The sequence below is a fragment of the Xenopus laevis genome, chromosome 8L (genome assembly GCF_017654675.1).
Source record: "Xenopus laevis strain J_2021 chromosome 8L, Xenopus_laevis_v10.1, whole genome shotgun sequence".
Taxonomy (NCBI): Eukaryota; Metazoa; Chordata; class Amphibia; order Anura; family Pipidae; genus Xenopus; species Xenopus laevis.
This window is the reverse complement of record NC_054385.1, coordinates 78037715-78181893: the sequence shown is the minus strand read 5'-3', so window position 1 is coordinate 78181893 and position 144179 is coordinate 78037715. Positions and strand designations below refer to the sequence as shown.

Here is a 144179-nt window from a genome sequence, read left to right as displayed (position 1 = left end):
TTACTCAAATTCTTTTAATTATAGAATGACGATTAGTCCTTGCATCACTGCCTTTATAATGGCATCTTAGAGTTCTAGGCTGACTCCATCCAGAATAACACAATCAAAGTACCTGGTCATGAAAATATTGATCATAAGAATGTGCACCCAAAAATTTTTTGTTTCAAGTATTATGTAAAAGCAATCTGCCTCTGCAATCTGCAAATATAGATTGTTCTAAAATCATAAAAAAACAAGGCAAAACAAACTTATGAAAAATGGTCTAAACACAGTGAATATAGCAGAACCAGACATCAACTTGACAGTAAAGGAGAATGAACATGAAAATCTCCTATATGGACAAATTGTGACTAGCAGGGAATATGTGGAATGGAAAAGGAAAAAAGGTTCTACTTTGTACACTAGAACTGAAAATAGCCACTAAATTGTATTCAAAAAATTCAGTCAGAGGCCCACCAAAAAAAACAAGACCACATACCCTCCTTTTCACTTCTGCTCACTTTTTTGTTATTCTCTTTATTCTCTATTCTCTTTATTCTCTTTTCTCTTTATACACTATTATTTATCATTCCCTATCTCCCCTCTTTCTTCTCATAGAGAAATGGGGAAGGGCAAATATAAAGGCTTTCAAGGTGGTGTGATTGGGTGAGTTGGAGGGCCCACTGAAACCTTGATCCACCGGCAGTTTTCCTGGTATCCTGGTGGACCAGTCTGACACTGCCACTCTATTAAATTGATTTAATACAGCTTCTCTTTCTTTGATGAGTCAAAGTACTGCTTAATATTACGAGGCAGATGTTTGCCAGTGTTTCTTCTCAATAAGAAGGCTGTATGGATTCCCTCTCTAGACCTTCACCAAAAAATTCACAATTCATTTTTTACCACCAGATATTTCTGATGTGTTGTGACATTTAATTCAACTAATGGCTATAGTGAAGCCACAAACATCCCAAAGCCTCTGAACCCCAGTCATATTTCTGCTCTCACTACTGACCCCCCCCCCATACCTAATTATCTCTTGATCCATATCACTGCCTGGTCATGAAACTCTTCATTTTGTGTAAAAGAGTAGCCTCATACATACATTTGTCCAATGTATCCAACATATCTCCATACAGTGATCTTCTCTTATTTAAAATGAAATAGAGGATATGTAAATATTAATTAGAATAAACTAGAGGTAATGTATTTGACACTGTTAATAAAATCCACAAAGGAGGTGTTTAATAAACCTGTTTTTCAATTACTTTGATTTATCTTTAAAGTGCGGGGGGAAATCAGGGAGGGGGACTATCTAGAGTAATAGGTAGGGGCTTTTCTTATTGGGAGCAGTTAGTTCTCCGTTAACCAACAAGATTTTAGGCAAGGACAACTGCAGTGTGCAAATCAGTAATTTGGGACTAATTACTAAATGGGATGAATGAGCTTTCTTCAGCAGCACAAACAATTGTAGGATTAGATATATTGATAAGCTATAATACATCATTTATTATCCCTCGTGAAAAAAATGTTTGCTATTAAACATCTGCTTGTCTGGAGCTTTTACCTGCTGTTATAGTTCCCCTTTGCAATGACATCTCTTGAACCAGTGTTGGTTACTGCATTTTTGGCAGTATCTGATTTCCAGTGAGCATAACAATTGTATTTTTCTTTTACCCTGTATTTCCCCAGCAGTGCACCAATGGCTTTGAGATGGACCGGTCATCAGGGCAGTGTTTAGGTATGGCACCCCAAAATGGTTCTATTAGAACATGTGAGCTAGAGTTCAAGGATTATAGGTATATGGTAAAGGGGGGGGGAAGCAAAATTGTGAGTCTTTGGCCACCACAAAAACTATTTTGAATAAGTTACACTTGCAGAGGATTTCTGCCTTTTGTTAATTTCCTTCCCTTTTATTTATTTACAATTGCAGTATCATGTATGGGCAGTGCAGGAGGGGAGTGTAGAGAACTGTTGCTGCTTTGCATTGCATTGTACATTGCTGTTTCATGATGTCCACTTGTAGCCATTTTATTGGCTATACACCATACTACTCTCCTTATCATTGTTCTTTCCTGATGTCTGTGACACAGTGTACAGTTATGGGCCTATTTATCATGTTGAGTAAAACATTGGAGACAAACATCACCGGTGATGTCGCTCATAGCAACCTATTAGATATTTGCTTTTGTTTTCTATTTCTAGATGACTGTTGAAATCTAATTGCTGATTAGTTGCTATGGGCGACATTATGTTTAATGTTTGTCTCCCGTGTTTTACACAGCATGGACAAATTATTATTTATTTGATTCAGAAAACCTATTTATTTAGAAGGGGGGGGGCTAAAACTACAGATAATAAACGTTGGCCTAGAATGTGGCATATGTATTTTCCATGATTGAAGATTTATGTTATTGGGATGTGTCAGACGGATACACGGAGCATGCAATTGTGCAGATGTGTATAGACTGGGAGTGCAGAAAACATGCTTTTTGGTCAGGGTTTCCATTTCAGTGGTAAAAATGCTTGCCTGGAATCAGCTTGGCACAGCTATGTCTTTGACAAGTAATGAGGATAAAATAATGCAAGCCAAAAAGAATAAAACAGAGTAACTTTGACCACATATCATCAGCTACTCTTACTGTGTAGCCTTCCAGCAGGGAATTTCAGTGTTTGGCTCAGAGTCTTTTAAATACGCCAGTGTAGTTGGGGTTTGTGCCTAACATGGAAATGGAATACTTCTGCCAGAGTACTGATATAGCTCACGGTTTTACCTGCTTTTCTTAGATGTGGATGAGTGTCGGACTATTCTGGATGCCTGCAGAGGAGATATGATGTGCGTAAATCAAAACGGAGGATATCTATGCATTCCTCGCACCAACACCATGTTTAGACCTAATTTCCGTAACCCATATCTACCAGCTGCTGCGGCACCACTTCCACCTCCAAATTTCCCATCACCTGCCCGACCCCTCATCTGCCGTTTTGGGTATCAACTTGATGAAGACAACCAGTGTGTAGGTGAGTGGAAGTTACTCCTCCCAAATACCACATAATTGCCTTACTGAGAATGATGCCATTTGAAACAGTATCAGTTCTGATGACGCCACATTACATACATGGCTCTGTGGCAAACTCTGTACCTAGGAAACACAAATGAGCCACATGTTTGCTGTTGGTGTAGACATGATGTCATACATATAATGGGAGAAAAATGGAGCACCAAAGGAGCCTATTATTGTTCCTTTAAAAAATAGAAATGTATTGAAGAATCATTAAAAATGGTGAAGGCATGGCCAGAACATATTGTAGGCTGCCCGATTTACGCGTTTCATGGCTACCGGGCACTTCCTTAGAAGCTATAATGGGCAGTTGCTAATAAAGGGTAATGATTAGCTAAGTCTTTTATTGCTATAGGTAAAAAAAAAACAATAAAAACCCATGTGGAGTTTAAAACTAGAAATAATAAACTTTTGCCAGTGACTGACCTTTATTATGTCAGACGCGTATATAGGAATAAGACCTGTTATCCAGAATGTCAGGACCAGATAACGGATATTTCTGTTATTTGGATCTTTATATCTTGTCTTCTAGAAAATCATGTAAACATTAAAAAAAACACAATAGGATGGTTTTTCTTCCAGTAAGGATTAATTAAAATGGAGTCTATGGGAGACAGCCTTTCCACAATTCTGAGCTTTCTGGATAATGGATCCCATACCTGTACTGGGCATGCAGGTCTACAAATGTGTATAGATTGGGAATGACGTATCTGAATATAATTAAATGAGAAACAGAGAAAGGCAAAATGAATTGGCATTTAAAGAGATTATCACAAAAAATAATTTTACTTTGATATTTCTAACTCTTTTGTTGGTTTGTGCTGATGAGTACAAAGAGCTGGCATTTTGGAGTTACCACGCTTTTTTAGTGCCCACATTTCTTTGAAGCTGTTTAATTTATTCAATCAGATTAGTTATGGATTAGGTTTTAAAGCATAAAAAGATTTAACCTTCATTAATTACACACTTAAAGAAGTGGTACATGAAATGTAGACCTAAAGTATTTGTCATAAAAATCATTGTCACTTGAATGGAAAACTCACAGTATACCAGATACCAGACATTACAGCATACGCAAGCCGTGTGCGGAAAAGGGACGTGATAGAATGTCCTAGTATATATATATCATTCCCAATATAATTCCTTCCTCCGTGAAACTCAATTTCATTCATTTTGAAACTGGCTCAGTTACACATAGAAAAAATTGCAGACACAAATTAATTTACTGGAACCGAGTGTCATCCAGGTGGCCAGAGCATTTTGAGTCATTAGGAGTTCTTGGAGAGCTTTGCATCACTGAAGAAATAAATGGCAGTGCTTATTCTGGCTTAGCATGAGTTTTTTGGGTAAGCTTTCTTGAAACAGTGTAAAATTAGCCACAAGTAAAATTATAGGATGTTGCAAGACATGAGTTGGCCTCATTTACTTCTTGGCATGAGCTAGCGGGTTTGAGTGTTTACGGTGAATGACAGGTCCAGTGTAAAATTTTGTAAAGGAAAATTATGGGTAAGATGTTCTTTTTGAAAGAAAAATGTGTCTGACTTTAGGAGCAAAACAAGAGATGTGCAACCTGGAGGGTAATTATGTAATGCCATACATACACACTATACAGTCTCTGAACAAATGAAATAACCATTTTGAATTCAATCTCTTATACTCATCCCACTATCCCAAATCTAAATGTTTTTTTTCTTTTAAAGATCCATATTTTTTCTCCAATGTATATGTCTGTGCAACTCCTTGGCATTTGTTGCATGGTTTCTTTTCCTCACTATCCCTCTTATATATATTCCTATTGCCTACTCTGGTGAATTTCTGTCTGGTCCCCTACCCAAAAACTTATTTTTTCCCACTCCACTACCATTGTTGTTTGTGGCTCTCCCCACAGCTAGATGCAAATTTTCTTATTTGTCATTACTACCGCAATACATTTCTTCAATATCCAGCAACATTAATTTAAAAAATCACAGAAGACTCTGTAGAGTATACAGTTGTATAACAGCCCAGATACACGAGTAGAGTGAAATTATAAAACTAACTACCGGTATGTATTTTTTCACTTTCTTAAAAAATGTATACAACCGTATTTTTAAATTGAATGTATCTGCCAGTGCAACAGATTCAGTGCAACAGATTTGGGAGCAGAATTCCCCAACTTCACAGTTCTCACTTTTCTTCCCCAACTTCTTCCTCATCTTCAGATGGAACCACTTTTTTCCTATTCTGTATGAATATTCAGAACTTACTGGTGAATTAAGCATCCAATGTAATTATATTGTCCCCATATATATTTATACAAAAGTAATTATGTCTCCACTTCTATTCAAGTGTAACCAACCCCAACTTAGCCAACCTTACCTCATAACTGAGACCATCCATACCCTTTAACAACTAGGACAGAACAGTATGTTGTTGAACCTTCTTGCTGCTGTCATTGCTTGCTATAGCTAAGACTATTATCCACATGTATGCTCATAATGGATATGTCTAACTTAGTCTTATTTATTGAATAATTGGCTTGCGTATGTTTGTATCCCGAATGCATAACTTTACATTTATCAACATTGAATTTTATCTGCAGTGGCTTAATGTGACAATGCTTGTCCGACTGGTGCTATAACACAATGCCTTTAGAAGGTGCCTGGTACGCCCTGTTCTTCCTGACAGCAACCCCTACCCCCCCCCCCCAGTCCACTTGAGCCTGCTTGCTGTTGCTAATTTGTGGCGGGCAGTGAAGTTAGAGGTAGGAGAGGGGCAACTATTATACAGCAGACCCTACTGTCTGGAATGACTGTCACCAGCCCCACCCCATGTCCACAGGATCTGGTGTGGCCACTGCTAATCTGCTGCTTAGTTGTCCAGTCTACCTGTTTGTTTACATTCAAGGATGCCACGTTCTGGATAGATTAATCATTCTCCTGCATAGTTTTGTGTCATCAGTAAACACAGATTTGTTGCATACAGTGCTCTCCCCAAGCCATTAATGAACAAATTAGTAGGCCCAATACAGAACCCTCTGGGACACCACTAAGAACTCTTCTCCAAGTAGAGAATGTTCCACTGTTTTTAATCCAAGTTCAAACAACATAAATAAGATCAACAACCCTTAGCTAAAAAAGCAAATGTCTATGCAGCACTGTACTTGGCAAACTCCAAGAAGATCACATCTACTGCAACCCCAGCTTACTAACCTCATCATAAAATTTGTCTGACATGATCTGTCCAGCCATTGCCAGGTCAAGTCGGTCGTGCACCCTAGGCAACCCGGCCGACTTGTTGCCCCCCACCGTTCGCACATGTACAGAAGAGTGCAAGCACCAAGGAAGCACAAGTGCAATTGCCTAGGAAGAGCGCACACTTGCATGTGGAAGAAACTGCTGCCACAGCTTCTGAACACAACGGAAGGTGTCAGAAGCGATATGTGCCTGATGCCCCTCTACCTTTGCGCCCTAGGCATGTGCCTCTTTCATCTAACCCTAGTTCCAGCCCTGTCTCCAGCCATTCTCCAGAACATGGGTGCCCAAGAGGTAGATCTACCAGTAGATCGTTAGCTGGTGATTAGTAGATCTCAAAAAACTGTCAACAAACAGCTTGTATAAACCACCCTCCGGTTTCATTCTTTTCATTAGGATATGTATTACAGTTTATTTATTAAAGTTACATAATAAATAGTTGTTCGTTAAACATAACAATATACATTTTCTCATAAATTAATATAATATTAAGTAATGTTTTCAATGGAACAGAATGCTAACAATGCTTTTATAGATGTAGATCCTAATGGGGCAACATCACTAAAAGTAGACCCCTCATTAGTAAAGTATGGGCACTCCTGCTCCAGAACATAATCTTGAATGTGAGCCCTCAATTGTTACCCCAAAACAGATATCGGAATTACAGGCCTGCAATTGCCAGTGGTGGTCATATAGCAGCAAAATTTACAGGTTGCAGAAAATAGAAGTATAATCCACAGTCCACTCATACTGGATCAAACTGGCTAATTTATTGTAGCAAGGTTAGTTTGTATTAGTCACAATATTGGTGGATGTTTGTTGATACAAAAGTTCAGCACATAAAAAACTATTACTCAAAAAGAACCATATAAAAACACATATGGCACATGCCACAATACATGAGTGATGTAGTTGCGATGTGGGAAAATATTTGGTCAGATCAGACCAAGATAAGGATTTCTGGCCAAAGCAATATGTGTGGCACAAATCCAATACTGCTGTACCATAATAAAAATGACACAAATAGAGATAGTGGTAACATGTAGCTCTCAACACTCACAGGACTTGTTTCAAAAAACAATATTATATAAGTGTAATTTAAAATGATTTGACCAACTTGAGGTTTTCTATACAGCAACAGATACTGTGCTCATAAATTCCTAAAAAGTAACATTTTAGTTGGATTTATTAGCTCACTGTTTCAGTCCTGTACTGGGACTTTTGTCCATTATACTATCCAGTATATATATAGTTCTTACAGACATTTTCTGTCATGCATATTATAACAATCTGATAGAACATTTACGAGTTATATACTGTATATTCAGGTTTTGGAAAACTTTTGTCCTTTTACAATTATTCATACATACACTATAATATATTAATTTCATGTTTAAACACCACTGTAATTCTGACAAGCATTTCTTGGTTGACATGGTAACAGTTTTTCACATACATATATATAGTATATATGTTCTCTGTATGTGTCCTCCTGTGACTCTTATATAAAATATATATATATATATATATATATATATATATATATATATATATATATATATATATATATATATATATATATATTAAGCAAGTAATGCCACACAGCCCAGTTACACTGTGTGGTGCACGTTGTTAAAAGTGTGTTGCTGCCACAGCAACGGAATAAATAGAAAAAAGAAGAAATAGACACAGCACTCATTCTTGTTGATGCGATTAGGTGTATTAAAACCCAGCAGTACTGGAACCCAGCAGTACAACATTTCGAAGTACACAGACTGCTTTTTCAAGTACATGGGTTCAATAGTTACAATGAGATACAAATTGCTACAACCCTTTTAAGGTATCAAACAGGAACTCACTAATGGGATATGACATCACAGCACTCTCTAGCACATTCAATTAACCCTTTAGTAGCTACAGCTATGCTGCTGCTCCCTTTGCCCTAACATAGGAAATAATCCAAAAGTAAAAAACAGTGGAAACCATTATCTAAAAAAATACGTAATGTGTTTAACTGATGGATCGACCATGCTTCTCTTTTTCTTAACAACTCACCCAGACGTGGGGGGAGATCGTGAGTTATTATTAAGAAAAGAGAGGTATTTGTGAATTTGTATTTCATTGTAACTATTGAACCCATGTGCTTGAAAAAGGAGTCTGTGTACTTTGAAACGCTGTACTGCTGGGATCAAGAATCTGCTTTTAATACACCTAATCGGATCAAAAAGAGTGAGTGCTGTGTCCATTTCTTCTTTTTTTCTGTGTATATCTCTCTCTCTCTCTCTCTCTCTCTCTCTCTATATAGTCAACTACAACTACAACTTACTAGCTGCTTTCAAAGTAAAACTCCCAAACTTGGCTGCCCTTTTATTAGACACCAGTGGGATCACCTGACTATAGCTGGGAGGGGTGGGAGCTACAACATGGAGCTGGTCACTGCTCCTGTATAAACTATAACAAACAAGGGAAAGTTGTGCTCACCACCAGGCCCGGGCTGGTAATCTGTCCATACGGGCAGTTGCCCGAGGGGCCGCTGCATAGTTAGTTCAAGTGGGCCGCTCGCACAGGGTCGCATTGGGTCGGTGGACCCAGGCTCTTTTGGGCCCCACCAGCCCAGACCGCTCCTGCACTACCTCTTGTACCGAAAAACTTGCAAGCGTGGATGCGCGTGTATGCGCGCGCATGCACGCACAGGAGATGCTCAATAGTTTGCCACTGGGGGGCCCGGACCTGCTCCTGCAGAAAAAACTCACAAGCGTGTATGCGCGCACATGCAGAGGGAGTACAGGAGATATCGGCGGCACCTAGCGCTGGGCCCTCAGTTGTGCGTATTTTCTATCTATGCGTGTCCCAAGCACGTCCCTGCACTGAAAGGAAACCATGTCTCATAGACTTATGGATCCCAATCCGGCCCAAACACGGCTCGCGCTGCAACCTTCTATTACCAGAATAGTGAAAGAACAAGTGAGTAAGCCACACGTAAACGATATATCCACTATATTTTCTCTGCTCTGGTGCCACAGAACCGCCACAATACAGAAACAGTTAATGTAAAAATACCTTGCCAGTTTAAATAAAAGTACGTCAAATAAGGAGTATAGTGCCATAGAACTTAGAATACCCCAATCTAAATTATAAGCAATGTAAGCAAGAGGCTAAGCATGAGGAGCATAAAGTCACAAATGACCCTCACCCCACTTAAGTGTATATGCTCATCATTCATGTCATACAAATAATGTGAGTCTCCCAAAATGTCATAAGCAATAGTTATAACAACAGAATCATTTTATTTTAGCCTTATGTCCAAATAAATATTTCAGATATGGGATCCTTTATCCAGAAAGCTCCGAATTATGGCATGGTCGTCTCCTATAGACTCAATTTTATCCATTTTATCCAAATAATCCAAATTTTTAAAAATGATTTCCTTTTCTCTGTAATAATAAAACAGTAGCTTGTACTTGATCCCAACTAAGATATAATTAATCCTTATTGGAGGCAAAACCAGCCTTTGGGTTTATTTAATGTTTATATGATTAGTAGATTTAAGGTATGAAGATCCAGATTATGGAAAGTTCCATTACCCAGGTCCCGAGCATTCTGAATAACAGGTCCCATACCTGTAATGCTTTTGACCAGGCCCAGACTGGCAATCTGTACGTACGGGCAAATGCCCAAGGGGCCGCTTTATATTTAGTTCAAGGGGGAGCTGCTCCCAAGATAATTAAGAAGGTGAACACGCTCAAGTACCTAGGCTTACTAGTGACCAAACCTTAGTGTCATTGAACTTCCCGAAAAGAAGTCACTGAGGGGTTGTTCTGTGACCATATAAAGACACAAGGCTGCAGGCTGAGTTATACAGGGAACTCTGAGTATCACTCATGTATTATAAGGGATAATGTACCCCCTACTGTAAATGATAAGGATATTAGAAGTCACTGAGGGATTGTTCTGTGACCATATAAAGGCACAAGGCTGCAGGCTGAGTTATACAGGGAACTCTGAGTATCACTCATGTATTATAAGGGATAATGTACCCCCTACTGTAAATGATAAGGATATTAGAAGTCACTGAGGGGTTGTTCTGTGACCATATAAAGGCACAAGGCTACAGGCTGAGTTATACAGGGAACTCTGAGTATTACTCATGTATTATAAGGTATAATGTACCCCCTATTGTAAATGATAAGGATATTAGAAGTCACCGAGGGGTTCTTTGACCACATAAAGGCTCAGGCAGCAGAATCTTTAACATATTTTACATTAATTACACTTAAGTTAGAAAGGCAGCTTTTTTGCAGTTGTACCCCAATATATGAGTGGAGGACCATCACATGTTTACATGTGGGCTGCTTTGATTTTTTTGCCCGGGCTGCTTTTTATTCCCAGTCCGGCCCTGCTCACCACTATTTTTTTAAAACCATTAGGCGGGGGTGCAATGAGGGTGTGACCACAAAATACATATAGTCAACTACAAGAGGTCCTCTGCACTCAACCCATTATCAATATATTTAAGACAGAGACATTTTGTGCATACTGCTACTAAAAAATGCCTTACCCTTTAAACAACACAGGGATTGTTTGTCCATATATTGCAATATATTTAAGCTGGCCAACTATGTCAAAGTCATCCCATATCTGGCCAGTCCTACGCTTAATTTTCATCTGATTCATTAAGAATTCAATTGCTTAATTATACATTTTACAAAGGGACTAAGTTTTACCTGCAACTTACTAGCTGCTTTCAAAGTAAAACTCCCAAACTTGGCTGGCCTTTTATTAGACACCAGTGGGATCACCTGACTATAGCTGGGAGGGGTGGGAGCTACAACATGGAGCTGGTCACTGCTCCTGTATAAACTATAACAAACAAGGGAAAGTTGTGCTCACCACTATTTTTTTAAAACCATTAGGCTGGGGGGTGCAATGAGGGTGTGACCACAAAATACATATATATATATATATATATATACAAAATACATATATATATATATTTTTTTTTTTGGCATGCTTATTTGTGGAAAGGAGATGGTAATGTTTTCCCATGGCCTTGAAACTTTTGTAGCAGGGCTCTGCCCTGTCTAGACAATCTGTAGGGGGCATGAAAGAAAGCTGGCATTCGGCCATTTCATTGGCAGTCATCTTGATACTAAAAATACTGATACAAAAGCACATGATATCACCATATAGGAATCTTTGGCACAGTACATATTCCCATATATTCTCAAGACAGATGTCCCCATGCCAGTATTGTTTTGGAATGCAACTTAATCATAGAGCCAGACTATTTAGATCTGTCTTATAGTCATAGGGATGGAAATAATTGTTGTCATAGATTTAGGGGATTATTTATCAAATGTTAAGAGTTTTTTTATACATCAAATGAACTCGAATGAACTCACAATTCGAATGGTTTCTTATTTAAAAAAAATACGAATGGAAAAAAACTCAATTCAGCGAGTTTGAGTTGCGAAACCTGAAAACTTGAATAAACTCAGATTGTTCGAATTGATCGAGTTTTCAGGCAAAACCCTCTGAAAAAAACTCAAACATCATGAAGGCTATTAACCTCTTCAAATGGTTCAAGGGACCTTTGCCATTGACTCCTACATGACCTCGACAGGTTTTAGATGGTGTTTTTTCGGATTTGAGCTGTTTCCAGGGTCAAGGTATAATAAATCACCAAAAAAATTTAGTTTTTTTAACTTGAAAACTGGAATTTTCATGGAAAACACAACTCGATCCTTAATAAATAACCCCCTTAATCTAATTTTCAGAATTTCAGAAAAACATCCTGTGTGACATCTTTATGGCAAGATATCTGGTGGTAGACTACTAATTCAGTATAATAATAATAATGTATAATAATAATGTATGATTAATATTATTACAATAATTTACAAAGCATTAATATATTATCAGCACTGTACATAAGGGTACATAACACCTAACATACAGACAAATTGATGTGGTAGATATAAGTGTTTATAATCTAAAGTGTCAGGGATAAATATGACATAAGGTATAAATATCAGTGATAATGAAGTAATAGCCATTAACCACCAATTAGCAATTAACACTAAACTGTCAACTGCAGTAATAAAAATCATTGCAACTTATTTATCATAGGTTATTTATCTGTGGTTTTCTCTGAAGTTTATACCTGTAATAAATTCCCTTGAAAGTCATGAGCTTCTGAACATGATAGATCAGGGGTGTCCAACCTATGCCCCAAGGGCCGCATGCGGCCCAGGATGCATATGAACGCAGCCCAACTTGAAATGCTCAGTTCACAAGGAAACATCATGTTGCAAAGGATATAGGAGGAGGGGGACTCTGTCCATTGCCCAGTTAGTAATAATAATATAATAAGTCTTAATATCCAGGTGTCCTTTATTCCAGTGTATAGCTCCATCTGGTTATCCAACTGGTATTGTAGTTATTTTTTGTGTATTTTCTTTACTTTTACAAATCAAAAATGTTTGTGTATTTCATGTGTGGCCCCAGAAAATGTTTGTTTTTCCAACGTGGCCCAGCGAAGCCAAAAGGTTGGACATCCCTGTGATAAATGATTGCTACAAATAGCTGTATGGACCAAGTGAAGTGCTACTAATTGAGTGGATATAAATATGCTGTCCTTACTAGATAGTAAATTAGCTCTTATGTGGTGACCATGTATTATTTACAGGCATCTATAGGCAAAAATAACCTAAAGGTAAGGGTGTTTTATGGCCCGAATATTAACAGCACGGGGAATGCAAGTTTTTTTTATTGACACCTTTCTGTTGTAAACCATCTAGGATCATAATCCTAATATCAACCATACACAGAATTGTTTAGGCTGTATCTGTATGTATGTTTCTAATAATGGTACAAGATCTGTACCGGTATGGGACATGTTATCCAGAATGCTTGATACCTGGGGTTTTCTAGATAAGGGATCTTTCTGTAATTAGGATCTCCATACTAAAAAAACAATTAAAGCATTAAATAACCACAATAGGATTGTTTTGTCACCATTAAGCATTATATCTTACTTAGGATCAGGTACAAGGTACTATTTTCTTATTACAGAGAAAAAATATGTTTTTTTTAATTATTTCATTAAAATAATTTGTAGTTACCGCTAAGGCCTGATATTTCATCTACTGTATAAGCACTGCAGCAGTGCAATCATTTGCCTCCAGGCTTGTGAAATTTTAATTACTGATTATTATGTTTACAATCTTGCAGATACTTTTGTGAATTATTATTGTATCTTCAAGAAATGTTTTCCTGTTTGAGAACACAATGAATCTTTATAAAAACAAATGTGAGATGTACTGTTGTCTTAAATGTTAAACAGTAACCCAATGTTTCTCCTGTTATAAATCCTGTCCCATTGCCTAAAATGTCAATGTTTTGTACTTACAGATGTAGACGAGTGTGCCAGTGAGTCCCACCAGTGTAACCCGACTCAGATATGTATCAATACGGAAGGAGGATACACCTGCTCCTGTACAGAAGGCTATTGGCTACTGGAGGGACAGTGTTTAGGTGAGTCTGACAAAGCTGAATAAACTGGGTCATATGAAGCCCTGCCACTAAACCCAATGACATTTTATTGGTATTCATCTCTAGAACCAGTGAAAGGAACCTTTTCATTTTCAATTTAGTAGTACATTTTTAAAAAAATAAAGGATCTATTATCTTTTTTTACCATCAGCCTTGGTCCATATTTAAGGTTATATAGGGTAGGGAACTGATAAAAAGTTTCCCTATCTATTGTTCAATATCCTAAAGTTTGGCCCCTTACTTTATGGAGGGAGCAATACTCCTCTTCCTGGGTCAATGCATGAACTCTATCTTTCCCTACTTTAGCCACAAGGTGGCAGTGTGCTCAAATATGTAAAGGAAAGCCATGCGCTTCCAAGGACTTTTTGCCAGAGACTCCCCTATGTGGAAGGGAGTCGAGTGGAGCCCCAATTTAGTGCAGGATTTAGTGATCTCCTGCCATAGGTATGACTATTAGTGATGGGCAAATTTATTCGCCAGGCGCGAATTCGCGTCGAATTTGCACGTTTCGCCGCCAGCGAATAAATTCGCAAAACGCCCGTGAAAATTTGCCCGCGTCAAAAAAATTTTTCCCGAAAAAACGGACGCCGGCGTCAAAAACGGGCGCCGGCGTCAAAAACAAGACGCCGGCACCGTTTCGCGAATTTTTCGGCGAAGCAAAACGGCGCAAATTCGCCCATCACTAATGACTATGAAGATTTTCATTCATCCAGGTCATGGTATATCTAATATAGGTAATGAAAAAAACAACTGGACTTGCTGAGTAATTATTGAAGACGTTTCACTTCTCATCCGAGCAGCTTCTTCAGTTCAACTGACTGGAGTGGGAAGTTCTCAGCATATAGATTCTTCCACTAATCCAGTCCCAACCGCACTTTTCAGAGAGGTGACATCTGAAATTCACAGGGCTGTTGATTTTGTGTAGCTACTGTGATAGGATTACCAATATGTCATGCAACAGAAACAGGTGTTACTTGTGAGAGTTGCATGAATGGATGTGTAAAGCTTTCTGAAACCGCTGGGGTACAGATAGTATGTAGCCTCTGTTTCAGGGATGGTTTCTCCACCTTGACATGAATCGCCTGGAGAGACAGTCAGGTTCAGGGATCAGCAGTCTTGGGCTCCACCAAGGAGTGTTAGAAGGGGCTAGATACCTATTGACATTGTTGTTGCCTAGGAAGGGAACCACTGTGCAGGTTTTAGGGGTAAGATAGTTCTTCACCTGGTTCTTACGCAAAGGAGTCCCCCCCGAGGAAGTGAGATAACTCTGGGCGGACTAGATGATATTCCTCTTATTGGTTCTATAGAAGGTAATGCTCTGCTCTCAATTCTGTTTGTGAGTATATACTGATTACTCCATGATTGTACCCTGTATTATCTCATTGATCTCCTTTGTGGATTGTTACAGTATCTGCAGCTACCATTATATTTGTAGTGACTACTCACCAAAGCAAAGTGAAGAATATACACTGTAAAACACATAGTTTTTCTTATAACTCAAGTCTAATGCAATAAAGCTGGAATTAAAGGTAGGATGGAGATTGTAGATTGATCTCCTTAGCATTAATTATACAAGGATGAATTAGTTAAAGTATGATCTTTTTTTCTTTGAGGACCAGCATGCTTTTCTGTCTGTTAAACCTCAAATATCCCCACTATTGATTTGACACGTATTTACTGCCTTTATTTTATCAAACACTGTAATTCATTCTCTCCTTAGTGCTCTGCCCTAATTTGTTTTGTAAGAAGTCATATGTCTTGTAAAATTATACTCCCCAGGCACCGGTAGAGAAGTTCATTGGGCAGCCAATTGGGCTGACATTGTGAAAGGACATGTCTATTGAAACAGTTGGCAATAACATTGCTATATTTGCCATATACGTGAAGGGGCTGTTCACCTTTAAATTTACTTTTAGTATGATGTAGATGGTAATATTCTGAGACAATTTGCAATAGGTTTTCATTTTTTATTATTTGTGGTTTTTGAGTTATTTAGCTTTTTAATCAGCAGCTCTCCAGTTTGCAATTTCAGCAGTTTGGTTGCTAGTGTTCAAATTACCCTAGCAACCATGCATTGCTTTGAATAAGAGACTGGAATATGAATAGGGGAGGGTCTGAATAGAAATATAACAATAACAATACATCTGTAGCCTTACAGAACATTTGTTTTTAGATGGGGGTCAGTGACCCCCATTTGAAAGTAGGAATGGTCAGAAGAAAAAGGCAAATAATTCAAAAACAATAAAAAATAAAAAATGATAGTCAATTGAAAAGTTGTTAAGAATTTGCCATTCTATAACATACTAAAAGTTAGGTGAACTACCCCTTTAAATTGTTTTACAGGCATCACATGTATTTGATATTTACTGAAGGGTGTTGGCAGGCCATTACCTTAAAATCACATTATTCAGTCACTGCCCATAATCATGTTTATTGAATGCAAGGCCATTAACATTTATTGCCAAAAAGGGACAGGCCCTGCAATTCATCTCAACCCAAAGGGACAGCTTGCTTTCTTGCTCAAACAGAATGAGCATAATGTTCACAGCTCTTGCTGAAAATGAAATGTTTCACAAATACATGGCACAAGCAAGCATCAAATTGTATCCAGATGACTGTGTAACATGTGTAAAGTGGAAACATGTGCAGCTTTTCCTCTCCAAGAGATCAGTAAGGAAACGAGTAATTAAAATGTAACCGTTTGTGAAGTATCTTTGATGGTCATTGTTACAGTGCATTTTGTATGTTGCCTGAATGTATAGTCATGATTCCTTGGACTTGACATCCATTCTAGATGTTTTCGTTTGCTCTCTTCCTCAGCTAATGTTTGGTCATAACTTAGAGCTGAGGATAAATTATCTGAAGTTGATAGAAACTTGGCTTTTTTGTGTCAATGGAATTTGCAGCCTGAATGAAAAAATGTTCTCTGTTTTGACATAAACTTAGAACCCACTGGCTTTGTGTCTCTCAGTTTAAGCCGAAGTACAGTAGCCCTCATCCATCATGGGTTTCATGAAGTTGTTACTTTTTATTACATTTTATCACAAAAATCTAGGGTGGTAGTCCACAGATATGCCACTTAAAAGAGGTGAGTTATTAGGTAGGCACTGGCGTTTCTCCACTGCACACAAAAATGATGGTGGAAGATCTGCCAGGTGTGCCACTAACTTGAGTTCTCTGACTTATGCTCAACATACATTTTGGCTATAGTTTTAATCATGGAAAATCCTATATTAGATTTTTTTCTCCAAAATAAAAAATTTGCCATAAACATTCATGCAGGACGCAACCCAGACTCATTTTTCCATGTGCCTTAAAAAAGGAAAGCAAAGTTGAACCATATTATCACATGCACTATGCACAATACTAAGGTTCGATATCTGTGATTCCTTGTTAAGTTCTCACTTCATGATGTCAGCTCAGCAACAGAGTAAACTGACACAGTGTAGCCCATTAGACTGGAGATGCAATAAGAATAGTACATGCCCAATTTCTATTCTATAATACTAAACCACAGGGCACTGCAGCAAACATGCTTACTAAATGATTTGTAGATGACATATGTATGTAACCTTAGCCTATCAGTATGTTATAGGGCAAAACAGATCACCTAGAGGAGACCCTAACAAACAAAAGAAAAATGTATCTTCACCCAATAGTACCCTTACTGGAATCAAACCCAGGACCTCTAAACCTGAAAATAGTCAACACTAAGCACTATGCCATCTACAGTCTGTTCTTCCATCTCCCAAAGTATATTTCAACTTTCCCATGTAGCCTGGCCCAAGAAATACCTATAACAATGAATTACATATATAAATCCTACAGGTAAGTGGGGTCCCACTCTTAGACCTTGTCATTGCCCTTTATTTAAGAACAGAATCATAATTAATATAACATATACACAGATTTCTCTGTGTGTTAATGTCATCTGAAACATACATATAAATCTATCCCCTGGAAGCTACAGAAAGGCCTGCAAATTCTCTCTTTAGAGAGAAGAATGGCAATATTGTTAAGAAAGAACAGAGCATGACTTTTTACTGATCTGATGGTGATGGTATGGTAGCCTGCTCCTTTTCAGTACCCCAGACCAAAAATATATATAATAGGGTAAATATTTCATTTTCTTTCCCTCTAGCACATAGTCTCCTTACATGCAGGTTATGTGTTGGAGTTAAAGACGGTTAGCCCTGATATGTTGTCTAGGCAAAGGAAGAACATACCAGTGATGTATTTGACCTATTTCTCAAAATCTGTATTATTCCTGAAATGGTACAGAAGCATTTACTGGTTATATTTTCAAAGTTCCTTATTTCCAGGAATGAAGCTCATATTACATTTTCATTTTAATGATAGTTCCCCTTTAAACTGAGGGTAGACTATGTAGTTATTTGATTTTTACATATGTTTTTTTGGCAAATGTAAATGTCATTTATTTTTGTTTGAGCTGGGCTGACGTGAAAAGTTTGAGCATCATTCATAAAATTAACTTTTTTTTAATAAGGTTTCATGTAAAAAACCTTTTTTCCAATATTTTCTATTTCCAGACATAGATGAATGTCGTTATGGTTACTGCCAGCAGCTCTGTGCCAATGTACCAGGATCATATTCCTGCACATGTAATCCAGGCTTTATCCTGAACTCTGATGGGAGGTCCTGCCAAGGTATGTGAATGGCTGATGTGTGCCAGGTTCTGGTGCCACATGCCCAAGATTATATTTGCAGGCTAAAACTCTGGATTTCCATTACTGGAAATCCATAACGAGTTTTCTCTCTGCTAACCCACAACAACCAGTCCGATATTTGTTTTCTAACAGAGGACCACTAAATGCTACCTGCTGATAAATTATTATATTGCTTACCTGGCTAGCCTGTAATCTGATGATGTAATTCCAATAACAATCAACATGCTCTACAAATAATACAGTACAGTAGAATATAATAAATTCTATCCAGGTTAAACACAGTGATAAGCTGCATGACATCAGAAGCTAAATTAGCTAAAGAAAGGAGTTATTCAGTTACAACAGCCAGTACAGACTGAAAGAATGAAAGTGTTTGCCCTGGCGGTTTTACATGGGGAGTGAGATCACATACCAACTGAATGCTTTATCTGGAGGCACATTTCAAAAGCCATTATATTGCAAATTGTTATTCCTAACCCCCAAGCCTTGCAAGTGAACTACAGTTCAGTATGAGAATAAACCATGATTCTTCCAGGCCACTCAATCTTTAAGTGCATATTAAGTATTTCCATTATAACACAATACTTTCTCTATGAATAAATACTATTCCAGGGTTATGGGATACCATATCTGAAAACCCAATATCCGGAAAGCTCTGAATTACAGGAGAGCCATCTCCCATAGAGTCAATTTAATGCAAATAAGTCTGTCTAGTTTTCTTTAAATTCTTCATTTCATTTTGTAATATACCGTGTGTTAGAGAGCATAGTCAGAAACATAATAAGGTAAAATCAAAACAATTATAAAATCATTGTAGTACAGAACTGTAAAAGGAAAACCAAATAATGGAGAGAGTGTTGAGAACAGTGATGCATAGAATGCCAGACAATATAATCTAACATTCAAATGGGTTATCATCAATATTGTGAAATCAAATTATGAAGCAAATGAAAAGAAAAGATGTAGCTCACCGATTAGCCATAGTGTATCTTATTTATCTGAGGGGTCTGTATTATAATGTCAAATATTAGATGTTAAAAAAAAATATACTGTAGTAAGAAGAGAGTATTTCTGGCATTCTGTAAATTAAATCCAGTGAAGCCATTGATGAGAGAATTTTTGATTGATTGATGAGAGAATTCCCAAATCTACTTTCTATTTCTCAAACAAATACATTTCTGGTACAGGTAATATTTTTTTTGCATTTTTTTCCTTTTCTATATATTAACAAAACATTTCCTTGTGCTTGATGGTAACTAAGCTGCATGAATCCTGCCAATAAATATGATCCCTTATTCCAATGTTATTAAAAAGTACTCCAGTACTGCTTTCTGGCAGGTTTCTCCTAACATTGCCTTAGTGGATTACCTAAAATGCTGTGGCGGGGTATTTCACAGTATGTCTCAGATAAAAAAACATGTTTGCCATTGCACTACACTGATGAGCCTAATAAAAGCAAAACACCAAGCAATATTCCATTGCCATGTATTATGTGAGCCGTAGTAATCATTAGGATCAGACTCTCTCCATCCAACTAACTCAATCCTCTGTGTGTCTTGTACTTATTGAACACTCTTCATCAAATCCATTTTCTTTTGCATTTAGTTAGTTTTAAGAGTAGGACATTTATTTACCTTATTTATACTTGTCCCTTACTGTATTGCCCAATGCTTTCACTATTATAATATGACTGTAGATCTCACGTTTGAGATTGGTGTGTGTAACTGAGCCTTCTGATATCTTTCCAGATGTAGATGAATGTATCACTGATAACCCATGTGTACAGACATGCATGAACACGTATGGATCATATCTGTGCCGCTGTGAACCAGGGTATGAGTTAGATGAAGATGGAGTCAACTGCAGCGGTAATTTATCTAAGACACACTAGTTACTCTCGTTGAGCACCCTGTACACATTATCTCTGTATGCCTTTGTGAATGTATTTTCTTGGTGTATAACCCTTTATGCTGGACCTCAATAATTTTGACTCTATTAAACAATATGGGGCTGATTCATTAGGGGTCGAATATGGAGGGTTAATTAACCCTCCATATTCGACTAGGAATTGAAATCCTTCGACTTCGAAATACTGCGATCGTACGATCGAAGGATTATTCCTTCGATCGAACGATTAAATCCTTCGAATCGAACGATTCAAAGGATTTGAATCCAATGATCGAAGGAATATCCTTCGATCAAAAAAACTTAGGAAAGCCTATGGGGACCTTCCCCATAGGCTAACATTGACTTCGGTAGCTTTTAGCTGCCGAACTAGGGGGTCAAAGTTTTTTTTAAAGAGACAGTACTTTGACTATCGAATGGTCGAATAGTCGAACGATTTTTAGTTCGAATCCTTCGATTCGAAGTCGTAGTCGAAGGTCGAAGTAGCCCATTCGATGGTCGAAGTAGCCCATAAAATACTTCGAAATTCGAAGTTTTTTTACTTCGAATCCTTCACTCGAATTTAGTGAATCGGCCCCTAAATGTAGCACATATACACAACTGCCTGAGAAATGTCTGTTTCCTGTGCAAGAGCCAATGCAAGTTTCCACAAACCATAAAAAAGAAGATCATGTTCATTATGCTACACCAAAAACGTTTAATTTTCATATGTGGGCTTTATCTTGGCAGATATGGATGAATGCAGCGTTTCAGAATTCCTGTGCCAGCATGACTGTGTCAATGAGCCAGGTTCCTACTACTGCAGCTGCCCAGGAGGCTACGTCTTGCTTGATGATAGCAGAACCTGCCAAGGTGAGAAGGCTCAACTAGTGTGGCTAGTTGCATTTGGGCTGTTAGATACCTGCAGTGAGATAGCAAGTCAGGGAGCCGCAAAAGGTCTAGATACAACGTTAGGAATCATGTTACATACAGAACATCTGCAGAAATTAAAAAGGACTTAAGCACGCTACCATGGAGACTCATCCTTCTCCAGTCGACAAGAGGCACGCCATGCAGGAAATGTGTGTATGCATATTGTCATAGTAATGCGCACCCATATAAGACATCAAATGAAAAGTTCCTCCACACAGTTCCACCATAAATAGCAGGACCAGAGCCCTTTGGGACAGATATATATATATATATATATATATATATATATATATATATATATATATATAGTCAACTACAAGAGGTCCTCTGCACTCAACCCATTATCAATATATTTAAGACAGAGACATTTTGTGCATACTGCTACTAAAAAATGCCTTACCCTTTAAACAACACAGGGATTGTTTGTCCATATATGGTTGTTTAAAGGATAAGGCATTTTTTAGTAGCAGTATGCACAAAATGTCTCTGTCTTAAATATATTGATAATGGGTTGAGTGCAGAGGACCTCTTGTAGTTGACTATATGTATTTTGTGGTCACACCCTCATTGCACCCCCGCCTAATGGTTTTAAAAAAAATAGTGGTGAGCACAACTTTCCCTTGTTTGTGCATTTAAATAGGTTATTTTAAAACCATAATTTTATTTAAGTTAATTAAAAACAGGCCGACGTTTCGGTCCACATCTAGGACCTTTTTCAAGACGTCTTGAAAAAAGGTCCTAGATGTGGACCGAAACGTCGACCTGTTTTTAATTAACTTTAATAAAATTATGGTTTTAAAATAACCTATTTAAATGCTCCCAGTGTGCACTCATTCTCCCTTGGAAAAAAAAAAAAAAAAAATATATATATATATATATATATATATATATATATATATATATATATATATATATATATATATATATATATATATATATATATATAGCAAAAAACTTCCGCACACATAGGTCTTGATAAGTGAAAAAAAGCTGGTAGATTTATTTCAACGTTTCGGCTTACATACTCAAGCCGTCATCAGGAAGGGCAGAGCCTAAAGTGAACATGAAGTTATATACACACACAGGATTCAAAAATGGCGCCAAAACCAGTGACATCACAAAAAGTGGGTGTGGTTATAGTACTGAGTGCATTAGTGATCCTGATCACTGATCTTACTATAAGGTCGTAGGGAGATCCTTTGATTGTTTTTATGTATTTCACTCACAGGGTATGTTTTTCCCTGTCACAACAATCACGTAATTTGATACTGGGTGTTTAATTAGCATTGGGAGTCACTGTAGTATTCACCTATATGTGATAGGTGCACTCCTATGACACCACCACTGATACAATGCACACGATTGGCTCAGTTCCATGACACTATCACTGATGCACTCAGTACTATAACCACACCCACTTTTTGTGATGTCACTGGCATGATTTTGGCGCCATTTTTGAATCCTGTGTGTGTATATAACTTCATGTTCACTTTAGGCTCTGCCCTTTCTGATGACGGCTTGAGTTTGTAAGCCGAAACGTTGAAATAAATCTACCAGCTTTTTTTTTCACTTATCAAGACCTATGTGTGCGGAAGTTTTTTAGCTTTATATATATATATATATATATATATATATATGTATGTGTATATATATATATATATATATATATATATATATATATATATATATATAAGGGGACACAGGGAAAGCTAAATGTCCCTTTAGGCTGAGTAGCCTTAGCTATGATCAGTTACTGGTCCAAATACACAGTTATAAAACAGTTTCTAGAACACGTGGGATCACATATTATACCCCATTTTTTTTTTATCATTAATGGTACTGACAGGTCACATAATTCCAGGCTCGAGAATAATGCACATATTGATGAAAGCCGTTGGCACAGGCAGACCTTCCTAGTGTGTAAATGTGTATATGTACTAAAGATATAAATATGACTGTGGTGCTATTAGAGTATCACTTGACTGAAATTATAAACAATCAGAAAAGTTTACATAACAAGTACATATATATCAAATAAGTAAGCTGTACATTATTTGGTGGTTTGTAATTTGTAGGAGCTGAATGAAGAGTTCCTAATCATTTCTCAGGTTCTGTTGTGTTATAGATATTGATGAATGTGACACAGGGAACAACACTTGCACCCTGCAACAGTTGTGCTTCAATATTCCTGGAAGCTACAGGTGCCTAGATTCAGTGCGGTGTGAAGAACCCTATATGCAGATCAATGATAAGTACGTACCCAGGACAATGTGATATCAGCTAATGAGGTAACACTGTAACACTATGATATAGTAGAAAAAGAGAACAGAGTGCACATTCTCTTAATCATAATATAAAAACATTATTGTAATGTACAAAACAAGGGTAAATTTTACTCCAAAGATATACAGTAACTCCTAGCAGCAAGTCCTACTAATAAATAAGATATAATTGCTTTTACTAGAGCAACTCTATAGGTATTTCATTGATGAGCTGATTCCCTTGCCACTCCCTAATAGGGATGTAGCGAACGTCGGAAAAAAAGTTCGCGAACATATTCGCGAACTTGCGCAAAAATGCGAGCGGTTCGCGAACGGTTCGCGAACCCCATAGACTTCAATGGGAAGGCGAACTTTAACATCTAGAAAAGACATTTCTGGCCAGAAAAATGATTTTAAAGTTGTTTAAAGGGTGCAACGACCTGGACAGTGGCATGCCAGAGGGGGATCAAGGGCAAAAATGTATCTGAAAAATCTGCCTGTGTGTGCTTGGAAGAGATAGTGTAGGGGGAGAGCTGTTAGTGATTTCAGGGACACCAGTCCCACTCCCCAACACTGCTAGACTAATAGCACTGGGCTCTTATAGTAGTAGTAGTAGTAGTAGTAGTAGTAGTAGTAGTAGTAGTAAAACAACAAAAAAATAAATAAAAGCAGTCCTTACAAGGACTACTGTTATTGCAGCAGTCAGCAGATGAGATCTGAAGCAGGACAGCTGCCCACTGCAGCTACATACAGAGCACTGCAGTAGAAGGTAGATTACTAGCCAGCAAAGCTACCTAAGCTTAAATGTCCCTCAAACCCCTGCAGACTTCTGTCCCTACAATAACAGAGCAGTATCAAAACGATTACTAGCCAGCAAACTTTCAACTGTCCCTGAAATCACTAACAGGCAGCAGCTCTCTCCCTACACTATCTCTTCAGCACACACAGGCAGAGTGAAAAAACGCTGCAGGGCTTCGGTTTTTATAGGGAAGGGGAGTGGTCCAGGGGAGAGCTTCCTGATTGGCTGCCATGTACCTGCTGGTCTGGGGTGAGAGGGCAAAAAAAAGCGCCAACAATGGCGAACCCAAAATGGCGAACGTCGCGCGACGTTCGCGAACTTCCGGCGAGCGCGAACACCCGATGTTCGCGCGAACAAGTTCGCCGGCGAACAGTTCGCGACATCTCTACTCCCTAACTTGCATGTCTGAATGACTCACAAGTTATGGCTATTGGTAGGGGAATGAATGAAGATGTTTACATTCAATCCCCCCCTCATTAATACAGTGTTGCCTAATGTAGGAAGCACAGCATTCATGGGGGCAGCCACGGATCTTTGAGCTCCAAAATCAACAGAGAAGCCCGCAACATGCTTTTTACTTATTAAAGAATGAAAAAACAGGTTATATATGACAGATGTTAATGGCTGGAACTAAGGCTGCCATCAGAAAACCACTTTTCTGTTGGGGACCTGTACAAGTATAGCATGTGCCATAATTAATAGTCTTAAGTAGTGGTTTGTCAGGGGCCAAGCAATCACTGGGAGTCATACAGCTGAACCACAGGTACCGCCTAAAGACGACCATGGGTGCAAACTAAGAGGCAAGAAGAGAAGGATCTTTTTTTGAACTAATCAGTTTTTGTCTTTTTCTAGTCGGTGCATGTGTCCTGTGGAGAACACAGCCTGCAGAGACCAGCCTTTTACCATTGTCCATAGACACATGGACCTATTGTCCACCCGCAGTGTTCCTACAGACATATTCCAGATGCAGGCCACCACCCGCTTCCCTGGAGCTTATTACATTTTCCAAATTAAGTCAGGGAATGAAGGCAGAGAGTTCTACATGAGGGTAAGTACCACACAGGCAGGTGGCACACTGCACAGCATAACAATTTGCACTGCGGGGATAGAACATTCTACCACGAGTCTCATATTACAGCCAGCTCATTCTGTGTTCAGACACAGTCATCATCTGTATACTTTAGTGACTGCCCACAGTCTTGAAGTAGGAGAATCTTTGAGGTGAGTAATTTGATGGGGAAACTCCAAATAAAGTTACTTCACTCAAGGCAATGGGCAAACTTAAAATCTCAGAAAATGGCACTGAGATCAGTATTATTTTGGCTACATATATGTGGAAGCAAATTGGAACACAGAGTGGGGTCCCTGTGTAAAATTATGACCAGGGCCCTTTTAATTATAAATGCACCTCTGTAAACAATTCTGAATTTTAAGTGAGAATTTTCCAGACAAGGATTTTCCAGTTTTTATTTCAAAAAGCTTATGTAAGTGTTATAAGGCGAAACACAGGAAAGCTTGTATGGTATTTACTCCCGGGGGCTGGAAGAACACAAGCACTGTACATTGAATCTGTTCCAATTAGAATATTAACCTGGGAAACATCTGGAACACAAAGATCTCTCACCCTTGATCTGATTGGGTAGAATAGATGTTTAGAACAATTGTATTCTGTCAAATAGGTTTCCATGAAAATTTATTGTTGTTGTTTTACTTTAAATGTGCTATTCATGTAGAATAATACAATGGTAAAACTGCTGTATGTTAGTGTGGGAATGCAAGTATATTCAGGTTCATAGTGAACAAAACCAGTCAGCTCCATGTGCCAGCAAGGTGGGTGGAGCCCAAGACAACCTTGTTCTAGCAAACAGAGATAAGCAAAATCTAAATGTAGAATGTTTACAACCAATCTATGGAGCCCTAGTCTAGATACAAGAAAACCTCCAATATCTGTATATGATTTTGGTGGGAATGGAAGGGTATGATTTTATTCTCTGTGTCACTTTATGGAAGAACGGCAACAAATCCCCAGTAGGTAATTCCAGTTCCAACTTCATCGGGGGCTCTGCCCTCTAACATCTTACTAATGAACATGCACATTTAAAAAAACAGCAGCAAGAATATTTTTTAAAAATGAGCAAAATGTTTCTCTATCACACAGTGTAATAATCACATAATGATCTTTTTTCACTTTTAGCCAGCAGGTGGCATGTGCTTACAATTTTCTTATGTTATGTAATGCACTTTTAGTTTTTGTGATATGAAAAGCATATATGTCATAATGCACCCTTCTGAACTTTTGAGTGTTTTTCCATATTCTTAAGCAAACAAGTGATAAGCAATTGGTTTTCCATCCAGTGCAGGAGCTAATAAATCAGGAAGACTTAATATATGTTACAGTACAACATGTTACAGTACAACATGTTACGTTTAATGGGTTGGTAAATAGGAATCTCTATAACCCTTTCATGCATTTGTGTAATAAGGAAATAGAAACATGCACACACCCAAACATTTACGTAGCATTTACTGTAAGAGTAACCATTTACACATAAAAAGAGCAACGACATTACAGTTGTAAAGAAGCTACAAATGCAGAATATTTATTCAGTTGTCTTAGTTTTTTACTTGCTGCTTTGTTTGCATCCCCATGAACAGTGTTGCCTGTTTCTTTTTTCTCTACACGTATAGGGAAGAAAATGCGGCATTATTTGTTAACACCATTGTGAGTGATTATTGTTAGCAATATGAACAATTTGTATAGAAAGACCTAAATGGCTGATTTACTAAAGTCAGACAAATGGTAAAGTGCAAAAATAAGTTGCAAATGCCCATGTTTTGGAGCCCACGATGCACCTTGTAACATATTTTCTACCAACCACTCTCAGGTCAAATCTTTACATCTGGAATATCAATCATAAAGCCTTGTGCCTATGAATGGTGCACTGGTGAAAAATAGATTGTGCCCAGTCATGTAAAAAGTGGCATGTGAGCAGCCTATGGGCATCTTCATGCATTCCCCTTAATTACATGGTATTATTAATGCCAAAGATAGAGTTCTTGTGGTCACAATGAGCATGCCCTGTACTTACTATCTATAAGCCTCCGCCGCTCTGTTCCAGGTGTTGGATGCCCCAACAATGGTAGAACCAGTGCTATATTCAGAGCCCAATTGCACTGACCTTTGGATAGTGAATGGTTTCAAAGGGACCTTTATTCCCCTTTATAAATAGTATGTTTGGCCAAGAAGGAGAAAAGATATTGGGGTGGGGAGAAATACATTGGCAAGATGGCATTGCTGCCTTAGTTTTACCAAAATGACCGTGCACTCCACATTGTACCAATTTAATTGCGCACAGACTGCTCATATTGAAATACATAATGAAACTAGAACATCATTTACAAAACAAGCACCAGGGCCACATTTTGAGATTATGCTACTGGTGAAGAAAGTCACCCTTACTTATTCCCTCTGCCCAAGTTCACCAGAAACCCGTCCTCCTATCTCCTTTAGTACAGTTTTAAAGGGTGATCAGGGCTGCACTGCGGAATGGAGGTGGGGGGTGGGGCAAAATTGAAAGCAGCATGGCACCCCAAAAGTTTTCCCTAGGCTCACACCTGGCAAGTACACAAACATACAAGGGCATAATTTATACAGCAATGCTGGGGAAAACATTGCATTGGGTAACAAAAAAAAATGTTGAATAAAAAAAAATTCTACTTGTTTCATAAATGAGTGCTTGATGCTTTGCTTGTACCTTTATATTAAACTGTTTTAACATTTACTCTAAGCTTTGACTTACGTCAACAGCATGTTTATCTTCTCAGAGTCCTGTACTGCAACACAGCTGTCTGGGCAGTCAGCCATCTAACCTGTGCATTCAACTGACTGCTGCCTGACCCCTCTCTTTGTATTCTTATTAATTGTAATCAGCACTGTGGGTAAAGGAACATGAGACTTAAATACAAGCTGATTTTTAGTAAAACAATTACAGCTATAGATGGAAAGATTTTAGCTTATGCTACTACTGGGGGCCCAAGTGTATGGAAAACTCTGTGGGGTCCAGACTGACATACAGTTCCAGTATTTGTGTGTGAAAATGTTGTTGTAGTACCCAGTAACCAGTACACCACAAACTCACACCACGGATGAAGTGTTTCCCCTATGTACATTTCTTTCTATTAACCTGCTAAAGGGCATTGCATTGATTCTCAGCAGCAGATTATTCTGTCATGACAGATATGGAAGCCTTTACATAAACCTTTGTGAAACTGACAAGGCTGCCTATTCATGTTGAATACATTTCTTTTGTAGTGTCCCTTTAAATATCATGGATGCCGTTTTTTGTAAATGTAACAAACTCCTTTGATTTTCAGGGTATCCTGGGTACTTCAGCTTGGGTCAGTTTCTGGGCTATTTGCTTTGGGCCCTCTGGCTCAGTGACTTTATCTGTCTTTTGATCATGCCATTACATAGGGGCACATTTACTAAGCTCGAGTGAAAGATTAGAATGAAAGAATTAGAATAGAAGTTTTTTTTGGGTACTTCGACCATCGAAAAGGCTACTTCGACCTTTGACTACAAATTCGACTTCAAATCGAACGATTCAAAGTAAAAATCGTTCGACTATTCGACCATTCGACCATTCGATAGTCGAAGTACTGTCTCTTTAAAAGTACTTGACTACCTACTTCGCCACTTAAAACCTACCGAGCACCAATTATAGCCTATGGGGACCTTCCCCATAAGCTTTCCAAGCAATTTCTAATCGAAGGAAAATCGTTCAATCGATGGATAAAAACCTTCGAATCGTTCGATTCGAAGGATTTAATCGTTCGATCGAACGATTTTTCCTTCGATCGTTCGATCAAAGTAAATGCGGTAAATCCTTTGACTTCGATATTCGAAGTCGAAGGATTGTACTTCGATGGTCTAATATCGAGGGTTAATTAACCCTCAATATTCGACCCTTAGTAAATGTGCCCCATAGTGTGTTTGTAACCCTAGAAATTAAATTTACCGAGTGACGGGGGGAGGAGTCGAGCAAGCAGCATGGCGGAGCTCTGAGAGTTTGGAGCTCCAGGTGCTACACCCGACCCGCTTGGATGAAGGGTGAATAAGCAGGAAATAAGCATAACGGGGTATACTTACTAAGTACTTGTTGCCCTCCATATGCGCAGGCTGAACCGCTCACATAGCGATAACCGGAGCAGCCGGCTCTGAGTCACCACCCGCCTCTGCTCAGTGGTATCTGTTGCCGCAAGTGGCCAGCCGGCAGCGTGCACAAGGAGGAGGCAGAGGAAGTGGCGAGCGGTATGGAAGCCGTCAGGGAGCCCATAGTGAACGCAGGAGGAGGCGGTTAGCTGCCGAAAATCCGCGGAAAATCGCGGCTGTAGCAGATGGGCATTTGCTCGACAAGAGCAGCGAGGTGAGGAGCTCCCACTGGATAATAAGGCAGCCGGAGGAACCCTGCGACGGCGTGAAGATAGTGGGACCAGCGGACCCCTTGTTCCCGCCAGCTGGAGGGTAAAAGGGAGTGGAAAGGTGGAAGCAGTCTGGACTGGACACAAACCGGAGGGCCTGAGAGGGCAAGAAGGGAGAAGCGCGTCCAAGGGGGAGTGGCAGGATACTGCCAGACGCTTCGTATGTATGCCAGACACACTGTATGCAACATAACTTGGATTTATGTATGTAATACTGTACCTGCTTAGAATACATTATTGGTCCCGGGAAGAGTGCCTAGAAGCGGAAGCTGTTTAAAAAGTCATAAGATATTTCCCACATACATTGCAGATACTGGACTTTGGCTTAGATCCAACTTATACTAAGTAATAAATGGTTAATATCTGCAGAATTTAAAGAGACTAACCACAAGCAGACACTGTTGTTGCGAGAACTGCTTTTTTCTTTGGAGGGATAAAGATACCCCCTAACTCTCACTTGCTGGAACACTATCGTTATAATTTCTATACTATAATATTGGTGATGGGAGGAACCTCTGAAAAGAGAAGTGGTTGAAAGCAACCAGATAGCCCCCACATCGTTCCTTGTATATTCGGCTGAAACGGGTCTCTGGAACAGATTCGAAATATACTAAGGCATATGCTGTAAATACTCGCTTATCTCAACGAGATTAACCATAACCAGTCAGTGCCGGCTCCTTAAGTGTCTTTCTGAGGGACAAACATGGGGAGACCCCAAAAAGGTGGCAGCGAGACCGGCACAAAAGAGAAAATAAAAGACAGAAATAAAGAAAAAGAGAATACTTTAATGCGTAATTTACAGTCTACTCCACGAGACATAGCCCCAATGTTTAGGAGAAATAGCACGGGCAGAGACGACGTCTCTAAGAAATCGATGGGAAGAGGGGCAAGAAGAGAGGCGACGGAAAGGGACTCTGAGGAGTCTGAAAGTGAGGGAGAAGAAGGAGGTGAGAACACAGCTCTCTTTGCTCAATTAGCCAAATTACCCTCAAAGTCGGAAATCAAAGAAATGCTCCAAGAAGTAACTACATCTATAAGGGAAGATATCTCGGGTCTTAAAAAAGAGTTTGCAGATATGGTGACGCGCACGGAGGAAGTAGAGCGCCAAACAAGCAACCTGCAGCAAAATCAAAAGGTTATTTATGGGAAATTACAACAGCAGGAAAATTTGATCTTAGACTTAATGAGACAGATGGAAGACCAAGAGAACCGGAGCAGAAGGAAGAATATAAGAATCAGAGGTGTTCCAGAAACCATACTAAAAGAAGACATAAAAACCTTTCTACAGCAAATATTTAACAATATCTTAAACAAGGAAAAGGTGAAAGAGAAGATGATGGAAATCCAGATAGAAAGAGCACATCGGCTGATGAAGCCAAAGATGGTCCCTCCAGAGGCACCTAGAGATATAATATGCCGACTACATAGCTATGCGGTGAAAGAGGAGATCTTACAAAAAGCTAAAGAAGTAGAAAACATAATATATGAAGAAAATACTTTAACTTTTTTCCAAGATTTATCAAGAATCACCCTGAGAAAAAGGAAAGCACTGAAGCCACTGACAGACCTGCTGAGGGAGAAAAGGATACTATACAGATGGGGCTTTCCATTCTCACTCTCTGTTCATAAAGACGGAAATACAGCAATATTACGTTCAGAGAAAGATCTAGGAAACTTCCTGAAGAAACTACACCTCCCAGCGATAGAGATACCAGATTGGCCAGATGAATACAGAACTAAAGCGGACTTAACGATGGATCAAGAAAAAGAGTGGTCAAAAAGCAGAGTCCCAAAGAATATCAACATGAAGAAAGGAAAAGCAAAGGAGATTAAAGATTCTACGCTACAAGGTGGACTTTAAGATAAATAAGAGACCTTGAGGACTTTGGTTAGCAGATAGTCGTATCAGATGATATGAATCCCTGGATGGGTAATGTATAAAATTTGCTATATGAATGTTTTATACAACTAAAGTACAATTTCCGGTATGAGGCAATATTGGAGCAATGTTCTAAACATTATTTTTGTCTAATAATTCTCTAGCATAACCAAAACAGACTATGTGCGAATATATAGAAAAAAAAAAAAAAAAAAGAGAACAACAGCAATACTAATGCAGGGTTTAAATATACAGGGGAAGAAAAACTTAAGGGTCGGGCGGTTTCCATAGTAGCCCACTAGACCAAATACCCATGCTGCTAACTTTATATCCATTCCCCCAAAAAAGTGGTAAAGCCACTCGAGCCGTAGTATACATCTCTCAGTACCAGGGTGGATACCTGAAGAAGCTGAGACGGCTGTTATTTTTTCTCTTTTTTCCCTTTTTTTCTTTTTGCTTTTTTTGTTTGTGATGTGGTTACGGAGCAATGTTGAAATATGTGATATGATGTATTATAGGATGTATTGTTGGGGCTTTTTTTTGGGTTGCAACTGTACCGAGCTATATGTATATGTGAAAGGTGACCTTACAGACTGGGTAAGACAAGGGTATTATATTTATACATATCAATGTAGATTGGAATTCATGGTTATTGGTAAGACAGTATGGGAAAATGTCCTGGAATTACATAATGGAGTGTAATATATTATCGTTTAATGTAAATGGGATTAACGAGCCAGTTAAAAGAGCAAAGGTGTTCTACGAATGCAGGAAAAGCAAAGCACAAATAGTTATGCTTCAGGAGACCCACTTTAAACAGGAGCATGTCCCGGGTTTGAAGGTTAAGGAATATCCCCAAATATTTTTGAGTAACAACCCAATTAAGAAGGCAACAGGGGTTATGACACTAATACATAAGGACATGCCATTCGACACGTTAGACTATAAAATAGATAAAGAGGGTCGATATGTAATAGTGAAGGGTAAACTATCCAATCAATATTGTACATTAGCGAACGTCTATGTCCCAAATACAAATCAAAATAAATTTCTCCAACACTTCCTTCAGGTACTAGATTTGTATAGCGAAGGATTAATAATAATTGGAGGCGATTTCAATGTAACTTTAAATCCACTACTAGACTCATCTACAGGTAAAACATATCTGTCATATAAGAATCTGAAACATATAAAAAGAAAACTTGCAGAAATACACATGGTGGATATATGGAGGGCACTGAATCCGGCGAAAAAAGACTACACATATTTTTCTAAACAATATCAAATTTATTCGAGAATAGATTACATAATGGTATCACAACAGTGGGCACACTTGTTTCAGCAGGCAACTATAGGCACAACAATAGTTTCAGACCACGCACCATTATTAGTTAAATATACAATACCGGGGGCGAGTAAAACACAATTTAATTGGAGACTAAATGAATATTTAATACACAATAGGGAAAACAAAGATATGATTCGTGAATGGTTAATACAAATAATAAAAGAAAATGACACGGTCGAAATAGCCCCAAAAACATTATGGGAGACAGTCAAATGCGTTTTAAGGGGAAGATTAATCGCCTTGGGGACAAGCCTAAAAAAAAAGAGAGAAAAGGAAGTTAATAACTTAATGGATGAAATTGCACAACTAGAATTGGCACATAAAGAAACAATAGCTATAAAAACCTTTCAGAAACTGGAGATTAAGAGAGATCAGCTTAAGAAAGTATTAGACCATAAAATACATAAAGCTTATCTTAGAACTAAACAAAATGCATATGAATTTGGGGACAAGGGAAATAAATACTTTGCGAGAATATTAAAAAAGATACAAGGTCAGAATAATATAATTGCAATTAAAAATGGCCAAGATGTTATTCACTATGACACCATAGGGATAGCAGAAACTTTTAAAGACTATTACCAAGCGTTATATAAAATAAAAAATGATAAACTATCTGAACAAAGGGAAAGGTTAATGGAGCAGTTTATAAAAGGAGCTAAAGTGAAATCATTAACTGAAGAACAAGCCCAAGAGATGGAATCAGCAATTGCTTTAAAGGAAATAGAGGAGGGGATAGATGAGTTGAAAAATGGGAAAAGTCCAGGCCCGGACGGTTATATAGCTACATTTTATAAAATGTTTAAACCCGAGCTAGCCCCGATATTATATCTATATTTTAACAGTATTTCAGAGGGAGAGAGATTTTATAAGCAGGCACAAGAAGCTCAGATTACAATAATACCTAAAATGGATAAAGATCCAACCCTATGCTCAAGTTATAGGCCGATATCGTTAATAAACACAGATATGAAAATATATGCAAACATACTAGGGAAAAGAATTAAAAAGTACTTACCGTATATTATCCACGAAGATCAAACTGGTTTTGTACCTAGAAGAGAGGCAAAAGATAATATTGCAAAAACAATTTCGATAATTCACTATGCACGTAAATTACACATCCCCACCTGTTTGCTCACAATGGATGCAGAAAAAGCATTTGATAGAATCTCATGGCCGTTTTTAGAGAAAACATTAACTACCTTTGGGATAAAAAACAAAATGAAGGAGAGGATACTGGCCCTGTACGACAAACCATCAGCGAAAATCAAAATTAATGGCATACTCTCACAAAGTGTACAGATATTTAATGGGACGAGACAAGGATGCCCACTGTCTCCAACTTTATTTCTATTAATTATGGAAATTCTATTAGCACACATTAGGAACAACCCGGACATAAGTGGGATAAGCATTGAGGGTAAGGAATATAAAAATGCTGCTTTTGCGGACGACCTGTTAATGTATATTACTAATCCTCTGATAACCTTCCCAAATTTAATGAAACTATTGAAAACCTTCGGAGAGTTTTCCAATTTTAAGATAAACTACACCAAATCAGAGATTTTAAACGTTAATCTAGATGATAAAATAATACAACAGACTATACAAAACTTCCCATTTAAATGGGCAAAGCATTCAATAAAATATCTGGGAGTGAAGTTGAGTGGAGAGATGGATAGAGCATACGCAGATAATTTTATACCTTTATTAGATGCTTTGCAACATACAATAGATAATTGGAAAAATATTAAAATATCTTGGTTAGGTAGAATCCAAGCCATAAAAATGGTACTAATGCCAAAAGCATTGTACCTACTTCAGGTGCTCCCGGTGGAAATACCTGACTCCTTTTTCCTGGCAATTAAATCTATGTTCTCTAGATTCATTTGGAATGGCAGGAAACCGAGGTTAAAATATGACCTATTAACTGCCCCGAAGGAAAAGGGGGGATTGAAAGTACCGGACCCATATTTGTATTATGTGGCTATCCACATGGTACGGGCTATTAGGGTGGGCGAGGAAGAATGGGGAAAAAAGGATTGGTGTGTATTAGAACAAAGCTGGGGAAATTTCCCATTGGAATGTGCATTATGGGAAGATCGGGGTAGAAAAACCAAGCTGGCACAGGATCCGCACTCATTAATCACTCCGGCTCTTAAAATATGGCACAAAAATAAGCAGAGCTTGAAGCTGACAGAGATGCCATACATACTTCAGCCATTAATAGGTAATCGGAACTTTCCCCCGAGTTTGGAAAAGGGGGCCTTTGAGAGATGGGGGAGAAAAGATGCAAATTTGACTAGAATGGGAGAATTTATTAGGTCTGGAAAAGCGATCTCACTCTCTGAAATACAAGAACGGTGGGGCTTTCACTTGGGAGACCAGTGGAGATATAACCAATTAGCACATTATATTAATAAACTAGAGAAGCATAATTGGGATAGACCCCTTACCCAATGGGAACAGCTCATGGAGAAGGAATTGGAGATTGGGAAACCCCTAGCAAAAATTTATAACTTACTAATAACCCGAGAAAATCATAATTTTAATCTATTCGGTCGAGAATGGGAGAAAGAACTGGGAGCTATAGCCACAGAATTAGAATGGGACAAGATATTCAAATATATTAATAAGATGACGAAGGTTTCAAAAACACAGGAAGCAGTATATAAATTGGTAACTAAGTGGCATTATACTCCTAGTAAAATTAGCAAAATGTTCCCTCAATCATCGGATCTATGTTGGAGATGTAAAAAATCGGTGGGGAACCATATACCTATCTGGGTTACGTGCCCTCTACTGGACGCTTTCTGGAAACAGATATTGGAAAGTATATATAGTATTACCGGGATAAAAATTCAGAGGGAAGATAGTATAATGATTATGTTATATATAAATAAAGAAAACCAAACAATGTTAGAAGACCCGCTTACCTTCCATCTAATCCAGACGGCAAAATCATTGATTCCGAGGAGTTGGAAGTCTGAACTCCCCCCGTCATATGAGGATTGGATGAGGGCTGTAAGAGAAACTAGTTTATTAGAGGAACTAACACATACTTCGCAGAATAAAAGTAAGAGGTACTGGAAAATCTGGTCACCCTGGCATAAATACTTGAAGGATTTCTTCTGAAGTTAAGCAAAGAAGATCTGACAAGCTATAGGTACATGTTTCTGGATTTTGATTACTGATTTCGCCCTCCATTAATAATTTAATAATTTGCTTATAAGCATATTGACTATGCATTATATGAATAATATGTTTAGAAATATGCAATACATAAAGTTTATGTGTATATACATGTAAGGGTAACCACATCACCCCCTTATTATTTTTCCTTAATTCCCCTCTTTTTTTTTGTACCCCTGAAAATCGAAAATAAAGAAATTTAAAAAAAAAAAAAAATTTACCGAATTAGTGGATCTACCCATAACAAGTAACAGTTTTGTTTGGATTAAATTCTAGGGTGTTAAAATCAGGTCTTTAGTTACTTAAAGCCTTATGGGTTATGTGATAAAAGGTGCAGAGTTTGCTTGAGTCAAGTCACCCATTGCAAACAATCAACAGGTTGCATTTATTGGTCACCTGTTTAAAAGCAAATAACTTATGGGCAACTGCAGCTGGGCAAACTTTTATTACCTATCGGGTATAGTGAGGATCCTGTGTGGTAGAGACTTCCTCATGGCTCATATATTTTTGTTGTAATATATTTCTTCTTCTTATTTCTTGCACACAGCAAACAGGGCCCATCAGTGCCACGCTGGTTTTGACCAGACCAATCACTGGCCCCCGGGACTTGGTGCTTGACCTGGAGATGGTGACCGTGAACACTGTTGTCAGCTTCCGAGGCAGCTCTGTCATCCGACTAAGAATATTTGTGTCTCAGTACTTATTCTGAGTCCTGACTTCGTTGCTGTGCCCTTTCCTGATGCCCCTTCCCTCTCAAAAAATGTGACCGTTTCAATCTGCATAGACCTGGTTCTCCACACCTTCCTCTTCAGCCTTCCTCCATATCTTGACAAAACAAACAATTATACATAGATAAATTCTTCAAAAATATGATTTTGTCTTGAGATATTGGTCACTATTCCTGCAAACATATGTAAATATAACCAGGCACCCTAGTTCCTTTGGTAATGCAGTCTTTGTAGACTCTCCCATTATACCATGCAGTATGAAGCATGTCCACTATATGGAATCATACCCCACCAAATGCCTTAGAATAAAAACACTGGTGAGTGTCTCTTTTGCTCTTAACAACACTATTGAAAGGCAACAACAAAACAAACCAGTGCACACCCCTTTTCGGCAAATTAATTTTCTTTATTATTCATTATAAAATGATAAAAATGAATGCAGAAACCAATGTTGCCTACTACCATCTGTAGTTATTAATCTAAACAAAAGTATATTGAATTTCAGAAAAAAGTAGGGTTATAGAAGTAAACATTCCCTATAAGTAGTGTGTGTTGTATTTGTTTAACATAAAGTGCCAAGCTGTTAAAATACAGCAGCAATAATCCAGCCTTCATCTAATTGTATTATCCATTGCCTTCTTTTCCTGCTTTTCCTATGTTCTTCTTGTGCAACTGTAGTTTTTTAGGAAATGTAACCTATCCCTGTTTTGGTTCTCAAGTTCCTGAATAACTGGGTTCATGGGTATATCACAGGCAAGGCCATGATCCCTGGTTGCATGAGCCTTCCCCTATCTACCCTTTTACTTTAACCTATGCACATATAATTGTATGTCTTACCCACTTCACATTGAACATTTTTTACATAGTTTTAAAAGATCATTTTCTTTTAGAGGTATTCATTTTTTTTTATGCTCCATGTTGAGTAAGCCAGTAAATCTTGATGGGTTTCATGAACTGAGGCAAATTTCATGGCAGTAGCTGCATCTTTTTTGCTATGAGATCCTCAAAACCCCCTGCAGTTATTACTTTGGCTGGGTTTCCTCACCTCCCACCAAAATAAAAGTGTTTTTCAGAAATGAGACGTCCAAACTTTCCATGCTCTTGAGCAGACCTAAGGTGGCTTGACCGTACACATTTGGCTAATGTTCTTATATTACCTCACCCTATATAGTCTAGGTATTCTAGCTTTGCCTTACCATGCATAAACATTCAGTGTTTTTATATGAACAGATTTTAGTTGGCAGATTTTATTACATTCTAAGGATTTTATAGAGTTGTGGTCATTGTTGGTGAGAACTCTAGCTCTAATTTAACAACACTGTTTGAGAGAAATAATTAAGGGCAAGAAGGGTCTATCAAATCATTAAGCAATTGAGTGGCTAGCCCAGAAAATTTCAGTTGGTTGGTGGACCCATAGAATTCAGATTGCTGTTTGCTTTTTGATTTAGTAATAATTGCAATGCAGGTGCATCCTGCATGAGCTTAAAGCTGATATTGTAGATATAATTCACAGGGTGTAGGGCCAACAATATGAGCAATTTCAGGGGTCCTAGATAAATATTTTCAAAGTCCAGGCTTGATGTGGATTGTCAGTTACCTAAGCAAGTCACCAATGAAAGATCACAAATTGCTGGTTAAAAAGATTTTAGGACTAATTTGTGGTCAGCAGGCTCAGAGCTAGGCACACAAATTGGCACAGAAGAAGGGCATCTACAACATGACTGTGACTACTTAAGTTCATCTATCCAAGTATCAGTGCAGCACACTCCAGTGTAAGGGAGCCTTATACCGTACAACCTACTCTGAACAGATAAAAAGAACAGAGATATCTGCTTATTGAGCCTATAGGTAATTGATGTTGTGTCAGTTGAATCACACACACATTAAAGGAAAACTATACCCCCCAAACAATGTAGGTCTCTATAAAAAGATATTCCATAAAACAGCTCATATGTAAAACCCTGCTTCATGTAAATAAACCATTTTCATAATAATATACTTTTCTAGTAGTATGTGCCATATTAATACATAGAAAATTGCCATTTTAAAAAATAAGGACTGCCCCCTGGGATCGTACGATTCACTGTGCACACAAACATACCAACTAAACTATACATGTTAGGTCACATGAGCCAATTAATAGACAGAGTTCTGTCTTTTGCTTCAACACTTCTTCCTGTTACAGTTAGTTTTGAAGTATTTCTGGTCAGGTGATCTCTGAGGCAGCACACAGACCATCACGAAATGGTGGCTCAAGGCAAGAGATGTAAAAGGGCAAGATTTACTTAAATATATAGACCAGTTTGGTAATATTCTTTAGTATGCCACTTAATATGATGTAAACTATCTGATGCTTAAGTGTTCAGTTTGTGGGTATAGTTTTCCTTAAAGGATGTTTAAGTGCACACTCTTGCCCTTCCTGTCTCCTGACACTTGCCTTTTAACTTGGCATTTTTCTGACTTATCAGCCAATAAATTGAACTGTTGGCTGTGATGCTATTTGCCCATTCATGCAGTTGGTCAAATAACAATTTGTTTGAGCCAATTGCCTGAACAGGAGAATGTGAACAAAGGAAAATAGGAGGAGTCTGTCAATCGTCCTTGCTAGTAAAGACCTTTTTAAAACTTCAGATATGCCTGAAACTGATGATACCAGCATATATCCTAAATCCCCAAACCTAAAACATTTCATATCCTGGTGCATCAGAAAGGCAAAATTATTTCAAAGGGAACTAAAGCTAAAATACAACTTGCCCTATTTCCACAAAACAGACACAGATTAACAAGAGTACAAGTATCACATACTGATTGGATTTAAAAGTGTCAACTCTTAATACAGTATTGCCAACATCATCATATACTATACCTAATGAGCATCAGTCTGTCAGAATGACACTACCTTACCAGCAGAGATGAGCACGTATACATCCCTGTATGTATTTTGTGTATGTAATTTAAGAGCAAGATGTATTTTTGCATAAGTTTTGCTTCACATACTTAGTTGTTTTGTCTTGTTTAGAAAGAGAACAAATTGATGTTTAAATGTTATGATGTTTTTGGCAAGAGTTTCATTAAAAATTAACTTTTGATTAATTCTAAACTGTGTATTGCTTTAAAACTGAAGCTTTGTGTTGGCCAGTGGTGTTTTGTAGGACAAACTGAGCAGATATCATGTTCAAGATTTGTTTGCACCTTTTGTATATAAAATTCCAAAAATATCAGAGATAGTTCACCTTTAAGTTAAATTTTAAGAATGTTATAGAATGGCCAATTCTTAGCAACTTTGCAGTTGGTCTACATTTTTTAATTATTTGCCATCTTCTTCACTTTCCAACTTTCAAATGAGCTGTCAATGACCCCTGGCAGTCAAAATACTATGGTTATTGTTACTTTTTATTACCTATATTTCTGTTCAGGCTTTTTCTTATTCATATCACATTCCAGTCACTCATTCAACCCACTGTCTGATTGCTAGGGCAATTTAGACCCTAGCAACCAAATAGGTGCTGAAATTCCAAACTGGAGAGTTGAACAAGAAGCTAAATAATTCAAAAAACACATAATAGAAAATGTTGACCAATTGTAAATTATCTCATAATATCACTATATCTTATACTAAAATTTAATTTAAAGGGAATGTCAACCCAAAATATATTTTGTAATAAAAGCAAACATAATTCTAAGCAACTTTGCAATATACATTCAATACACATTTTGTATGGTTATTTTGTATATGTATTGCTATTGAAAGCAGTGTTTGTCCCTGTCTGTTCTCTGCATTGGAGGCTCAGACTGTTGAAACAATGTAAGACAAGCCTGTCTGATGGGGAACTAAGACTTTTGTAACATTTTTTAAAAAGTTAAAACCAAGAGTTAAGCAAATGTTGCTTTCAATGGCAATTGTTTTTACAAATAACTTTAAAAGCACTGAATATTTTTAATAAATGTATATTGGAAAGTCATTTAGAATTATGTTTTCTTTTATTAGCCAACTTTTTAATTTGGAGTTGACTTGACCTTTAAAGGTTGACCACTACTTTAAAGATATATGTTGGTGACCATTTATAACCCCATTTAGCTGTAGAAGGATAAGCAATGCGCATAATAAGAGCATTAACTTTTCTTTTTTCTTGATTATCAGTTAGCACCCAGGGTCATCTGAAAAATGTATACTAAAATGATACTTAGGGTTATTGGTGTGTATTTATTGGTGTCTATATACACACCGAATATATATATTGTATTATACTTTTACTGGCTCCACAAAAAAATTGTCTAAGCAGAACAATTGAATGTAGTCGTCCCTTCTTTTGGAGTCCTTATTTCTTCTATAATTATTTTGAGTGCAGAATAAGTGGGGGAGCATTTCAGGTATGCCCCCATCAAAAAGCACCAACAGCACTGTGTTACTCCCCAGTATTTTACCCTATGTCATTGTCCTTTTTTCTCCCTCACTTCATCTTTGTCCTTGGCTCCCTAGTTACACTGATATCTGAAATTATCTTTCCCTAAAAACATCCCTTCACCAACTACAGCAGATTCTTTACTAGCCTAGCCTCTCTGTTCTCTCCAAATAACACTGGCCTCTACATCATTCTTCCCATCTTTTACTTCAGCTTCAGAATCACTTTGCTCATTATAAAAATCAGCTTCTAGATTTCAGACGCAAAAAATACATTAGATTCTGGGGCGCTGCTGCCATGTGGTGAGTTGAGAAACTCGCCTAAGGGGGCAGCAGTCCCCAAGTTACCAGGGGTGGCAAAAAACTGCTCCTGGTAACTTTAAGAGCTAAAGTTCTGGTTTAATAACAGGAAATTTGGCTCTTCAAGTGCAGAGAGTGCAATTGCAATGCAGCCCCCCCGGGACACACTCCTGAGCAAGAACAATAAGTGTTGGGGAGTGAGGGGGCAGCCTGTCTTCTGTTCTGCAATGTATTTCTTGCTCTTGTACAGAACAGTAACACCAAGCTTGTGTTTAGGGATGAGATTTTCCTTGGCAAATGCTGCCTGTTGGGTCTCCGCCTTCATGGGCCACCCTGGTCGAGACCCACTCCCTGCACCATGACCCTGCTGCAGCTTTTAACCTCCCTACCTGCAAGAAGAAAAAGGTATGTGTGGGAGGTCCAGAGGGGTGGTTGTGGCTCAGGAAGGGGCACAGAGGGGGCCCTTGCAGCTGTGGCAAGGGTCCAGATCCGACACTGGGGGTTGTTCATCTTTGAGTTAACTTTTAGTAGGATTTAGTTAATGGTATTGTGAGACAATTCTGCATTTTTTACTATTTCTGTTTCTGAGTAATTTATCTTTTTATTCATCGAGTCTCCAGTTTGCAGTTTCAGCAATCTGAGTCCAAATGACTCTAGCAACCATGCATTATTTGAATAAGAAACTGAAATAAGAATAGGAGAGGGCCTGAATAGAAAGATGAGTAATAAAAAGTGTCAATAACAGTACATTTGTAGCCTTTCTTTCTAGATGGGGTCAGAAGAAGAAGGCAAATAATTAAAAAAACAATCCAAAAGTTGCTTACAACTGCCCATTCTATAACCACCCCTTTAATATCATTTACAGAGACTTTAACACTGAAAGGCTGAACACAACTAGGCTACCAAGGGCCTAGGACAGTAGAAAGGAGGTCAAAAATGAAGGCAATTTTGGGTTAACTTTACATATATTTATATACACACACACACACACGTATATATATATATATATATATATATATATATATATATATATATATATATATATATATACAATATCAAAACAGGGGGGTTGTGGGAGCACTCTAAAGGCTTTAAAGTATATATATATAAGTATAATAAATGCTATTGCATATGTACCCAAAACAGGGGTTATTTTGTTACAAAGTTATGATCATAAAATTGATAAGCCACCATACCACGTCAAGGTAAACCCCGAATAGCGGTCCCTAACTTATTTTATTTTTTATATGCATTCTAGCATTACCTGTAATCAATGTCCATTGAACGCTGTTTTTCACTGAGGGCTAAATATATATATATATATATATATATATATATATATATATATCACGGATGCATACATGCAAAAAGATCCTTGAGTCATCCTAGGGCAGTAATGAATAGTTAGTAGATGTTAGTCAGCATAAAATGCAACAGAACTAACTGGACCCAAGTAAAAAAAGGATTTGCTGGGGTTGTAGATGAGGTGGAATCAAATTGCCTGTAATAAGTACACTAGCTACAAAATGTTTGTGGGGTGTATCATGCACACAGTAAAAAAAACACGGACAGAAAAGTAAATAGACTGTTCGTTTTACAGGCTGATAAGAATGACAGTCCACGCAGTTTGTTCCTGTTGAGTGCCCTATAACACCTTATATGACTCCTTATGCTCTGCCTTATTTCAAATAACTACTCATTTCCAGGGTGTCGCCTAATGCCATTAGTCAAACAGACTGGTGATAGCTGCCCATACGATTGGTCCTTAATCACAATATACTATTTTCAAGACAGATATGAATGGTTTAATGTGTTTGATAATGATTCATTATTTTTTACAAAGTTATAAGAAAGCGTGTGCAGAAAGCTGAATAGCAGTATATGTTTATCAGCATATATAGAGATGCAGAAATCTGCACATAATATCATGCAGGATTATAGGAGGACAGAACCCTCCCACCAATCACAGACCCCCACCATTGCCTTAAGCAACAACACCTATTAATGTCTAAAGTGTCCCTATCTTTGTAACTTTGCATTTTGATAGGATGTATACTGTGGGGTAGACAGATGCCATCTCAAGCCACTTAAGATCCCATTATTTTAACTGTGCAAGCTCCAGTGTGCTCAGTCAACAGAAGATAATGCAGTGAAGCGAGATGGTGCCTGCCAACCCCGCTGCACAAATCTGCATTTTTATAGCATGTACAAAGATGGGGACACTTTTGACATTATGGGGCAGATTTACATAGGGTCGAATAACAAGGGTTAATTAACCCTCGATATTCGACTTCCGAATGTAAATCCTTCGACTTCAAATATTGAAGTCGAAAGATTTACCGCAAATAGTTTGTTCAAATGATCGAGCGAAAAATTGTTCGATCGAACGATTAAATCCTTCGAATCGTTCAATTCGAAGGATTTTAATCCATCGATTGAATGATTTTTCTTCGACCTAAAAATTGTTAGAAAGCCTATGGGGACCTTCCCCATAGGCTAACATGGCACCTCGGTAGGTTTTAGGTGGCAAAGTAGGGGGTCGAAGTTTTTTTTAAAGAGACAGTACTTCGACTATCGAATGATCGAATAGTCGAACGATTTTTAGTTCGAATCGTTCGATTCAAAGTCATAGTCGTGGTCAAAGTAGCCAAAAAAAACATTTGAAATTCAAAATTCGAAGTTTGTTTTCTTCTATTCCTTCACTCGAGCTAAGTAAATGGGCCCCTAACAGTGTTGCGTAAAGGGGCTGATAGAGGGGCCTCGGGTTGGGAGAATGTTTAATTTTGTAATGATTATTATGGTGTCGTTTTTATTTCTAAATTACACTGCAAATAATTCAAATAATTCACTCTACCATATAAAATTTGAACCAACAAATTTTTTTTTTATTTTTTTTTTAAGTTGTAGTATTGGTGTGTAGGCAGCCATCTCAGGTTATTTTGCCTGATCCTGTGTTTTCAGTAAGAGCCAGTGCTGCACTATGGAACTGCTTTCAGATAAGGTATTGTTAGTCCAACTCTCAGCGCAGAAATGGTTATTCAGATGTAAGTCCCTAATTTGCATATAAAGCTTTAAACAAACAAGAGGAAGGACACCAGGCCAGCCAGGATCTGTAAGTTGAGTACAGGAGAAATCTGATGGGAGAGAGAAATGGCACAACCTCAGTACACTGAAGTGTGTGGCAAGCAGAGGGTTACTAAAACTATAGATAGACTACAAATACTATAAATTCACCGCACACACGGATGTTACCAAGGAAACAAATTGGCCTGGGTTGTTATACACTAGAAACTGTATCTGCATATTTGCATATTTCCTGACCAGGAAACCTTACCCAGAAACACCGACAAAACAAGGACTTCTGGTTACCACATTTTCAAGAAAACTGGTGGAAAGATTGCTTCACTTTTTCCTTTGGGCAATGGAGCACAGGGCTATTACCCTTAAAATTCCTCTTTATTCCAGACATATAAAACTGCATGTTGTCTGGCACATCCCACAGTCTTAACAAGATCAGGAATATAGTCCTAGCAGTTTTTGACATTATTTTTCTTGTGTTTCCATAACGCTTTTATTTATGCTTTTATATATTCATGCATGAAGGAAAAAACCTTGAGACTACAAAGAAAAAGTCCATTACATATTTAAGTTTCAATCATAGCGAAGCTTCAGTTTACGTCTATACCTCCAGGGGATGTTCCGGGATATTTGTCTTAGTTGGATAGAAAGCTTTTTTCTCCATGGAAAATCCATCCCCTAGCATTCTGTGTATCTGTGGTAACCATGCTGTTTCTATGTATCTCTCTTTGGAATGAAGGATGTGCCAGCAGTATTCACAAACACACAAAGGCAAAGCTGTCACCGCATGACAAGGGATATTCTAACAGTATTTAATACTCAAATATTTGCATCATTGATTAAAATCACACATTTCTAAAGGGAAATACCTGGTAAATTGTGATGCTGTGCTGCTCCAGTGTCCATAATATAAGTAATTGACTATTAACATGTTGGGCCAGATTCAATACTATGAGAAAACATTTTTATGGTTTATCACATTATAATACACAAAAGCCTTGAATATCCTGTAAATTATATCCTTATAAACGGTGAGTCCTCGGAGTTCCATGACCTGTATAAAAACACTCGGCCTTCGGCCTCGTGTTTTTATATGGTCATGAAACTCCTCGGTAACTTATAATATCCTTATATTTTACAATAGGGGGTACTTTATTCACTATAAAACTTTTGGGTGATAAAAAGTGAGATAACTCCTGAATTTCGATACTGTCTGATTATTGATCCAGTACCTGTTATGTGCACAATTTGTGAGCAAGGTTGGAAAAGCGATCTATGCCCAAATGATAATTTGCATGTAAAACAGAGAGCTTCCCCACTGTTTGCTGATAAAACCTCACAGTGGATTGTATAATTGATACAATTCAATGTATGAAGCACAAGTTGGTGTGTGGAAATAGTTTACTTGTCTTTGAAATTCACTTCTTTTCACTTACTGTACATTCACCGTGTATTAGTTTGCAACATAGAACAATGGTTTATATATAACAGCATGCGTGTTATCTATGTTAGTGTACTGTGTGCAAAGTGACTCAGCACAACAGAAAAATGTAAAATATTTTACTTTTTGGAAAAATGTTAGAGATATTTTGTAACTACCAAATAAGGAAGCAGTTACATAAATCAGACAAAGGCATCATTCAGGGGAGAGCAACAGGTAAAAGCCTGGCTGATCATAGTACAAGACATTGACCTGTGTCTGGTACACAGGATGGATTTTACAAACACATATCTTTACTAGAACTCAGGGGATGTCAAACTCTCACACACCCAGCTTTTGATGGGAGCTGTACTACAGTATCTGGAAGGCTGCAGGTTGAAAAGCCCTGGCACAATGTTTTCCTTCTATGAAATTAATAAGAAGGACAAAGGTGCACTGTACTGTACCTTGATTTGGCCTAGACTGTCCCTGCTAAGAGAATTCATGCACAAAGGGGACACACACCATGGAGCAAGAGAAATGTGTGTCCTGCACTGTATGGCTTGCAATCAAAAGTTTTGTATTAATGTAATTACATCCTTGTATTACAGAGTATTGACCAACATGTCTGTCTTTAAGATAAATGATCCCTCTCTCTGTTGAAGGGATTGCCAACTGTACTGTATTATCCTTTATTTGAAACGTGTCTTGTCGGTATACTGGCACAGGAACAATGTGTAGGTACAGAATACAGAGAACAAGATTACTGTGATTCCTACCATATACGCCTATTCCTCCTATTAATGGAATGCAAAAAAAGATAAAGCTAAGATCACTCATAAATACAGCACCAGCCACTCAGTACACAATCTGCTCTTTTTACCCAGCATGCTATATGCTGTACCAGTGATGATTATTTGGTAATGGCTTAGTAACTGCAAGCTGTGGGCATGATACACTTTTTGGTATTGTGTGCTCTGCTTCTGGACAGCACCCAAGCCCTGGGCGAATCATTGTATCCGAGCTCTGCCCTTTTCTTAAAGGCACAATTGAAAATATCATGTAGGCAACAATATTCGAACACAATTTGCAATAATGCATATTTTATATTTTGTCATTCCTGATTTGGCAAATATCAGAATCAGATACTAGAATCACTTGTCCTTTTCTTGTACTTTAAGGACACATAGGTAGGTCTGCAGGAGAAGTACAAGGTCAGTAAGGTAAAGTACATTCATCCGCAGGGGCAATGGTCAACATGCAGGGCCAGCAGAAACATATGTGGAATGTTACTTAAGGGAGAAGGGGTATGAACTAAGTGAAAAAGAGTTGCCAAATAGGGCATAGTGTAGCAACAGAGGTTGCAGGAATACAATTAAAAACCAAGGGCTAGATTTAGTTAAAGGGGTTGTTCAACTTTGAGATAACTTTGTAGTTTTTTGGGTTATTTAGCTTTTTATTTAGTAGCTCTTTAGTCTCCATTATAAATAATCTTGTAGCTAGGGTCCAAATTAACCTAGCAACCATGCATTGATTCGAATAAGAAACTGGAATGTGAATAGGAGAGGACCTTACTAGAAATATGAGCAATAAAAATTAGCAGTAACAATACAGTTGTAGCCTTACAGAGCATTTGCTTTATAGATGGGGTCAGCGACGCCCATTTGAAAGCTGGAAAGAGTAGGAGAAAAAGGCAAATAATTATAAAACTATAAAAAAATAATTAATGAAAACCAATTCGAATTGGCCATTCTATTACATACTAAAAGTTTACTTTAAGGTGAACCACCCCTTTAAGGAAGAAACATTTATGTAAGAGAATTATTAACATCGAAACAGGAAAATTCTTCTCAGGTGATTTCAGAAAACAGATATGGGACCTGCCAGCAAAAATGCTCAGGACCTGGGCTGTTCCAGATAATTTTCGGAATTTGGATATCCATGTCTTAAGCCTACTGTAAAACTATTCAAACATTTAATAAAGCCAATAGAATTGTTTTGCCTCCAATATTTACAGATAAGGGATCCGCACCTGTAACAGGTTAATACAGGTGAATTCAGCAATTAGTAATGGACACAGTATTTCATAATGAGACTAAGGTAATCACGTACACAAAAAACACATGCTTGCTGCTGTTAATGTGGGTATAAAGGGCATACTTGTTACTTAAAATTGCCATATAGGTACAGATGTCTCAACTCAATCAAGTCAGCTGTTGATGCAGTATATAGTACAGAAAGGATTACTCAAAATGAATGTGAACAAGGCACCAGGGATAGATGGAATATACCCTCAGAGCTTAGTTCAATTTTAGCCAGGCCCTCTCATTCTCTCAGACTCACTTTTATCTGGTATAGTACCTATGGATTGGAGGAAAGCTGATGTAATTCCAATATTTAAAAAGGGTTTATGATCTCAGCCTGGCACTTATAGGCCAGTAAGTTTGACATTTGTGGTGGGAAAGTTATTTGAAGTAAATGGCATTATAAGCAGTAATCAGCATGGCATCATGAAGTACGTGTCATATCAGACAAATTTGATTGTAGATGTCTTTGTAATTTGCCAAAACGTTTGATACAATGCCCCACAAATGACAGGTTCATAAACTAAGGTCTGTTGGGTTTAATGAAGATGTTTGCACATGGATAGGAAACTGGCTACAGTATTTAGTACAGAGGGTGGTTGTTAATGGTACATTCTCTATTTGGAGTAAGGTTCTTAGTGGGGTCCCTCAGGGCTCTGTATTGGGTCCACTTTTATTTAACTGTTAATTAATGACTTAGGGGAGGAGATTGTAAGTAATGTATCAGTTTGCAGATGACACAAAACTATCCATCCCAATGAATTCAATCCAAGATGCGGCATCCTTGCAACATGATCTTGACAAACTGGCAGTCTGGGCAGCTAAGTGGCAAATGAGATTCAATGTTGAAAAATGTAAGATCATGCAGCTGGGATGTAAGAATATGCAAGCCATTTATACTCTTAATAGGATTGTACAAATCCATAATGGAGTATGGGCTCATTGTAGATAATACACTTGGCTGTAGAAAGCAATGCCAGTCAGCAACTGCAAGGGCAAACAAGGTCTTTAATTACAGTTGTGGAATTCTTTCCCCTGAATCAGTTTTACCAGGAGATTCATTCGATAGCTTCAATAAGGGGTTGGGTGACTTTTAAGCAAGTGGCACAATACAGTGATATTGAAAATAGTACTTACTACAAAGTTGATCTGGGCAGGTTTGGCCCAGACCTGTTTCCCCGAAAGGCTGCCCCATAAACAGCTGTTGAACCGCAGGGTGGTGTTCACGCATGTGAGCAGTGCGATGGAGGGGCGGCAAATTGAAGAGACTTTAGATGTTTCTATTGCATCCCTCTGGATCAACTAGCAGTTATGCAGGTTTTATACAGACATCGAAAAGGTTGAAATCGATGAATGTGTCTTTTTTTTTACCTAAACCACTATTTCTAGACAGCCCACCCACCCCCCACTGAAATCTTTTCCTGGCTTGCAGAAAAATTGTAGCACATTGGCATTGAAGGGCTGCATCCTACAACCTATGAATTTTCTCCTATACGCAATCACCAACACTTAGTCTACACAGTTGAAGCAGATCCAGACTTGCCTTGAACTGCATGTTCTGTATCTGCAATCACTTATGAGAGAAGGTTTGGCTTTGCTGTGCCTTTTAGAGATTTGGGGTGGTTGACAAACTGGTACAGTCTGGGTAGGAGGAAGGATGTCCAGAAATAACGTGTGTGTGTGTGTGTGTGTGTGTGTGTGTTGCTGCGGTAGACACACATAGCTTTTGCCAATGGGGTGGAGTTGCATCACAGTCTGGCACAAGGCTCTGCCATGGCACTGACGTCCAGAACCATTAACCTAAGTCATAGCCCATGGCTGGTGCTAAATCTCACCTTTCCGCATCAATTTCACATTCTTAAAAAAACAGTATCTCATACCATTAATGAGTTACCTCAGACTACAGTGTCAGTGAACATTTAGCTTAAAACTAATGTTCAGTAATGACAGTTGTAGACTAGACAGCCTGCAATAGCACTTGAATGTACATTGTTTCTGGTTGCTATGGTACCATTAACCCAAATAAACTGAAAAAAGTCCACCTGTAATATTGCTTAAATTACTTCAATCTAGGTCAATTTAGTATCTCTGCCCGGACTATTATGTAATATATATTATCTTCTGTATTTCAGTGTGTAAGCCACATAATCTCATTTAAAATCCCAAAATGAATCATAAGCCACCATAGCAATCCTATAATAGGGATGAGTTCTGGCTCTTGCGCAGCTGGGAGTGGCAACTGACCCAGTGAATAAATGTAATTTCAGTTCACTCCACTAGTCATAGCAACTAAATAGTATGATTACGACTGCTTTGTAGTTATACAGGCAGTATGGGCTATTTACAAAAATGCCTTGATAATACACCATGTTCAGCTCACAAAAGTTTCTAATTTTCAAAAAAACAAGTGTTTTTAAAGATAAGAAACTTTTATAGTCCCTACCCCGATGTCTGCTGTTGGCACTTAGTTGCTATACTTTGATAATAAGCACACACAAATTATAACAGTTGGTTCATAGCCACAGCCAAGCTGTAGCCCAGTCAAAACAATGTGCAATAAAAAAGGAACCCGACCCTGGTCCATATCCAGTGGATCATGCAAACAATGATCATGCAAGTCAACCCCAAAATAAACATTTGCCTTATAAACGAAAGCATAATTCTAAGAACTGTTCCAATATACAGTACATTCATTACAAATAGTCAGTGCTATTAATATTATTTGTAAAAACAATTGCTATTGAAAGCAGCATTTGCTTAACTCCTGGTTGTTACTTTTTAAACAAAATTGCAAGTCTTAAGGTGGCTATAGAAAAAAGTAATTTTCGTACAATATTTGGTGCATGTATGGTGGGAGACGATCCGACCAATATTGGCAGAAGACCTGGATATTGGACAGATCTTCGTTGGGGCTGGCTGGAAAATTTTGATCGGACGCCTTTGAAGGCACCCGAACATTGCCCATTGTTAGTGCTCAATCGTCAGATACAGGTAGAATTCTTTTGTTTCTACCTGTATATCTGATGATTCAGCTCTACACGTGTGTTCTTCGAAAGATCTTTTCCAGGAAAGATCGTAATTGTAACGTCTATGGCCACCTTTAGTTCCCCAGCAAAGACAGGTCTGTAAATCAGCTGCCTTGTCTTACATTCTATCAACAGTCTGAGCCACCAGGGCAGAGAATAGAAAGCGACAAACACTGCTTTCAGTAGCAATACATATACATATAACTTAAAAACCATAGAAAATTTGTAATGGATGCATATTACAAAGTTGCTTAGAATTATGTTTTCCTTTATTAGGCAAAAAATATTTTTGCGGTTGACATTTCCTTTAATACATTTTGATAAGTCTTTGAAATCAGCGAAGAGCAGAATTGTTTAGTGCATTAGTTGATGACTTGCAGTTCTAAAGTGTAAATGTATGTGAGTGCACAGGTATTAACAAACCCGATTTTTCCCAAATGTGAAATCAAGCACCATCAGTTCAGATCGTTGTGTGCAAGTGATGAACACACAATATGTCATGCCCTACCTGTCTATTGGGGCTACTTCTCAAAATAATTGCTGAACTGCCAAGCAAGCTCAATGAGTAGTACTATGTAGTAATTTGTACTTAGTTTTTTGTTTTTACCCTTGGAGATATTTGCAAAAAACAGTAGAGCTGACCTTAAAATACTAAAATGGATGAATCCAAGTGGGCTATACAAGGAAGACCACACCAATCTACATCAACTATAGTGTCTAAGAAAATATTCTGTGGGACAATATCAAATCAAATGGCACCTTTACATCACAGTATACAAACAGTGGTATGGGATCCGATATAGGGAATCCCATTATCCAGAAAGCTCAGAATTATGGAAAGAGTGTCTCCCATATACTCCATTATGATTAAATAATCCAAATTTTTAAAAATGATTACCTTTTTCTCTGTAATAATAAAACAGTAGCTTGTACTTGATCCAAACTAAGATATAATTAATCCATATTGAAAGCAAAACCAGCCTATTGGGTTTATCTAATGTTTACATGATTTTCTAGTAGAAAGATCCATTATCTGGAAAACCCCAGATCCCGAGCATTGTGGATAACAGGTCCCATACCTGTACTGATGTGAGAAGACACTGCAGCAGTCCATTCTTGTATTTGGTCATGTAATTACCAATAATTCTGAATGGGTATGAGTGACATCACTTAGCACCATTTATAACTGATTCACAATTTTTTAAAGATATCTTTTAAGAGGAAATGAATGGCTTTTTTTTTAGAAATACAATGTAGTTAAGATAGAAATCAGTTATCAGACATTAAATCATTTTAAACACAGATAAATATTTGGATTATATGCATAGTCATTATTTCATATATGGTTAATTTTAAAGGACCAATAACACCAATTTGGAGCTTAATGATTATTTTTGGTACATTAGGAAGCAGCTAACCAATGGGACCTTGAAACGATTTTACAAAGAATGTAGGTCAAATGATAAAGGTGCATTTGCATATTTGTGTAACTGGATACTGGGATTTGACTTGTTACATGTTAACAGCATTATAATCTCAGCACTCTCAAATACACTATTCTCTTCTCTGGCATTTTTTTCTTGTTTCACATGCCCATGTTTTCCTTAATATCAAGTGAACAATGTTTGCTTTATTACAATACTCTGGACAAAAATCATTATCAAATGAAAATGTATATTTTATTTTTATAGACCTGAACAATTAGAGTAACACTATACCTAGAAATGGTATGTTGCACTTACAAACTGAATGCTGCTGGAGGTAAAGTAGATTTCTCATGGTCAAATATTTGAATAAAGGAAGATTTAGGGACAGTGGAAGTGCACCCATCTACCATAGGAGCTGGAGTTGGTGTTAAAGTGTATAAATACCATCCTTTTTGAAATTCGATCGTTCATTTGGACTTCTATAGAAATGGTGCATACCGTGCATAAACACTATCTGAACTTCCAAAAATAAATATATATTTTTTTTACACCAACGTACCTGATTCCTTGTCATACTCTCTACAAGGAAACAAGTGTTCCCATTTTTTTGACCAAACAGTGACAGAGTTTTGACTGATAATACTTAACAGCAGGACACTGGCTCTTGTAGCAGATAGGGTGCAGGCAGCCGCTATTCAATATAACATGTTAGAGGTTGGTGAAGAGGACATATGTGTAAAAGTATCACTAGATAGAAAGGAAAAAGCAGCAGTAAATGGCACGTTGTTGTATAAGAAGAAGGAAGCAGGAGGGAAGATAGAGCAGGACAAGGGAAATGGGTAAAGGAGGAGAGATAGACACACGGGGAGAAAGATTGAGAAATGGCAGATTGGAAAGTGGGGAAATGAAAATAAAACAGGACAATGTAGGGAAGGAGAATAGGTAATTAAAAATTTTTAAAAAAAATTACAAGGGCACATAATGTAGTTTCCACTACAGGAGGTGTGGGCTGACTCTAGTTGGGGTATGCAACACTATTGTAGCAAGAAACAAGTTGAAGCAAGTGCTATGTTCCCGGCACCAGAAGAGAGCTCCCTGTTTGGGCACCATGTTGGTACTCTATTCATGTGATCAGTTAACTCATCCCTGATTTTATAGTACACGTGTGCATAACCGTAAACCAGGAGATTCACTCATTATGCATATGCATGTGACCAAACATGGCCACCTGTACATGGAGCTCTCTCCCAGTGATGCCAGCATATCACTTACTAGGAGCATCTTCTGACCAAAATAAAATAGTTTTAGCCAACTAAAATCCAATCTTTTAGGTAGCACCTCCAGTGGGGGAAACAATTTTACTATGATACTTCCCCCACCAGCATCAGCTCCATGAGAGGACAGCTGCACCCTCACCAGGCCCGGACTGGCAATCTGTGGGTTCTGGCAAATGCCAGAGGGGCTGCCATAAGATGCCATAGAAAGTCACTATTTAGTGGGCTGGTGGGGAGCTGATTGGGCCTCTCTGTACTTGTAATGACAGGGCCTATTTTGATTCTAAGTTCAGACCTGACCCTCACATTCACCAGTAAAGCAAGTGCCCATTGCCCAACATCAGTATCTGAGGAATTAAATCCCTGCAGCCACTTTCCCAAATATAGTGCAAAGCCTTGCAGAAGAGTGGAGGTGGTTAGAGCTGCAGAGGGAGGCTGAATTTCATATGTATTCCTATAGGTTCATTGGAGATGAACATACTGTATGTGAGATGTGTATGTGCCCACAGCATGTCTGAACAGGGTAGGATGAGCTTATTACGGTTTATTTCCCAGCTTAATGACTAGAAATATGTTTGTGCTGATAGAGGATAAATGAATTCCACAAGAAGCCCAATAAAGACACAGATTACTGTACTTAGTATCGCACAGCCAGTCCCCGGTAACACCATATATCATGTATACAAAGCGCACCCTTCTGATTCACGGTCATTTTATTGAGGATCCCCTCGGTGTCACACTACGCACCTTCCCTCCAAGGCTTAACGTGCAGGTGCTTAGGGGCAGGTGAGGAAGTTCCCTGGCTGTCCCCAAACCACCTGCCCTAGCTCATATACAGCAGCCTGGCTTCCGCATATCGTTCTACCTCACTAACAGCCTCCTCCCGTTTATCAGCCTGCGACCCAGCTGGCACCCAAGCTATTGGCACCCACCCAAGCCTTTCTCCTCCACGTGTGCCTGCGGGTGTTTCCTTACTGGGAGCCCGGCCCCTCCTCCCAGCGCTGCCTTCTCTCCTTTCACTTGTGCTAGTGTCTCCGGGCTGTTTGCGGGAGAGAGAGAGAGAGCGCTGCTGAAGTTACTGTCTGGACCTGGGCTGCGCCTCTATGGCAGGTGAGTGGTAGGTCAGCCTCTGGCTTGTAGTCATGGCATTCATATCATAGTATCGTCAGCTTGTAGGGGACTGAGGCAATTTTGAGAGAGTTAACCCTAATATGGGATGCTTTCCCTCTCCCGCAGAATTGCAGCAAACTTATTAGCAGTGGAATCAGTCGCACAGTTCTGAGGCAGATGCCAGAGACACACAGTCTATACTCCTAGCAGCCCACACAGTATAGGGGGAGTTGTAGTTCAGCAAGAGAAGGAAAGTCACAGGCTGAAGATTAGACACAAACAAAATTGGTATATAACCCTATAGTGTATACAGATGTTGATGGGTGTGGTGTATGATTGTCATATGCTATTCATTTGAAAAGATTTCTTATAACATCCAATGGTTCTGAATTGTCACATCCAGGCTGAAACCTCCTTCTACGAATTGCTGTGAAACAAAAACAGCAGAAATATCCACTATATTACCAATAATATTATTATAACAGAATGCTCTGATGTGTACAAGCAATTTAGGTCTACATTTTTGGGTTTCCTACTAGCTTTGCGTTACTTGTTTACTTGCGTGGATGAATGTATTTCTTGTTAGATTTTGGTCTGTTGCTGCTTTTGCCTTTAGCCAGATCCACTTGATCACATCATATTGTGGGGCACATATTGACCCATCTGCTCCAATGAGCTTTTCTACATGACTTTCACACCTGCCCAATTTATACCTACCTGCTTTTTGGTCATATGTGAGTTGGGCAGATCTGTTGATGGGTCCCATACACCACCGAGTTGCTGACACGGTCTTAAAGGAGAACTTAGTCTGCAGCTTTTATCAGCCCATGTACGGGTATGATCACACTGGTCTGGGGTTGGTGCAATCCTTGTTTAGGATTATAAACACCATACTCCAGCCTATGTAAGGGTCACAATGCTTGGAGCCTACTGTGACTGATGCAACCGCAAAGGAGCCTTTGGCCATGTCAAAGTGTTGGCTCATGATATCTTTGGCCAATGATCAGATCATGATTGGCACAATGGGATTTTAAAACCTGCTTGATAGTATCTGTCCGATTATTGGCCAGATATCAGTTGGGAAAGCCATTTGCTGACTTGGTCTGATCTGACTCTGCATTATGTATGAAATCAAAGTAATTATCAGAAAGGGGAAATGAAGCAGTCAGGGCATGCACGGCTGTAAATTCCACCCTCACACTGATAAACTGTATCTGCAAATAAGCAATTATTATGTTTCCAATTATAATGCAAAGGCTCAATATTTGTTAATTAACATACTTAAGAAAAAATACAAATAGAACTTTAATAAGTGTATAGTTTCCCCTTTAATTCTACTTGATCTGCTCTACTCTGTGGAATTATTGTAGGACGATTCAGATAAGACATGGCTTTTTGTTTAACGTGAGTTCCATGCAAAATAAGAGATCCTATAGGAGATTCTATAGTAGATTCTATAGTTTATAGAAATTCGATTAACTTTTTGAGGCAATGGACGTTTGAGAGTGTTAAAACGTGTGTGATGTTGTGCAAGAACTTCTTCTACAGTATGTTGAAATAAGGACGTTCTGAACCTGTATTTAGGTACAAATATGGGACCTGCTATCCATAGTGCTCGGGATCTGGGGTTTTCCGGAATAACGGATCTTTACGTAATTTGGATCTTTATAACTTAAGTCTACTAGAAAATTGTATAAACATTAAATAAACCCAATAGGCTGGGTTTGCTTCCAACAAGGATTAATTATATCTTAGTTTGGACCAAGTACAAAGTACTGTTTTATTATTACAGAGAAAAAGGGAATAATTTTTGACAATTTGAATTATCTGGATAAAATAGAGACTATGGGAGACAGCCTTTCCGTAATTCAGAGCTTTCTGTATTACGGGTTTCTGGATAACTGATCCCATACCTGTACCGGAAATTCTGATGCTGCTCCAATGTGTAAGGAGAAAAATAAACAAATCTACTGATTGTATAGAATTTAATTATTAATTAATTGTATTGGAGAATCCTGTATAATGTACCGGGAAAATATATTGTTTTAAAAAAGTGTATTTTGATAATCTGTGACAGTGGTTGAAGTCTCATGTGAAAGGGTGAGACTGCAATATTTTTGGAAAGGCTGATGTTTCTTCAGGTCAGAGCTGATTTGTAAAGATTGCTTAATTCAGGCATAAGGAAATGGTATTAGAAACAAAAGGGACAAGAAAGAAATCACCATGCTTTTCAAAGTCTGTTGATTAAATGTTTGCTTTTGGTTTTAGCATTGTAATTAGCAAATACATTAGCTTTACCTTTGGCCAAAGCATAATACTCTTCATCACTAAAGGATTCAATATATAAATATTGTGTGTTGAGTGCAGGAATGGTCAAATGTGGGTAGCACCCCGGGTGAAAGCAGGGACTATGTCACCAGGCTCACACCTACTGCGCCATATTTATATAATAAGTTAACATCTGCTGTTTGAGTCCTAAAGAATACAAAAGAATATGTAAACAGAAGTCCTGATATTATTCATTAGAATTCATTAATGCTTTGCAAAGCCAGAGCAGCGCTGAATTACCAATCAATATTTTTTTTAATTATGCTTAGGTGTTTATCTGTTTGTTCATTCTGACACAAAAATGATTAAACAGCAATTTGTTTCAGTACAAGTAGTAATAGGTTTAGGTGTAACTCCTTTGCTAGAGTTGAAAGCTTTGTAAATTTTAATTGCTTGCGTCTAGTCAGCTTGAGAAATGTAGAAAGAACATTTTTGTAGAGACAGGGGTACCACATTGAAAAAGCAAACCCAAATGGTTCTCAGTGGCTTAAAGGAAAGGCTTTCTGGGGGACATGGTTGGTGCACAGTTTCAAAATGATTAAATAATATGCCTTGTGGTTATCAGCTTTGTCAGATAAACCCCACAAACCTCCTTTCAACCTAACAAGTCAAAAAAGCATTCTATAAGCATATTTTACATTGGATCTTTATTCCCTTTTGTGATATCAAAAGGAGATATATTAATGCATTGAGTAGCTCTGTCCACGTAATAAAAACAAAACAATTAATCAACACCTTAATTTTTTATTTATGGCACTGGATGTTTACACATAATCAACTGGATATTTAATTTTATCAGTGTGGTACAAATGCGGCAAAGTTCATAACTACAGTACTGCAGATAGTAGAGTAGATTAAATACTGAAGAAAATACGCTATAAGAATGGAAAATCATATCCCTATTATTCCATATTTCTGCTGAACTCTCTATTGTCCAGGCAGAACCAATGAGAAAGCAGCTATAGTCCTGAGAACCACAGACCTGAATAGAAGCATAGTCTCCTACAAAATACTCTCAGACTAGTCACTTCTGTGCCAGGGAGGATGCTGTTACCATCTGATTTCCAAATGAAAGGAACAGTGATTATCTAGAGATCAAGCAAGCTCTGCCTTTTCCATGTACAAAATTACTGAAAATCTTCGTTTTCATTTATTGCAGAACTGGAACCTTATAGTCAGCATTGTTGCAGGTGAATTCCCAGTGTAATACAGGTAAGGCATTATTTTATTTCTGCCTTCTTTAGCTTATAAATAAACCCTTTTGTGATTTTTAATCTCATTAGTGAAAGAGCCTTTGGAATTTTTTCAATTTGCTTCCGCCAGTTTTAATATATGTCGAAAGGGATCTGTAGCAGAAATAAAATATTTAAAGGGCAGGTCAACCCCAAAATAATAATTGCCTAATAAAAGAAAACATTATAATAAGCAACTTTCCACTATATATTTATTACAGTTCTTTTAAAGTTATTTGTAAAAACAAGTGCTACTGAAAGCTTGTTAATTTTTTTGCAAAAGTCTTAGTTCCCTAGCAAAGACAAATCTATTACTCAGCTGGTTTGTCTTACATTGTATCAACAGTCTGAGCTGCCAGGACAGAGAATAGACAAACGCAGACAAACACTGCTTTCAATAGCAATATATATATATATATATACATATATACAAACATTTTTTTTTTAAAAAAAACATGGAAAATGTGTAATGAATGTATATTGCAAAGTTGCTTAGAATTATGTTTTCTTTTATTAGACAACATTTTATTTTGGGGTTGACTTGCCTTTTAATCCTGATGAGACTCACCAGTAGTGATGGTAATTATTCGGACGCCCATTGACTTTAAAGCATTCGGACAAACGAGTCATGCGTATAAAAAAGAGTCATGTTGCTGGCGTCAAAATTGTCGCACATCAAAATTTTGACGCCCATTGACTTGGATGTATTTTGTGATTTTTTTTCGCAGTTTCGCAAATGTTTCTGTAGTTTTTTCTAATTTTTCAGCAAAGTGAAAGGGGACAGATTTAGCCGTCACTACTCACCATTGGTCAGTGCAACACTGAAGCCATGCATTGTGTTTTCACAGCAGAAGAAATGCAGATGTATGGACAGTAGCTTATATATTTTTTTTAATGGATAAGGATAAAACTGCAATTAAACACTTTTAAATGGAGTCACACTGCCTACTGTCTTATAAAGACAGCTGGAGCCCCAACAGACTTTCCCCACTAGAGCTGCAGGCAGACACTTGTTGCTTTATTAATGGGGCAGCCTTACTTGCTCTGACAAAGGTGCAACCTGACAGGGGGGGCAGCTGTCAACCGTGAACTGGCAAGACGTGATATGTGTATGCAGATTAAGGGCCCAAATGTGCCGATATTACTTTAGTGACACAGTTCTTGTAATGACATATGAGAATTTGCAGGACCTAAAGCTACATGCATGTATCTCATTATGGGAGCCCTCTGCTGTGCACTGTGCCTGGTCGGCCCAAGTGTGTCCACCTACAGTCAATCTGTTATAGGTTGCGATGGATAATTGAGGGGTTTCTGCCGACTGAGCCTCCACAACCTCCACCCATGCACATACCTTTATAGTGTTTGAAGGGGAGCAGGGGGGGTCAGATGGCTAGTGGATTCCATGCTAGGGTTAGGGAATCTGATACAAGATGGTATTTTCAGCTGCAGATTGGAAAGGGGCAAAACAGAAAGAGAATTTATTTAAAAAACATAAAGTAAAAAACAATTCCAGCTGAAAAGTTGATTAGAATTAGTCCATCTTAACCCAGTAAGGCTAAAGACACGCAAGACTTTTTGTCATGACCCTGTCCACTGGTCACTGCTAGTTATGTATTTAATGAAAAGGTGACTAACGTTTGAGTTCTGTAAATTTGGATTTGTTTCTCATTGCTAAACCATCCCAAAAGGCCATGATTCAGAATGTTCTATTTAAATTATACTTTTTTTCTTGCATTGTGAACTTCACCTTTGAGTTAACTTTTAGTAGAATTGCTACCTTTTGAATGGTTTTCATTATTTTATTTTTTTATAGTGATTTAATTATTTGACTTCTTCTGATTGTATCCAGCTTTCAAATGGGGGTCACTGACCCCTATAAAAACAATACACTGTAAGGCTACACATTTATTGTTATTGTTACTTTTTATTACTCAACTTTCTATTCAGGCCCTCTCATATGCATGTTCCAGTCTCTTATTCAAATCAATGCATGGTTGCTATGGTAATTTGGACCCTATTAACCAGATCGCTGAAACTGCAAACTGTAAAGCTGCTGAATAAAAAGCTTAATAACACAAAAATCATGAAAAACATTTGCAAATTGTCTCAAAATATTATGCCTCCCAACTGTCCCGTTTTTCACGGGACAGTCCCGATTTTTTGATAGCTCAGCCCGCGGTCCCAGGTTTGTTATTCAAATGTCCTGACTTTCTCTTTGATCTCCTTCACTGAACAGCTAGAAAAAGATACAAAGTTTCTAACTTAATTGGCTTTTGGCAGAGAGCCCAGAATAGATACTTACATACTTTTGTAACAGTTAAAGATAAAAAGGTCTCTTGGGAGAACTTAGACTCACATCTTAAAGAGCAATTCACCTTCATTAGAAAAACTGTAATAAAACATAAAACCACAGAAATGTTTTCAAACTTTCATAACCTGTAAAATTTTGTAAAATGAACATGGTAATTCGGGGGTGTGGCCTCAAAATATGTTGTGGTCAAAAAAAGTTCACCTCACTCCGCGCAGCAATTCTTTTTGTCCCTCTTTCTGTTTACAAAATTTTGGGAGCTATGGAATATCACTGCCTGCATCATATCAATCAAAGTTAACTCAAAGATGAACAACCCCTGTAAGTATAAGCTTTTGAGTGGCTTAGCCCACGAAACGCGTCAAGCCTGCCTGGGAATATATGTCCTGCTCTAATTTTTAAATTAGAGGACCTAATAAATTACGGATTTTAAAGTCTGCTGGTGCTCCGTGTTCAAATAATTGTACTTGGAGGCTGAACGTATCGGGAGCGTTTCTGCACGTGACAGCACAGCAGGAGAATGATTTAACATGTCTATGAGTGCTCCCAGTGTTTTTTCTTCCCTTTGTCCCTGAAAGTATAGTAATTTACCCAATTTTCCATACACAAAAAGTGAGAATTATATGTTATATGCAACCAAGTATATTCATACTTCTGTTATCTTATCTGCTTGATACTTAACCTTGTTTTGGTTATCTTACATTAAATATTAGGTACATTTTATGTACAGAAAGTGTTATCTGAGCTTCTTATCAGAGGTTTTGTTTTGGAATGTTGCTGGTTTAAAAGAACATATTTTTCCATCGTAAAGGCTCAGTATGATAATACTGTATATTTTGGCACCGTGTAAGGCTAAGAGAACTTAGTGCAAGTGGCCATGTGCACATTTTCTGGAAGTTCCCTGACTAACAATTCACCAGTTGCATCAGAAATCCTGAGTTATCATGAATAAAAATATACACATTTTGGAGTAAGTTCCCAAGTTCTTTATATTGCCGCAATGCTGACAAAACATAGTACAAGCTAAATAGCCAGTATAATCAAGCTGAATGACTATGATCTTGAAGGGTTAGCTCACGACAAGGCACAAATGCGTAGGGCCATTGGAGATGCTTACTTTTTCATTTAATAGTAAGTAATAAAGTGTTTTTTTTTTACTTCATATTGATGGCCCTGTGGATTTCTTAGAGTGTCTTGAGGCCCCCCCCCAGACACTCTAAGAAATCACGCGATTTCCCTCCCTGCCCCTAATTTGCATGTGCAGAATTCGGAGTCCGTTCACCGGGCAGAAGGATTCGGCCTAATCCGAATCCTGCTGAAAAAGGCCGAATCCTGGATTCGGTACATCCATATTTTTTTATTATAATTGCTTTTGTCAAAATGAATACATTTTTCCCTCTGCTTTTCATAACCAGTTATTTTTTCTGCCCCTAATGATCATGTCATATGAACCCTAATTCAGGATTTTTTTTTCAGGAGGCCGCATTTCTCTGTATACTTTGCTCCAACCAAGCAGCACAGATGCACAATGGCCACAGAGTTTATAAAGAACTGCTGCAGGGCATGCATTCGAGGTGACAAGGGGAAAGGTAGGGTAGTGATCCTTCTAGTAGGAAATGCTGCTGATAAAGGATACTTTTATATATGATATTGGTTGTGATTTTCAACTTGTCACTAATTTATTATTGCTGAAATCAAGGAAATAATGGAACCTTTTTTTCTGAACTCAACATTATTTAGAGTTTTGGTGTTGTCTAAAATTTGCTGAAAACTAGTTAAAACTAGGGTTGCCACTTTTTCTGGAAAAAAACGTGCCTTCCTAAATTTATGTATTCCTTCAGTTGTAATAACATTGGTATCAAGCCAATTGGCAAACCTAGTTTAAACCAAATTGTTTTTTTTCCTTCAATGTTACCTATACAAAGAGCATTTTCTTTTCTTTTGACCATACCAGACTTGCTATTTATGCAGTACAATATTAATGAAGAGACTGACGTTTGACTTTGCAAACTAAGAGTGGACTCAGAGGCCAAACTGATGGGAGTCACCACATTTGCTCAGCTATTTACTAAAGGAGTGCATACCTGCATTCTCCCTGCTTTGCTGTACTGAGCCATCATCTACTACTACATTCTGTTGCATTGCTTTATTTCCTTGTGTTACATCCAACTGTACTTTGTGCCTTTCATATGGGACTTAACCTTTTCTTGTTCCATGTGTATGCAGAACTCTATAGAGTGTGTGCAACAAACATAGCACTTAAATAATATCTAATAAAGCCTCAAGAATCCTCCTAAAATGTTGCAAATACAAAATAGCAACATGTTTGCCCTCCAAGGGCTCATTTACCTGCCAAGCCACAGTGTGCAAACTGCAAATTTCAGACTCCACAATGCTGCATTCCCCTTATACTTCCAGCTTAATATTGGTCACAACTTCAAACAAAAACAGACCACAGTTCAGGGTTTTTTTTAAAAAAAAGAGGTGTGATGATGAGAGAACCTGACATTGAGGGCTAACTCTTAGTTAGTTATAGAAATTGCTAAATGTAGTAGGATGTCTTGTATGCCTATGATGAAAATAAGAAAGGGTCATCAGGAGATCCTCTGGTACTGTGGCATGCCACCAATGTCACACAGGATGTTTTTGTTTTGTTTTTGTTCTGTTGCTTCACCTTTGCCCCATAGACTAGTTCTAGTGAAACAGATGATCAAGTAATTGACTGTGCAATGCAAATTTAAATGTATATTTTATTTTTTTTGCAGTTTTGAGTGAAGAGGACAGCTCTAACACCGCCAGCAGGGGTTCCCAAATTGTTGACCTTCCTCCTATGTCCTCTGTCTCTGTAAAGAAACAAGTTGGGTGTACAGAAGACTATCTGCTTTCCAAGCTACCATCTGATGGGAGAGAAGTTCCATTCATTGTGCCAACATTCAAGCAATCTTATATACAGCCCAAGGCCTCGGCAAATCCTAGCCAGCAGGATGGCTTGAAAGGTACAGTTAAAATGAGCTATATTGTCATCATAAAGCAAATATTTACACTTGTCTGTAAATTGTATCTAATGTGTATAGTACGAAACGCCATATCCTTATAAACTACACTCAATGATGTTATCATTTCTAAACATTGCTTAGTGATGTCATAAGTCACACAACTCACTGAAATGTGTATTATAAGAAATAACACTTTAACATATGAGGATGTTAGAAGTCACTTCAAAGTTCCATGATTGGTATAAAAGCACTCAGCCTGCAACCTTGTTCCTATAGTTTTAGAACTCCTTGGTGACATCTGGTATCCCTTTATGTCACAATAGGTGGCAGTTTATTCCTTATATATGAATAGGGTAATTGCGCACATAAATAGAGTTTCCTCTGCTATCTTAAAACTCTGGTGGAGAAAACACTTACTGTTCTGGTTCACCTGTGTTACAGAAGCACTGGCAGGCATAATAGCCACCTATTCTTACAAGGGGTGAATTACATTGCAGAAATGCAGTTTTGTGTTTATGTGCTGAAATGCACCCTATGTTCACATTAGCACATAGAAGCTATGCTTGGCAGTGCTCCTTCAACTTGAAGATGATTGAAGTGGATAGGTGTATTTGCACCAGCAGAGAAAATGCTATTGGTACCATTAATCACCAGTGATTCCAGGTGATTGCTGTTCAAATCAATGTGGAGCCATTCCAAGCTTCTTGTCATCTGTCTGCAAAGCTTTTAATTGCTTGTGTGAAAAAACACCCCAACCCACTGCTTTTTCTTCTATCTTTATATTTGTGTTCAGGATCTGCTCGAGCAACTTTCACAGATCGAAAGACTGAGCTCTCAGCCATGTATCAGCAAGATCTAAACTATGATGTGGTGTATAACCCAGGCTATGTCCTGCAGCATGTTTCCCCTGATATGATTAGGCGGGGAAAGCTGAAAGCAGACTCTGTCAGATTATATGGCTCAGGTAAGGTAAATTGCTGGGACATGCACTTTTGTGAGTGTGTCTGCCACAGTTTTTAGTGTACAACCTGTGGCACATAAACTGTATTCTCCTTGGATATTGTAAGATGCTGATAATTGTAGCTTTGCTAGTGTAGGAATGTCTCTGGTTACTGCTGTAGTATGGCAGGGTTTCTGTTCAGTATTTATATGTGAGAATCAGAGGCGGTTGGCTGGTAACATTAGTATGCATGTATACCTGAGAGGTTCCAAGAACACACAATTAGAAAATAAACAATGTAAAAAAGGAAAACCACATGCCAAGATGCTAACTCACAGTTCCAAATTTTGGATATGAGGTGATAGGAGTGGTGGGATTAATAAACTGTTGGTGTAAGTGAGCATGGGCTTTGGCAAATATAATCTAATACAGGTATAGGTAGAAAAATATTCTGAGGGCCCCCTGGGCGTGCACCCCCCCCCCCCCCCCGAGGCGTCAATTTAAAGAAAAAGGAAGTGACGGGAGGGGGATTTCAACACTATAGAGGAAACAGACCCTGACCCAGACCCCTTCCTCTACAGTTACACCAGTAGGTATAGGATGTGTTGTCCTAAAACCCATTATCCAGAAAGCTTCAAATTAGAGGAAAGCCATCTCCCATAGATTCCGTTTTAAGCAAATGATTCATATTTTTAAAAATGATTACCTTTTTCTCTGAAATAATAAAACTTAAAAATAAATAATAACTGATCCTTATTGGAGGCAAAACATTTATCTTAGGTTTAAATAATGTTTAAATGATTTTTTGAATAGACTTAAGGTATGGGGATCCAAATTACAGAAAGAACCTTTGTCCAGATAACCCTAGGTCCTGAGCATTCTGGATAACAGATGCCATACCTGTACATGTAGTACTGTACACAAAAATTTGCTCACTTTTTATTGATCCTGGCATGGAAGGCATTTAACAATATGTAGTTTTAGATGTTTAAAGTTATATTAACATTATTTTTCTTTAAATTTATGCCAGTGTGTGACCTAAGGAGTAACAAGGTAACTGATTCCCCTGGCGGAACTGGCAGTCTGTATGATTTTAATGGACCCCCCCGAAACATACAGGTAAGAACTTATACTATGTACACTGTTGTCAGAAAGAATACTGTTGTATACAGTTTTATAAATATAGTACACAGGAACTTAAGTGATGCAAATACCTTTTAATGAATGTCATTATTGGATTACTGACTTAATATCAGTCTTAAGTTTTGCTGTAATGGATACAGTCATACAGAAAAAATACCTCTGCTCTGCTTCTGTTGGAGAAGAGGCCCAGTCTGCATTCACCCTGCATCTTCTGTAGGAAGTCAATTTAAAAGCACAGAGTGTCCTATCACCTCCTCCCAGTCCATGACTGGCTTTGTCAGGGACAAAAGGAGCCTGGACAAGACAAGTGATATAGCATGAATCCTTATTTAAGGAAATTTTCAGGGAGCTAAACAGGGCTTTAACTGTGTATACAAAAAGGGGGGTTATGGGAACACTCTAAGGTAAAATATACAAGTACAATGGAACTGCAACTGATCTGGCTAGATTAGCTACAAGCATACAAAATAGAGGGGATTGATCAATGCACATTTCCTGGTCCTCTGTTTCATTGGTAATTTTGTATCTGTTGTGACAGGGTGTTTGGAAAACACCACGGTCTTAGAGAAAAAGGCCCCATGTCAGATTTCAAAATTGAATATAAAAAAGTCAGTTTGCTCTTTTGAGAAATGGATTTCAATGCAGAATTCTGCTGGAGCAGCACTATTAACTGATTCATTTTGAAAAAATCTTTGTTTTTGGTTTAACGGATGACGACCCTAATGTTGGGCAACCTATGGGCATGCAGCCTTATAGGGTTAAACAGGTTGAGTTGGCCTAAGGCCAGTCCTGTTTTTTTTTTTTGTAATTTGATGGATGAAACATATTCAAAAAGAAGAAAACATCTTTAGAAAGTTTTTGTGTGGTGGTTTTAGTGATCCTGAGATAGCTAGGAGGTGTGTGCAGGGGACAATAGAAGAAGGATAAAGAACGTTCTTAAACAATGGGCAAATTTGCACATGGGGAGTAACCCATAGAAACCAATCAGTGATTAGCTTTTTCAGTCAGCTGCAGGTTGAACACTGAAAGCAATCGTCTGATTGGTTGTCATGGGTTACTCCCTAGGAGGATACAAGCAATGTAGGGCCTCACACACCCTAACCAAATTGTCGGTACAGAGATGCCTGGTGCACACTGGTGGAGGTTCGGCCACCTCCTAACAATAGTCCAAATAGAAAAATCCAACGGCACACAGGTCTGCTAGAATACTTCAAGTGTTTTGTACTCCATAATAAACACTTACTGCCTAGGAGCAAATTTGCATGGTGTTTATAAATGAGACCCCTTGTGTCTTACTATTGTGCTAAGCCACTTGATTTTAAGTGTTGATATTTTTGTTCTGTAAAGTCGGTATCTGAAATATGACTAGTCCTCTGCTTGGCCCTCTTTCACTCACAGTGGAGAAAACGGTTATACACACAAGTGGTACAGAAGAACTTCCTGGATGCCAGGCAGGGCATCACATGAATCAAGGAATAAAAATAGTATAAATAGTAGCTGTACACACACAATGTTGATAGTGTAACAAACAAACTGTCAACATTTTAGGGGGATAAAAACTTCCTTTCATCTGAGGAAGGTCTCCCCCCCCCCTCCCCAAAACACTAATATTTTGTCACATTCTGTGGCTACATAGGATAGCATAGCAGCTTCCAGTCTTTTATGGAATTTAGAGTAAGAAGACAAGAATCTTATGCCACTATATTTTTTAAGGTCATTTCCTGCTTTACTCTTGTTTCTGGCGAGACTCTATGTGGCTGCAGACTAGTCAGAAATAGTAGAAAAAAGAATGAGGCTTTTATTACTTTGAAATAAGCTGCTAAAAGTAGAATACAAATCACAATTAATATTTATATAATTTATTTTTCATAAAGTTTTTTTTTTGTATGATGTCCCAGTTATAAACTATACTGCAGCATTAAAGTATTTGTTTGAGTTGTGCAATAGGTGTGCAAGAGTAAATGCAAGTGTTTTCTGTGCATGAGACAGAGGATTTGGTTGAGAGTGGAATGTAAAGAAGGTACAAGTATGAACAGTTCCTATTGTGTAAATATTTTTACGTGAACAAAAAGTGGCACTTCAGATTTCAACAGCAAGGACTGAAGCGTTTATTTAACCAAGTGATCTGGCCTGGGTGAATGGTTTTAAGTCTAAGGGAAAATTTTCCAGTTTGTTTCCAAATTGAGGAATTCAAGGGAAGAGGGAAAACGAGTGCAGCAGGGATGCATGCATTAGACCTACCTTAATCCTGCTAATGAAACTGTTAAACGATCTATGTGAAATTGTTCTTGGGAGGGATGCATCTGGTTTCTGGCCTCTGGTCCTATAAAATGTCTTATGTTACAGAGGCAATCTTTGAATGCAATAGAATGAGTTTGGCATGTCCTGCAGCCAACACATCACCTTACCATAACTCTAACTAATACCTGTTAGTACATGACCTCAAACCTGCTACAGTTCTTTTGAGTCTTATTATTGTTAGAGCATATGAGAAGTGTGGCATATTATAAATATACTGTAACAGAAAAATGTAAAATATTTAAAGGGATATTGGTATTAAACATCTATGTCTTCCCCAGGACCTGATTTCTTGTGGATGACATTTGCTTTTGCTCAAAGATTTTTCAGTAGCTGAAACATGTTGGCCTTATGACTTTCATGAGGTGCAGTTTTTGATCACTTATACAGGGGAATGCAAGAAGTTACCCAACTTTCAGTGCATCTAAGCAGTGGTGTAACAGGGAGTAGGGTCTGCTGTTTAGTACTCCCCCTTGTAAAAAAAAAAAGAAGTTACATTTGATGCCTGCCACAAGTAAGCAGTGGGCAGATGAACGCTGAACAGTGAGAATGGGCGGGGCATGGGTGAGAGGGTTTCAATTTGCTCACAGTGATTGTGGTAGCTGTGGAGGAACTTCCAAAAATTCATTGTTGTAAACAAAACAAAACTCAAGAGGACACGATAAAGAGAATTTGTAGTCTTCCCGACCCACGAATCATAGGGTGGTCTATTAATATTTTAAGATTATATTTTATCTGTGTGAAAAGACATTATAGAATTTGCATCTATCTATCTACAGTATGTCTAGTTTTTTGACAACATTCTGTAAAGTTTTAATAGATGTGCTAATGGAGGGTGGGTAAAATGTACTTTTGGGCTAACCGTTTCCATTACATACATTAGCTGTGGCGAAGGTTTTAATAATATCTGTCTCCTAGGTGTCTAATGAATTGGTGTACCAGTTTGTGATGCACATTGAAGGGCACAAAGAACAATCCTTTATTAACATTTCTACCTTATTTGAGTGGGGGTGGCGCCTACTTGTGCCCATCCCTCTATCCATTTGTATCATCCAGGAAATGTTCTGATGCCAATATGACTGGCTTGCGAGTTTCTAAAGTTACCAGAGCCAAGGGCAATTTTAGTCACAGGTTACTCCTAGTTTGTTATCTGTAGGATGTAAGAAATAGAAGATGTGATTGCTGTGATCTTCCATGGGTAAATGTTGGCAATTAGACAGCCTTTTACTTTTGACAGCTGCTTCCCATAATAGGGCATGGAAGGGAGGCTGACTCTGCCCCTGCAGTGATAACAATGACGTGTGTATTCTAGTTTGTCATGGGCTGGGTGATAAAAAGTAATTACCAGTGATTAAAGCGGTTGTTCACCTTTGCATTAACTCTTTGTGGTTTTTGAGTTATTTAACTTTTTATTCAGCAGCTTTCCAGTTTGCCATTTCAGCCATCTGGTTGCTAGGGTCCAAATGACCCTAGCAACCATGCATTTATATGAATAAAGGACTGGAATATCAATAGAAGAGGGCCTAAATAGAAAGATGAATAGTAAAAGTTGCCAACCATACATGCATAGCATTTGTTTTTCGATGGGGAAAGAGTCAGAGAAATAACTATAAAAAATAAATAATGAAGACCAATTGAAAAGTTGCTTAAAATTGGCCATTCTATAACATACTTAAAGTTAATTTAAAGGTGAACCACCCCTTTAACAATTTATACACCCCTTTTCAATAAAGGCATAAAAGCATGGGTCATTTGGTTCTTTGAAACAGAACCCACAATAGCGAAACTATTCTTCTAGAAAGCGTTTGCTGATTTAAGATAATATTCATGTAAATATCAACCATTTTTATGGTTTTTGTTGTATGTTTAAAATTAGGTAAATTATTATAATAATAATAATATGTCCCATTGGTAAATTAGCACTGTTTAGAGATTTAAGTTGCCTGACAATTGTCCTGAAAAAGACTAATTGCTAGGTGGATTAGAGCAGTTTGAACACAATAATTATTTCGGGGCATAAGGATAATTACTTTAAGGATAAGAATGCTCCATTAATATAAGCAAAGTCCAACTACATTTACCAAAGAATAATGAACAGGAGGGGTCCTCGTGGATAGTTCCATTTGGTGGTCTGACAAAGGGAGTGATGGGATTTTGGGTGGATCTGGGGGGGTGTTTTGGTATAATAGGCAGGTCAAGGGTTGTGGTCTATCTAGGCTGGCATTTTTTTTTTCTGACACCTTATTTTTCTTAGTTAGCATGGCTTACAATGGTAGGGTCATTTGGGCTGTTTTCTGATAATCCAGGCCCCCGTGAGGAAGGACCCTGTCAAGTATAGCTCAGAATTTACTGAAGGCCTTCTCCCATAGACCACATTATAAGCAAATGATTTTAATTTTTAAAAGGTATTTCCTTTTACTCTGTAACAATAAAACCAGTGTCTTGTTCTAGATGGTGACTACGCTGCATGAATACATATTGGTGGCAAAAGAATCCTATTGTGTTTATTTAATGTTTAAATTAAATTTATTTCCCTTCACCTCAGTCAGAATGATGTTTAATACTGATTGCATGCAACTAGGGAAAGAGTCAAACTGTTGGTTGGTATTACACAAAGGTCATTTCCTTTGCAGAGATATGATTCCGTTTCCAGCATCCGGAGCAGTAACTCATCCAGGAAAGATTCACAAGGGAGCAACAGAAGCCTGGGTAAGATTTTTGTACTGAAGGTAAAGATATGAAGATACTCATACTCAGCATACTTACCTCATTAATTGCATTATCAATTTGCAGAACAAATAGCTGATGGCCAGCGTAACATATCTGCATGGGAACTATGACTCGGAACACTGACCAATTTTCTTAATGAACGTTGTCCTGTTGACTAAACTGGACCAATTGCTAGCAAATTTGTAGACATCTTACTTTAACAAATAGCACTAGAACCTGAATGTTCAACAGAACATCTCTTTAAAGGCAAAGTTAAAACCACTTTTAGTATGTTATGAATTGGTTTATGTTTAGCAACATTTTGGTAGGCCTTCAATTTTATATTTTTTTTTTATAGTTATAAGACTTCAAATGTGTCTTTCTCCATCCTGCAATCTGGTTGTCAGGTCACAGACCAAGGAACCAAAACAATATAACATAACCTGATTGAAACACCTTCTTATATATTTGGGAAACCAATATGGCTTTCTTTTGCTTCAGATACTATAACATTATCAGGTGATGAGAAAGATTTTGGAAGACTCCATTTCAAACTCCGGTATATTGTGGCTGTTGAACAAATCTGGATTACTGTCATGAAGGTAAACTACAGCAGACTTTTTTTCCACAGGAAGCATGTTTCTACTTCTTGAATATACGGACGTTGAATATCATATGTTTCTAGATTTTGTAGCATAGGAGTCTTTATTTCATCCAGACTGGTAACTAAAAGTGGAGCAGATGGCCAACCAATTTTCTAGTTGTTTACCTCCGTTATATTTCCAGTGACTCATTTTGCCCCAAATCACAACTTTTCTGATATCTTTTGGGCATCCCAAGAAGATCCCCTGGGTGCCAGATTAAATATTTATTTCTGTTTAGATTATTAGAAATGTTATATGCTTGTATTAGATATGTTTTTATGCTTGTATACATTATTTATTTATAATACACAAAAGCCATGAATATCCTGTAAATTATATCCTTATAAACGGTGAGTAGTGATGTCATCAGTTATAAACGGTGAGTAGTGATGTCATTTCTGTCACATGACTCACTAAAATTTGTGTATTATAATAAATAAAGTACCCCCAGTTGTAAAATATGAGGATATTAGAAGTTACCTCGGAGTTCCATGACCTGTATAAAAACACTCGGCCTTCGGCCTCGTGTTTTTATATGGTCATGAAACTCCTCGGTAACTAATAATATCCTTATATTTTACAAGAGGGGGTACTTTATTCACTATATATATATATATATATATATATATATATATATATATATATATATAGCTTTTAAGTGGAATGGAAATTGCACTGCGTAAATTTGAAAAGAAAAAAAACAATATTTCTATTTCTGGATAGGTGAAACGTTTCTGGAACTTTTTTTTGCCATTTAAATTAGTGATATGGTCATGGTTTAACATGCTTTTCAGTGAAGGTTTTCTTTACAAGATCCATTTTCAGAGCCTTTTCAGCTGGATTGTTATGTACCAATTATTTATTTCTTTAATTTTCTTTTCAGTGTGATACACAGGACAGGCTTTCTTTGGCAATTGAGTCTAGCAAAATTCCCTTCCCTGGAGAACTAAGCAAAAAATGGCTAAATTATGACAGTTTCTGAAATATGAATTTATTTAAAGAGTATGCTTAAAGGTACAAGAATGTAGATATCTGGAAGAGATAGGAATGAAACAAAAGTCAATGTGATTAATATAGCCCTCTATACTATTGGTAGCATGTGTCATCTGTTTTAGCAGAAATGTAATCCTTACTGCACACTGTGTGCAAGTTTCAGTGTGACGTGTTCCTTTCTAGTATTAGCTAAAGCTGGCGCCAAGGAACCTGTTGCCTACTATTAAGGATTATCCCTGTAATGAGAGAATATCTGTCTATTTCTGGAACAAAGGCATAAAATTGACACTACTGCAATAAACATTAAGGGGGTTATTTACTAAACCTCGAATTTTTTCTGGTTGGGGTTTCTGGGCAAAAACTCAAATTTCTTGTAAAAAAATAATAATATTTATTTTCTAGATTTGTTATCTAGAAGCTGCAAAATGTCTAAAAATCTACCATCTCAAACCTGTCGAGATCATGTATAATTTGAAGATATGAAAATTTTGGGGTTTTCGGGCAATAACCCCAAAAAACTGATCGATTTGGGCGTCAAATCGGAAAAATTCATACGATTCAGGTTTTCACTCCCCAATCCAGCTTTTTGGAGTTAGTTTATTGATAAATTAAATAAAATTGTGGATGGGAGTGTAGTTTAAAAAAATTATGAGATAAAAGTTTTAGTAAATAACCCCCTAACCGTCGAATAATGAATGGTTGCAGCCAGACTAAGGAAAACAAGTGTATATATATAGTGCAGTAGTGCAGATGCCATGAAGTGAACTGCCCTGAGTCTTTAAAACCATGCAAAAATGTTCTTGGCCAGAGAAGGATAGAGTAGCATTACGTGCGTACGTCACCTTATATAATTTAGAATTAATAAATTTTGTGTTTAAATCAAGTCGCCAGTAATGATTATCCTTAAATATATGTATATGTATATATTGTTTTCTTATTAGATCAAAGACTTTAGCTGGCCTGTGAGCTGTGGGGAAAATCCCAGTATATATATCAAAGGTATCATTACCTTGCCCAAAGCTGTGCCTTTTAAATCCTCAGCTAAAGAAGGCTCTCTGGTAAGTTATATAGCTTTTCTCATTATATGATTTAAAATGCCACATTTCAAATATTCTGGTTAGACACAGTTAGACTAGTTAGACAGTGACTTTTTGATCATCTGAAAGGCCTTCAGGGCACATTATACAATTGCTGTAGGACCTCGCAAACCCTGCCTGTCAGCGGTACAAAGATGCTTGGTGCACACAGGTGGAGGCTCGGCCACCTCCCAACACTAATCCAATGCAAAAAAATCCAATGGCACACAGGTCTGCTGAAACACTTCAAGTGTTTATTGCGGAGTGCAGTGCAACGTTTTGTCCCCCTGAAACATTGTATTGCACTCCGCAATAAACACTTGAAGTGTTTCAGCAGACCTGTGTGCCATTGGATTTTTTTGCATTGGACTTCAGGGCACGTTACCACTACCAAATGGCTGTGAATCTTATTGTCAGCAAGCATGCTGCCTCTACTGAGAGCACTGTACCTACTGTTTAGCCATGGTGTGATTACAGATTTCCCTGTGTACATATGGTGCACTTTATTTAAAGTTGTTAGCATAGGGTGCCAAAGGAAAAAAATATCTGAAGGCACCAGTTTTACACAAAAATCAACCTTGAAGTGATGTTTAATTCCTTTATAAAAGAGCACTGGGATGTTTGTGCCAATTACAGTGTTTAATGGATGTAGTCTGATCAGTTTTGGTTGCCCAGGTATGATCTAGAGATTTAAGGGCCCATTTACAGATTTAATATGCTGCAGCCCATTGCACTATTGCTGTGTAAGAAATCAAGTCCAAAACAGTTTTCACCCAGAATACTCATTTGTAAGGACTGTAAGCAATCTGTGTTTTTTTTTTTTACAGGACATTGAATTTATGGAAACCTTTGTCTTTGCTATCAAGCGACAAAGCCTGCAGACAGTGAGATTGGTTTTCAAGGTGCTAAGTTTAACTCCTAGGAAAAGAACAATCAGCCATTGTTCAATATCCCTGCGTGATTTGAGTGAGGAGGAGACAGACCATTGGCTGGAATTGGTGCCATCTTCCAAAGTATCGGTAAGAGGGTTTTAGAGCTCATTACAGGATATCAACTGCAAGTGTGTTGCTTTGGGGTTCAAATTCATATTCTTCTTTATATTCTTCCTTGTTTTATATATACATAATAATGTAAATTATTATGTAATAATGTAAAATATAAATAATATTAAAAATGTGCAAAAATTCCATATGCTTTGTAAGATTGGGTTGGGCTACAAAACCCAGCATCATGTAACAGACAGGGCTTCTAGTGGATGCAGTTTCAATCTAGGCCACAGCTGGAGTGACATGCATTTCTTAACATTGATCTGTGTACTTTTATTAAATACCCTATACATTTTTATAAAAAAGCAGTAAACAATAAAAAAAACATTTTTATATTCATAGCAAAATGGCTAGACGTGAGTTCTAAAAATATTGCCTAACCAAAACCTCTGTAGTGCCATCCCATAGGTACTTATGTTTTCTGGGCTGGCACTTTTACTTTACAAAGAAAGAAATCACCAGTGCTCGGTCTAACTAACGCTGTACCATTGATCATCTACTAAAAACCAGTGCTCAGTCTAACCCTTACTCTGGAGTGTCCCACCTTCTAGAAATAATAAAAAACCTTATTTATACACAAAACAATAATGATTGGTATTTTTACCTTGCTGTGTAGTGGTGTGATTCAGTACCCAGTAATAGAAATGTCTTCAGTTCCTCCTGAAGTGTAAGCATGGAGGGTAGGTAAGGTTCATAGTAGTGTAAGCATGGAGGGTAGGTTAGGTTCATAGTAGTGTAAGCATGGAGGGTAGGTTAGGTTCATAGTAGTGTAAGCATGGAGGGTAGGTAAGGTTCATAGTAGTGTAAGCATGGAGGGTAGGTTAGGTTCATAGTAGTGTAAGCATGGAGGGTAGGCAAGGTTCATAGTAGTGTAAGCATGGAGGGTAGGTAAGGTTCATAGTAGTGTAAGCATGGAGGGTAGGTAAGGTTCATAGTAGTGTAAGCATGGAGGGTAGGTTAAGATCACATCTATCAAGTTTTTGTTGCATTTCTGCAGAAATCCAACAAAAATGATTTTACCATGTGATCAGTAGATCGGGGGGGGGGGATTTTCCACCATTCCAGGTACCTTCATCTGTTCTACATCCAGATGTATAACTGTTTTCATCAGGAATATGTATTTTTATGACACAGCACAGTCCTTGTAGGTCACCCCCCCCCCCAATTCACTACAGTCAATGGAGCCATGCTGAAATCCACTGTACTACTAATTACATTGGTGATGTAATTTACAGCACTGCTCCACTGGCTGCAGCTGCTATTTTATATCAGACAAGGACACCCCCCCCCCCAAACACTTTCATACTTATTATCACACTTATTGTCTGTTTCAGAGCCCAGAACAACTTTTCAGTTTCACACATAGCACATGGCCATAGTAGGAAATTACAGAGGCAAATAAAATCAGCTTTAAATTGTGTTTTTTGCAGTGATTAATAATGCTTTTGGGTTTGCCTCTCTGAACATTTTTTGTACAGTATGTCATGAAGTTAAAATAAAATCTGTCATGATTGTGCAATGTGATCTCAGTAAACAGACAACATACTTGGTTAAGTATAGCACATGCAGTATATACACATATTGTCAGTATAATCAAAATAAAAAGAAATAATTCTGAAAATACTTTCTGCCTATTATTTTAATTGAGAGTTTTATTATAAAGCATTATTTTACAATGTTACCATTATTTAGCTGCGTTTAACTGGAGATACTGATATCTGTATAAACAACTACCTCTCTTCACCCTTTTTTGATCTGCAGATATACAGAATTCCATTATGTAGGGTGGTTGTCTATGCCCTGATAATCTAATTATCAACCTTGCAAAGACCAAACATGGAGTAGCTTTATTTTCCATGTTTGCCCTGTTTAGCTCTAAATGGGGGAATGTAACACAAAAATTGTTCGCAATTTGTTCACAATGCAAAGTGAACAATTTTGCTCCAAATGTTTACACCACCTTCCAGTGGCATAGATAGATGTTGCTGGGCTCCACAGCAAATTAATTTTAGGGCCTCCAACATATCCAGAGATAATCCTGTTTTACCAATATATGATGATATTGTTCTTTTTGGAGGAATCACAGGGCTCCTATACCTCCTGCCCCCCCCCCTCCCTGCAGTCACAGGGTCTGTTTCCTCTGTAGTTACTCGCCTGCCACCTTCAAGCAGGTCTTAAAGGTTCGCAATGTGCAATTAAGATTTGCAATGCAATAAAAGCCCAATGAAAACTATTACATTGCACATTTTTATTTGCAAATTTGTTCTATTTGTAAATTTTGTTATATTTCCCCCTAAATATCAAACCCATATATTTTTTCTGTTGCAAATTGACCAGTTTTTTTTACCTTACCTGGAAATTTTAAGAGCCTAATTTCCTGATGTTAAACCGGAAATCCTTTTTTACTAGTAAAGAGAGCACAATTGCAGGAGCCGCATCAGACGGCAAGGGGCAGAGAATCGCCCATGTGCATTGCTTATTTAGTAGTCCAAAAATTCATAACTAGACTGGCACTGAAACCTATATTGTATATAAATTGTATATTCAACTTTCTACTGATTGCAGCAGGGGCATATTTATCAAAGATTTCAGGGGGCGGGTACTTAAAGCATTTTGATGGTGGCCTAGTCATTACTGGTTATGGGATACTTTTCCAGTTATCATTTGCAGCAAGAGACAGGAGAAGGCTTGTGCTACAAGCTGGTTCATCATTATTCATGCAGGATTTAGTACTGGGAGAGCAGCAGGGCAGTAGTGAAAGTGTATCATTTGCTATGAAAGACCCTTTTGTTTGTATGTTTACCCTGAAATATCCTATCTGTTGCTTTGTGCAGGTCTCTCAGGCTGAGCTCCAGGTCGGGACCTGCTTCCAGGCAATAAACAGCAGGATTCAATTACAAATTCTCAAGGCTCAGAACCTGCCAAACTCCTCTACACCACTCTCCATAAGTATGTTCTGACTTTCTCTGCTCTTTGTCTGCTCTGTTCCCATTGTACTTGGCATCTATGTTTGATTCCCTGACTCAGACACACTTAGCTGAACTCATTCAGTAGCAAAAGAACCTTCAGCCTTGTGCATTACTGTACAGGAACTGGCCATTAGTCTAATCTAATAATGGTTACACATATCCACGTAATCACTGAAACCTTGTACAACGCCCATGGTTCCAGCACATGTACCATCAGGTAATAGGTAGGCATTCTAAGACTTTTGTCACAGTACAGTGGTTAATTGTCTAGGGAGAAAAATGCCTGGCATTATGTCATATGCCATAGCCGTTACGATGCATTAACAATTATGGGTTTTGTTTATATTTTTGTTTTTTGTATAAAACGTGTTTGCAATATATAAATAACAGATAATTAAATAGTTATTTTAAGTTTTAGTGTTTTAGGTTGGAAATGACAGTGATTATAGAATTTAATAATAATCTTTTACACTAAGGAAGGTTGCACTTTTCAAAAAGGGCAGCCATTAATGCATTGCATACACTATTACATAGAAGTCCGCTAACTCCATGGCTTTAGTTAGATAATCTAGACCTGGTTTGTCAAGTAATTTACATCTCTCAACTGTTTTGCATAAAGAGTAGTAAGATCTAAAAAAAAGTCCATGGCTGGATCACTCTTTCATGACACAGAGACTGCTGACGTCTCTGCTATTATCCTGCAAATCCTGCCACAAAAAGCTATGATTAGGGCAGGGTTTTAAATTCTCAAAAACAGTTGTAGGTAAATGATCAGGGCTTGTGACATTCTACCTATCAGTTATGACTTTTAATACAATATATGCTGCTTTTAAAGGTGATTGCTTGGTAACTTTAAGAATAACACCATTTTTATCATGTGAAAATCGGAGTCCAGTGTTTCAGCAGAGTTTGTGATGAGACGTTACATAGTATCACAGCTTTCACCTATAAATATGAATAAACACAAAAATGCTAATAAATAAGGCTTACCTGACAGATTAACCTATGCAGGAATGCTTTACTGAGCATACATAGAAAAAGTAAAACACTACCTGTAAATAGGGTTGCCACCTTTTCTGGAAAAAAATGCCGGCCTTCCTTTATTCTTGACGTTTTTTCCTATTAATAACATTGGCATCAAACATCATTTTTACTGGCTAGACCGGTAAACTACAGGCCAGATGGCAACCCTACCTGTAAATATAATGTAATTGCATTAGCAAACCCTCGGGCCTAGGTTCTCAGGGATTCTATTACCTTGCAGTACATGGAGAGAATAGATTCTCATAAGCTATTTGTTATTTCCTTAGATTTTTTTGTGAAAGTGGAAATGTTCAGCACAGAGGGACTGTTATACAAGAAAAAGACCCGTCCACTGAAAGTTACCAATGGTCAGGTGAACTGGGGTGAAACCATGATTTTCCCTGTAACTTTGAAAGAAGAGGGGATCAATTTTCTGATCAAACTTTACAGCAGGGGCTCAGTGAGGCGGAAGCGTTTCATCGGACAGGTAAGGCAAATACACAATGGATCTGTCCTCTTCTTCATTGTATCTTCCTCTTAAAATAACACGTTATTCCTAAATATTAAATGCACTTTTATGAAAGGAAATCTTTAAGAATTGCTAGTACTCATGAAATTGTGTAAATTGTTATTAACTGTATGCTAGTTGAGTCGTTTCCACCATACAGAATTCCTGTAATGCAAGAATCCCTGTCCCTTTTAATATCTCTTGTACACTAAAACTCCCAGAATCCTTGGTCCCACAGTTTACCTTTCATGTACACCACTGAAACAAAACTCCCTTTGAGGATGTTTGATAGATGGTTTACTGAAATGCCAATGCTGACAGAAATTCTTTTCTTTAGCCTCATTCAAACAGAAGCAGTTGACCAAGCTCAACCCTAGTGCACTTTGCACCTTAACTTCATGAGCCTGCATGCCCACCTGCATTGGCAGAAGAAGTCTGACAAATTCACTGAGTAATGAACAGAATATAAGACATGTACATAATATTCATTATTAATTTGCTGTCTAGTTGCATGCAGCTCTGTCATGTTTAAGTCCACATAGCAAACACAATTGCTACACAGAAAAACACAAAAGGGCTAATTTATAACAAGAGGCAAGGTGCAAATTGCAAAAAAAACAGATGTATGGTGATATGTTTTTTGACCATGTTGTGCAGTCCAGGAGCAAATTTTTGCAGTAAATTGAAACAGTCATGTAAGGGTGGGCACCCTCTACATATTATTTACACACAACTAAGTGAATAGGACCCTAAGGGTGGACACCCTTAGCTCACCAACACTTTTCTTATTGTAAATGACCCATGAAGTCTAGTATGTGGGATATGATTTATTCCCCTCTAGAAAGTAGGGATGCACCGAATCCACTATTTTGGATTCGGCCGAACCCCCGAATCCTTTGCGAAGGATTCGGCCGAATACCGAACTGAATCCGAATCCTAATTAGCATATGCAAATTAGGGGTAGGAAAGGGAAAACATTTTTTACTTCCTTGTTTTGTGACAAAAAGTCATGTGATTTCCCCCTCCGCCCCTAATTTGCATATGCAAATTAGTTTTGGGATTCAGTTTGGCTGGGCAGAAGGATTCAGCCAAATCCGAATCCTGCTGAAAAAGGCCGAATCCTGAACCAAATCCTGGATTCGGTGCATCCCTACTAGAAAGCAATATTATATTAATTTCACGGTGCAAGTGCTGGTACGCCAAGGGAGCAACGCTGCAATTCTCTGAGCAATTGAGCCAAATGTGCGATGCAAAGTGCCCCACACCAGAGTCTCAAAGATTTGCTGTGATGGCATCTGGCACAATCAGTAAAAGGAAAGATGTATTATGGGCAAAATAGAAGTGCTCCTGTTTGTCAATAAGCTCTGATACCTTTAATCTTCCTTACAAAGCAAATGCCTAGCTTCTTAACATCATCAAGGTTATAACTATATAAAAGGGAATGCCAATTTTTTTACTTTTTCTTTAACATCTCATTCCCAAGCTTTATAACAATAACACAAGCCTTTCTTTCATTGGAAGCACACAGTGAACTAGGGTACAGATTGCAGAATATCACTTTACAAAGAATTACTTGTGGGAGACGGAAATGTCAGTTGTATAAATTACATCTAGGATAGAAGCTTTTCACCCTTTTTAAATGTAACTCATTCATTCATTGTATCCCTTAAATAAACGGTAAAGGTAAATCACTGGTGTAAGTTTTAAGATTGGTTTACTCTACAGACAATGGTGGAGAACCTAATCTCTCCTAGGGGAGAAATATAAGAATTGTGTTAACGTGGCTTTGACTATGTATACACACCTAACCACGTATATTAGGATAAATGAATAAAAGTCTATGGTATTTTTGTAATAATTATATCAAAATGCATTTAACAACAGCTACAAAAGAAACCAAAACAGTTGGCTTTATATACATTTTCCCAGGAATTAAAAATGGCATCCTTACTTGTATACTAGCTGCAGATTTTTACAATTCCCTGTTCACTTCTCTGAATAGTTTCTTAGATTTGGCCATACTATAACATTCTAAAAGTTAACTTAAATGTGAACCACCCTTTAAAGGAGCAGTGGTATACTGTATACTCCTGCAGAAAAGGAGTATCTAAGGAAGTCTTCAAAACTATCATTGCTGACCCTCAAGTTTTCAATTGCCTAGGTTTCTCCTTATGCAGCAGACACTGTGTTATTGTTATGTAAAAGGCCATCAGCAGTCAGGAAGCTGCCTACAGACCTGCAGAGTCTTATTTGCCAGTACTGGAGGAAAACAAAGGCTGCTGCTTTTCTAAATTGTAATTACAGCATTGCAGAATTCAATATGTGAAGCAAAATTCAGAATGCAATCTCCTCCTATAGTAATAGAAATTGCACAAGGGATGTTTTCAGGCTTAGGTTTACATTTATGATAAAGAGACGAATCAAACAGTAGTTATACGTCCTATTTTTGTTATGGCTAAAACTATATGGTTTATGGCTAAAAGGATGTAATGATACAGGTAAAATACACAGCTAGGATTGAAGCTGTTGTTAAATGTAAATAGTTATCAAATCCCCCAGACACAAACTGTGGTCACTCACCTTCCTGTTGCTTGACATAGGCAGCCAGATTTCTTTCCACAGCCCCAGGAAAATGAATAAACACAGGATGGAAAGCCTGATATATACAGGTGAATGTAGAGCCTTCATCTTTCCTATTGACATTCTAACATTCTAACATAATTAATGTGTATCCTGCTTGCTCGTACCCAAAATGCACAATAAGCAGAGGACTCTAGGTGTGTCAGCTTGACTAGAGTCCAATGGAAAGTTTTACTGCTGGAAACCTACTGAAGGTCACCAACAGGCAACTAAATAACATAGTGATGTTAAGTTATGCATGAGACTTTCTGACATGGGGATGCTGAATGTTTAGATTGATTGCAATAGACTTTAAATTTGCCTTTATACCTTAATACTTCACAGGCAATAATCTGCTCAAATTTTACCAGCGATAGCAAAAGTAATATCATGTAACAATGTTAGTTCATTACCAATGAAGACACCATTTTCAGTAGTTGTTCATGTAGTCGCATAAAGTTTATCGCCTGATGGTTGTTAAAGGGGTGGTTCACCTTCAATTAAACTTTTAGTGTGTTATAGAATGGCTAATTCTATGCAACTTTTCAATTGGTCTTCATTTTTTATTTTTGATAAATGTATTTTAATTATTTGCTTTCCTCTTTTGAGTCTTTCCAGCTTTCAAATAGGGGTCGCTGACCCCATCTAAAAACAAATGCTCTATTATTGCTACTTTTTATTATTTGTCTTTCTATTCAGGGCCTCTCCTATTTATATTCCAGTCTCTTATTCAAATCAGTGCATGGTTTCTAGGGTAATTTTGACCCATTGCAACTGGAGAGCTTTTGCATAAAAAGCTGAATAAATTAAAACCAATTTCAGATTGTCTCAGAATATCACTTTCTACATCATACTAAAAGTTAGTACGAAGGTGAACAATCCCTTAAGGGAAATATCATGCAAGGCATTTTGCTGCAAGAAGAATGCAAAGCAACTCAGAGGGCAGGAGTTTACCATTCTTTTCACCCTTTTTTGGCTTCTTGAAAAGGGACTTTATCACTACAGTAGGGCTATTGTAGGCGATAAAGAAGATTGTGTCCAGAAATCAATCAAGCTTGCACTGCAGGAACATTTATAGATATTAAAGTAGTGGTTCCTAAAATGTAGGGTGACATAAAGCAATGGGTTGTGGGGATCCAGCCTAATAATCAATACAGTTGAAATGTTGTGAAAATTATCTATTCCTAGAAGCCCAACTAGAAACCCAATACAGTGCGCTGGTGTGAACACTACTTTGCTCTAGATATACTTGGAACTCTGGATCTAAAGGGGGTAGGGAACCAGGGCTAGAGGAAAATAATTATAGTTTTACCCTTTTAATATTTAATCAAACAATGTATAATATATTAATATTATCTCCAGAATGCTACCCACGGTGGCTGTGTATTGCATATTTCTGTTACAACGTTGTAAATGCCTTTTACTAACTCTGTTTGTTTATGTATTATATATGTGGAATATCAATAGTTTGACAAAAATCTCATACAGTTATCTGTCAATACAGTGTAAGATTTCCAAAGCTATTCTAATAAGCATTTTAATTTATTTACAGGTATGGGTTAGCAGTGATAGTAACAGCAGTGAGGCTGCAGATCAATGGACGGACACAATCCATCACCCAGAGAAAGTGGTCACCAAGTGGCACAAACTAAATCCCTCTTGAAACAGACACCAAGTGCAGTACTGTCTGACACAACAGGAATCAAAGAAATGAGAGCCATGTTGCTGTAAGGTGGATGGGACCATTGCAGCAAGTACTCAAAGCATTTACTCTTTACTATTTTTTCACATTTAAAAAGTGGAGATTTATAAACCAAAGAACAGATCTGACGGAACCTTGACAGGGACTGCTTACGATGGATTTCACATCTGCTATAGCTGGACGTTAATGAATCTGATTTGAAGACACCCAGCGTTGAATATTGCATAAATGATTCTTATTCAGGAACCATTAATCTGCCTCCATTGTGCACCAACCCACATTGGCCTTCATACACTGTAAACATAAGCTTTCTTGCTTCTTCTCTTCTCTTTTTTTATGTGAAAAAGCTGGTGGCATTACAAATGTAGTTCGTAGACACCTCAAACAAGTCTGTGATCATGTGGAGACATTTTTCTATTCACATTTAGCTCACTGTGAGTGAGCCACAGAGCTGGATACAATTTAAAATATCCTGGCTTCTCCAATAGTATAGGAAATCTTAAATTTATATGTTTGAATTAAGGGAATGGAATTCAAAATGCCATATCTGCTGTATTCCTTATAGCTCCATGTTTATGTATTCAAGCAATTAATACATGTAATACAAATAACTTTATATATATATATATATATATATATATATAATATATATATATATATATATATATATATATATATATATATATAGAAAAATTAATAGAAAAAGAAAGATATGTAATGTTCTCTTCTAAGTTGTCTTTTAAGTCCAGAAATTATCTAATGAATCTTTGCTGCATTCTCAATGATTGTTTATTCTGTTAAGTATTAGAGGGACCTGCAACCCCATTGTCTCTAAGGTGGTCTTCCAAGCCTGATTCACCTATGTTTTAACCGGCACAACTTCAAGTGCATTTCTAAGGCATATGTGGATGACTAAGGGTGTTCTGTAGTTGTGATTCATTATTATTTGTGAATTTATATTACCCCCTTCCCCCGTCCCATTCAGAATATTCCAGGTCATCTGTCTCACATGATAGTGGATTGAACCTTTTGCCTACAAAGTAACGGCTAAACCTAGTGTGCCAGTCAGCCGCATCCCTAACAATCTATAACTGGGACCTTCAACTGTGTTTTATGCTGTGTCTGCCATAGACTTATTTTACCAGAAGCCTTCCCATGTATTATATTATCACACATCCCCAATTTTAAGCATGAAACAGTATTCAGTCTCATGCATTAATATGAGAAATATTTAGCTGATTATCTTTCTCTATACACCCTTGTACACATGACTACATTACTACCAAGCTTATAATCATCCTGTTTTGAAATTGATACTGTGTTTTGGTACTCAAGACTTAATGATTAAGTAATTTGTTTTACAGGTAAACTATACAAGATTTATCATTCCTGGAAAATATCAGTATTACTAACAAAAACATTTTTTTCTCTGCATTAAAACAGAAACATCCACTTCTCTAGATTGTTTCAAAAAGGGTGCTGAAATCACTGGCTATGCGAATAAAAATCTGAAATATAAACTGCATCCATCATTTGCGTATTACAAGTAAATTATCATACATCTTTGACTCATGAAACTTGGTGTGGCATGTAGTACACTAATTCGGCTTTTCAGAAAGATGCTTTATTTTGTAGCAGGATCCCTTTATATCATGGGGCCATCTACCCTTAAAGATGCCATAACCAAAGCAAAAAAATTTATTGAGTTTACAAACTCTACAATACTGTACTAGACACTTGAATACTGAGTTGTTCAGAGATATTATTTGGACGGGAAATGAATTAGGAGGAAGAACAAACCGATTCTGGTTTAGACAACATTTTATCAGGGACACTGTGCCAATGAGGCTTAAAAAACTCACCTCAGGCAGCAGTGCTGAGCAGGTTACCAAGGGTGGCAAAAAGCCAATCTTGGTACCTTTGTGAATTTCCGTTTTCAAACCGGAAATTTGGCTTATCTAGTGCAAGAGAATGCAATCGCGCTCTTTGCTAGCAATAGCAATAGCAGTGCAGGCCCACCCCATCACACAAGAAAGGTAAGCAAGGGAGGGAGGTATTACAGATGGCTCCTGCCTAAGAATCGCTGTTGCATTTGATTAAGTGGATGCAAGCTGCTCCTAGCAGGGATCTGTATCTCCCTTTTTCCTGCTAGTTGCTACTGGGCTCTCTACCACTGTTTTGCTTCATATTCTGCATCTGACTGCTTTTTTAAGCAATGGGTTCTCAGCATAACGTATTGTTAGGCCACAGCCCCACTTTAATGATTATTTATTTTTTCTTTTAACAGTACTTCAGAAAAAGCAGGGCTGGGCTAAGGAAATTAGAGTGGATGCTCACTGACTAGCGATCCCCAACCAATTATAATAAATGTTAATAATAATAATTAACATATTGCTTACGAGCCATTGGTTCTAAATCACTGGACTAGAGTAGCCCTGGTGGTAATACATTTTCATATTATTGTGTGAAATGTAGACCCTGTTATGTAACAGCAGACCTGAGCCTCCGCTTGTTATGGGAGAATGAAATGCTCTGCAAATATAGTACTGGTACCTCCACTCAATATGGGATTTTGCATCTCAGTTATCCCAATTGAGATATAGTAGTACACAAAATGAATCCAGAGCAGAAACTGGTTTAACCATCTGTGTATTAATAAAGCGATCAGAACAGATATGAAACACTTCCTTATTAGGTAAACTTCACAATTGTAAAATACTGTAAGTTTGTAAAGTCCTGTAGTACAGCTAGTGTTAATACAATCAGCAATTTACTCCCTTTCTAGTCAGCTCTCTCACCACAGAGAACATACATCCAGTTATCACTTTCACTTCCTACTTTCTTCTCTCCTGGGGGCAAATTCACTAAAGGGCCTGCAAAGGCTCCGCCACATGTAGTTCCACTTCGTCAGGGTCAAATTCGTTACTACTACACTAATTCACTAAAATGCAAAGCGTCTCAGCAGCCAAACGCTGGTGATGTTTCACTAGCTTTAATTCGTCAGCACAAGCATTTCACAGTGAACTTTCTCTAGCGTTCATTTCTGCCTAGAGAAACTTCACTAGTACTCTTACCCTTAGGTCAATTTGAATAGGGAGCGGGTACATATAGGTCATATAGACAGCTTTAGAGATGTTGGTGCAAATGCTTGAATGGCCAATTATTATTACAAATGTCCAAGAAAGCAAAATAAGGCAAAAGAGATCCTATAATGCCTTAGACATGAGCCCACCCTAAAACAAATGGTTGAAAAATAATTAGTATATTTAATACACAAAAATATTTAATAGTTACAACTTTTGAAAGCACTCTCAATGACTTTCCTGCATACAGGATATGATGTCACTGACATACGATTGAGGAGGATGTAGCTTCAATTTATCAGTTCACCAGGTCTAAGGTGGCGAAGGAAACTGGCAAAAGAGGTAACGTTCTGTACAATTCACACTCTGGTGAATTTGCGGAGTAGTGTTTGTTTACCTGAGCGAAAATTCGCCTGGCGATAGGGCTCAAAACTGCATTAGTGATGCTAGCTTTTGCTAGCGAATTGTCTTCTACGCTTGTTAGTATATTGGCGATGTCCCTGCGGATTGGATTTCTGGCGAATTGTGATGGCCATCCTTTAGTAAACCTGTCCCCTGGGTGGAGTTCTTCCTTCCAGTCCTGAATGGGAGCAGCACAATTATGACCTCCCTATGCCAGACTGTAACCAGCAGCCATCTTGGAGAAGGCACACTAATGCCTGCTGGTAAAACAGGTTAGATCCCTAAACTAGCATAAATTGTTTATAAGCGAATGAGAAAGTATAAATCAACTGTTTATTGAAACTGTAGGTTACGGCAGTCCGATTGGAGGTCCGCAGGTGGGTTGAGCTCTTCAAGTGGTGGAAACAAACGGAGAGCACAACAGTCTACGTTTAAGAAAGATGTCAGTCTGGTCAGGTCCTCTCCCTTCACTGATTAAACACTGCATGACATATGAATGAGGACATTTATAAAACAGGGTCCTCCCAGTGATGTTGTTCAGTTATTTGCTGCCAGTCCTCAGATTACCACTTAGCCCTTACTGCTGTTGTTAAGGGTTGTGTTGTGCTGTTTATGGGTAGCAATAAGATGATAAGACTGATGCACAAACTTCTTCCAGGTTTGAATTTTCTTTTCTTAGGTATTTGTCTATTCTGTAAGATTCCTTAATGTTTTTTTGGCTTGACCTTAATTATATTTGTAAATAGTAACTATACACTAATTTTCTCATCGACAATAAACCAATTTTGTTAACTTGTAGTAGTATCTAATTTTATTTGATTATGTCATTTTTTTATGAAGGAGCATCTATAACTGCATAACAAATGGAAAAAAAGTATTTTCTGTACTAATTCTTTGTTTAAGTGTTGTCACACACCCAAAGATAAGTCTTCATGATAAATCTGTTCTACCGTGGTTGACTCGAAAATGCTTTTCCACAATTCTGGTAGGAAAATATATGCTTCACATTGGTATTGCAAAGTAGTCCAATGTTTCTTCTTGAGGCAACTTTTTCCACCGGCAATTGACATCATTGCTTGTAGGAAAAGTATTTTCTAGACATTAGTTGCCCATAGTAGAGCAGATTTTCATCTAATTTCCATGTGGGCCATCAGCCTAATTTGTACAAGGATAGTTCCAGATATGGCAGATCTTGGTCTGCAGAGAAACACAGAATCTGCTCCTCTGCTGCTGTTGTCCTGATCGATGTTCCTGCTCCCATAATCACTGTCTCCTCCCGGGTGTGGGCAGATGCAGTGAATATCGGCTGTGAAATGTGACCCTTGCAGTTTTTTTGCCAATATATGCCACGTCTGCCTGAACCTAGGCAGAGACCATGCTTCCATGAAAGGAGAGAATGGAAGAAGTTTAGTCACGAAAGAAATGCTTTAATGGGTTTCTTGTCAGGATTATACTTAAAGGAAAAATATACCCCCAAAATGAACACTTAAGCAACAGATAGTTCATATCATATTAAGTGGCATATTAAAGAATCTTACCAAACTGGAATATATATTTAAGTAAATATTGCCCTTTTACATCTCTTGCCTTGAGCCACCATTTCGTGATGGTCTCTGTGCTGCCTCAGAGATCACCTGACCAGAAATACTTCAACTCTAACTGTAACAGGAAGAAGTGTGGAAGCAAAAGACACAACTCTGTCTGTCAATTGGCTCATGTGACCTAACATGTATGGTTTGTTAGTATGTTTGTGAGTACAGTGAATCCTACGATCCCAGGGGGCGGCCCTTATTTTTTAAAATGGCAATTTTCTATTTATGATTATCCAATGGCACATACTGCTAGAAAAGTATATTATTATGAAAATGGTTTATTTACATGAAGCAGGATTTTACATATGAGCTGTTTTATGCAATATCTTTTTATAGAGACCTACATTGTTTGGGGGGTATAGTTTTCCTTTAAGAAAAAAATCTAATCAAAATCTAATTAACTGCAATATTTACTTATTTATTATGAAAGCCAATACAAACCTGCTAACAATGAAGCTACAATAAAGGTTAAACCCAGATTAATGGAAGATCATAACTGAGCTGTTTGTTCACAGAAGACAAAACAGTGCAATTCTTTCTAAACAGTTAAAAAGTTCATTGGAAGAGACAGGGACAGCCTTTTCTAGCTGGTAAATTCCTTGGAGTTGTAATTCAGGCATTTCACATTTTCCAGAAAATCATCACTATTATCAGTATCTCTCAGTGGTGTAACTAGATGTTACTGGGCCCACAACAATTTATCAGCAAATTGGCCTATTCTTCCAAGGTATAAATTAAAATTGTTTATTCATTTGGGCCTCACTGGACCCCCTACATTCTGGGGTCCTCTGCAACCGCAGGGTCTGCTTTTTCTGTAGTTAAATGTGAAAAGAAGAGACAAAGAGAACTGACCCATATTGCTGCACCCTCCCATCTATTGCATCCAAAGTCTCATATAGAAAATTGGTCAAAACATAACTTTTAATAACCAAATTAAAATAAAAGTTTGTCCAGAGATCAGCAATTAAAAACAGGATTAGTAACAGGGAAACGAATTGTGATATATCTGGGGAATTGATTAACCTGCCTGGCACAGTGACTATATGACAGCCGCAGGTAATGGTTAAATGGCTTGGATCAAATCCTTAACTTTCTCAGGCTCCAATCCACCACATCCATCTTCACCCGCATCGAATCCCCTCCCAGATAATAGATAAGCAAATCGACACCTAGTGTCTGGTTTATCCGTGACTTTAAATATGCTGTGCCTCAAGCACTTGGTAAGTTGGAAAATGCTACCCAAAGATCCACTCCACCGCCAACCCCTTCACCCACAGAGTATTCCCTCCCGGATAGTGGATAGCTGCCCCTTAACTAGGTCTTTTACTCTCCTGCCTTGACAAAAGCCCGCAGGTTGTGGGTGAAACGCTTGTTGGTGCAATTTTAGAAGCTGGTTAGGCAGGGAGCCGTAGCAGGGCATTCCATTAATTCACAGCCCTCGCTGTGAAGAACCACCTACGCTGCTTCAAATGAAAGTTATTTTCCAATAGTCTAAATGGGATGGTCTCTGGTGTGGTGATCCTCTTTATGGGAAAAAATGGTCCCCTGCAATTTCTCTATAATGTTCTGTAATGTACTTGTAAAGAGTAATCATGTCCCCTCTCAAACGTCTTTTCTTTCCAGAGAAAACAACCCAACCTTCACAGTCTTCCATCCCTCCAACCAGTTTAGTTGCACGTCTCTGCACTCTTTTCATCCCTTGAGTCAATGCCCTTTTTTATGCAAGACAGCACTTTATTTGCTTTAGAAGCCTCAGAATGGCACTGCCTGCAATTAGAAAACATGTTGCCTACAAAAATCCCAAGATCCTTCTCAATTAAGGAAACTCACAACACACTGCCATTTAGTGTATAACTTGCAATTTACGCCAGGGCCGAGCCGCGCCGCACAGGCGCCCAAGGCAAGCCGGCGAACGCGGGCCCGGCTGAGCCCAAGTGCGCATGCGCAAGGTGGCGCTCCAGTGCACATGCGCAAGAAAAGCTGCAGTTTTTACTTCTTTTGCGCTTCTGCGCATGCGCGAACTGGCGCGAATGTGCGCATGCGAGAGATACATTCGCGCGCATGCGCAGGAGCGCAAGAAGCCGTAAAAACTTCAAAGAGTCAGGCACCGGACTGGGAGTAGGCGACAGAGGAGGGGCGTGCCTGGCGCCCCCCCGGCTTTGCACGGTGCCTACTCTGCCTACCCCTAGTTCCGGCCCTGATTTACGCATCATTAGTATTAGTATTAGATTTGGGACTATTAAGAAGGAAACCTTCATTAGTTGGTCCCTCATTTGTGTAGACAGACAAAAATAACAGTTTAGAATCTCTGCTTTTGGATTTTGAATTATTTTTACTTTTTGCTGCAATACCATTTTCCATCTCAATTTTAGCTTGTCTGATAGCTTTTTGCATTATTTATTGGCCTCTTTATACCTGATAAAGCTTTCGGCTGTCCCAGCTAACTTGTTAATTAGTTATTGCAAGATCCAAAAGAGAATCATTCCTAGAAGTTGCTAGAAGTTCCTGAAATAAAAAGTTGTCATTCAGCATATTTACAAACCTACTAGCTTTTTCTGACTTGGCAACCCCATTACCCCAGTCAATGTTTGGAAAGTTGAAGTCATAATAATAACTTGACCTAGTTGTGAAGCCGCTACTATTTGTAAGAGTAGCCGTTCTTCATTCTCGTCACTTATACGAGGTGGTTTATAGCATACACCAATGATAATTTTCTTTGTAACCTTTTGCCCAGTCAAAATCTCTACTCAGAGGGATTGCACACCCTCACCGGTGCCATCTGCGGTTATTTCTTTAGCGCATGGCTTGAATTCAGGTTTTACATACAAACACACTCTTCCACCCTTTTTAATCCCTCTGTCCTTCCTAAAAAGGGTATAACATAACTGCAGAATGTTGGTGTTTTATAAATATATGGTAATAATGATGATGATGATTATTAGTAATAATGATAGTAATAATAATAATAATAAGACACAAATTAACAAATGGTGTCAGCCCCACACATCTTTGCTAAAAGAGTGGTAGTGTCCCCTTTAACAAACGTAATGGCTCTTGGCACACATTGCTACAATAGTGGCAATAAGCCCAGAACATATATTGTGAGAATAATGGCAGTAAACCCAGAACATATATATTATTATCCCTGACCATCGACAGAGCCATAGCTACAGGTACTTCAGTTATTGTCTATTGTCTGTCACTTAGCTGTCATCATTAAATGGCTGTGGGGCCATTTCACAACAGAGATATCTCTCTTGTGAGATAATCAAATAGCAACAATGGTATTCAGGTAATCAACTATGGTGATCAATAACATCAATTAACTTTAATTTAGAAAATTGGTATAATTTACTTGTGTTGAGCCTGAACCTGTAGCAGATTAGCCAAGGGGTTATAACAGATATTCTGGGTATGTCAGGCATAAATAGCCATTAACAGTATAGTTGCAGCAAAATAATAGTATATAGAACTGTAAGCAGAGAAGAATCAGGGTTTACCAGGGATACTTGCAGGGTAGTACCATCTGCTTGGACAAATTGTGAGTTGCCCTATCCAGGTCCCTGCTACAGCAGTTAGGCTGAAGGCCAACAGGTCAGACAGGCTTATTTTAAATAGGTAGGTATTTTTTCTATGGGCCCTATCAGTACTAAAGAAAGACATCCCTGATGTATTCCTTTTTGAACCAAGGGCATCCAAGATAAATACCCTCTCTACCCTCCCCTAAAATGAGCCTTGAACCATGCTATAAAAACTAAGGAGCCTCCCAGATTAGCCTGCAATGCATGGGGCCCAGTCGCCTCAATCTCAACACATGGTCTGTTGCCATTCTTTTTGTTTCATTAAGCATACAGCTGATTTAAGCACAGATACAAATATGGACAGTATTCCAGAGAGCTGATAGGGAGAAACTGAGCACTGCCTGCAAATAAATCTTCACTGCAATTCTTGTCTCTGAGCAAATATTTATAGGACAGTGTAATGAAGCGAATTAAGGAACGGCATGCTCTACCGTGGGAAAAAATATGCAAAGCACAATTCCACCCTCAGGTAGAATTTATTACCTAAAGGTAACACAGAAATTCATTGTTTCGTTCTGTATTTAATAAAAACAGTCACATTACGAAAGCATTTCGTGAAATTAGTGTCTCAGTATTGGTTGCAAAGTGTGCCATATTTTTAATGTCAAGTGTTAAAATGTGCAATATTGGACTCATCCTTTATCGTAGATTTATTCCACATTGCTTGAAAACAAAAAAACAAATTGTAGTTCAATTTATTAACAAGTGGGAGTTAAGTGTGGATAAAGCTGGTACATTTATTCCAGACAAGTTTATGTGCAGTGTCAGTACTGCTTCTGCTGACAAGGGACACTCCATTAACCTGATGCTTGATACAGGTTCAGCTGTTTCTATACTACCAAAGAATATTTTCTTGAAATACTTTGCAAAAGATCCACTTGTTGCACCTGCCCTGAAACTGGTCAGTTACTTAAAGGATCCAATCCCTGTGCTTGGTTGCTTGCCAGTGACTGTACAATTTGAATCAAATACTGCAAAATGTGACTTTTACATTGTGAATAAGGGTACTGCTATACTTGGAAGGGATCTCTTTGCTGCATTAAACCTACAATTAGTTGATGGTCTCATTACTACAGCACCAGTGCCTGCCACACAGCCAGTGTCTAAAATTTCACCACAAAGCAACACTTCACTGGACTGTGCAAAGATCTTTGTACACAAAGTTAAGTTGAGACCAGATGTAAAACCAGTACCATTTCGTGATTCAGCATGGGAAAAACTTGCTATTGATATTGTCGGCCCTTTTACAGACGCTCCTGTAGATTTGCTATAACCTTGATTAGACTATTACAGTAAATGGCCTGAAATTGCATTTGTTTCTCATATAACATCAGCTACAGTAATAACATTTCTGTCTACAGTCTTCAGCAGAGAAGGTAGGTAATCAAAAGGAGTTAATATTAGACACCGGACCACAGTTTGTCTCATTTGAGTTTGAATTCTTTCTGAGAGAGAGGAATATTGTGCATAGGAAATCTTCAGTGTATTACCCACAAGCAAATGGAGAAATTGAGCGATGCACTGCATTAAAAAATTGCAAGGGCTTGCCCTGCAGCTAAAAATACTGTGTGCCAGTGAAAGTCTTTTCTATGGAATTTTGAGGTGGCCGAAGCCTCTATCGTTGTGCACCAGGTGACAAGTACAGGAAAGGTGGTGGTGGTGTGCGGTTAACCGAAATTTCTTGGTTACTATATTTTGAGCCTAAGGGGGCTTTTTGGGCCTTTGTTTACTTGGAATGGCAGGTGATCGTTCACTTGAACAATAGAGGTTTTCAACAAACATATCTATTCTATTGGATAGAAAATATGGAAATATGTCTCTACTGTAAGTATGTGGCTTAAGGATATATTTAAATAAATCTGTCATGATGGAATCCTGCCACGGTTTAGCATGGAAGACACAGTATGTAGAGCTGTCAACAGCAGACTGCCTGAAAATTCCAGTGCTTTCCAGAGTTCTTGCCAGCTTCCTTTTGAGCACCTGTTTGCGCCACCGCCTGTGTTCTGTTTCTCTGCAGTCATGGAGAAAATCTTGTTGTTCCTTCTCCTACTGGCTGGGCAAAATTATAACCAGGGTGTGCAGTATTTACAAATTATGCAATCAAAACTGATATTACTGCCAAGCTTTTGTTAATAAAAATCTCAATAAAACTATATGTAGACAGAGGTGATTAGGAAAGACTTTCCTGCCAAAGGTCTGTGACATCACAAATCCCGGATACACAGTAATATGAACAGCTGAACTTTTATTATATGCTTGCAAGCAAGGCACGGGGCTTAGGTAACCGTATTCTCAGCTGCAATTACTGGGAGGAAAAAAAAGGTTGTATTACCTACCAATCTACAGTAAACATTGCACAATGTGGCCTCATGCACTGCAGCTCATATGACTAGGTGTGTGTGTCTCAAGTTATGAACAGAAAAGTATTCAATAGGAGATACAATGAATGTATCTTTTCTGTCCACAAAATGATTTTTTAAATTGAATTTAGCATTATGTAATGCTTCCATGGATATTACTTTATAGACTTGTGATTTACCTGTAACTGTGATAGTGTGCTGTACTGTAGTTACACCACTGCATACATGCACCTAGCAACTTGTGTGGTCCAATAGCAACAGCCCCCCAGTGGTCCAGGACCCCCTGCAACCATGACGGTATGCTATATTGTAGTTACGCCACTGCATATATGCTCTTAGCAATGTGTGGTATGACAATGTGCCTGTGCCCTAATTTGAAACCCTTGTTTGAAAATGTTTGCACCTGCACATAATGACTAACATGGGGCCAGGCAATTTTAACTGATCAGTTCCCTTCCAACCTTTTTGGATATTTATATTAATATATGGCCCAATATCTGCTGGGTTACTTCAAAAAATATACATAACCTCCAGACCAACAGACAACTGTTAACACACAGTACTCCAGAATTTTTATCAAATCAATATGTGGTCAGAGAGACAGATCATCCTCCAAGAAAATCAGATCACAGTTGCTTTGTCCAAACTGAAAATATGCCAAAGCACCTGTAGTGTATTTGCATAGTGCATTTGAACCCTTGGCCCAAACAAACAGAAAATTTGCCAGCGACGGCTTCGCTCACAGCGCAAACACTTCGGCAGGTGTAGATTCGCCAGGACAATGGTAATTCACTAAAATCCGAAGTGGCTTCCAGGGTCCGAATGCTGGCGAAGTTGCACTAGCATTACTGCGCCAAGTGAAGCGAAGTTGTGCTAACGCTGCCTTATTTACATACGGCGGGAAGTTAAAGTTGAATGGACGTATATGTTACAGCAGGGGTCCCCAACCTTTTTTGCTCGTGAGCCACATTTAAATGTAAAAAAGACTTGGAGAGCAACACAAACATGAAAAAGTCCATGGGGATGCCAAATAAGGGCTGTGATTGGCTATGTGGTCACCCCTAGGTGTACTGGCAGCCTAAAAGAGGGTCCGTTTGGTAGTACACCTGGTTTTTATGCAACCAAAACTTGCCTCCAAGCCAGAAATTCAAAAATAAGCAACTGCTTTGAGGCCACTGGGAGCAACATCCAAGGGGTTGGCGAGCAACATGTTGCTCGCGAGCTACTGGTTGGGGACCACTGTGTTACAGCAAATACATTACACTACACAAGCCTGGTAGAGATGTCGCGAACTGTTCGCCGGCGAACTTGTTCGCGCGAACATCGGGTGTTCGCGCTCGCCGGAAGTTCGCGAACGTCGCGCGACGTTCGCCATTTTGGGTTCGCCATTGTTGGCGCTTTTTTTTGCCCTCTCACCCCAGACCAGCAGGTACATGGCAGCCAATCAGGAAGCTCTCCCCTGGACCACTCCCCTTCCTATAAAAACCGAAGCCCTGCAGCGTTTTTTCACTCTGCCTGTGTGTGCTGAAGAGATAGTGTAGGGAGAGAGCTGCTGCCTGTTAGTGATTTCAGGGACAGTTGAAAGTTTGCTGGCTAGTAATCGTTTTGATACTGCTCTGTTATTGGAGGGACAGAAGTCTGCAGGGGTTTGAGGGACATTTTAGCTTAGGTAGCTTTGCTGGCTAGTAATCTACCTTCTACTGCAGTGCTCTGTATGTAGCTGCAGTGGGCAGCTGTCCTGCTTCTGATCTCATCTGCTGACTGCTGCAATAACAGTAGTCCTTGTAAGGACTGCTTTTATTTATTTTTTTGTTGTTTTACTACTACTACTACTACTACTACTATAAGAGCCCAGTGCTATTAGTCTAGCAGTGTTGGGGAGTGGGACTGGTGTGCTAATCTGCTGCTCCTAGTAGTTCAGCAGCACCAACTTTAATTTTTTTTTTTTAATATTCATTTTTTTTTTATTTTACTTTTTTTTATTTTACTACCGCTGTAGTAGTGTATAAGTTGACCTTTTAGGCATTATTTGCCCTGTAGGCATTATTTGCACACTGTTTTCTTCAACCCGCCATCGAGCTGTGTGACCTTGTTCCCATTCTGTCTAAATATCCATAATATTACCGTCTCCAGAAAAAACACCGGAGTCACTTTTTTCAAGCAGCCATAATATATTTTACGTAATCCGTATCCACCGCTGTAGTAGTGTATACGTTGGCCTTGTAGGCATTATTTGCACACTGTTTTCTTCAACCCGCCATCGAGCTGTGTGACCTTGTTCCCATTCTGTCTAAATATCCATAATATTACCGTCTCCAGAAAAAACACCGGAGTCACTTTTTTCAAGCAGCCATAATATATTTTACGTAATCCGTATCCACCGCTGTAGTAGTGTATACGTTGGCCTTGTAGGCATTATTTGCACACTGTTTTCTCTTCAACCCGCCATCGAGCTGTGTGACCTTGTTCACATTCTGTCTAAATATCCATAATATTACCGTCTCCAGAAAAAACACCAAACAATGCCTACAAGGTCAACGTATGGCAGTTGTTTAAAGAGAACAGTAGATTACTAGCCAGCAAAGCTACCTAAGCTAAAATGTCCCTCAAATCCCTGCAGACTTCTGTCCCTCCAATACAGAGCAGTATCAAGCAGATTACTAGCCAGCAAACTTACTATCATCTGTCCCTGAAATCACTAACAGCTCTCCCCCTACACTATCTCTTCCAAGCACACACAGGCAGATTTTTCAGATACATTTTTGCCCTTGATCCCCCTCTGGCATGCCACTGTCCAGGTCGTTGCACCCTTTAAACAACTTTAAAATCATTTTTCTGGCCAGAAATGTCTTTTCTAGATGTTAAAGTTCGCCTTCCCATTGAAGTCTATGGGGTTCGCGAACCGTTCGCGAACCGCTCGCATTTTTGCGCAAGTTCGCGAATATGTTCGCGAACTTTTTTTCCGACGTTCGCTACATCCCTAGAGAGAAGCTGTTGCTTCATGGTTAAAATCTCTATAATTCACAGGTAAGCAAACTTACAAACTCAATATTTTCTCCATATTTCAAATAAGTAGTTCTACATACTCACAGACACAGTGCTACATTTTTTCATACAGACAAAGGCTTTTTTGAGAGCAGTATCCATAAAATAACTAGTGATTACATAGGTAATACAATTTGTAAATAATCTTCAAATGATGCAAAGGAAGTTTTTCTTACTTATGAACCAGGGCACAACCTGATTTCTGTTCCTCTTGCACCATCCTGTGGTGTAAATTGATTTTTGCAGTCCTGCTATTAGAGCTGGCTATTGATTTAAAGGGAAAGTATGACTTTTGATTGTGTCTAAGCATTGGATGTTTTACTCTTATTAAAATGTAGTAACTGTTGGTAAACACAGTCAGCGTTTATGGTTCTCATATCTGCATTTTTCTGCTAGATTGTTTAGGTCTTATTTAGGTGGAATCCAGGATTTTAACCAGAGTAAGACAACTGAATGTACCCACTTTTTAGTCACAGATGATGCCGTAAAAAAATATTTTTAAAATATGAGTATGGAAATGATGTTTCCATTTGGTTCTGTATTAGGACACTTTTTGTGCAGGCCCTTTTCTCCAGCTAGTCAGTATTGCCCCTACCAAAAGGTGGCAAACCTACCAATGAGTGAAATTTAGACTTTACCATTAAGATAAATCTACTCCTTTAAAAACCCATAGAAATATATAAATAGTTAAGGAATTTAATTGTGGGGGACTGTGGAGAGCTCTAGTATTTTCATATACCTCCCAACTGTCCCAATTTTTAATCCCACAGCTTGCTGTCCTGAATCGTCCTTTAATGTCCCAAATTGCCCCACTCCTCTTCTGTTATTACTGTGGGTTTCACTGTGGAAGCAGTAAGATTTATGGGCAACTAAACTCCTTATGTTCCAGTACCCCTAGGTTATAATTATAAGCATACTTACACACACTGATGTGGTTTTACACTTACAGCACTTTTAGCATTAAGTGTTTCTAGGTGGTATAATTGATTTACTTTCAGCACACTGATAATATGCTATTACATTTATGAGGTATATATAAAGATAAGTTAATACTTCTGATGTTTTTTTCAAACAGCAGAAGAATGCTGTAGTGACTGATATGGCTGAGACACAGACAAAAGTGTAATGAACATATGAATTTGCATGCATTACACATATCAAATCATCTTAATCAATGGGCCAACATATTTTGATAAACATTACATTGTGTTCTATGCAATAATATCTTTTATACAATATATGTTACCCATTACACATTAATTAGCAATCAGTGTAAATTATGTCTACATAAAGATTTTCTCAGTGCATTGTATGTGTACTCTTTGTAGCTTGTTTTAACATAAATACCCTCTTTAAATCTAAAGCAAAATTAACTAATTTTGAAGACAGTGAAGTTAAACTTGAGTGTATAATATTTATGGTAGAAACAAAATGTTTTTTTTTTGCATGTACTACACTTGTACCTTTTCATAAAAAGCAGTTAAGGAATACTCAACCAAAATGCTAAACATCAGTTCTACTACACACAAAAGCCTGTTTGTCCTACAGGATCTCCTGGGTTCTCTGTTATACTACCACTAGCTGTGCTCTCCCCCCAGACTCTTATGTAATTATCAGCTTTCAGAGAGGGAAGTCTCTGTCTCGCTCAGGCACTTGAGATCTACTGGTTAAACACTTTTTGTCTTCATAGACCTCCCAGTGTGATACCTTAAGTTAAGGTTTAAGGAATTCTCTACAGATACGCCCCAGAGGGTCACACTTACCAAATAATTATTAGAGGCTAAATTGTGTGTGAGTATAGTACTCCCAAACTGTATTTGAACAACATATCTTAAAGATGTATTAAATAATATTTTCCTAGGCTCTGTACTATAGATAAGTATATTTAGTCAAGATAATTGCCACTGGACTAAATCGGACGATTTTCAGAGGGATTTTACCAGCTTTGTCGGAACATATCTTTTGTACGATTGCTGTCAGGGGCAGAACATCGGCTGATCTGTTCTTCTACTACTTTATTTGATCTGAAAGGTTAGTGGCAGGTCGGGAGATGTGGAAGTCCGATCGTTCGAGAATTCGAACAATCTGATCTTTGCATCTATAGGCTTTCTATTTTTTATACTGGTATATCATAAGCAAACAGGGATTTGGGCAGGGACATAACTACAAAGGAAGCAGACCATGCAACTGCAGGGGGGCCCAGGAGGTACAGGGGCTCCACGAGGTCCTAAATATATTGTATTCATAAACAATTTCAAGTAAACAAGTCAATCTCTAGACATTCTGGGGGCCTGAAAATAATTTACTGTGAGGTAAGTAATATCTAGTTACACCACTGGATTTGGGCACATGTTTACAACAAAGATCAAAGTATTATACATTCCCTTTTACATAAATTAGGAAATATACACTTCAGAAGCCATATGTGTAAAGGTAATTGTAGACAATAAGATTTGTCACCCACAAATCTACGCTACCCATAAATCTCCAAAAAATGCCTTAGGGTTAGTTCACACGAGGAGATTCAGGGAGATTTTGTCGCCTGGCGACTAATCGCTTCGTCTTCTGAGCGACTATCCCCTTGAACTGCCTCAGTGTTTTTTCCCATAAGCTACAATGAAAAGTCGCCTGCGCTAATGCACACGTGCCGATGTGAGGCAACTATTGTATCAATTATAACAGCTGCCTTTAATGAAACTAGGGGATTCTGCTCAGCAGGGCCAAAGATAAGAAATGTATCAACTAAATGTATCAATTTACAGTAGATCAGTTTACAGAGTCTACTACCCCCCCCCCTCCCAGAGCTTCTTTAGAAGTTGAAAAATTAAACTTTACACTTCAGTATTAGAAACAGTCACACAGAAAATAGAAAGTAATTGGAAAAAGTCGTTATTTCTGGTGAACTATCTGAAACCAACTGAATTGAAAACAGCGTTGGAAGATGGACAACCCCATCTGAAAAATGAACATATCTATATCTTATTGAAGAACCATGGGGAATACCAGGGTTCTTCCAGTGGACACCATGGAGCAATCCTCTTCCAGCTTCTTCACTCTTCAAATTTCCCGGGGCAGACACATGCGCAGTAGAACTAAATAGCTGGCTTTTTCGTTAAAGTTTGGCTCTTCGCTGTACTGCACATGCGCAGCCATGAGAAGAAAGAAGAAGCAGGAAGAGGATCGCTCCATGGTGCTTCCTGGAAGAACCCCAGGTGCCCACAAAACCATCTGTGATAAACATGAGTCAATACGAATTAACCATGTGTGAAGCAAATATATTAATTATTCATACTAGCACTAGAAACAATGGTGGGAATAGAAGCAATTGTGGGTATAGAAACATTTTAAAGATAAAGATAACAGCCCTGCAGGTAGTAAGTACAAAAAAAACCATTGCTGCTCATCTATCAACACTGGGCAAATTTGCCCATGGGTAGAACAGTGAATGCAATAATTTGATTGGATGCCATTGGTAACTGCCCATGGGCAATTTAGCCCATTTTTGATAAATGGAACCTGTTATCCTGAATGCTTGAGAGCTGGGGCTTTCCAGATAAGGGGTTTGCTTAAAATCATTGAAACATTATGATATGATTGTTCTGCCTCCAATAATATTAATTATATCTTGGTTGGTATTCAGTACATAGTACAGTTTCATTATTAAATGTGAAATATTTGATTATAATGGAGTCTATGGTAGATGACTTCCTGTATCTCTGAGCATTTTGGTTCCGGCTTTCCAGATAATGAATGCTATATTTGTATATCAATTGAACAATTCTGGTTCCCAAGCTTGTCTGTTTACCAATCTGACACCCTTCACAATTGCCTTTTCTGTGGATTCATTAGGTTGATTCCTTCTTCATCTATATCCTGTTATTTATGTTGCTTCTTCCCTGTTCTCTTACAGTAAGACTTGCAATAACACCTGCTCCAGTCTGAGTCCAATCTTAAGGCATAAGAGGTACCTGCCGAGTACCCTCTTCTGTCTACCCCTAGTTCCAGCCCTGCTAGACTGTTTCTTGCAATCTTTTTTCCTCCATAAGAACCCAGGCCTTTATAGCTATACACGAGTGATTGTATTTGTGCATAGTAATGCAAAGGTCTTTGGACTTTTTGAGTTCTGCTCGCCCCTTACAGTGAAATATTTGGTGAGGCCTGCCTTAGTAATAACTAAGAGATATAGATACGTATATCAAAATATATTTATAGTAGCCCAAGGGATATCTAAGAGAGCTAATATGAATTTCACATTGATGAATCTTTAGGCTGCCCTTCACCCCATCACACTCACTTCCTTAGGCCTCCATAGAGGGCCTAAACTATGCAAAGAACAAACTCTGGCTAAATTAAACTGGCTGAAATCACTTTTACTACTGTTACTACTGCCATAAACTGTGAGTTCTATATGAAATGTACCCTATCGGAACCCCTATACATGTGTAAGACTATAGTTAGAAAGGCTAAGCTATGAGCTTTACCATATTTCTGCTTTTACATTCAGGAGTGAGCCCTCGCAACAGGATGGAGGCAGGGTGTTGTGAAACTACAACTGTAGTGCAAAACAAAATAATTGGCTATCAGTGGCTCTTAATGTAACCATATAACTAATTTATTAAACCATAGAAGTGATTTATTAAACCAAGTCCACATAGGTGTTATGAGAATAAAACAGGAACATAGAACATTTGTTGATAGGCATATAGTCACAACACCAATGGTTAGTATGTATCCCTGCAGGGTAAGCAAAAGAGGACAAACAGCACTCCCAGCTTTCAGGCCATAGCCTAAGTGGAACCCCAAGGGTACTCCTCTACTCCCTGGTTCTAAAAACGTAATTCCTAATTCTGGCCAATGATTACCCGGGAATCTAATCTCACTCACACTCCTCGGTGGAGCTTGCACTGCCCATGCTAAATAACCTAATCTAGCTATCACTCACAGAGTGATTTATTAAAGAGAATAATCTATCACTTTCTAGACCTGACCTGTCTAGGTTCCACTGCAACCTTCCTGCCTGCCAAGGTATATAACAAAATAAAGCCAATATGCGTGTATACATTTATATATTCTTACACACTGCTTTGACCCAGAGAGAAAGTGCTTACTTCCCTTTTAGGTGTCAAAACATTAATAAGGTCCACATAGCTAGCCAAACATTAGGGGACTATTCTCTTAAAGGACAAGAAAAGGCTTATCCCAAAAATCTATTTTGTTGTAGCACCCCCCTTGGTGTATCTGAATTGCTAAGTTCCTTTTGCTAAACTGTTTACAGAAATCCTCCTGCACCCTCTGATAATTTTGCCCATTCATCTTCGGTCGCGACCACCAAGTTCCAGAGTGTGATGTCATAATAATGGCCACTCCTAACAATGTGCACCTGCACCAAAATTAAATCACCCCTTGACCTGAGCTCCTTCTCTCGTATTTCTAAGCGTGCTCACAAATAATTCTTAATATGCATGTGCTGCCTGCCGAATCAAACTACTGTGCATACACCAGGGTCTTGGTCTTTGTCAGGGAGCGGTGGTGGCTGATGCGTATCTCCATGTAATCAACTCAGTGGTTTTTTTTCTACAACCGCGCTTAGGATCTGTAAAAGGGCTTGAGATAGACAGGACTTAAATGAATGGATGACACCACTGGAGGTATGCCTGTGAATAAAAATTAACTCTTTATAAGCTTTTCCTTGTTCTTTAGAGGGGAAGCTAAATTATTAGCCCTTACACATGTCATGCACCAAAGGAAGACCAAACAACTAAAATCTGATGAAATTGTGTTCAGTGTGCAGATTGTGTATTTCTTCTTTCACTGTGTCTTCACTCCACCATCTGGAATTCTATGTACAGTAATGAAACAGCCAACACTCTAACATAGTGGTTATTGGGTGATAATATTAAAGCACAACACGCATAGGCTAAGAAGCAGAATATCTGTCCAATCCTATAACAGATGGCTAGATAGCATTTGGGTTGGCTAAAGAACCAATACAGATGAGCTAAATCAGTTCATCTGTTGACCCTATTTTTATTTTTTGGTGCCTATCTGCATTAAAACATGTTTGCACAGGACAATGGAAAGTAATGAAAGTCAATGTTAGGGCCAGATGAGGCAGAAATCAGCCTGACGAAACCTGAATTCTTCTTGTCTGCAGATTTCAGCTCAAAATGCAGTCTTTAGTTTCTTCGGCGAAATCCACCGAGTCTGTTCATGCCAGAGCCGATGCAAGTCTTCCAGAAGCGACAAGAAAATTTGGCAAGCGGTCGGGGGCTGAAAACAGCATATGGATTTGTCAGGGTTTTATTTTATATTCCAATATTTTTTATTGTTGTATAAACAATTGTAAACACAATGTAATACAATGATGTTATTGTCTGTTACATTATTCTTTCACAATAAAGTTTTATCGTTGTGATTACCGTTATTTTCATATTTATTTTAGTTACAGTTATAATAACGTATCATAACGAACAAACTTAGTCCAAAAAAACAGTTTCCAAATATATCTGTTAACACTTGAAACATAGACAACATGATAAGACCTAGTACTTACTGTATACTCACGCTAGAGGGGTATTTTGAAGTAACTGACTAAATGCTTAAAATCCTATGGGACTATCTGCTCATCAGGCTTTTATTTTAACCAGGTCTTCCAGTTTGTTACCTTCAACTCAGGGGAGTAACTACAGAGGAAGTAGACCTTGTGGCTGCCCATGAGGTATAGGGACCCTGTGAGGTCCTTATTCATATACAATTTCAATAAATATTGGTAAAACAGGTCAATCTGTAGACATTGTATATGTAGTTACACCAGTGCTGCTTCATGCACAGCTAGTGCTATTTACATAAAGACACATATCATAAGCCTTCTGTGTGCTTACACAGGGATCAAACACAGTTTTAAAAGTAATTTTTTTTATTAATGAATATGTTTGTTGACAAAGTTTTAAGGCACAAAATAAACTTCGATCGGCCATTACAATAAAAGCACAGAAGCCATGAGGCGGTTAGGAGCTCATCGTTTCCCTGAATATTTACATTTCTATGAATATTACGATAAGATAAAAGCAAACTGATGAAGCGACTGATTTGTATTATTAAATGATTTGTTTAGAAGTTGGAATAGAAGGGCTGCCACGATGGACTTCGGAAAACAGCGACACCCCTGGAGTCTAAATAAGTTCCCGTTGCCGCTGTTTTCCTTGGGGGTAGCCGGTATTCTGCCCACAAACACGGCCGGCTTCTCAGTGCGTGCGTGCGTACCCCTATTGTGAGGGGTGTGTGACCCCCGGGGTGACTGACTGAGAGAGGGAGGAGAAAACATGGCGGAGGAGCTGGCGGCGCCGCTCTGACTGACACACACTGGGCCAGGCGCGGACACAGAGGGCGGGGACACCGGCAGTCAGCGGAGAGCGAGCGGGAGGGACGCGGCGGGACACGGCGGGACACGGAAACGTGTGGAACCCCGAGGCCCGGACTCCTCCTCTCTATTGGTGCCGGCCGTGAGGAGGCCCTGGGGCTATTGTTCGCCGTGTCGCCCGCGGGGCATGAGGGCTGCTCGGCGCGTATAGACTGTCTGAGACCTTGGATGTGAGATTTCGCTCGGTAACAATTTAACAACATGAGCGACGGGGCAGATCTGTGAGCTCCGCTTAGAGCGGCGACTGGCTTTGGAAAGAGCGGGGTCTGGGCCCAGTGTGGAAGGTTCATAGGTCAGATCGCGGGTTATCCCGGGGAGACTCGGCCTGGAGGCGGGAGAGCGAGAGGACCTGGCCGCACGGGGAGGAGTAGGCCCTGTGAATACGGAGCTCGCTGGGACGCACGGAGCAGCGACGGGGCTGAGAAGGGGCCGGGGGCTGGGTCCTACGGACCGGGGTAACCGTGTTAGGAAAGCCCGACGATCGGGCTTTTTTCGCCTGGGTAAGAGAGTAAGGAAAATCCAAAGACCGGGACTTTCTCAGAGGGTTACAGGTGTCAGGAGAGGCCGTAGTGTGGGCCCTTCTTGGTTTCCGGGTGTCAGGAAAGGGCGAGGCTTAGCTCGTGTTCATCGAAGAAGCGGCGATAGGAAAGCCCGAGGATCGGGCCCTATTCAGCGGGGCACGGGTGTCAGGAAAGCCCGGGGATCCGGCCTCCGCGAGGATAGAGGCGACAGGATGACGGACACTCGGCGGAGGGTGAAGGTCTATACCCTGAATGAAGACCGTCAGTGGGATGACCGGGGCACGGGGCATGTGTCCTCGGGTTATGTGGAGAGGCTCAAGGGCATGTCCCTCCTAGTGAGGGCCGAGAGTGACGGTAACTATCCATTCTCTCTCACACACACACACAGTAAACAGCAAGACGTTCCCAGCCTGCCGCCCTCCGGGACTTGTTCAGCTGCTGCTCCCACATCCAATGATGTTGTTGCTGTCTGGAAGTTGAACAGGTGCTGGAGGCTGCAGGTTGGAGCTGCCTACTATGTACATTGCATTTATATTGTCTATTCTCATACTCCTTGTGCTGACAAACAACTCCAGGCTGGGAGCCAAACTAGGCCCTGGTATTTCAGGTACACAGAGGCCCACCAGTGCAATAATAAGTCACTGTATGTGGCAACTTACAGCCAAAACCCATAGCTAGCCAGTCCTGGCCTGCAGAGAAACTAAAGGTGACTGCACATTATCTGATACTTGTTGCTATCCTGTCTATTGGCTCATGGGCCATACAAACAGCTCCTGTACATGTGATGTATACTGAATGGTGGCTCACAAGGTGAATTGGCACATGAGATTTTCAAACCTGCCCGATCGGCATTGTCCAGCCAACATAAAAATACCGAAATTCAGTCTGTGTGATTTTGTCAGTAAGTGTCTGGCCAGCTTAAGGCTCATAAAAAGGGATACACTAGATTCAAATCACCATGTTTTCTTCCCCCCAAATTGCATATCTCACACCCCTGGCACCTAACTCTGGTGAGCACATCTCTTTGTGCCTCCTAAATTGGTGAATTCCACACCGTCGGGCACATCATCAATTGACTTTTTCCACTTTTAAGAGGTGTGCTTATGGTTTTCCAAATGTACAACCTCTGCACATGTTTCACTCTTATTGCATAAGTAGCAGCGCTTGCAGGTACAAGAAACAACCAGAGCCCTAAAGGCAAGAGCACACGTACTAAGGGGAATCACTTGCAACATATACACATTTTTATAACAGACTATTCTTAACATTCTTGCTTATTTTTATGTAATGTATGGTATATGGTTATTGTTTTTAGTTTTAGCTTATTCACACCATTCAACTGAAATGCATATGAACACATATGTTGTGTTTATAACCTAATGAATTAAAATAATGCATTTTGTTAAGTTCAAAATGTATTTCTCTATTTGTATATGTTCTTAATGTGGGTGAAATTCAGTGTGTTGCATTTAAGATTACTCCATGAAATGCAGCTGAACTAAAATGTAGATCTAAAAGGCCATGTATTCAGCCAGGCAGAATAAAAAGGAATGGTTAGCGTGTATGCTTAGTGCACTCAAATGCATAGAAAAATGCCCATGTGTAAAGACAGATCATCCTGCTAGCACTCTTGAATCGGGACATGTGGTATTTATCAGGCATAATGTTTATTCAGGTTTTGATCTGAAATCTCGTTTGAAATGCTGCAAATACCAGCAATGCCATTCACTTACTTTGACACTTTCAATTCCTTAGCATTCTGGACAATATGTCCCATACCTTTACAAAAATATTTGGCCTAATTATCACTTTTCATAACTTTTTTTCACCAGGCTCACTTCTTTTGGAATCAAAAATTAATACTAACACAGCTTACCAGAAACAGCAGGTAAGTCATTATGTGGCAAGATATTTCTTTGTCACCAATTGAGCAATTTTGAATTCTGTCTATAAATATTTATAGATTTTTTTCAGTGTATAAATACATTTGCCCTTTCAAATTCAAATAACTTTATTATTTAAAGGAAAATAAAAGCTACTATACTGCTGAACCACACATTACATAGCTGTTGCTGGACTACAAATCTCAGCACATTATAAAGTTTAAGTCATACAGGGATTTATAGTCCAGCAACATCAGGGATGTATTCTTAAAGCAATATTGCTCAATAAACTTTACTCAGCTCTCCAGGCCCTGTGGCTGCATTAAAAAGCTAAATGATTTTCCAGCTTATCCAAGAAGATCTGTGTAAAACTGGCTCCATGTTCGTTGTTCTTGCAAATGTTGTTAGAAGCTTTGTGCACAGTTTCCCAGCACTGAACAACTCTGTCCTTGTTAGTCAGTGGGACACAATAATCTCTGTAGGTAACATAAGAACAAGATGGCTGACAATGCTGGGAATCGACTTTCTCATTTGTGTTTCTCTTGTATCTATAATTTAAGTTTTTGGTCATTATCACTGGTTAATTGTTTTCCATGTGTTATTTGGTACTTATTTGTCAGCTTTTATAGAGGGACAGATTTACGGTTGGGTTTAGTATCCCTTTAATCACCAGAAAAAATTACATTTGATGTTTTCTTACCGAGTCTTAAATTCTCTTATTTTCTAAATAAGTGTCTAAAAATAATATATTTTCATAAGATGGACTAGTGCTGATATTTAGACACCTTTGTGAGCATGACCTATGTCCACTGTGGGTTTTTTTTATTATTACTTATGACTTTTATCTGTAATTTGGTAAATGCCATAAGATGTAAAGAAAATAACTTTTATTCATGCTTAAACAAAGGCTATAAAATCTTGCAAGAGTGCTATGATTTTCCATGTTTTTAAGCATAACCAGAATTATCTGTTTACTTGCAGGACACTTTAATTGTGTGGTCAGAAGCAGAAAATTATGATCTGGCTCTTAGTTTTCAGGAAAAAGCTGGATGTGATGAAATTTGGGAGAAAATATGTCAGGTGAGTATTTTTTCTTAAGTACATTAAAGGCCCATTAAATCTTTCTGCAGAATTCAACATGTATAGAAAACTGAAGGAATAGTTGTTATGGTATATCTGTGTGTAAAATATATGTCATGCCAGGTAGGAGTTCATTATAGCCCCCATGTCTGACCACAACTTTTGGATTGATAGGCTGTGCTTGCTTCTCATAAAATGAAAACTTGCGGCAGGTTGCCTCAGATTAATATTATTTACAGCATAATAACATTAATTTTAATTTGCACATCCCCTTTAACCCAAATTAACCTGGTTCACAATTCTGATTGGTCACCAATAAACTCTGAATTTTGAAAAGAAAACCATGTACAGGTATGGTACCTGCTATCCAGAATAGGGGCTTCAGGATAACGGATCTTTCTGTAATTTACATCTTCATACCTGACGTCTAATAGACAATACTTTAAATATTAAATAAACCCAATAGGCTGGTTTTACTTCCAGTAAGGATTAATTATATCTTAGCTTGGATCAAGTACAAGCTATTGTTTTTTTATTAAAGAGAAAAAGGAAATCATTTTTAAAATTTGGATTTATTTCGATAAAATGGTGTCTATTGGACACCGCCATTCCATAATTCGGAGCTTTCTGGATAACTGGTTTCCAGATAACATCCCATACCTGTATGTACATTTAGTGCGCCAATGAAAAGATAAGTTATATGCCTTCAATGGTAAACATAAAACATAATAGCATAATGTATGGTTTCTTTGGGGCTCAAATTATTTTTATGGTATGCCCCTATTGGTTTAGCAAAGTTTACATGTTTCCAGACTTTACATGAATCGTTTGGTGTACTTCCACCAGTGAAGTAATTACTTTATTTAAACACACGAAACTTTAATTTTGTAGGAATCATAGTTTAGCTGACCAGTGAATGTAATCTCTGTCAGAATTCCTTCAGTGTTTCTCTTTCTGAATTAAGGTTCAAGGGAAAGACCCTTCTGTGGATATCACTCAGGACCTAGTGGACGAATCTGAGGAAGAACGTTTTGATGACATGTCCTCTCCTGGCTTGGAATTACCATCATGTGAATTAAGTCGACTAGAAGAAATTGCCGAAGTTGTGGCTTCTTCTTTACCATCTCCACTTCGTCGAGAAAAACTTGCCGTAGCCCTTGAAAATGATGGTTACATTAAAAAACTCTTGGAGTTTTTCCATGTGTGTGAAGATCTGGAAAATATGGAAGGACTACATCACTTGTATGAAATCATCAAGGGTATCTTTCTGTTAAATCGAACTGCACTCTTCGAGGTCATGTTTTCGGAGGACTGTATAATGGACGTAATTGGGTGCCTGGAGTATGACCCTTCTTTACCAACACAACGGAAGCATCGTGAATTTCTGACAAAAACAGCTAAGTTTAAAGAAGTGATTCCTATATCAGACCCAGAACTAAAACAAAAAATTCATCAGACCTACAGAGTTCAGTATATTCAAGATGTGGTTTTGCCTACCCCCTCTGTGTTTGAAGAAAACATGTTGTCAACTCTTCACTCCTTCATATTTTTTAACAAAGTGGAGATTGTTGGTATGTTACAGGTAGGTTATTCATTTTCTCAGTCATAACACAAGGTTTCTTAAACAGGGAAGTTTTTGTTAAAGGGATTGTTCACCTTCCATACACCTTTTTTTCAATTCAATTATCAGATAGTACACCAGAAATAAAGACTTTTTTCCAGCTGCTGTCAATATTTTAATTTTGACAGATTTTCGAAAATGTACGTTTAATGTTCCTGTCTCTGGAGTTTGGCAGCTCAGTAACCCAGGTACATATTCTGAACTGTTACAATTTGCTACATTAGTTGATAAATTTCTCATCAGCATCTGTGACATATTAGCAACTATTGTATCAAATATGACTCCTGCCTTTAATGAAACTCAGGGATTCTAGTTAGCAGGGCCTAAGATACAAAATGGATCAACTTATATATCAATTTAGAACAGTGACCCCCCCACCCTGAGCTGCTTCAGAAAGGCACAAGAAGATGAAAAAATATTCTTTAAACTTCAAAATTAGAAAAACAATCACAAATAGAAAAGTAAAAGTAATTTTAAAAAGTCTTCATTGCTGGAGAACTATCTGAACACAACAGAATGGAGAAACAGTGTTGGAAGCAGGGCTGGCGGGGCACCGGGAAAAGACCTTGTGGGCCCCCGGCTCTTGTGGGCCCCACTGGCCCAGTCCTGTTCCCTGTGCTAATCTTCTTGCTGCAGGTCGTGGCAAATACAAGCTGCACGCGCAGTGGCGGGGGCTGGTTGGCTGGGGAACCCGGCGGGAACAACAGTGGGCCCCGGGCCCCCAGTCTGACCCTGATTGCAAGTGTTGTTGGACAACAACTTTCAGCATGTTTTCACTCTTAATTACATTAAAGCTCTTCTAAATATTGCATTGTGGCTGGCAGTAGAGGCTTGCCAGCAATACTGGCAGCATTGCTGTGCAAAATAAAAAAAAAAATTCTAATATAGTTAGTTAGCTAAAAATGTAATGTATAAAGGCTGGAGTGACTGGGTGTCTAACAGAACAGAACCCAATTTCCTGATTTGCAGCTCTCTAACTCTGAGTTAGTCAGCGACTTGAAGGAGGGGCCACATGGGACATTACTGTTCAATGAGTTTGCAATGATCCTCCACATGCCGTTTAGATTCAAAAGCAACAGTTATTGCCCATATGCCCCCCACCAAGTTACTGCTTGGTCACCAGGGTAACCAGTCAGTGGAAACTAAGAGAGCTGAAAAGTAGTGTTCTGTTATGTTAGACATTCAGTCACTCCAGTCTTTATACATTACATTTTTGCCTAACTATATTAGAAACATTTTTTATTTTGCACAGACTATCTATTTACCCAGTTTTTATTTTTACACTGAACCATTTCTTAAATGTATTTTACATATTGATTATCTGTGAGTGCAGAGGACCTCTTGTATTTGTATGAAGTTTATGGTCACAATCTAATTGCAGCCCCCTTCCCCCTTTAGCGGCTTACAATTCAAGTGTAAAATTCATATGTGCTATTCATAGTTCGGAGTGTCTATGCACCACATAGTTGGAGAATATGCATTTTTGTGATGCATTTGTGATGTCAAAATATTCTAAAAACCTCTGGAATTTGTTGTTTTTGCTGGGTATCCTATGTTGGATATAAGATACTGACGAGAAGCGCAGCTCCTTGACTTTTTGAAATTTTGTAAAATCTTTAAAATTACCAGTATTATTTGTTTTGGGTCAACACACGGCATTGGTTGCAATAGGTTTCAGCCCAAGTGCAAGTTTGGCCAGTGTTGATAAATTAGCAGCTCACCAGGAAATGTTTCTGAATTGAAACAGGTTAAAGATGTGCTTGCCAACAAGCTCTGCAAGACTATTAGAATGGAAATAAAAGAACTTAAAGGGGTTGTTCATCTTCAAACAACCAGTTGTTTTCAGATAGATCACCAGAAATAACGACTTTCTATTTGTCACAGTTTATCCAATATTGAAGTGTGAAGTGTAATTTTTCAACTACTAAAGCAGCTCTGGGAGGGGGGGTCGCCAACACTGTAAACTGTTCTAAATTGATACATTTAGTTGATACATTTCTTATCTGTGTCCCTGCTGAGCAGAATCTCTGGGTTTTCATTACAGGCAGCTGTTAGAATTGATACAATAGTTGCTAATACTTCAGAGATTCTGCTGAGAAATGTATCAACTAAATGTTGGAAATGTGGAAAAAAATAATGGAAAGTAATTGAAAAAAGTCTTTATTTCTGGGGAACAATCTGAAAACAACTGAACTGAAAAACGTGTTTGGAAGGTGAACAACCCCTTTAACAGGCTAAAATGTTACCATGCAAGGCTAGCCCAGAGATAATGTTACTCTATTACAAAGCACTACCTTTGCCGCAAGCCTTGCATTGTAAACGTTACTGGACCCATATACACTCTTAATATATTTGAGCTATAAGAATACAGCATGACTAATTTTACTTGAAATTTAAGCCAACCCTTTTCATGGTACTTCACCCAAACAAAACATGGGAATGTATTTAGAGTGTGGTTTGCAATACATAAGTCATTACCTTTGTATGCCATCTGCACATTTTCAATTCCAGTGGTGAAAAATAATGAATAATGTCATTGTAGTACTCCGTTACACTTGAATCTGTATAATATGCAGAGATACAGTGACGTGTATCAGTAAAGGGAATGTGACTATTTTGTTATGTTCTGTTTAAAAGAAGAAGTTGTTTTATGCTGTCCTATTTGTAATCTTATCAACACTTTCTGTGGAAATGTGTAGGAGAGGTTGGATTATTAATGTGCCCAAAGGGCAAGTCTTCTTGCAGAGGATACGGAGTTGTGTTATACAAAACTGTAATCATTAATATGTCTTATGCTTGCATAGCTTAAAAAGTCTACCTTCTATGATATTATCTGTGGCAGAATAACAGAAACGGTTAAATTAATTGATTGTGCACCCTTGTCTTAGCCCTCGTGTTAAAGGGGATCTTAACCCAAAAAAATAATTGATTTAGTTCTTTGAGCATATGAGATTTGCATATATTTTCTATTTTAAAGGATTTCTGCAATATTATTAACTATGTAGTAGGCATGTTCTATGTACTTTGCTGCATTCGGGCAACCCTCTGGTTGCTGACTCCCAGTTGAGCCAAAAAACCTGGTTTTAGCAAATATCTCAGAAATCAATAAAAATAGAAAATACGTGCAAAAGAACTTAGAGTAAGTTTGTATCAATTCTATTTTTGGGTTTAGTGCATCTTTTAGGGTAATTCACTGGTACATAACGTTCCTGGCTGTTACCCAGCACTTAAGTTGGCTGCACACCAGTATGTTTGTGATGGGAAAAGGAATTTAAGGTAAGTATTAATTGAATTAGTTGTTAAAATACTTTTAATGCCTTTTCAGTGCATTTACTCTCATCTGTACTTTTGTATGAGGCTTCTTTGCATATGTGTATGGCTACTATCTCGTTTGCTGTGTTACTAGCTACAAGCAGCTCAGCCAAGTCCAAAACTATCTGGTAAGCCTTGCTCTGCTGTGATATAGATATATATGTATATGTATATATATATGTATATGTATGTGTATATATATATATATATATATATATATATATATATATATATATATATATATATATATATATATATATATATACATAATTCACCAAATATTCAGTCTAACGGGAAATCTTGTAATTGAATCAATCTGTAAATTAAAATTACTGTTCTTGCTGTCTCCTTTTCTAGGAAGACGAGAAATTTCTAACAGAGTTATTTGCACACCTCACAGATGAGGCCACAGATGATGAGAAGAGGCAAGAGCTGGTAAGTATATGGACCACTGCACACCACGCATTTGTTCTAATGGCAGAGAAACTCTTCTCACCACTCAGGCTGCCTGCCATTGAAATGAATTGCAACAACCTGACTCCTGTGATGCTTAAAAGGCACAAGGAGCTGAACAAAAATTGAAACAACATTCTTTGCTAGTTAGTTAAACCTGAAAAAAATTGTAGAAAATGATTAAGACAATGAACCAGAATTTATTTTGAAATGTATTTTTACCCTAATTTCAGGTTAATTTCCTGAAGGAATTCTGTGCATTCTCTCAGACGCTACAACCCCAAAATAGAGATGCTTTCTTTAAGACTTTGTCAAACATGGGCATCCTTCCAGCATTGGAAGTAATTCTGGTAAGTAGCAATGCTTTGCTTTACATTACAGGCTGTCGTATCAGTCTTGTGAAAGTAAAACTCTTCCACAAGTTTGATGTTAATACATCTCAGGAACTTACTACTACTCACTGTAGCCTCTGCACATAATCTTTTGGGCTATAGTGCTCGTGTTTACCTTCTTCCTTCCTTCTCCACTGTTAAATCATATCATTTTATCAGACTTAATGTTAGGGAAACATCCCACAATTTTTGTGCTTTATTTGCTCATTTTATGTCTGAAAAAGTCGGTGTTTTATCTTTTGTAAAGAGGTTCACCATATTTAGTATCATTATGGACATGCTAGCCTATATCTAACATTAATTAATACAGCGATCTAAGATTGTCCCTATTGTTTAAACAAACAGGGCATGGATGATCCACAGGTTCGAAGTGCTGCCACTGACATCTTCTCCTACTTGGTAGAGTATAATCCATCTATGGTGCGAGAGTTTGTAATGCAAGAGGCACAGCAGAACGATGATGTAAGTATCCGACTTTATCAGTAATTTATTACTTGCAGGTGGTAAATAAGCTAGTTGAAAAATTGCTAATCAAGAAGAAATCGGTTATGAAGTTTTGACTTCACTTGAATTATTTGGTGTTGTATTATTATCTTGGTATTGGGCTATTAATGTCTCTTTTGGGGGTGGCCAAGGAAAAATTATCCCTTATTCTTCTCACAAAAGGTCAAAGCTGTTTAGATCTTGAATTTGGGGTAACTGTGAAAGGTGTTTTATTTTTGTTTGCCCCATATAACCAGTATGTGATGCAGGCAACACTACCCCCCCAATATACACAGCATGTTTAACACAGGGGGAGCACAATGAAAAAAAACCCTGTTGAATTTAAAATTTTTGTCAAAAACCCACTTGTGGAAGAAAAAAAAACATTTGGCAGCAAGCCGGAGAAATCAATTACAGAAAATGCAGGAGGTGCAATCGTTTAACTGGACAGAGAAGCTTGGTAATCTGCTCCACTGAATTAGTGTCTTCTACCTTGCCATTATCTTAGTTTTATGTCTGAACTAGGTATTTTTCTTACCAAAGCTTTAAAGTGATGCTGACACTAAAAAAACCTACTGCTCTTGTGCTTTAGTTCTCTAAAAAATATCAATGTTTTAAAGCTTTACTTTGCTTGATATGTTAACTAAATGTGTGTGAATCATAGTTAAGATGGCCATACACATACCAATGAAATGTTACATTTTGTCCAATTATTTGTATCTTTATGGTGGGCCAATAATCCCAATCTATATCTATATACCATGTGCTGTTTAGTTAGTTTAAAGGAACAGTAACACGTAAAAATGTAAGTGTTTTAAAGCAATAAAAATATCATGTACTGTTGCCCTGCCTTGGTAAAACTGATCTGTTTGCTTCAGAAACACTACTATTGTTCATATAAACAAGCTGCTGGGGAGCAATGGTGGAAATTGAAAAATGGCTATATGGCACAGGATAAGTAATGGATAAAAGATAACACCATTAGACAGACAGACAGCTTATTTGCGATCTGCTGTGTAACCTGAGCCTTTTCTCCTTTGAATGGCTGCCCCCATTGCTACACAGCAGCTTATTTATATAAACAATAGTAGTGTTTCTTAAGCAAACACAGCAGTTTTACCAGTGCAGGGCAACACTGCATTATGTTTTCATTACTTTAAAACACTTTTATTTTTTGACATTACTGTTCCTTTATCAGACAAAATGTAGTGACAGTCTCCCACTGAATATCGTACGATCGGCAATACATGCAGAGATATTATCAGCAGCCGACAGAAATCTTTTAACGTGTCTGATCGACCAAACGACCGATCTCCATGGGGCGAAAAATGTCATGATTCTCCACAAATGGTCAGAAAATCGTACAAATCCTCTATTCGTACGATCGGATCTTTGCATCTATGGCCAGCGTAAAGAGATCCTGTCATCGGAAAACATGTTTTTTTCAAAACGCATCAGTTAATAGTGCTACTCCAGCAGAATTCTGCACTGAAATCCATTTCTCAAAAGAGCAAACAGATTTTTTTATATTCAATTTTGAAATCTGACATGGGGCTAGACATTTTGTCAATTTCCTAGCTGCCCCTGGTCATGTGACTTGTGCCTGCACTTTAGAAGAGAAATGCTTTCTGGCAGGCTGCTGTTTTTCCTTCTCAATGTAACTAAATGTGTCTCAGTGGGACATGGGTTTTCACTATTGAGTGTTGTTCTTAGATCTACCAGGCAGCTGTTATCTTGTGTTAGGGAGCTGTTATCTGGTTACCTTCCCATTGTTCTTTTGTTAGGCTGCTGGAGGGAAAAGGGAGGAGTAAAGAGTGATTGAAGTTTATCAGAGCACAAGTCACATGACGGGGCAGCTGGGAAATTGACAATATGTCTGGCCCCATGTCCGATTTTAAAATTGAATATAAAAAAAATCTGTTTGCTCTTTTGAGAAATGGATTTCAGTGCAGAATTCTGCTGGAGCTGCACTATTAACTGATTCATTTTGAAAAAATTTTTTTTTCCCTTTTAAGAGTTTCAATAACTGAACCACCACACCATTACACAGAACTACATACTGAAAAAAAAAAAAAAAATTCTACTGAAGTGCAAATGTAATAAATCCGAAAACTGTTTCCTCTTTTAGTGTTTTATACTTTCAGTTATGGACACTATGGAGGTTATGTCATAAAAGGCACTAATTTTGCCCAGGAGCAGTAACCCATAGCAACCAATCAGCAGGTAGCATTTACAGGTCATCTGTTTAAAAGCAAACATCTTATTTGTTGCTATAGGTTACTGCTCCTGGCAAACTTCGTGCCTTTTATTACATATGAAGGTATGTTACATTTTGTTAATTCAGTTTAATTAATTACATTGACTGTCACAGATACAAAGTTAATTTGAATATGGAGCTAAATCAGCTGATATTTTACTTTTGTTTCTTAGGACATATTGCTGATTAATCTTATCATTGAACACATGATCTGTGATACGGACCCAGAGCTAGGTGGTGCCGTGCAACTCACAGGACTTCTCCGCACTTTGGTTGATCCTGAAAACATGCTAGCAACCACCAATGTAAGAAATACCATCTGGCTGTGGTTACTGCTACAACCTCATTCTGTGATATACCTCTCTTGCACAGTGTACCATGCTGTTGTACCATTTATGGCAATTTATTGATTTATTATCTTTGGCAGAGCAAGCTAGTATATCCACTGTACAGCTTAAAATACAACACAGCCTCTAAAAGTTGGCTTCCTGAAGCAACAACATAGTTGGGCTCATTTATCAACAACAAACAGTAACCCAAAGCAACCAATCATTGATTAGCTTTAGGCAGAACAATGGAAGCAAACATTTGATTGAATGCTATAGGTTGCTGGCCAGTTGCTAATGTTGCCTGTTTTTACAAATGAGCCCCATTGTAACTATTATTAGTTGTACTAATGCAGTTTGAATAACTTTACTAGGGATGCACTGAATCCAGGATTTGGTTCGGGATTCAGGCAGGATTTGTCCTTTTTCAGTAGGATTCGGATTCGGCCGAATCCTTCTGCCAGGCCGAACTGAATCCCGGTCCTAATTTGCATGTGTAAATTGCATGACTTTTTGTCACAAAACTAGGACGTAAAAATGTTTCCCCTTCCCACCCTTAATTTGCATATGCAAATTAGGATTTGGTTCGGTATTCGGCCGAATCTTTCGCCAAGGATTCGGGGGTTCGGCCGAATCCAAAAAAGTGGATTTGGTGCATCCCTAAACTTCTCTATATTAAACCTCTCACTTTGATTTGAATTTCTCTAGTTCTTTGTTCTAACCTCTAGGATGCTCACTTTGCTTCACACGTCTTTATCTGATCTTCCTCTATTCTATAGTGTTCTCTTTTGCTTGTCTGTATTACAGACATTGCATATTGCATTTAAGCCTCCCTTCGCACATTAAATTCGGCTCATGTAATGTAACGTATTCCCATCCCAAAACTTTGTGAACTATGCCCTGTAGAAACCCATATGTATAATACATATAATTAGCAATTTTTTGACTTACACATGATCTTTTATGAGTTCCTTAGTATGATGCTTTTTCTGCTGTGCATTATTTATTTATTTTTCTCTACAAATGTGATGTATTAATTCTATAAATACTACACATACTTTCTAGAAAACAGAGAAGACCGAATTTTTGGGTTTCTTCTACAAGCATTGCATGCATGTTCTCACTGCTCCATTACTGGCTAACACCACGGAGGAAAAGCCCAGCAAAGGTTAGATATGTGGCAGTAGCCTGTAATATATCACTTGCTATGATAGGTGACATGTATTTTAAAGTAATGCTGACACTTTTATAATACTCGCATTGGTAGTGTTTGTATGCTATTACACATGGCAGGGGTGCACAGCAGGGAAGGATCCGAGCTTCATAACAAATGCTGCAATTCTTAGGAAAGAGTCTGTCAGTTTTTTAATGTATTTACTGTTGGAAAACATAAACTAGCTTCTCGTAGTCTATCTTTTTACTTAAAGGGGAAAACGACAATTTAATATGAGATTCATCATAATGAAATAAGAAACTAAATAGGATCAATTAAATATTCTGCATAGTTTCTGAAATAATCAAGTTTATGTTCACTATCCCTCTCTTTTTTTTCTGTCTTCATGCAGCAGTTGGGTGTCAGATTTTCATTGACAGTTAGATCCAATATATCTTATAGGGGGGGGGCTTCCTTTTCTAGCAGATGTATTCAAGCTCACTCAAATAACTGATTCTAGTAAAAACAAAACAAAATAAACAAAATAACTGCCTTTTGCACAAACCCTGCATGTAGAGAGAAAGGATTGAGAGTGAGCTCTAATACATCTTCTAGGCAAAAGGAGCCCCTATAATATATATTGGATCTAACTGTCATTGATTATCTGACACCCAACTGCTGCATGAAGACATGAAGAGAGAATGAAGAGAAACAGATGTTGAGAGAGGAATAGAGAAGATAAACTTGATTATTTCAGAAACAGTACAGAAAGTTTAATTGTTTGTATTTAGAAAGTTTCTTATTTCAGCATGCTGAAGCTTATATTAAACTTTTATTTTCGTGATTGTTCCCCTTAAAGATAATCGAATTCAAAGAAACTTAGGTTGTTTAAAAAGTATACTACAGAACTGATTTTTGGAATATCAAATGTAGTTCTATGTATTGAACTGGGAAGAAAAAAAAGGCACTATATATGTGTACACACACACCCCCTGTACCCCTTAGCTGAAGAATTAATGGCTAAATAAGTATGTTTTTAGGATGGCCTTGTACATGAAATGTATGTGTGTTATGATGAGCTGTGATGTAATATTGTAACATGTTTTATCTAGATGATTTCCAGACTGCTCAGCTGTTGGCTCTTATTTTAGAACTGCTCACATTTTGCGTTGAGCACCACACCTACCACATAAAAAATTACATCATAAACAAGGACATTCTGCGCCGGGTGCTTGTTCTCATGTCATCTGTGCATTCCTTCCTTGGTCTATGTAAGATTTTTTTCTTTATTTTTTTTTTTATTTTTTACATGCTTTGTTGATAAAGTTCAGCACATTAATGAAATTGGTTCTGTATCAAAATCAATATGTATACTAAACACAAACTTATAAGATCAGCAAAGTATTGGTTATTTATATCTTTTTTTTTTTTAATAGCAGTGTCATAATATAAGCAAGATAGTACTTAGCCACGTGAGTTCAAGAATTCTTTTCTTTAAAATTATACTGGCGGGTTCCCATGAAAATCCATAGAAACTTGTTACTTAACAATTGCATAGCTGGTTGCATCAATCGTGCTTAAAGGAACCGTAACATCTAAAAATGAAAGTGTTTTAAAGGAATGATGTACTATTGCCCTACTGGTTGGTGTCCAACTGGTGTCTTTGCTTCTGATACACTATTATAGTTTATATAAACAAGCTGCTGTGTAGTCATGGGGGCAGCCATTGAAGCACAGGATACAAAGTAGATAAGCTCTGTAGAATCTCATTGTATATCATAGAGCTTATCTGTTATCTGCTGTGCAACCTGTGCCTTTTCTCCTTTTTAAGCATTGCATGGCTGCCCCCATGGCTACACAGCAGCTTGTTTATATAAACTATAATAGTGTATCAGAAGCAAAGACACCAGTTGGACACCAGTAGGGCAACAGTACATCATTCCTTTAAAACACTACTTATTTATATAAACGATAGTAATGTTTCTAAAGCAAACACTCCACTTGTACAAGTGTAAGCCAACAGTGCAGTACATTACACTTTCATTACTTAAAGGGGAACAACCGCAAAAATTAAAATGTAATAGTTTCAGCATACTGAAATAAGAAACTTTGTTAATACAGTCAATTAAAAATTCTCTACTGTTTTGGAAATAATCAAGTTTATCTTCACTATTCCTCTCTCATCATCTGTTTCTCTTCATTCTGTCTTTATGCAGGAGTTGGGTGTCAGATAATCATTGACAGTTTGATCCAATATATTCTATAGGGGGCGCCTAGAAGATGTATTAGAGCTCAATCTATTAAAATCATCAGACATTATGTCTCTCTACATGCAGGATTTGTGCAAAAGGCAGTTATTTTGTTTGTACTAGAATCAGTTATTTGAGTGAGCTCAAATTCATCTGCTAGGAAAGGAGGCCACCTATAAGATATATTGGATCTATCTGTCAATGAATATCTGACACCCAACTGCTGAATGAAGAAAAACAGATGCTAAGAGGAATAGTGAAGATAAACTTGATTATTTCATATACAATGCATAATATTTATTTGATTGTATTTACAAAGTTTCGTATTTCAGTATAATGAAGCTTATATTACATTTTCATTAGTTCCCCTTTAAAAACACTTGAATTATTTGGTGTTGCTGTTCCTTTAACTGGAAGCAGTAGGCCCCGAAGTGCTGTTATTTATTTGTTCTCTAGCCTGTAGAGGATTACACTGCCCACAGTAGAGTGTGACGAAGGAAGCAGAAGAGCTCTTAAGGCTTTCTTCTTTCATAACAGCAGCTTTGGGGGAAGTTTGTATAACCATTCTGTTTTGGTAGTACTGATATATTCCTGTGGATTTTCATAGAAACATGTAAATATCACTAATGTCAGATACTTAGGAGCTAAGCTACTTAAGGAAATCAAGTGAAATCCTCCACCTGCCATCCCTGTCAACAGCACAGAATTCTGAGTTTGAGTAGTAATGTATAGATTTACTCCTTTTTTAAATATACATTCTTTTAGGGGTTACTTTACCATGATCCCCCCCCCCCCCGTCTTATTTATCTAATGAAAATACTGATTTGGCTTTATACTGTAGGTTACAGAATGGGGTTTTAATTTATTATGAGACTATGGAAACCAGGTTTGCATATGGGATGGATACTGGAGAACAGTGTGAGAGTCTGAGGACAGTTATGAGGAAGTAGCAGTTATTTAAACAGGGAGTATTTTAAGCGTGAACTAGTAGTTTCCTCAAAGATAATTAATGTCAATTGATAAATGCAATTGATGTGAGTGTAGATTCAAGTATGACTCGATGTAAAGGAAAGTCTGGCCAGCTTCTTTAAGAAAAACTGCCAGGTGATTTGCTCTGCAAAAGCGCCTAAGGAGAACACTTGATCTAGCAGAGACTTTGCATTTGCTGTACTACACAGTCCTTTCGGTTTTAAACCAGCAACACTAATTTCCCCCATACAGAAATTCAGGATTTCCTTCTGAATGAGGTTAATCTTAGGTCATGCAACTTGACTTGTTGTACAAGTGTAGTGTGCTTTTCTATAATATGCTAGCATAGCAGTCTCTTATTCTAAAACATGCCAGTGAAAAAACATCTGGCAATATTTATTCTAAATTTAAAAAAGAGGTAACACATGATGGATATACATGAAGGAAATATGGTCTGCATATCAGTCTTTCTCTAGTCAGGTCTAGTTCAGTGGAGATCTTTGAGTGCATTTATGTTGATATCAATTTAGGAAAGGAGTGCGCTTTAAAAAATAAAGAACCCCTTCCACCAGAGGATTTGCACTTTTTTACTTGTGTTTGGAAAGGAGTTCCTTTCTTCATACCAAATCATGTGTTACTATACTAATTCTGTGGTAATGGGAAATTGGATACTCGACAGACTCCATGGAAGGTGGTAGAGGGGTGACATTGATTTTACTAAGTGGACCAGCTCCTAAGAGGACGATTTAATCAATGTGGTTTAGATTATATAAAAAAATAATTATAATTAAGCTGCAACTATGAGATTCCATTATCTAAGCTAATTGTGTCTTTACAGGTGCATTGAGATTTATGAGGAAGATAGTAGGTCTGAAAGATGAATTCTATAACCGATACATAGTGAAGAGTTTTTTGTTTGAACCTGTCGTGAAAGCGTTTCTTAATAATGGTTCTCGGTACAACCTTATGAACTCTGCCATTTTAGAGATCTTTGAATATATTAGAGTGGTGAGTGTTACAGACCCCCGAGTAAAATTTATTTTCATTTCTCTTACCGAATTTGTAAACTAGAAAGGAAGTGCATTAAATGTTCTGTACTTCATTTCCAACAGGAAGATATTAAATCACTGACCGCTCATGTAATTGAGAACTACTGGAAAGCATTAGAGGATGTTGAATATGTGCAGACTTTCAAAGGCCTTAAATTACGCTACGACCAGCAGAGAGAGAGGCAAGACAACCCCAAACTTGATAGGTATGTTTTGAGAATTGCAAGACACATTGGTAGTTTCTGTGTGCCAGAACAGGTTGCACATCACTAATTCTTAAGCATTGAAGAACACTGCCTGCATTTTTCTACCAGTACTTGCTGAAATCCTATTTTATCCATGCGGGGGGAATTCTTCTTTGCATTTCAAAGATTTATTATTAGCTATTATACAGTTGCACTGATGCTAACATAACACACAAACTGCCCGTAGCCAGTAATGTTTTGCAGATTTTTGTTGGTAGTAAATTATTGTGGTTAATTCCTCTGCAGTATGAGATCCATCCTCAGAAACCACAGATTTCGTAGAGATGCCCGATCTATAGAAGATGAGGAGGAAATGTGGTTTAACAATGACGAGGATGATCTTGAAGATGGGGAACCAGTGGTGCTTCCTTCTGAAAAAATCAAGAACAGTGAAGATCTGATGGACCCCATTAGCAAATTTATGGAAAGAAAGAAATGTAGGTATCTGGATCTGTATTTGATCTCAACCATCAATTACTTACAAATACTTAGGTGTAAGCCAAATGAACTGGAAAGAATCAGAAGAAAAAGGCAAATAATTAAAAAAGTATAAAAAATAAATAATGAAGACCAATTTAAATATTGATACGAATTGGCCATTCTATAACACACTAACACTTAACTTAAAGGGGAACCACCCCTTTAACACAAATGATAGGCAGAATTGCACATGAAAATTGTATTTGGTGCACAAAACAATAAGAGATGTATCCGAAGTGGACCTCAGTGCTCCATTATACCTGAGCTCCTCCTTCCCCTCCTTCCTAGTGTATTTTGTGTCATTGGGTGCCATTGAGTACAGGCGTTTCTGCAATTGTTTGGTTCAACCCTGGTCTTAAAGAAGAAGGAAAGGCTATAATAAAGAAAGCTTTATCAGAAAGGTCTATATAAATACACCAGTTAACCCTCAAAATAAAGCTGCTCTGAATCTTCTGTCAAAAGAAACACAACATTTCTTTCCTTTTATTGTGTACACATGGGCTTCTGTATCAAGACTTCCTGTTTTCAACATAAACCTCCAGGGCAGGCCTTGAGCATGCTCAGTTTGCTCCTCTCCCCCTCCCTCCTCCCACCCCTGCTGTAATCTGAGCTCAGAGCTGTAAGTGAGCAGGGAGAGACTCAGGCAGGAAGTGATGTCACACCAAGTTTATATGCCTATTCTATTCTAAACAAATGGAGACAGTGTCTAGAGCTGTTTACTAAGGTATGGTAAAGCATTCTGCAGAATAAATATAGCATTCTAGCTTGCATTATTGTGGCTAATCTGTTGGCAATAAACTGTCTTGGAGCTTTCCTTCTCCTTTAAGGGTTCATAAATATCAGTAAAATACTATGGGAGTATTGCCTGATAAATCACTAGTCCTAAAAGCACTTGCTTTTATTTGGAAGCATTACTCTGCCATTTTGAATGAGTAGTTTGCCATTGCGAGTGCATAACATTTTTTTAATTACAGATATATTTTACCCTTTGTACAAGTTAGCAGTAACTGCAAATTTGTAAGAAGACAACTTGTGCTGTTCACACACAGGCAAGTTGTGATGTGTCTGAACAGATGGATATTCGGTTCTATTTTGGTCACAATGGGGATAGCAACGTTGATCTGACTGAATGTGCCATGGGATTTTGAATATTCTCTGTTCCATGTTGCCCAAGACCTGTATGCCATTGGCCAACCACACAAATCTTGAACAATACTTGAAAATAGGTTCTGTGGAATTTGTTGGTACTTTATAAATACTATATAGTTCTGTTGTAGTATTAGTAATTCAGCTCTGATTATTTGTTTGCAAGTTTTATGCATGTATTTCACCCTGCACTTAGCTTATAGTTTGTATAGTAGGCAGAAGTGTAACCAGTCCATCTGGATATGGGCTCACGATGAGAGACTGCAAGAACTGTTTTGACAGTCCTTTTGAACTTTACTTTTCTTTGCTTTCCATACAATTATTCCCCTCAGCACCATATTTTGGAACTATTTGTTTTTTGGGGAGTGTATATTTGTGTGCATAACTGTTACATTTTGCTGTAGACCACTGATCAGCACTTACATTGATTTTTAGTCAAAGAAAGTGAAGAGAAAGAGGTGCTTCTTAAGGCCAACTTGACTGGACGCCAGAGTCCAAGTTTTAAGCTCTCCTTTTCTGGAGCAACAAAGACCAACCTCACCAGCCAATCGTCAGCGAGTGGCCTTCCTGGATCTCCTGGTTCACCAGGATCACCGGGCTCTCCAGGATCTCCAGGCTCAGTTTCTAAAAGCACACCTCAAGCAGCAGCTATAACTACCAAGGTAATGTAATAAAGTTCCAAATTAGCATGTGCATTTAGTGTGAGCTTTAACACAGTACTAGTGAGTAAATTAGTTCTTACAATTCAGTATTGCTGAACACTAGAGGCTTTAACAAGTAATGTAGCAAATGGCATTACCCCATAGACAGACTCAAATTAGTTACAGAGATAGGCAGACTGCTGGGTCCTCTAGGGAATTCATCACCTCAGACTAGAATTTGTTTATGGGACAAGAAGACCAGACCATGTGGAAAAAATTGGCCCTGAGAGAAATGTATATTTCCCATAAATCCTAGGCAAAAGCTTCCTAGTTATGGGCAGGTGAAATGTTTCCTCCAGATCTCAAGAGACCAGGGTTGGGGTGATGGTTTGGAATTAGGCTTGAAGGCATGTCTAAAATGAAAATCTCTATCCTCTCTCCTAATTCCTGGAAAGTGGGCAATTGTGCACTGCAGACAAGTAATGGCAACTTGTTAACAGCCAACATTGGTCAGACTGAATTATCAGGGATTTTGTTAAGGAGTAGAAGGGGGGAGTTTTCCCATAAGGTAGTATAGGGAGAGCAGAGGTAGTTGGTGACCCACAGGTTGTAACACTGCAGACCATGCTCTGTATGGGTTTCTAACGGTATCTGCTAGCCTGCTCCTGTCATCCATATTTCTGTAGGAATAATTGATTGAGCCGTCCATGTTTTTAAGGATTGCAGCAGGTAGAATTGTATTGGTATTGTAGGGTTGAGGCAAAAATAACAGTGTAGATAGGAGACTTGGGAGGCCAGGTAATAAAAATAAGAGCAAGCCTAGTTCTCCATGGTACTATGGAAAGCAGAGGGACTTCAAGTCCCAGAATTCATCACTTTACAATGGTGAGAGAGGGAGTTACATTACACACTCGGCATAAGGTTGCTTAGGAGTTATCATGGTGTTTTTTAATCTGTGGAATACAGTATGCTTGTGTAAAACACAAAGTTACAAAAAGACCCCTTATCCTGATAGCCTCAGTTTCCAGTTATTCTGAATAATATATTCTATACGTTTAATTCAATAATTGCCAGGGAAGGTTATATGTGTGTGGGTGGTTTTGTTAAGTGACTACAGATTTCAGTCAAACTATATTGGTTAGGTGCTGGAAATTGTGTGTTTTTGATAGTGAGCTGCACAATCTATATAATGCATGCCGATAAATAGTCGTAATGTTTCATTTGCCGCTTAATGTTTTCAGGGAGGTCTTGTAGGACTTGTGGATTATCCAGATGATGATGAGGAAGATGATGACGATGATGAAGAGGAGAAAGAAGAGAGATTGCCACTCACAAAGAAAGCAAGACTTGGGTCTTAATACCAGCATTGGTTATGACAGCTCCCTCCAAATGAAAACTGCTTTCCCACAGGAGTAGCAAATCCGTAACAGGCACACAGTCCTGCGAGCACGTCTGACACAAACCAACACCAACATATAGATTTCTGCTCATCAAGTGCCAATTCATAGGAGCACGAGGAGAGGGAAGTATATTGTTGCAAGAAGAGACTTACGCCTAGTACTCTCCCACTGAGGCCACATTTTGCCCTTTTCTCAGGGAAGGAAAAGTTTAAAAAAACAAAACAAAAAAAACCAACAGGGCAAGAGTTTGTAATTGAACTCTGGATTGGCTGGTCAGTTGCTCCAATCAGAAACATGTTTAAAAGAAAATATTGTAATGATAGAAAAAACAAGGATTTTCTGCAGCTACAAAGGATGCCAGCACTTCACTTTGGTGGATGTTCTCTGCCTTTACTATTTACACATCACAAACCTGTCATTGCCACAACACGTTTTAAAATCCACAGAAACATGGGCCCATTGTAATAGTTGGAAAAAAAAATGCCTTTTTTTAATGTCTTTCCCGTGCCCTTTAAACTGCAGATTTCTTTGAGGATTGTGAGGGGAAATTCCCCGCCCCTCCTTAATTAAAGATTGAGTGGAATTCTAGATGTGGTCATTTTGTGTCATGATTTTTATGATTTTTTTTTTTTTTTTATCATTGTCCACCCTGAGTGTATGCTGAGTTGTTGAATAGATATTTGGGACCATTAAATCTTTTTCATGTAAAATAACTGGTCTCCTGATTACCTGTTTTACACAGCTCCTTAGCCATATAGTTGTATAGACGTGTGTGTGTGCAGTAGCAGTAGTGGTGTGTGTGTGTGTGTGTGCAGTAGTAGTGGTGTGTTTGTGTAGTAGTGGTGTGTGTAGTAGTGGTGTGTGTGTGTGTAGTAGTGGTGTGTTGTAGTAGTTGTAGTGGTGTAGTGTGTGTGTGTGTAGTAGTGTGTGTGTGAGTAGTAGTAGTGTTGGTTGTGTGTGTAGTAGTAGTGTGTGCGTAGTAGTAGTGTGTGCGTAGTAGTAGTGTGTGCGCTCAAGTGTTGAAGCAGGGGGTATCAAGCACTCACAACTTACAGCATCTCATCTCTAAATCACCTGAAGTTTCCTCCAGAGGCAACTTTGGCAATGGAGTGGCATTTTCAGGAGATTTGTCGCTCGCTGCCGCGTCTAAAAAATCGCATGCAACAAATCTTAACATGTTCCACTGCTCTTAAACACACACACAGTGTCTTAGTAAAGCTAATTATCATTATTTTGTAGCTGCTACTAGTTGATCTGTGTGACTTCACCCTAAAATGGCCTTTCAATCAAAGTGAGGCTGTTCAAGACCCTTTGACAATCTCCTTATGCACAACAGTAGATTCTGTCTGGGTACAGCCCCCCTTCTGCAAGAATATCCGGCATCAAAGAAAAGAGCAGCACTCTAGATAGCAGCCTTTTTTAAAGGGGTGGTTCGCGAGATAACTATTGTATCAATTCTAATTGAGATAACTTTTAGTATGATGTAGAGCGTGATATTCATTTTTTATTATTTGTGGTTTTTGAGTCATTTAGCTTTTTATTCAGAAGCTCTTCAATTTGCATTTTAAGCAATTTATTTGCTAGGGTGCAATTTCCCCTAGCAACCATGCATTGATTTGAATAAGAGACTGGAATATAAATAGGAGAGGGCCTGAATAGAAATTCTAATTGTTTGATACCATGAACTCGCTTTAAAATTATAACTACAGCACTAGCACCTTATTTAATTCATATAAGAACCATGAACTTTTAAGATTATTCATCAATTGTGTGTGGATACATTTTATTGAAAGTCACAGCACCTAATTTCTAGCACTTAAGCACTTTAATCATAATTATTTGTATTAACACAATTGATTGAAATACCATTAATTGTATGTTGGTGCTAAATTGATTGAGAACTAAGCATATGTTTATAATAGCCCTAAGCACTTATATAACCTGATCTCAATTAATTTTAGAAAGGTAATGTGGGGTTTTACTGCTTTCTCTTGTTTTTAGAAAGTTCAGGAATATCAAGTAACAATACCAATACATCTGTAGCCTTACAGAGCATTTGTTTTTTAGAAGGGAGTCGGCGACGCCCATTTGAAAGCTGCAAAGAGTCAGAAGAAAAAGGCAAATAACTATAAAAAATAAATAATGAAAACCAATTGAAGTTGCTTAGCATTGGCCATTCTATAACATACTAAACGTTAACTTAAAGGTGAACCAGCCCTTTAACAGTCGAATCTGAGCCATCAGGCCTCCTAGTCCAGCATTCACTGTTTTTGCTGATTTAAGTAAAGACTGCTGTCCAGAGCGCCACTTATTGCTTTGCTGCTTGATGTCCTTTAAATAATAAATGAGGCTACAGACACAATAATATGCCATTCGTTAAGCATTGCTCAAAGGGTGGGTCCCACATAGATTCCTTGCGTCTGATGAATAGATGTAGTTGCTGCTATTTCTTCATTGGGACTAAATGCCAAAATATTGCAGTTAGGGGTTTTTTTTGTTTTTTTTTTTTGCAGGGTTGGGAATGTAGTAATTCATGTAACCGTTATATTTCAAGGCACGCGTATCCCTATCAGGGTGGATGGGACACTCCAGTCATTGGTCCCAAGAGACTTGAAGGTGGGGCAGAGCCTGTGGGTATGGTCAGGTTTGAGGGCATTGTGAGTTTGGGCACGGCGTTTACATTCACTGGTCTCTAAACTGTGGGCCCAGTCCTCCTAGATGTGACCCTAAGCTCTGGTGCAGACTCAATTTTTAGGGATTTACTGGGAATGGCTATTTTGCTTTCTAAGATGCTCATGGTAACCCATCCTATAGTCTGTGAGTTGAGACGGCTTATATGCTATCTTTGATATTACTTAAACTGTGGATAAAACAGTGTTAAAAGGATATTTTATATACTCTATGAAGAAAAACATTTTACCTCCTAAAACCATGATATTGGAGCTGCAGATCCTCTCTCTGCTGATTCCAGGCTGTAATGAGGGCTGAGGGTGTCTCTTCCTTCCCCTACAGGAAATGGTCATAACTGACTGAGAGGTACAAAAATAAAGATAGATGCTGGACAGAGCAATTGGCACCTATTGTATGCAGGGCTTAGGTACAAGCAATGATGTCAGGCTTCTGGAGACATATTGGATTAAAGGGCTTGTTCACCTTCCAACACTTTTTTTAAGTTCAGTTGGTTTCATAGTTTAGAAATAAAGACTTTTTCCAATTACTTTATATTTTCTGTGTGACCATTTTTAGTTGATACATTTCTTATCTGTGTCCCTGCTAAGCAGAATCTCTGGGTTTCATTACAGGCAGCTGTTAGAATTGATACAATAGTTGCTAATACTCCAGAGATGCTGCTGAGAAATGGATCAACTCAATGTTGCAAAATTGTAACACTGAAACACCAGAGACACATTCAACTTTCAACTTAGATTTTGGAAAAACTGTAAAAAATGTACTGAAAAAAAGTATTTTTCTGGGGTACAATCTGAAAACAACTCATCTGAATAAGAGTTTGGAAGGTGAAAACCCCCTTTAGGGCTTCTGGGTGTCTGTCACCAATTGGCTTATGCAGTGTCTTAATAGAGTGTTGTATACAGTTTAATACTTTTGCAAGTATATAGAAAATACGAATATGTGCATAGATAGAACCCACATCCCTGGAAATAAACTAAACCGTCCACATATTGCAGTTGGTTGTTGTTGCTGGCATGGGAGCTATCTGGATACAGAAACTATAAACGGATTCCCACTCCCTTTGCTGCTCTGTGAGCTCAGCCTGTAGGAGACACATGAATGGGCTGATTTTGCAGGCGCTTGTATGAGTTGCTAGGAGGCAGCCTGAGAAAGGTGAATCATGCACATTCCAGCCTTACACAACATTGATTTACTCTTCTATTTAATCTCCACTGTTAACTATTCACACTCCAGTGGTAAGAATCTTTTTTTTTTTTTTGTCAGCTACATTTTTAAAGGGCTTCCATCTTCACAAAATTGCCTTCCATTCACTAAACAATGTAAATCAATGCAGATTTCAAATGTACATGTATTTCCAATTTGATTGCAAGGTATTCATCTCTAAATATACTGCTCTGCTGAATGGCAGGTCCTGGTTTAAGTTCCCCAGGCAGGGGGTCGCCGACCCCTCTCAACAATGCTAGTTAACATAAGTAGCGTGCGGATATTCTAAACATCAAAGCCTACTGCACATGCGGGTTCCTTCTGCCTGAATCTGCCTTTTTATTGTCCGATTCACTCTTCTATTCCCTGTAGCAGTGCTGCTCAAAATCACTGGTAGTGAGAGGGGACTCTGCTGTTTTGGCTGCAACTTGGAACACATTGTCTTCTATCTGTGTTGTGTCACGGAATCTGCCTGTCTAACCAGACCTTTGCAGCTTTGATTGTCAGATTTTTTTTTTTAATGTAGCCCTTAGCTGTGTGGTGTTGCCTTTAGAAAGTTATGTGATCTGAGCTGCAGTCAAAAGATTTCTTTTAGCGACAGGTCTGTAACACAATGCAGTTAGAAAAACTGTGATTGGAGCTGCTGTCAAACATATTTTATATGGAGCAGACAGATAAATATATCTACAGCATGCTAAACGGTCATTTAAATTGACCTCTACCTTTAAAGGAAAACTAAACCCACATACCAAAAAAGCCCCCATAACTGCTTGGCATTGCCCCCCCCCCACACTTCATTAATAAAAAATAAAAAAAACCTTTAAAAAATCTGACCCTAAAATGCAAAACAGGGCAGCGGAGATCCAGGGCACCATCTTCCGCCAATTAGTATTCCTTCGGGACTCAACGCCGATTTGTGCATGCGCAGTTGAAGCCGATTCTTGACTTGTCCCAACTGAGCATGCTGAAAGAATACAAAGCAGTGGAAGATGGTGCCCTGAAGCTCCACTGCTCTGCATTTTAGGGTAATCTTTTGGTACAGGGGGTTAAGTTCTCCTTTAAGCGGTGAGTTTTATTTACAGTAAGAACTGGAAAGGAATTCTACCCATGAAGCAGTTGCACTGCCAGGCTCATAAAATGTTAGTTTTTGGAATGTACTGGATGGCTTTTTGGCAAGGTCACTAATTTATGCTGTAAAGTTCATCCTGGGACTGGTCTGATTGCTTGTTAGACTAGGGAAGGATATTTTACCTTTCCTGAGACAAAGACTTCAGATTGGGGTATCCACTGGACCAACTTGAACAGTGGCAGCTGAAGCTACCCTTTGAGCACCAGGAGCCTTGTTGGCTCATATCAAAGTTAGAGATCTAGGAAAAACATTGGTATATCAGTTATTCAGCCATAGTTCCATAGATTATATAGGACAGAAAATAAATTCTTGTCCCATATCTCACCCTGAGCCCCCCTGACAATGTTTCAAGCCCCCCACGTGTGTCTAGCCCTACAGTTTGAGAACGATGGAACTAGTGGCTACGTAGGCAAAACAGTCAGCTTGATGGATATGTATGTTTTTTTCAACCTCAGATGCTCTGTAATTATGTAACATAAGAATATATTAAGAAATATGTTATCTTGGTTTTTGGGTTTAATCTCCCATTTCTCCTTTACCCCCTATGTCTTCACTTATGGTTAACATTTTTCTTTTATTTGTATATGCTCTCCATAGCCTTTCTCTTTAGCTCCTTTCGCCCTTTCTTTAGATCTTTTCCCATTTATATTATCTTTTATTTTACTTTACTTCCTTCCTCTCTGTATCTGTGCTGTCCAGTGGTGTTACTGGAAGTTACTGGGCCCTGCAACAAAACCATTTAGGGCACTACTAAACTTTGAGAGTAAGACATTTGTTTCATAAAAATATATTGAAATTGCCCAGCAGTTTCAGGCTAGGCTTTCTTTATGGTTACACCCCTGCTGTTCTTCCAATCGATTTCTTTCTGTTTTTTTATTTGCTGGTTCTTTACTTTTATTTCTCTTTTGGTATTATCCAGTGCCACGTGTTCCATTTATGGTCTCCATTGCCTTTATTTGTATTTATATTTCATTGGGACCCCCATTCTACTTAGCTAGCAGCAGGCCCAGACTGGCAATCTGTGGGTTCTGGCAAATGCCAGAGGGGCTGCTGTAAATTGCCATAGAAAGTGATTATTAAGTGGACTGGTGAGGGCTGTTTGGGCCTCTGTGTAGTAGGAATGGCAGGGCCCATTTTGAATACCAGTCCAGTCCTGGCTAGCAGGCTCACAACCAAGAGAACACAGACTGGCAGTTGGCCAATAACCTGAACCTCCTGGAGGGGAGGGCCCTGCTAACTAAGTAGTCTTGGACCCAATATTTCTCATGGTGGCAATCATCATATCAGTTGTAGGCCCCAAGGGTTACCCCATGTGCAGACAGCATAACTGATTTGCCGGCTTAAATTAGTCATTTTTATTTTAGTGTTAGCAATAAAGTATGAGGTTAAGAACAATACTTCATGGGAAAGGTGGGCATTTGTAAACAGTTTAGTTGAAGAAAGATATCCTATGGGATGTAGAAGGAATTGAATGCAGCTCTGGGAATTATTATTTATATAGTTTTAGTATAGTATGTGTTCCTTTACACAAATACTGAATCTATAAAATATGGCATTAAATATGTAACACTGGGGTCCATTGTTTTGTTATTTAGTTCTGTCACTAGATGGCAGCACCAGATCTAGGAAAAATGAAAAAACAAGAAAGCAAATGTATGTTCTTTATTATATAGCGCCAGTCTATAATGCAGCACTTTAAAGAGAGTGTTCTTCATTTATTATCAGTCCCTACCTCAGGGAGCTTACAATCTAAGGTCACATTCACACAATCTATGGTCAGTTTTATCAGGGACAATTAGCACACCAAGCTGATGTCTCAGATGCCACTTTCTTTGCTTAGGAGCTGACATATTGCTTTAGGATGCCTTTATGTTAAGCAAGAGTTTTGCTAGTTTCTTTTCAGCCTATGTTGCGTTGTGCTTTTGTGAGATAGCCTTAGCTGAGGCAAGCAATATAGTATTTTTTCATCTCAGTAAATGACTGTTGTTTAAAAAACCTGTATGAGACATATTAATGTAGAAGGATTTTTTTGTAACAAGGTAACTAATTAGAACTATCATTGTCCTTGCTAATATATGTCACAGTCAGTACAACAGATAAATACAGGTTAGAGCAAAGTTAATTAGTAACTCTGCCCACAGCAGATATTGATCTTTCTCATGTGACCCAATGAAATCATCTACATGGACCCAGAATCAAAGTGTGCTCAGGAGGAGAACTGGTGGATGAGTGAATTCAGCATGTTCTCTATGTCAGGCGCCAAATCTAACAGGAGGTCCTAGAGGTCAGCTGTTTCCATTACCTAATCTGTATATAGGGCAGGAGTTCCTAAAGCAAACTATACAAACATCCATGTCCTCATAATGATGAGGAAAATGTCAGTGAGAGGAGGCAATTCCTGTTATGGCTAGTGTAATATTATTGTTTTTGGCCACTTGATAATTTTACATGTTTAATCTTAAATTTTCAGGCCTGCTGCAGTACATCCTGTCAACTGACATGTCATGCTGCCCTTCATTCACTACAATTTGTTTGTCATCATAAAACCTTAAATCAAAATAATATGGTGCAAATATAGGATCTATTATCCAGAATGCTTTGGACATGGTTTTCTGGATAAGGAATCTTTCCAGAATTTGGATCACCTTAAATAATCATTTGTTAAATTAGTTGATAAATTGACTTGATACATTTCTCAGCAGAATATTAGCAACTGTTGTATCAATTGTAACAACTGCCTTTAAATGGGGTTGCTCCCCTTTCTTCAGTTCAGTTGGTTTCAGATAGTTCACCAGAAATAAAGACTTTTTCCAATGGCTTTCTATGTTCTATGTGTGACCGCTTTTCTAATACTGAAGTGTAAAGTTTCATTTTCACCTTCTACAACAGCTCTGGGAGGGTTCACCGACCCTTTAAACTGTTCTCAATTGATACATTTCTTACCTTTGTCCTTGAAGAGCAGAATCCCAGAGTTTCATTAAAGAATAAGTAAACCTTTTAAAAAAGTGAATGTAAAATTGATGAGGGTGCTATTCTAAGTACTTTTGTAATTTACATTCATTATTTCTTTTCTTTTTATTCCAAGATATTAAAGCATAGATGTATTGTTAATATGAATTAATTGAGTCACAACCTGCTGGTTAGTTTCCGACCAGTCTGAAGTCAAGGAAGTTGTCAAGAGAAAGAAAGAGGCTGCTCTGATGTTCTTCTGCTTAGGAAAGATTTGTGAGAGTTTTCTGATTTTTGCCCTAAGCAGAAGAACAGAGCAGCCTTTTTCTCTGTCCTGACAACTGATACTGCTGAGAAATGTATCAACGAAATCCACTAATGTAACAAATTATAACAGTTCAGAATCTGCACATGGATCATGAGCTGTCAGACTGGAAAACCATAGCATAAGAACCAGGATTCCTCTTTCCCCAGCCTCTCCAGTTGTGACTGCTCAATGTTGGTTAGAGAGGTCGGCACATATTAGAAGGAGAGGCTGTTGGCATGTGCTGTTTGTAAATTGATGATGTGTCAGAGGGAAAATGGCTGCCAGGTGAAAAATGGTAAATGTGATGGCACTGGCAAACAGAAGGGATATATGCAGAACATGTACCTACCTACCTCCTTGCAGCACGGAGAATAAAATTACTCCATTCACACCCATATTACCAAAAGCATTCCTTTTTACATGGTCAGAATGGCAGAAACAAGAGTAAAGAATCACTGTGCAGAGGGTTACCTAAAATCAGCAGTTGCTGGTTCCCTGCTTCATACAGCTATTGTTTCTATAATCGCAACAGTTAGTTCTATGCTGTGTCCAGCTATCAGGGGAAGAGTTAATTTGGCTGGATAGACAGATATAAGTAGCATAGTTAGCTGTTAGTAGGTGAGGGGAAGACTGCACCCGACCTGCGCCGATGCTCCTGTTAGCAGAAACCTGCACCGGGCCAGTTCTGAGCAAACACCACAAAGCGATCCTCCATCCCCTTAAAAAATTGGATTATAATGTATAAATGAATAAAAGCACCTGAAGAGAAGAAAAAAAAGAATCAATGAACACATGGTAGTATCCATTTATGGAATTATTATCATTATAGTTATTAACAAGAAAATGTACAAAATGATAATAATAATAATAATAATAATAATAACAACAATAAACAATACAATATATTAAGAGGGCCCTGCCCAAGGAATATAACAGAAAATAGTGCTTTTAGCTTGCATTTAACAGCTATAGTTTAAAAAGTAATTCAAACCCTAGAAGAGAGTCTTATTCGTTCTGTGGCTCAAGCCACTTCAGATTATAAATAAGGATTGTGTAATTCTGTGGTTTTCCTATAAGTTTATATACTGCAGAGTTTACTGTTCTCCTACCAGTAGCAGAAGAACATTTCAGATTTTTTAAAGCACATTGCTAATGAAAATGCATTCTAATTGCTGATTTTTTAAATAAGAAAAAGCATTAAAGGCATTTAAATTTACATTTTACAAAGGGTTTGTTCACCTTAGAATGAACTTCTAGTATGAGATAGAGAGTGATATTCTGAGGGCAGTTTGCGGTTGGTCTTTTGAATTACTTAGCTTTATGTTCATCAGTTCCTGTTTGAAATTTTAGCAGCTGTTTGCTAGGGTCCAAATTACCCTAGCAACCAGGCAGTAGTGTGAGTAAAAGACTGGGAGATGAATAGGAGAGGCTTGAATAGAAAGGTAACAATGAAAAAGTAACAATAAAATTGTTGTCTCACAGAACAATCATTTTTGGCTGCTGTCTTGTTTTGTGACCCCTGTTTGAAATATCGAAAGAGTCAGAGGAAAAAAGAAATGAAGACCTACTGGAAAGTTGCTAAGAATTGGCCATGCTATACCATACTTGAGGTTAAATAAGCAGTGAATTACCCATTTAAATACTTTCATAACACCCCTGTTGTCATATATTTGCAGCATATTGTAAAGCTGTTTTGTGATACATCATATGTATGCTTAGGTCATGGGTTTTCCAGATAAGGGATCTTTCCTTAATTTGGATCATCATAATTTAAGTCCATTAAAAGAATAATTTAAAGAATAAATTACCCTAATAGGATTCTTTGCCACCAATATAGATTCATGCTTAGTTACCAGGTACTGTTTTATTATTATACAGCTAAAGGGAATAATTTTTAACATTATGGGGCAGATCTATTAAGGGTCGAATTGAAATTTTCACTTTTTTTTAATGGTCAAAACTGTCAAATTTGACTAGGGAATTATCCAAACTCGATTAGAGTTTTTTTTAAAAAACGAATCGAATTTCGAGATTTATCATACTCTGGCCCTTTAAGAATTCGAAATTGACTATTCGCCACCTAAAACCTGCCGAATTGCTGTATAAGTCAATGGGAGAGGTCCAGTGAGCAATTTGGAGATGTTTGCAGCCTTCCTAACATTCGAGTTTGATCAAATTAGAATCTAATTTAGTTTCATTTCATCCGAGTTTTTACAATTCATTTTTATTATTAAAATTCCCTAAAGGTCCCCATAGACGCGACGATTCTTCTTGCCGAACGACCGATTTTAGGGAAGTCCGACCAATCCTTCGAAATTATCGTGCGGTTAGTGGTATTCGAACGATCGTACATCCTACGATTTTTCGGCCGACATCTGTCAGGAAATTGATCGGCCAGGTCAAAAAATCTTTGTCGGTCCCAGTGCAATCTCTCTATGTTTGCAGGGCCAAGCAGGCAGCTCCCCTTTGTTTTCCTGCCAAATTGGTCTTTTTAGTTGATGGTAAATTCGTACGATCGTACGATCGTTCTGAGAAGATATTGGTCTCACGATCAGGATCTGATCTTTTAAAAATCTCAACATCTATGGCCAGCTTAAGTCTAGTTTTTTAATTGTTTTAAAAAACTCACATGAATTTGAAATACGACCCTTGATAAATGACCCCCCCCCAAGTATTTGCTTAAAAAGGACTCTATGGGAGACGCTCATCCTGTATTCCAGAGCTTTCTAAATAACAGGTTTCTGGATAAGGGATCCCATACATGTAGAAAGATAGATAGATAGATAGATAGATAGATAGATAGATAGATAGATAGATAGATAGATAGATAGATAGATAGATAGATAGATAGATAGATAGATAGATAGAGCCCCCCATACCCTCACATAAATTATAGCTACCCATATCTATACTATCTACAGATTTTAATATCACAATAGCCTTTGATAGTATGTGTACCCATTACAAAACTCTTAACTATAGTTAGCAACTGTCACTTATTTGATATATGGCTGAAAAAAAACCTTTGATCATTCTGTATCATAATGCAATAACCAAATGTAATGTCATTGTTACTGAGTTGAATTCTGCCTACATGGTGCCCACATGCTGTTTGGTGATAACTGAAAGTGACTGCAGGTATTGTCATGACTGAATAGGGTGAGGGATGACAGATGGAATGACCCCCAGCTCTGGACATAAGCGCATGAGTGACCATGGCTACCCTTAAGATTCTTTCAAAATGGAATTTTCTTGATCAATACCATGTCAAAGCCTCTGACTTCCAATCTCTGTGTGGTATTGTTGCACACTGAAAAGAAGTGATAACCCACAGCACCCTCAACAATGGGGAGGGTTCAGACAGCTGCCAATCAACCAACTGACCAGTTTTTGTATTCCAATATAAGCACAGGGTTAATTTAAAGGGGAAAGTGGACAAAGAAACATCATACAGTTGAGTATACATTTGTCAATCCCAGCATCATATTTATGGGTAAGAACATGTATTCCAAAGAAAGGACGATTTTAGTTAAAGGAAATCTATACCCCCAGAACAATCTAGGTCTCTATAAAAACATATTGCATAAACAGATAATTTTCAAAAACCCTGTTTCATGGAAATAAACCATTTTCATAATAATATGCTTGTTAAGTATTATGTGCCATTGGTTAATTATAAATAGAAAACTGCCATTTTAAAAAATAAGGGCAGCTCCCTGGGATTCTAGGATTCACGGTGCACACAAATAAACCAAACAAAACCATTCATGTTAGGTCACATGAGCCAATTAACAGAGTTCTGTCTTTTACTTCCACACTTCTTCCTGTTACAGTTAGAGTTGTATTATTCTGGTCAGGTGATCTCTGAGGCAGCACACAGACCAATCACGAAATGGTGGTTCAAGACAAGAGATGTAAAAGGGCAATATTTACTTAAAGGAGAAGAAAAGGCTAAAATTAAGTAAGCATTATCAGAAAGGTCTATATAAATACACCAGTTAACCCTCAAAGTAATGCTGCTCTGAGTCCTCTGTCAAAAGAAACACAGCATTTCTTCCTTTTACTGTGTACTTATGGGCTTCTGTATCAGACTTCCTGTTTTCAGCTTAAACCTCCAGGGCAGGGCTTGAGCATGCTCAGTTTTCTCCTCTCCCCCTCCCTCCTCCCATCCCTGCTGTAATCAGAGCTCACAGCTGTAAGTGAGCAGGGAGAGACTCAGGCAGGAAGTGATGTCACACCAAACTTATATGGCAGCTTCTATCCTAAACAAACAGAGACAGTGTCTAGAGCTGTTTACTTAGGTATGGTAAAGCATTTTGCAGAAAAAATAAAGCATTCTAGCTTGCACTAGTGTGGCTTATCTGTTGGCAATAAACTGTCTTGGAGCTTTCCTTCTCCTTTAAATATATATTCCAGTTTGGGAAGATTCTTTAATAGGCTACTTGATTTGATATAAACGATCTGTTGATTAAGTATTAATTTTGGGGGTACTGTTTTCCTATAATAAGCTGTTTATACAGAGCTGAAGAGAAAGCTCACTGTTTAAACCACGTGCTTCAGATGCACACTGCCCGAACCCTGCACATATGTTAAAAACCTCTCAGTCCAGTGACTTCTTGTCAGCAGAAAGATAAATCCAGCTTACCCAATATTTCCTCTGACCCAGGCACAACCAACATAAGCATAAAGGCTTATTACAGCTATATATCTGGGATTCCCAAAAATGATCTATTAGACAGTACTGAGTGAAGTTAGTTGATCCTCAACTTACAGGCACAAGAGTGAGCACTGGAGATCAAAAATGAGCATTCAGACATAGGGCCAGCTTTCTGTCACTATCACTGTCTCTCTGTTATCAGAGAAAGCTGTTAGCTATACTTACTCTTTTATAAATAAACCATAATAATCATTTGGAATGAAATGATGGCTTGTGTTCAAAAGTCCCTGCTGGTTACATGAGTGTGCTCCTCTGTGTATCTTCCTTCCTGTCTATACAAAGCTGCTACACTTGGCTGCTGCCTCAGCCCTTCCGTTTAACATGCTCTGCCTGGCTGCCTTCTAACCCACCTGCTCACAAACTGCTGTCTCCTCTTCCTCTAATTATAAGGTCCCCTTTAACTTACTTAGTTCTAGTAACTACTAGAAATTATCCATCCCTTCAGAGAGATTATAACAACATATCTATATGCCTGCAATCTAGCATGTCTGCATTTGTACCTCACTTGCTTACTCCTTTATAATATTTTTTGTCATTCACATAGGAAACTTGTGAATTTTATGGATCAGCCCATGTCATATTCCAGTGGTATAACAGAGGTTGATCATACAAAGAAATCCTACTGGAAAGGCATGTGGCATAGGGTAAAAAGATAGCTTTGCAAAGAGGATGGCGAAATTGAGCTTCTACAGAAGTACCCCAAGAGGGCAATTATTAATGAACAGGAGCACTGACTGGGCTATCAGGTAGGCGATTATACCCACTGGGGTGTGCCTGCCTAACATTTTGGCACCACACAATGATTATACCTTTATTTCTCTTTTAACAAATGCTGGAATGTTACATGAAGCATATTAGAACAAAACAGCAAAAATTTCAACAACAAAATTAAAAAAAAAGCCAAAACAAAAGAAATAACAATAAACACATTTAAATAACATTTGTTATATATGCAAGCACTTAGTACATTAACTGTACAGAAAGGGGGAGCAAACACATAATTTGCAAAGCACAATCATATTAATTTACAAAGATAAAGTGGCAGACACAGGATGCAGCATTAATATAAAATAAAGGCATGCACCAAATCCAATACAGGATTTGATCCTTTTTCAGCAGAATTCTAATTTGCTGAATCTAAGCCACTGATCAAACCACATTGGAATATTTCCTCTGACCCAGGTACTGCTGCCCCGAGGCTGTAGCCAAAGGAGACACAACCAACATAAACCAAACCAAATTGGAATATTTAAAATCCTTTGACTTTTTGTCAAACAAGAAAGTCAAAAACATTTTTAAAACATGCAGCTGGCCTGGTTTTCTTTTGCATTTCCTGGTGCTAATCTGCATATGCAAATTAGTTTCACAAAGGATTCGGGATTTGCCCGAATCCCAAAATAGTGGATCCAGTGCATTCCTAAAAAAAATACAGTAATAAGTGTAGCGGATATCTAATACAATGGGAAGCTGAACGCCTCGCAGCTTTGTTGCAGCTCTCTGCACAGTTGGCGCTCCAAGCCTCACACAACTCAGCAGAGTTCTCCATGTTCTCTTGGACACAGGGTCGGATTTACATAGAGAGCACCCCTAGGCCTGCTTTCGTTCGTCACCCCCTGATCCCTCCCTTTTATTCATCATTGGGACTGGAGCAATGGGGATTGGGACACGGGAGATTTAAAAAACGATCATATCTCCTGCTCGTCCCCAGTGTTTCTGAACCAATATCGGTGTGGTTGGGCAGCATGCCGCCCCTTAAAATTCTGCCACCCTAGGCCCGGGCCTTGGTGGCCTCTCAACAAATCTGGGCCCGCTTGGACAGTCTCTATCATTCACTCCTTGTTTAACAGATGTACCCTGGGGCTCCCAGGATGCTTCAAGTACTTCTCCTGTCCCATAGCCAAAAAGGATGTTCATCTGTAACTGGACTGATGTTGTCATAGACAGAGGAAGATAAGATCCAGCAGCCGGAAGGCCTGAATAGAATGCAGGTAGACAGAGAACTAGGGAGAAGAATACTCTGATCTCATACAAACATTTATGCAGAACTTTACTGGCCTGTATGTATTTTGGAGTTCACCTTTAAGATACATTTTTGTATGTTATAGAATGGTCAGTTATAAGCAACTTTTCAGTTGTTCTTCATTGTTTATTTGTTTTAGTTTTGAATTATTTGCCTTCTGACTCTTTCCATGCACTGTAAGGCTGCAAATGTACTGTTATTGCTACTTTTTATTGCTCATCTTTCTATTCAGGCTCTCTCCTATTCATATTCCAGTCTCTAATTTTAAATAGTGCATGGTTGCTAGGGTTATTTGGACCCCAGCAACAAGATTGCTGAAATTGAAAACAGGAGAGCTGCTTGATAAACAGCTAAATAATTCAAAAACCACAAATAATAGAAATGAAAAACAACTGCAAATTGTCTCAGAATATCACTTTCTACATCATACTAAAAGTTAGCTCAAAAGTTAATGCCCAAGCAGACACCTGGAGAAGATACAAACTCCTTGCAAGTAGTGCCCAGGTTGAGGGAGGGGGAGTGAGTAAAGCTAGGCATCAGAATGAATATTTGGCAAGCAGTTGCTTTTATGGCATAGCCTCCTGTACTCGTTAACTGGTCATCAGGCCTTTATCAATGAAACATTGATGAAGCACCCAATGGTGAGAAACGCGTCAGGAAGGCGTTAACATGCATTTCTGATTTGACTTCAATGACATATGCTTCAAATAATATCTAAGCTTAGGGTTTTAGTAATGAATATAATATACAGAACTTTTTTTCATTATAATACACAGCATTTTTAATTATTTTAATAAAACAGGATGATAAATTGAACATGCGCATGTGTGCATGTGTACTTTAACACATTAACACATGGCAGAAGTTCATGTTTAGTTTATGGTAGAGTCCTGCAGCAGGTACAAAAAAAGTATATACCCTGGAGGTTGCGGGTAGGATTTTCAGGTGCGGGTATAGATATGGGACTTTGGGTTAGTGGGTTGTTGGTCTAACCTATATTTATTAAATTATCTATATTTTACTCCTTTAAAAAAGTTAAAAAAAGTTTTTTCCTGCCCCCACCCAGTTTAAAAAAGAGTTTTAATGATCATGTAATATGCCAAGAATTAAGGAAATACAAAAGGATTTTAGTGATAATTTTTGAACAACCACATTATCCCAAGGGATGTCAGGAACCTTTTGTATATCTACATATGACTGGGGTTAATTGGCTGCATTATGCCTTCCACTGGACCAGACAAGGAGACACAACCCTAGAAATGTTTATACTATTGTACCTTGTGGCTCTATCAACCTATGTGCCATGTGGATCAAGTAATTGGCATCAGTTCTAACACTCAAGTTATTAATTATTCTTATCTGCTTGTAAATTATAGATAGGTTCCTTGTATCCTTGTTAGTATGTTGGGCACCCATGCTCACAAACTTCATTGGATTCACTGTATTTATATCCAGCACAGCTCTCCTGATGCCCCTTCTGTCTGCCTGGTGGCAGGATAGGTGGAAAGCATTTTTTTTCTATATACACGACTGCTCCCAAAAAAGCTGCTGCCCTAGGCATGTGCCTTCTGTCCCTATATAGAAAACAGGGCTCTGGATATAAGTTCTAAATGTGCAAGCATAGAGTGTAGTGCTACACAATCAATCTCACCGCTTTTTGTAGCGTCGGGTGCCAGCTGCGACTCTGTCTGCCCAGGTCCAGTACAAATTCCAATACAAATTCCAGCAGCACTCCGGTAAAGTGAAAGAAATTTATTTGTGCAAATGAAGCAACGTTTCGGGCATAACCAGCCCTTTATCAAGCTTCAAGTTCTAAATGTGGAGATGAAATTGTATCATGCTGATTAATGATGCACTCAGTAGGATGGTGTTTGCAGATTTAAAACTTAAAAGTGTAGCACCGGTTTCATTTACTTTATTTGATACTGTTACTGACTTTATGTTGCATATCTGAATTCTAAGACAAATGTACTACCAAACATGTGAAGTAATGAAATTGTTTTACTTAAAACTTAAATAATAGCAAAATAGTAAAAAAGTCATTATTTGTGATGTTCTCTGTAAAGCAGTATGTTTTTATCAAGGTAAACTGCCTCTTTAACTGTCACCTCTTGCCTTGTTTGCTAACAACTCATTGTGCATCGCAACAGATTTTGAAATACCATATTATTATACAAACATGCACTTGCCTTACCACATAGATAAGCACAATGGTGCACATATTATGCCTCAGGTGAACTGGAAAAGAAGACAGGAAGTGTAGGGTAAGGATTACTGAACTGTTAAGTTGACCTTTTCTGTTTATTGAGCAGGGGGATAACATTAAGTGTCATTTACAATG

The 144179-nt window shown here is 38.2% G+C and overlaps 3 protein-coding genes across 5 annotated transcripts in view; all 3 read left to right on the top strand.

The window, feature by feature from the left end:
* The window catches only part of fbln5.L (fibulin 5 L homeolog), a 44514-nt gene extending 6481 nt beyond the window's left edge, over window positions 1–38033 (top strand). Inside the window, exons 3-11 of one of the 2 annotated variants that reach the window (XM_041573015.1) lie at window positions 1675–1720; window positions 2767–3000; window positions 13688–13810; window positions 18379–18495; window positions 20265–20384; window positions 21151–21273; window positions 23459–23585; window positions 25246–25441; window positions 36844–38033. In XM_041573015.1, the coding sequence (XP_041428949.1) occupies window positions 1675–1720; window positions 2767–3000; window positions 13688–13810; window positions 18379–18495; window positions 20265–20384; window positions 21151–21273; window positions 23459–23585; window positions 25246–25441; window positions 36844–37005 (1248 nt within the window). In that variant the 3' untranslated portion in view covers window positions 37006–38033. Of the gene's footprint in view, window positions 1–1671; window positions 1721–2766; window positions 3001–13687; window positions 13811–18378; window positions 18496–20264; window positions 20385–21150; window positions 21274–23458; window positions 23586–25245; window positions 25442–36843 lie in introns of both variants that reach the window. The other variant, XM_041573014.1, reaches the window with a different exon arrangement.
* A 16873-nt stretch (window positions 38034–54906) lies between these two features.
* Window positions 54907–85191, top strand: tc2n.L (tandem C2 domains, nuclear L homeolog). The gene is made up of 13 exons (XM_018230427.2): window positions 54907–55145; window positions 58633–58685; window positions 62490–62602; window positions 63779–64009; window positions 64803–64973; window positions 65980–66068; window positions 71024–71099; window positions 71601–71701; window positions 73678–73794; window positions 74640–74831; window positions 77693–77807; window positions 79138–79337; window positions 83530–85191. Exons 3-13 carry the CDS (start codon window positions 62542–62544, stop codon window positions 83638–83640), a joined length of 1464 nt encoding a protein of 487 aa, XP_018085916.1. The 5' UTR covers window positions 54907–55145; window positions 58633–58685; window positions 62490–62541; the 3' UTR covers window positions 83641–85191.
* A 19741-nt stretch (window positions 85192–104932) lies between these two features.
* On the top strand, window positions 104933–127410 carry ppp4r3a.L (protein phosphatase 4 regulatory subunit 3A L homeolog). Of its 2 annotated transcripts, XM_018230425.2 has the most exons (15): window positions 104935–106037; window positions 107516–107571; window positions 108548–108646; window positions 109611–110228; window positions 113937–114014; window positions 114266–114382; window positions 114770–114886; window positions 117338–117469; window positions 118556–118658; window positions 119756–119914; window positions 122700–122869; window positions 122974–123116; window positions 123402–123592; window positions 125217–125443; window positions 126664–127410. In XM_018230425.2, the coding sequence occupies exons 1-15, from the start codon at window positions 105896–105898 to the stop codon at window positions 126778–126780; spliced, it is 2469 nt and encodes an 822-aa protein (XP_018085914.1). In that variant the 5' UTR covers window positions 104935–105895; the 3' UTR covers window positions 126781–127410. The 2 variants fall into 2 exon arrangements, with proteins under 2 accessions (XP_018085915.1, XP_018085914.1); XM_018230426.2 differs by lacking the exon at window positions 119756–119914 and having other exon boundaries at window positions 104933–106037.
* The last annotated feature ends 16769 nt before the right edge of the window (window positions 127411–144179 follow it).

Excerpts from the sequence above, each read along its gene's own strand:
- tc2n.L (XM_018230427.2), top strand. The coding sequence starts at position 62,542 with ATGGCCACAGAGTTTATAAAGAACTGCTGCAGGGCATGCATTCGAGGT. Across the intron at positions 64,974-65,979 it reads TGTCAGATTATATGGCTCAG|TGTGTGACCTAAGGAGTAAC; the intron begins GTAAGGTAAATT and ends AATTTATGCCAG. Across the intron at positions 73,795-74,639 it reads CAGCTAAAGAAGGCTCTCTG|GACATTGAATTTATGGAAAC; the intron begins GTAAGTTATATA and ends TTTTTTTTACAG.
- ppp4r3a.L (XM_018230425.2), top strand. The coding sequence starts at position 105,896 with ATGACGGACACTCGGCGGAGGGTGAAGGTCTATACCCTGAATGAAGAC. Across the intron at positions 117,470-118,555 it reads ACATGCTAGCAACCACCAAT|AAAACAGAGAAGACCGAATT; the intron begins GTAAGAAATACC and ends CATACTTTCTAG. Across the intron at positions 118,659-119,755 it reads GGAGGAAAAGCCCAGCAAAG|ATGATTTCCAGACTGCTCAG; the intron begins GTTAGATATGTG and ends TGTTTTATCTAG.